The sequence below is a fragment of the Opisthocomus hoazin genome, chromosome 9 (assembly GCF_030867145.1).
Source record: "Opisthocomus hoazin isolate bOpiHoa1 chromosome 9, bOpiHoa1.hap1, whole genome shotgun sequence".
Taxonomy (NCBI): domain Eukaryota; kingdom Metazoa; phylum Chordata; class Aves; order Opisthocomiformes; family Opisthocomidae; genus Opisthocomus; species Opisthocomus hoazin.
In genome coordinates, this window is record NC_134422.1 from 28,854,157 (window position 1) to 28,976,052 (window position 121,896).

Sequence of the window (121,896 nt, forward strand, 5' to 3'; positions counted from 1 at the left end):
GCAACAAAAGTGCCACGCGACCGCCCCTCCCCCCGCCGGCGTGCGGAGGAGAATGAAAAGAAAGAGGCAGAAACTGGTGGGTCGGAATAAGGGCAGTTTAACAGAACAGCAAACAGAGGGAAACAGGAACAACAATGGTACAAATAAGGAGAAAACACAACAACGAACCGCACGACCCAGACAGCCGCTCTCCCGAACAGCACCGGCGCCCCGTCCCCCCAAGCCGCCAGCGCGTTCCCGCCGCGCTGCCCCCCCCACCGGAACCCAGCGTGACGGCACATGGTATGGAATACCGGGCTCTGTTTGGCCAGGTGGGGTCAGCCCCCACCCCCCGGCTGTGCCCCTTCCTGGAGTCCGGTGAAAATTAACCCTGTCCTGGCCAAACCCAGGACACAAAGCAACCACAGTTCTGCTCTCACCAGAAACGAGTAGTGCCATTAGTACTTCATTAAGGCCAAGGAGTCTCAGAACTTACCTGGCTTAGGCTTCCTTTTCTTGCAATGCTTTTAGCCTTTGATTTAAAGTCCAGCAGAGTCAGAAAGTATCTTCACTACAGCAGGCATCAGAGCCTGTGCTTGCTTTACTGGTAGAAGTAATTCCCCTGAATTCAGTGGAGATGAGCTGGTAACACCCAAGCTCAGAGAAAACCTGCATCTACATTGCTTAGCTGAATTTTTATTTGCAGTCTCAGATCAATTTAAAAAACACCATCCGTGAAGAAAAATATTATTTCAGACCTTAGAGGAAAAAAATGTAATACATCGTTCTTCATTTACGATAATGAAAATCCAAAAATCCACTTGTGAGTCCATGGGATCAACTCTGCGCTCAAAATTATTACAGGGTGTACCTTATGTCTCGAATGTTCCCATAAAAGCAATGTCCTTCTCAGAAGTAGGTTCTCCTGTGAATAGACTGGCAAGTTTGCAGGCACAGTAGTGTAACCACAGTGATGGAATTAGTTAATCATAAAGCACGAACAATGCTGCTATGTCCCTTGTACAGCCCTGCCCATCTGGACATTAGGTCTGGGAACAGAGGGTTTAGTCCCTAGGTAATCATTAATGTTAAACAATAATGGTGAAGGGGGATTTTTAATAGAAATAGCGTTACCAAATGATTGCAGGTGTATTTGTGGTACCTATCTATTGTGTGAATTAATTGAAGCAAAAAGTCATACATCTCTCCCCAAAGAAGTTAGTTTTAATTAAAACCAGCAGGTGCCTAGAACTGGTCAAGATGACCCGTGCCGCAGGGACAAGAGCCAGAAGAGGACTGAGTTTGCGCAGAAACTGTGATGAAGAGGATAAGCCTTCATCTTAGGACCCCCGACGACCACCACTAGGAGGCACTGCGCAAGTGCGGGTGGGAGGAGTGTATGAAAATGGACTGATTTGACTATGAAAGAAAGGGCTTATGTAATCAGATGAATATGTATATTTTGATCTATATAAACTGCACGGAAAGGGTATGGGGTATGCACGTTCGGCGGAATTATCCCCCGTGCATCCGACGTCGCAATAAAGAATGCCTGCCTTTTAACACTACATTGGTGTTACGAGGTTTTATTCCCGGATTTTCGGTGACAGTAGCATCACGAAGGCACTGCATACCAAACCTGCAGCTGTGGCACTAGACGACTTAAGACAGAGCAAAGCATTTACAATATTTACCACCTTTATTAATACAAATTATTTCTGTCAATGACTAGTTGTAATGCTACAGGTCTCAAAATAAATCTTTCAGTTGCTTCTTCGCTTCATGATGAAAAAACAGTCCTGTTGCCCAGTAGTTCCTGCTGCCATTTGGCATTAAGTCCCAAGTTCTGCACAGGACTGCATCGCTCCTATTGCCAGCTCAGGGCCTACACTATGCTCTTTTGTTTAGCCAGGACCTCACACTGTTTGTAGACATGAACTCATGCTGACCCTCCGCAGCACAGAGAAGTAGCAGCTTTCCCTAGGGTCTGGGGTTAGAAACCAGAAGAGAGACTCATTATGTTAGAGTCTACAACCCGTTCAGTGTGCAAGTGAGCATCCACAAGTCTCACATAGTTTAACATCACACTGTTTACACAACACTGCAGGGTCTTTAAAATTTGGCTTTCAAGTTTTACAACACTAGCCATCATTCAGGTCTCTATACCCTTTCTGTTTCTGGAGTAAGGCTGGAGGATTCACAAGGGCACAGCCTTGGTTCCACATCCCAAACACAGGCACTGTGCTGCAGCCAACATCTAACATCTAGGAGGCCACGATGCTATCATTTTGAAAAAATTCCACCTCCAGCAGCAGCTGGAGCTTTCCTAAACCCTTTTCCCTTTAGTTACTTCCCTTCATTTGCATTCTTCCCCAAACCAGGAGGAGTTAGGCCCCAATTTGCTGTAGCAAGCATTCTCAGGACAACCTTACCCCGTCAGCTGAGAGGGAATTAAGTTCAGACAGATCACCAGAGACTACCAACACCTACACATCCTTAAGCCTTGGTTGTTGCCATGAGGTTTTTTTTTCCTGACACACTGACTGCTTTCAGGAGCCATGCTGCAGATCCAGATCTGCTGAGCACTGCAACATAATGAAATCGTTTATTAAACAACTTCTGAACTAAAGCAGAATGATTTGAAGCACAAGTATGGCAACTTCACTGATCACTGGCAAAAATATGGCAGACAGTAAGCGATGGCTTGCTTTGAGTGAAAAGTCAGTTTGGCGGAAGAAGGAGAACACTGACGATGCAATCTTGTGCAGTATCAACTGGTGTCTTCGAGTATCTGCAAAACAAAGACAGCTGTAGCATGAGCCTACACATAGTAGCTCTAGCACAGCTAACCTAAATGACAGCAGAGGAGAGGGGCAGTTCTGAGCCTGAACACCCATCCATCAATCTTTACTGGCTGTCAGAGCTTGTAAGATCCTAGGCAGACCAAAGCATATAAACACATACTATATATTTAGTCTGGAAGAGTCTTCAAGATGTACCCTACACAAGAACATTACTAGCACAGCTGCAAACTTCAGGCCTGTGGCAAGGGAGCCTATGCTACTGAAAAGGAGCAGAAGAGATCAAGTCACTGCCTGGGCCTTTTACAGCAGGGGACTCATTATATTGAAGGCCTCCTGTGGAGACAAGCTGAAAGGACAGAGAAGGACAAAACCGCTCACCATGGTCCCAGGCTACCCTGGGGTAAATTCCTTCCTGAACCTAAATCAGGTGAATGGTTTAACCCTGCATATATGAAAGCAGAGCAGCCACGGGCCAGAGGGACTTAATGCAATTAGCCAGACCTTCACCTCCCAGCTTTAGCTGTGGCCAGTCTCCAACACTTCAAAAGAAAGCAACTAAAATCCCTAGACACCAGCTTATGCGTCAAGGGGCAAACAAATTCCTTCCCATTTCCAAATTTTACAAACAACTAAAAAGCCCTGAACTACCTGCTGTACAATGTGAATATGGTGACAGAAAGAAGATTAAACACTAAGTTTCCTGGCTTACCTAACAGAACCATTGCACACTCAGTCTGTGCAATCATAGCCAGAGAAACTCAAGGCAAGATGATCCTGTGCTGCCCTCAGAAAAACACCATCTCAGAGGCTTTGGCGCCTTGCAAGGGGCAGCTTGCTCCTTTCCAATAGCCACACCAAAAGCAATCTCAGGTTAATTTAGCTTGAATGTCTAGAAACTAGCATACACAAAGTCCTGTTTCTTTACATACAGCAGAAGATATTTTGATAGTGCTGCCAAGGCCACTTGCTTACGTACAATGTAAAGATTACTCCTTGTTTCTGTGGCAGGGTCTGTTTGTAAAGGAAGATGGAAGAGTTGAGAAGCAGGTTCATTTCTAAGCATATTTCAGATCTTCATTGTTAGTAAACAATCTGAGCATTATTTTTGCTGGCCTGGGGCATGACCTCAGCAGAAGCCTTAGAGCCAAACAACAGGTTTGAGAGTATCTGAGTCAGATACAGATCTTCATCTTTTTCATTTGCTCCTACAGAAAATAAGTATAGCTTAACAAAAGCATTATCATAAGGTGTGTGTTTTTTCCTGCCACTTCAGAGATCCCTGGACTCAAAGCTGCAACCCAATGCTGCCCATTCCTTTGTTGAATCTTTCCTTAACCTCAAATTCATGCCTTCTCCCTATCCACATCCTTCTCTCTACCTATTCTGTTACTTGAACTTGCTGACTGACAAGTTCAGTTCACAGTAAGATGACTGAGTTACTAATATACAGCTACTGAAAAAAGATGAAGTACAAAAAGTACAAAACCACAAGTAATTATCAAAGTATGAGAAACAACCACTATTATAAACAGACAGTTACCGCACGACAGCAGGTAAGGGACAATGAAATAAAAACGAATACTGCCTACCTGGCTATTTAAGGTCCATGCAACAAATGGTCCAGAATTATGGAAGAGAAGGTGATGAAAAGTCTAATAATAAGCTTTCACAGCTGGACCACTCCATAAACACATTTTAAAGTATCCATACATAGCTGGTAACACTTCTTTTTACACCTTCCTCCATTGTTTCACTTCCATGTCCTTAGCTAAGTCTTTATGAAGGTAAGTATACTAAAATATATATTAACCTAGAATTATACTACACCTGTAGCCCTCCTTTCTCCACTGACATCTTTCATTATTGCTCATATTTGTATGTGAGAAAGAACTCACAGTCAACACTGAATGCCTGTCTGTACCAACAGGGAAAGACTAAACTTGACCTTCACCCAGTGATGCAGACATCCAAAAGCCACCTTAACAACTGTGCAGTGAACCACCTGGCTTCGGAAAACCTCTAGAAGGTCAGACCAGGAGACCGCTCACTCACCCTGTATGCCATGGAACAGATTGTTCTGTTGCAAAACACAACCATTTCACTTTCTCTCTAGAGTGTCTATGTAAAGCAAGAGCTTCCTACATAAGCAGCAGTAACTGCCTAGGCCCACAGGGATAACTATGTCACAGCAACTCCAGCAGAATGGAAAATGGCTGCTTCATAATCTGTGAGCAGCCCAATTACGTGGGCGGCAGCACTTAACAAGGGAGGAGTCTCCCATTTTTATCACAGGGTGTTTTTTGTTGTTTCACTGGAGCCTGTTGCAGGACTTCTGTATGCAGGAGCCGGTGCTATCACTTGCACAAGTCAGCAATGCAGGAAAGGAGAGCAGTATCTCAAAGAAGGACTGGGGTTTGTACACAGCTTTCCTTGGGCCTGACTTCTTCAAAGGCAGCAAGTTGTAAGAAAAGTTTGAAACAGGCTGTTGTTTAGTCCAGAAAAGGCTGTAAGAAGGTGTAATAAATATTTGTAACCCAAAAAGTACACTATAAAGAGCTTCCTTTTCCCATATTACTGTGGAAGGGACAAACGATAATGGTTTGCATTTCCTTCAAAGGTGATGTGGGTTGGGTCCCTCCTGAGGGACCTGAGATAAGTCCCTCAGGGAGGAGGCAGAATCTCTTCCGTTCCTGGAGGCCGTTTGCACAGAGGGGTCCAGGGTGGTTTAAGCATAGCAGATGCCCCGGGGGAGACAGATAGACTCTGAGCTCTTGTTTTTTTCCTGATGGAAAGAATTCTATTGCAGCCACAAGGCGGGACACCATTGCGGCTAGCAGCAAGTACCAGAGCACATGTATCACATGACTAAAGATAATTTTACAGAACCATTTTTGTCAGCGTCCTTTCACCCGTGCTAGGAACTATGTTTAGATACTGCAGTAAAAGACGCTTCTCCCACTGCAGCGCTGCTGATCCATGTGATACAACACCGAGCACAGAACAGCCCTTCATTCCACGAAGCCGCACCAGGCTGACCCGGGCGAGGAGGCGGCCCGGCGGCAGAGGGAGCAGGGCTGCAGCCAGGAGCTGCGATTCTCCCAGCAACCCGGGGCGAGGGCCCAGGTCTCCTTAAGCCTCCGTCCCCCTGCTGCGGAGCCGGACACAACGCCGATGCGTGTGCGCACCCGCGCTCCGCAGGCTACGCGGGCAGGCCTCTCCGGGGCAGATGTCAAGCACACGTAGGTGCCGGTAACCTCCACCGCTCGCAGAGCAGCGTGGCGGTTCCCTGAAGGGCTCTGTCCCACTAGGACCGTCAATACCGATCCTTTTCCGGGCGGGCAGACTGACGGGGACCGGCTGCGTCTCGGGGAGGCTCCGCCGGGGAGACGTGCGGAAGGCTGCTGCCAGCCCTGCCCAGCCAGCGGGCCCGGCCCGGAGATAGAGCCCGGCCCCGGGCGCTCCGCCTGCCAGGGAGGTGCTGCCCTGCCCGCAGCCAAGATGGCGCCTGCGGCCTCCCCACCCCTCGGCGGCGGCCCGGGGCGTGTGCCGGAATGCGGGCGGGGCGGGCGATGTGGCGAGGCCCGGCCCCCTCCGCCGCCCGGCGTCGCCCGGCCACCACCCGCCGCAGCCCGGGTAGGCTGCGGGGAGAGGCCGCGGTGGCGGGGGGGCGCTCGGGGGGGGGGGGCCGAGGGTGCGGTAGGTGGGGGCGTGGGGCGGCAGCTGTCGCCCGGGAGCGGGCAGCGCGGCGCAGAGCGGGGCTTCGCCCGCGCCCCGCGGGTGCCGGGGAGGGCCGCGGCAGAGCGGCGTCTCCGCCTGGGCAGCCGCCGCTCTGCGGGAGACGCCGCTGCCCGGGCCCGCCGGGCTCCGGGGCCGGCTGTGGAGCGCGGGGTGGGGCGGCGGCTGTCACTGCCGGGCCGGGGCTGGCCGTCCCCCCGCCGCCTCTCCCCGCGCCCTCAGCGCTCCGGCGACCACTCCGAGCAGCCCTGCTGCTTCCCCTCCGCAGGCTCCCTGCGGCAAAGCGAAAGGGCCGCGAAGAAGTGGGAAACCGGGCTGCTCCGTGTTGAGGGTGGCGGTGCGGCCTGCCGCCGCCTGCCCCCCGGGGCCGCCTGGGGGCTGCCGGTACGGATCCGGGCGCTCGTTCCTCGCCGAGGGCCTGAAGGGTGTGCTTCCCTTCCAGAGGTACCGCCGCGGCAGCGCTGGCGAAGGACGGGCGTGCTCGGCACTTGTCTGCGGTGGCTTGGGTTGCGCTGTGCTGTTTGCCCGAAAAGGAGAGGCTGGGCCGCTGTTATTTTCATCCTTGGCTTCTTCTCGGGTTATAAGAGTAATAATAAAGCGAAAACTACGGAAAGAGCACCTGGGGACGGAGCATGGTGGGATCTTGAACAACAGTGGCCGGTGTGGACGAGGAGCAGAAGGGACGGAATGGCATCCCGGGAGCGGCTGTATGAGCTCTGGATGCTTTACTGCAGCAAGGTGAGTGCGCGGGGGGACGGGGTTGTTGGTGTGTTTTTCCGGTGTGTTTTTCCTCTTCTGTTTGGAAGTCAGGTATTTAAAAATGTCTCTGTAATATTTTTTAAGACTTTTTTTTTTCTTTAGGAGTTGCATAGACTTGCCTTGCTTCTGTAAGGGTATAACTGCACTTCTTGGGCTATTTACAGCCTCATCTCTTCATTTGCTGTTCAGCTTGGGCTTTTTTGTGTGTGAGGTGTCGATTGCACAGTGTTCCTGGCTCAGCTTCAGCAGTTATTGTAGCTTTATATTTTAACTATGTGAATGTATGTGTTCACATAATTCTTTGTTTTGTAGGGCCATGGCATTAAGACGTGCTGTATTCATTTAGTTCACAGCTGTCTAGTATTTAGCTTTATACTTTCTGTTTTCTGTGCAGCTCCAGTTTCCCTTAAACTGTGTTAGTGAAAACCTTCCTGAAGAGCAGATATATTAAGTTACTCCTGAGTCTTCCTTTGCTGGTTATCACCATAACATCTAAATAGTCCATTAATAACAACAAATTTCCTTCACCTGGCAGGAATGTTACTAAAATACTGTCCTGTCTTCATCTGCATTTTACAGTGTGAAGCCATTCATATGTTTAAAGCACAGATCCTAATTGCCACCGGGCATGCTGAGTATGTACACAAATTGGATTGCAGATTATCTAAATAGATATCTGTAAAATGAGGAACATACAAAAAATAACACTGAAGGCAGGGGAAAGGACTGGCCTCCTGTCACATAGGAACTCGGTGGTGATGGCAAGGATAGCTTTTGGTGACCTTGTTCTCTGGTTTTGTTTTGCCTTTTCTCTTTGCAGTCTTGTGGTTCGTATGTATCATAGTTTCTTTAACTTTTCAAACCAGTAGAACAAACATTCTCTTGTTCTTCCCAGTCCATTTCTGGACAAGGCCCATCTCAAGAGCATAGAATGTGAGATTTTAAATGCAGACGATTTTAACAACGCAAGTGCGCAAAGCAATGGATGAAGGCTGCACAAAGCAGTCTTAATAGCAGCTTTTCTTAATTTTTGTGTGGATGAGTTTGCAACCCTAATGCTCTATGTGTAGTTAAAAATAAAACTAATGCAAACATAACGGCATGGTACGACTGCTTACTGCTACCCGCGTGGGTGATCTGTTGGGTTGAAACATGTTTGCATAGACCTTTGCCTTTTAGACTAGTGTAGTAATGCCAGTGGCAGTAGGAAATGGACTAGCACTGGAGGAGGTGGATGTTTTGCCAGTGAGTTCATCGATGTGAGAAGAACAAAGACACTTGGAACAGACTCCAAGAATCCAGGCTTTCCTCAGCTTTAGGAGACACAGGGCTGCAGAGATGAGCCAAGCTCTGAATTTCTTTGCCTAGTCGGTCTTTGTCTTTTTCCTCCCTAGTTCTTTATAGGATTTGTCTGTCATACCTTCTTCCCCTTTGCTCAAACCTTTCCTTCAGATTGTATACTTTCCCTCTCCATGTTGTCTGCATGCTAGCAGGAAGTTTGTGTAGATAAAGGAGTCCTGTTCAAAATGTGTGCTTTAGATCACTTAGATGATGTTCAGTTTCTTTATGGGAGTGATGCGTACACAGTCTAGTCAGCTCTCAGGTGGTGGAGGATAGACTATTAAAAAAAAAAAAAAAAAAGTGTATACTCAGCTTCCATGAGCTGTCGATGACTTGGTGGCCTTTTTTATTCCAGATCCCTATATTAAGGGCACAATTAGGTGGATTCATATGTTGATAAGGACTTGTTCTGAACTAGGAAAATATGTTTTTTTAAAATATATATAAGATAGCTTGTTTTCAAAGTCTGTAGGCAACTAGAGTGACTCCAGAAAAGGAATCTTTACTTTTTGAAAAAGTGCTAGACACAAAACTGGTTTTTCCTTCTCTTTCTGTGTCAGCTGGTTCAGGTTAAAATGGTATCTCATTCTGCTTGAGGCAGGCATCTAGCGTAACCGTGTTTTGTCTTAGAGTAAGTTTGGTGAAGTTCAGAGCAACTGAAGAAGCTAGATCTTAGGATGTAAAATGTTGTGAAGCCTTAAAGTAAATGAGATTGTTCAGTCATGTATTGAAAACATCTGTGTGCTGTACTTTGTTCTCGGTGCATCTACCACAATGGAAGGTGTAGTAATAAATAATCACCAGTGACAGGATGTAGTGGTTTAGGGAGAAGTCTCTTTATACCTGGGACTGCGCAGTGAAGTGTAGTATCCTATCCTGTATGTTGCACTGTCATGTATTTGTTATGGATGACTTCCAGGGAAGGAAAGCTAGGCAATTTCTCCAAACTACAAAAACTTCTGGAGAGTCACAGTAGAATAAGGTGGGAATTTGCTGTGCCCTAAGTTGCAAATATGTGGCTCTAGCTTTCACAGCTTTGTTAGCTAACGAAACAGTGAAATCCAAGCTCATTTTTTGTGTGATGCTTTAGATTGTTGCTAATAAGTAGCCTTGTTTTGTCTTGCCTATTTTAGATAATCGGGTCCTTCGTGATAGTATGTTAAATATAGCACCCTGGGCTACAGCAGCAAGGCTTTTCGTGGCTTTAAAGTGATGGATAATGCCATGTTACCATCTTACCATCTATCCTGGGTCATGACTCTCATTCTTTGTGATCACTTGACAACTCTGGCAGCATCAGGTGTCAGTTGCAGCAATTACTTTTGTGCAAAATAACATTAGGAGGGCAGTTCTCGATTTTCATTGCCTCTTGTGCGGTTTAGGAATTGGAGATTTGAGCCGGCGGCAGCATGTGAGTAGGATCTCTGCAGAAGTGGTCTTTGGATGATGCCATATATGAAGTGGTTTCTTTTTCTTTTTTTTTTTTCTTTCAAGATTATGTTTGATTGGCTGCAAAAGTTCATTTTTAGTTGGTATTCAGTTGTTTTTCATCTGACAATCTCTAATCTAAGGCTGGGCTTTGGTTTTGGATTTTTTTTTCCTGCTTCTGTTCCCCTAAAAGCTATCCTATAGGGCAGTAGCTACAAAGCTGCAGATTACAATCTGGTGTTTAAGATGCCCAGTGAAAGTAGTAGCCACACGTGATTTATGATGCCTCTGGTGTTGCAAGGAAGCAATTTAAAAATTTATTAAATTTAGTGAAGTTTTGATTTGAGTCACTGGGGTTGTATCACAGCATTTTATTGTTAATAGTCTGAGCTGTTCCTGCCTCGAGTTTTTTGTTGTTGTTTTTTTCCTTTTTTAAAATGATGATGTCAAACTCTCTGCAAAGAAAGCATTGTTAAGGATGCAACTTGCTGGCTTGTTTTTTGGCGATTTTCAGTTTCAAATGGTTTTATTGTTTTTTTTGTTCTGTTCAACTCTGTTAATGTACAATGGTGTTATTCACTTGAATAACACTGATGTGGATGTAAGCTGATAGGAATGTGTGCATTTTAAGATAACTGAATTATATGTAGAATAGGTAACACAGGTCCTTTCTATAGAGATAACTAGGAAAAATTTTCTCCAGTAGCTAGGTAGAAAATGGTGGTATTAAGCATACTGATTGTCAGTTCAAAGCCTTCAGTAACCTGCATAGGAACATGAAACACTTCTTATACAAGTGCATATGCAGCAGATACCTGAAAATGCTTTACTAACGTAAGTGTACAGCAGGAGAAGAGCTCAGTTAGGTGAACTGGAGTAGTCTGGGAAGAGGACATGCTTTCGTGTGTGTCTGTGACATTTTCATGTTCATCTGTACCAGTTCTGCCTTGTAGCCTTAGACCAGCATGTAATACTAGTTGATTAACCTTTTCTTAGATGTTAATTGTGTATCAGTGTACAAAATTAATTTGTGTCTTGTAATCCTCGGAAGTAACTGTTAGCGCAGATTCAAATTAAAGAGATTCAACCTCTGTCTTACCTGTAAGATTTGAAGTATGTGTATTTCATCTCCTCCAGTTGTTCTGGCAGGTATTTCAGGCTCTTAGACATGAAGCATGTCAGGATTTCTGATATTTTGATTTAACTCAGAAAGTGATCAGATACCCTTTTGTACCAAAAGAAATTTTTCTCTATAAAGAAAAAAATCCCCAATTGCCTTCAGGAGGGGTTTCAAAGGCCTAAATACAGGCACTTAGCTGCCATATGCATCTCAGGAAATCTTCAGTTTTCATTGTACTACAGTGGTTATGAGCTTTTCCTCACACTCTCGTCTTCAGTAAAGCCCTGATTTTGTTTAAACATTGCCTTATCTTGTAGGTGATGTAATAGTTTGAGGGGAGAACTGTGAGTCTGTTCTTCAGCCAGCTTCCAGCCTGTGCTTCACATTTGAAAGAGGGAACATTCAGTCTTAGTGTCATTAATACAGTAGGGACTCTGTGTGTTAGCAGGTGTCTCAGCTATCTGCATTAGTAGAGACCAGAACGTTATGATTAGCTTTACAATTACATCCCGTGCTGTGTTAAGAGCAGCAGACTTGTGAATAAGCTGTTGTCTTAAATGTGCTTTCTTATGTTGTGCTGTATTTCTTGTTTGTGTTTACAAAATCTGATTGTATTGAAATACTTATGTGGTAATTTTCTCTCTGGCATAGTGAGGGATATGTATATATTGGAGATCTTCTTGTTTAATATAGTAGCATAGAAAGAGATGTGGTACTTTTTTCTAGTACTAGATCAAAAGCTGGGCAGAAAAAACCATGAAATCTGACTATATGCATTATCCTAAAAATGTCCTAAAGTGGTTAAAGTCCTGTTACTTGAGTTATTTTTCCCTGTTTTTGGGGTTCTGATAGGTTGCCTTAGAGGAATCAGAAGACTTGAATGGGAAAACAAGTGGTCTTGGGAGAAATCGTGATTTCCGTGTTAGTCAGGAGCAGACCACTGTGAGTGAAGTGCTGCAAACTGTGGTGTGCTAGCAGTGCTAGCTTTGCTGTAATCACGTGGCTGTCTCTACCATCAGAAGACCGTTGCGATGCAAATGCTTAGAAGCTGAAGCTTTAGGGTATAAACCTGTGCATTTAATTGGCTTGAGTTAAACTTACGTTTGCACTGTGAGGACTAAACAGGTCATTTAAATTAATGTGTACTCTGCTGTGAGAAGAGTCTGTGAAAGCGAATAATTTCTATTAATTCTCTGTTCCCGTATCTTAATCCTAACATACTACATAGAATTGAGATAAATTTGACCTTGAATTGCGAGAATAAATTTATGTGCCTTTGGATCCTTTCACAATGTGCTCTTTGGGGGGAATTCTGTTAGCATCAGCCACCGTGTGTTGGGCCAAAACTGACATCAAAAGGGGGCGATCTTGATAGTCAAGAAAGTTGGCTTGGAGCAAGAGCATGCCAGTTTTCTCAGTGTGTGGTGGTACAATCTTGCTAAGCTGACCTACTAACTGGCTGTCACTGACAAAAGGAGTCCTGCCATATTGTCAGCATCCCTTCACTGCTGTTTCACAAAGTACTGCCTCCCAGGCAATATTTTATAGTTCATTTTAATCCCTCGGTCACCTGCATCAAAAGATTGGGGCGTTTAATGCGATGTTCAGCAAGTGACAGCAAATGTATACCTTCCGGAAGAGTATTATGAAATTGCAAGGGATGGTTCATCAGCTTATATTAAGTAACATGAGTTTTTGCTTTATAAGAGGTTTTTAACCTCTGTCCCTATATGAAATTGGAGAGTATGTGTAAGTAAACTAAAAAACATTTATGATCAGATCACCTTTTAGACGTGGCTATTCTAGCACTGCATGAAGCAGCATGATTGAACTGAAGTTGTTCACCTAAATGATGTTGTGGCTGTGTTTCTCAAAGAAACGTGGTTTTAGCCAAATTGTGTTTAGTTGCGGTGAGGTGCATATAATTCAACAAGAACGTAATCTTTACGTTACATTGGAAGCCCTGTGTGAAACACTGATCTTTGCAACCCAAATATGATCTCACCCTGACTTAGCTTGCACTTGTCTTCCTTCTTGTGCAATTGCTAATTTGTCGGTGGTTCATATCACATCACTAGATATTGCCTTTGGTGTATTAGATAAAGAAGTATTCAGCTTACAGCTAGATGAATGCTTGAGCAAACCAAATGTTTAGTAAAAGTAGTTTTTCATAAGTCACTGTCATGTAAATTCATGCCTCTGCCAAAACTAGTGGGTGAAGATTTATTAAACTGCTGTGTGCACTATCTTTTCTGCAGATTGTTTTAAATAAATCTCTGCATTCTGAGAGAGTGTAACTTGTAGAAGAGCATGTCACAAGTCACTTGTGACCATGTGTTGGTGAAAATATCTTTGTTCTGTCTTTGAGATGCTGAACAAAGAATGGCTATAGATAAACAAGAACAGTTGGTCTTCAGTTCTGAATTTACTGTCTGCTATTTAAAGAGATGTCTCGCATAGTCCAAGAACTAACAGAATTCTGGTATATACAAATACAGAACTTTTCACTTAAATAACTGATGTGTGTACATGAGACATTAGTCTCTGAAAGTACAGTAGCCGTCACCTTCCTTAATTATGGACGAGGGTGACCCTGTGCTGATGGTGGTTCAGACACAGAACAGGGACTCTGCCACAGAGAAAGCAGACTTGAAGTTGAAATGAGGCAGCAGATAAATCTAAATGAGAGAGATGTAAGAAAACTATAACATTTTGCAAGCTATGGAGAAATTATTTTTCTTTCTTATCATCCTGTAATGTATTTGGCAATACATATATGTAGCCATTACTTTTAGATAAAGAAGTGTCTGAGGTTTGTCCATGCTTTTGCTGTAGGATTTGGGGTTTTACTGGTGTCCAGCCTGAGGTTGAATTCCTACATGTCCACAGGTTTGTAGATTAGTGCTTTACAGAACTAATGAGAATCATTCAGTTCTGAACGTACCGACAAATGCATTTCAGATCAAACTTTTACTGAAATGAAAGAATCGAGTGTCTCTTAAATGGAATGATTTATCATAAAGCTAGAAACACAGGCTTCTGGTTCTGTGTGTTGATGTACTAATATAAGAGGGAATTTAACAAACACTGGGCTGTTGTGTGGTGCCTGAGTTATGGCACTTTTAACTTTGTCATCTGGTTCATATCCGGGGATAGCATGTGTCCTGATAATGGAATATTGCAGAATCAACTCAAATATGCAGTATGTTTGTGCTGCAGTATGGAAACGGGAGAAAGGCTTGCCAGATGCCTGTTGAGCAGCATTGTAGCTTAATGCCTGAATCCAAATGTGGTCAATAGATACTGTTAAAATATTTACAGGCATCAGAAAGGTTAAACAGCTGCCATAGGAGAGAGAAGAGCTTCTTTAATTACTGAGCTTTTCTTGATGAAATAAATATATATATAAGGAAAAAACCCACCAAATCGTGCACATGTCTTGACAGTACAGATAAGCATCTTATTTTTTCAAAAAAGTAATTTGTTCAGAAAACTTTTGCAATTTATCTTCTAGTAAATGGAGGAGGATGGGAGATACAACAGGAAACACCAAGAAATGAAAACTATACTTCATTATTCTCATCATAAACACTGTTTTAAGTTTGACATCTCACTAAAGCTCTTCTGTGCATCTGCAAATCTAAACATTAGCTGTTAGAGTTCTGTGCTGATTAAATATTTGTGTGTGTTAATGCTTTCTCTGGTACTTAAAGCATTTATGATAATCTTTGTCTGATTTATGATTGAGGGTTGCACGTACCTGTAGTAAGCAATGGGAATAATTGGCATTAGCTAGTGGTTTGACCATCGAGTAACACTGCTAACTATGGCTATGTAAAATTAGGAATTAAATTTAACTGTAAGAATGGCTAATTATACTAGTATCTAAAAGCAGAGCATATTTTAAAACAGTGAGAATATTTGAGAGGTTAAATTCCAAAGGCTTTAAAGGCTTTTTTAATACCTTATCTAAAGGACATTTGAGGGAGGCACAAAGAAAACCTCAAAACAAATTAATGTTTAAATACTACTTTTACACAGCACAAAGAAAGCATAAAATCAAAGCAGATGCTGAACCTTAAATTTTTGAACAGATAGCAATTTAACATATAAAATACACTTTTATTTAAATAACCAGTCCTAGTAATTCTGGCTTTTGGACTGAAGTTGTGAGGTGGATAGGGATGAAGACAAATCTTTAAGGACATACTGTGGAAGTCTGAATGAAAACAATGAAGGAGGTTGCTTTTAATTATTAATGTAGGGAGAATTGGTATTCTTTTTATTGCCAATTGTCATTCACCACAATCAGCCTAAGAACCCATAAGACGTTTAAAAACTAATAAGGAAGTAAAGGCAGAAGTTTAAAAGGTAGCACTTGCATTGGAAAGAAGAAATTAGGATTAATGTCAAAAACTTCTATAAAAAGGAAAGTGAAAATGAAGCAGTTTGAGTTTGACTATTTTAATAAGATAGCAATATTATTCTTTTAATATTAATAATAATTTTAGGAAAACATCATACTTTCATATGGTTTACTGCCAGTTTTCACCTGGAATGTGAAAGGAGAATTTACGAACTGAAAAAAAGTTTTTAAAGTTATTGAAACTTCTTATTCCAAAAGCATCATGCAAAAAGAGTAAATGCTTGGCTTCTATGGAAGAGTGATTGGAAATGTTAACCGATAATATGTGTGGGGCATCAACCCAGACTTTTCTGTGATGCAATCCTCAAGTTTTGCAAAAGTGGTTATGGTGGGTGCAGGCTGCTTGTAAGTCACCTTACAAACCCTGTCAATAAATGTCTGGATAATGTATTCCGTTATATAAAACTTGGTATTCATTTACCTGTGCTTATGCTGAACTGGAATGAATTGGAGTGGACTGAACTGCTGAGCTGGACTGAACAGTTTCCTTGAGAAGTGACTGAAGCTGCATGGGAACTGCAGGCTAAATGGTTTAGCATGTTCTGAGAAGGAAGGAGGGAAAAGGTTTTGTTCGATGTTCCTGAATTATACTTTTTTTTTTTTTAATAACAATTTTGGTTAGATCTGTAGTGCTCGCATATTTTCAAGGGCAAACTTAGAATTTGGGAGAGAAATTACAGTGATGAGAAGGATGGTCCTTTAATATTTGTTGTGTATAATAACCTAAAATACAAAAAAAAGGTCTCAAATGTCAACGAGTACAGTGGCTCAGGTATGACTGCATACAGGTTTTTCTCCACAGGAACCTGCATCATTCACCATACTGGATGGGTATTCTTGGAAATCAAGCAGGGTATAGAGAACAAGGGTGTTATTTGCAGAAAGCTTACCTCGTTATTTACCTGTGCTAATCATTTAAAAGCTGTACAAGCAGAAGTGCAGTGGATGCCAAACAGCAGTTACACAAGTAATGCAAATTCTGTTATGTCCTAGTTTTTGAGTCTGATTTTTTTTAAGGGTGCTTATGAAAAGTGGATTTGGGGTCTTTGATACCTTCAGTGTATAGTTGAGCTGCAGTATAATGTTAATGGAAGGCCTGGTGAGGTTGAGAAGACAAAACCAAACAGTTAAATCAATAGCTAATGAAATAAAAATTTTCTTTGGTTACATTTGGTGTAATCAGGTGACATTTTGAAACAAATACAGACTTCTTTTTGATAAGCTGTACACAGCTTCTCAGCCTGTTTCTTTATCTGCTGAGAGACTTGACAATATTTAGCTGTTGATGTGGTGAAATAACAAACTGATGTTTTCACTGTTGTAGCACCATTCTGCTTCCTTTCAGTCTGTGTTAAACTTTTATTGTCTTCTACATCACACTGAAAGTGTGTGTTGTTGCTAAAACTCGGCTATTTTCTCATGTAAAATGATGGCATAACTTGAAGTTTTGAAGCAATCAAGCATTAAACTCTAAACCTTTCTAAGCTACGGTTTGAATTTTCATTAAATTTAGGCTTATCTCGACACTGTAGACTTCTGAATTATTTAAGACGATTCTTGTTCCCCTAGGCTTAAAATACAGCTTCCAGCTTTTACTACTGTTGGTTCGTTATGTCGCCTTTGATGGGAAAAGTGAATGTTAATAGAGTGTAATATGTCACAGTATGGTAAATTCCTGCTAAGTGCACTGTGCAGTGGACTCTAGAAGGCTGAAATGCTGTATGCCAGCTTGTGCATGGAACTTGCGTAGTGGTACTTTCCATCAAATGTGAAGACGTTAAAATTTGAGTTCGAATTAACTATAGAGTTGTACCATGGGTGCTATCAATCACATGCCAGTTCCAAGCTACAAGGCTGTAAATGTATGGTCATTCAAAAACAATAACAACAAAAAAAAAGAGCAAGAGACAAAAATAGAGGCCTTACTTCAATTTCAGTAAGAAAACTTTCATTTTGTTTTTCCAGTTTTATTGGGGTTCTGCAGTAGAAAGGAAATCGAATTAATGGCTCTCAGATAATTGTCTTTTTCTTTAGCCTAAGGCATTAGTGGAACATTATAATTATTTTTCTTGTTTTGAAAAGAGAAGAAATGTATTAACTTTGACTTGTAATGTTTGTGAGCTAAATTTTATTATGATTGACAGCTATAGGTTTATTTTGGTATAAATCTCTAGGCCAACCAGAAGTTTTTAACTTGTCCCAAAATGGTTCAGTCATGATTCACTGCAACTCCCATTTATAAAATACCCCACGCCCCCCTTTTTCTTTTAGTTCCAGAAGTGGAACAGAATACTTGTGTGAATTTTGAAAAAGGAGGTTTATAATTACTTGCCAGGAGCCTTTCTTCCTTTGGATCAACAGCTGATTGAAAAATTAGTATTGTGATTAAAATGAAAAGTTGTGCCCAAAGGTGGTTCCCTTGATAAATTAAATCAGTTCTAATTATATCAAGGCAATTTAGCCAGTTTAGAATGGCTTATCATGAAGTCTTTTATAAATTCTAACTGTAGCATTGCTGCTGTAACGAAGCTTTTCAGGTTTTATGTTGGCATTTTGCAGATTTGAAAGGTTCACAAAAAACATAAGCACTTTGATATATTTCAGAATAGAGGCTGCTAGGAGATCTCATGCTGAAAATGTTGCCTTTTATGTCTGAAAATAGGAAGAGGAAAAAAATCCGATAAAACAAACCTTCTAATCCCCCAATGAATATTTTATTTCAAACAGTGTTGAGAAATGTTCTACAATTCTGCATTATGCAGACTACTTCAGTTAGTTTTAAGGCTATTAAACTCACCAGTGATCTAAAAGCAGTATTTCATGTTTAATTTCCTAGTGTTCCTTTTGGTAGGTCTAATTCAGCCTTGACACCGAGGGATTGTTCTTATTTTAAATACACTGCTTGGGGACGGGGGATTAGTTACCATAATACCAGTGCCGGGGAGATTATATGGTAAAGCCGCCGTCGACTTTGAAGGTTGGCTGACTGCTGCACACAGGAGTCAGGCCAGGCTGGCTTTTTCATGGCTGCATGTTAAATTTAACGGCTTCAAACAACTGTCTTGTCAAACAAGTCGGGCTTGTCTGACAGTCGGACTCTGAACCGCCCCGCGGGGAATTTTTGCCTTTGGAGCGTGGAATGCGACACTGCAAATCGCCTGGGGCGGATCCAGCTTTGGTTTTCAGCGAGGAAGGCTTCCCGGACACAGCTAGGAAAACGGTGCGAGGCTTTGCCCTGCGAGTTGTGCCTGTTTGCTTGAAGCTGGAGTAGCAATGGAGCTTACTGTTAAGTCTAAAAGCAGCGCATGCATAAATACATAAATAGTGTCACTTTGAAACCTTGCGTAAATGTGCCTGTGTTCCGCAGGGCAGGTCTGGAGGCTTGCAGCCCTGGGACTTCAATGCCCGTTTTGTGCACAATGTTTTCATTTCGCTTAGAGTAAGCTGTAAGCATTTGATAGTACCTGGCTTCCTATGAAATTTTAAAATGTTATTACTGGTGCAAAAAAAATCTTGTTGACCTTCTTGTATAGGCAAACTAAGTACTGAAAAAAATGACTGGATTAGAATGTTTCTTTGTCATTCATTTCATCAGCCTTCATAAAGAGTAGAACAAGCACTTGTAGTTTCTAGATAATCTGGTGTATCAAAGACAAGAGCCTGTCCCAAGTGAAGGTGGGTTTTGGGTATGGTTTCTTTTCACTTCATTGCCTTCCAGAATGTCGTATCTGTCAGAAGGGCATCCGAGGAGTCCTCCTCTCTGCTACTGGCTTCGTTTCAGCGTTGTTAAGTGCTGAAGTTGGTGTTAGCGTTGAGAGCTTCTCTCCCAGTTCGCCAAGTCTGAGGATGGCCTTGCTAGAGTTTATATATATATTGCAATTGTTAAAATGTTTGACTTTGTCGGAAACGTGCTGATTGTTTGGCAGCGTTAGGCCGTATTGCTGTGCATGCTGTGGACCAGTAGACTGGTTTTATTTAGCAACTTTTTTTTTTCGTTCTAGCATTGTACTAGCTGTGTTGGTAAACAGCAATAAAAACCGCTCTTCTGGATGTTTTATGTTTTTTTTGGTGTGGTGAGTTTTGGGTTTTTTGATTTGGGGTTTTTTATGTACCTGTTAGGAAAGCGGTACTGCTCAGGCCTGGCAGGCTTTCTTTTTAACGTATAAAGAGCTGCGACAACTGTTATTATGCCGAGAGGATGTTATGAAAGTGGAGGCCTAAAGGTGGTGTGTTGTTTTGCTGGTTTCTTTGCTTTTTTTTTTTGAAAACAAGAGAACCAGAAGTATTTAAGGAGGGGGAGGAACAAGGAAGCATCTTCACTTTCAGATGCTCTGAGCTACGTTGATTTAATAGGCTTAAAATACCCCCCCCCCTTACTGCAGGTGAATGACTGATTGTTGTTATAGCATTTTCACAGGCTGTCATTACGATGTGTTGAGTTCAGAAGCTGAAGCTTATGCTCTGCAGATTTGTGGCTTGCTTCGTAATGACCAACTAAAGGGCTTTTTACTTTTTTTTTAGATTAGATTCACACGTATCTTTACAGTGGCACCCTTAAGAGAGCCTTGTTTAAAACTGGTTGTTTCTGTTTAGTGCTATGAAGAGAAATGGCTCTTATGTTGGATTTTAGCTTGTGGGAATTTCAAGCCTTGGAGAAATTATCTTCTAGCAGTTTTTTTAAGACATGCAGTTTTTATATATGAATTATTAGTCAAATAAGACACTGAAATTTGTCTTGTGTAAAAGTTAGGCAAGTTTTTAGGTAAATAAATTAAATGCTTGTGACTTGGAAAGCTTTAAAGTTTCTAAAATCAATGTTTTTATCTTCTAATGATTGAAAAGTTATAACTAGTGAAAGGTGTTTTATTACCACTACAGCTTCTTTCTGTTTTACTGCTGTTGTACAAATAAAAAATTTCCTTCTGCATTTCTTGCTATCTCATAGGGCAAGTCTGCAGAGCGTGTGTGGTGGGGCTGGGAAAGAATACCAGTCTAAAATTGGTTTATCGCAGGTTGTCCTTGTGGTGTATTATCAAAACATATATTGCTTTGTAAGCTGTGCTTGAAGAGCACATCTTCAGCCAGCCCCACGGAGAGCTGTTTGGAGCTGTGGTCTGACATACAGCCTCCAGCTACCTGTCTGCAGAATGACAGCAAAAGGGTAGTTATGAAAGTGGGGGATAAAGGAACATATTCCGTAGGTTTCACTGCTTTTACTGGTAATAAGGCTTCTGAGGATTTCAGGTGGTTTATTATGGTCTGGCTAAGTGACACTGCTTCATGAGGGGGACTGCAGATATGATGGAGCAGCTAACAATTTACAGTGCATTATTTGGGGTTGCAGTTCAATGATATGTTGCTCTCAGTAGCAATGCAGATCTGCAGGATTGCCATTCCCATGGACACAATCTTCTGCCACGTGGTAACGCAGATATTTGTCAGATTGCAACATGTACTGGCTTGGAAAGTCGATCTGGCATTGAAGAACACGAATGTATTCATGTTAAAATTAGGTCAGTTTGTTCTGCTGTTACTGTGGCTTGCCACTTCTACCATGAGAAAATACAAGATAGTTGAAAAGGTGGCTGGGAAGAGAACCCAACAGAAATAAATTCTGAAATCCACTGAATTTAAACTTCAGATTAAATGGCAGCAGTTGATCTCAAAACAAAAAAACCCCAACAGTTCAGTTCAAGGTAAAGAAGATGCTGGGTAGGAGAATTGCAGTGTACGTGGTGCACAGCTGATACCCGTTACTACTGTCTGTTTTTATTATGAAAATAGAAATTTAAACCAATGTAAAAAGACAGGTTTTTTTCTCCTAAACCATCATGCTTCTTGTTTGGGAAAATATACGATGCATTTGAAACATGTAGGCTAGTCTTCAGAAAGGTATGTATTTAGCTATGTTTTAGGAAGGGATGTTTTTGTGTACTTTTCCATGGGTAACATTTACCATCATAATTTTAATTTCTTAATACTGCTTCAGTTCTTGCAGCTTTCAACAGGTGACTGGTGCGTGGGGTCTGGGCTGATTGCTGCTAATACAGAAAAAGGAAAAGCTGGGCCAGATTCAAAGTTTAAAAGCTGTTTTTAACTTCTGTTTCTAACATCTTTGAAATAACTTACATGTCTTGATTCGTAGCAAAACTCTTAAATATTGGGTCACTTTTTCCTGGAATGACGTAAGCCTAGATTATAAGTCTTAATTTTTGTTCGTTTTTGGAAAGATGGCATACTTCTATCAGATGACTTATAATGGAGATTTGTTTCTTAGTGTTTCTTATGTAAATGCAGTTGCTGAATGATCTTGTTTACTTTTTTGCCTTGATTTTTTTTTTTAATTATTTTTCCCCCAAATGGTATTGTGTTAGTACTGTTGATTGTATGGAAATCTTCTAGAGTTGACTCAGGATGAGTCAACTATTGTGTAAGCTGTTTTCTAGTGGCACATACGAGTAGTGTTACCTAGTATTTGATAGCAAAGCTGATTATTTTAATAACTCTGAATAATATATAATTAATTGGCTGGCAGGGAGTTGAGGTAGAAGGGAGTTGGGTTAAAGAGTGTGCTGCAGGTAGTGATCAAGCAGTGTACTGCAGTTCTTGGTTTTTACCAGAACTGGGAGAGTTTTAGTGGCAAAGTGAATAGAGCAGAATGTGCGCTACGGGTACGTGATTGCTTTTTCTTGTGTATTTTGTTGGCCAGTGTTCTCTCTTACTGATAGCCTTGCAAAGGCATTATAGTTTAGGGACGAGGTGGTTTAATTTAAATTTGAAGCTGATTTAGTCTGTCATTAACAAGTAGCAAGAAGACATTTAATCTAATTTTGTCTTTTGTCCTCCCCTCCCCCTTCTCTCATGCATAACCTTTTGTTAAAACAATTTTAATTAATTTAAAAAGTTAGATAATAATGGTATTTGCACAGCTTCCTTGATGGTACATGACCAAGAAAAACTTTGTTATTTTACAAAAGTTTACTGTCAACAGCTAGTGATGAGCCTCAGCTGTGTCAAGTGATTTTAATTTTAGAACACGAGTGGAATCAATTTAGTAATTTATTTTATATTTCAAGGATGACTTGTTCGTGGCAGGAGAAGACAAATCAGTTAGTTCAACAAGGGAAAGAAGTCAAATAGGTTCAGGTTTTGCACATGCGTGGGTATTATCATTAGATGCATGGACACATGCATGTGGCAAAGCTTCTGTTGGTTACTTAGCCATGGATGCTATTGCTTTGTCCTTTGCAGCCTGAGCTATATTGTAATTGCTAATATCATATCCTGATTTTCCTCATACTTATGATCCTGTAAAATAGCTTGCATGTAGCTAAAATAACTTGCTGTGAACTACGAGAAAGTTAAAGTTTTAAATATGCAGACATTTTTTAAAAGCCATAATGTCTGAAGACAGCATCTTCTGCTATTTCTAGCTTATCCTTTTAGGATATCAGCAAGTCTTACTTCTTACCCATCTTTTGGTTTGATTTTTCAAGGCGTTTGGTCTCTGAACCTGATAAATGTGTATTCTGTACTCTCCTGGTTGAGGTAATATGTCAACCTCTATAGCTTAAAACAATAGCTTAGAAATTTTGTATTTATTCTCTAGCTCAGTGGCTTGCTTCATTCTGTACGTTGCAATTTCATCTTGAGGATACTCAATAGATGTGTGTTAAAGATAACTGGTAGCTTAGTGCATATTAAACATGAGGGTAAGGCTATATTACACTTACAGGGCATAATATTTTTTGACAAGTTTTATCAGAAAAAGAGAGGGAGTGATGATTTAAAAGAAAACCATTGAAAGAGGTATAAAAGCAGAGATGAGAAGAAAGATTATGAAGGAGGGAGAGATTAGGAATGAAGTGGAAGAAGGGGAAATAGGACAATTAGGAAAAATAATCAAGACAATGCAGTAAAGACAGTGGAAGCAAATAATCAGGCAAGATAAGTATCCAGCTGGAGGTTTTATTTGACACCTGTTGTCACAGTATCTGGACGCATTTCATTTATAATTAATAATGATAATGCAGTGAATTGTGTCTGGATGTTTCTGACACTTCTTGCTTGAGTTAGGACGAGGTACGGGGAAGGGTAAAGTCTGGAATGAAAAGGGGACTCCAATGCTTACGCTCCGAGAAGAGTTCGCAGCACTTCAGATTCTGGATTTCCGTATTTATTTTATTCTGTTCCACCCCCCCACCCCCTCCGAGACTCTTTTGTGGGTAACTGGCACTGACAGCACTCTGTGTCACTCTTTCTTAGTAACTCTTTATTTTACATTGACATTGCCCCAGAATACTGTGTGTGTTAGTTACTCACAGATTGTTCATTGTCCTTAACACTGCACGGAAATAGTCTGTTATTTTGGAATACCTATGGTAATATAAAGGCAACAAGCAAAAAGGAGGAGAAACAGAAAAGGGAAGACAGAAGGATGAACAAAGAAGTTTAAAACTTCTGCAAAATTTTATAAAATGTGGAGTAGATATAGAAATAATTTAAAATCTGTAATATTTCAGGCAAGTATTTTAAAGTTATTTTGAAAATTATTTGTAACATAGGATGTGGGACTGCATGGATGTGTATTAATGGACATGACTGTACAGTCCATGTAGAGGAATGTGTTAGCTGTAGTCTGGCAGCTTGCTATAGAATATTAAGCAGCTTGACTTCTAAAGTGAGACTATCTCAAATGGTATATTTTGTCAGAATTTTTCTGTGCTAGTTTATGGTGGTCTAATATCTGTCCTCCGTGCTGGCACAGTACCCAGCCCTGAGGAGCTGCTGGTCACCAACAGAGTCTGTGTGCTCTGCTAAGAATAAGTAAGAAGCCTAAATTTAAATTCCTGTCTGTTTTATAGATATCTAGCATACACATCACAGGCTCTGCATTGTCTCTTGGAACACTTCATCTGGCTCTAATCTGCTGCTCACTGTGATATTGATCAATGAATGAAGCAAAAAGCAAATTATTTTGTGATTAGAATTGTCGTTGGAGTTCTTATTTCATAAGCCATAAAAAGTACTGTGTACTAACGTCTAAGCTATCAAGGATAGAAAATACTAGTAATTTTGTAAAGCTGGTATGTATTACTCTGGAGAGTAAGTAAAGATTGTTGGTGGGGGGAGAAGCTAAAATGCGTTGGTTGGCATTGTTACCAGGAAGTGGAAACACATGAACTAAAGAATAGAGCAAGAATGTCACATCAGCACAACATGGCTGAGAATTTCAAAGGACATATTTTTTTTTACTTTAGTTCTAAAAATCCGCTTATTCCCTGCTTTCTCCCAGTTGAAATGCATTAAAGAAAAGCTTTCCATTCAAGTTAGTACTACGGAGTTGTTGATGGGTGACTTTGAGTGTGATATTGCCTAATGTTCTCCTCTTCTTTTTTACAGAAAGATCCAGATTACCTGAAGCTCTGGTTGGATAATTTTGTTTCTAGCTATGAACAGTTTCTGGATGTGGACTTTGAGAAGCTGCCAACTAGGTTTGTAGAATTACAGACCTGTTCATCTTTGTTCAATATCTGAAACAGACCTGGCTGAGAGCCCAGTCTTTTTCAATGGCGAAACTGCCTTTAAACGAAAGAAGGATGCTTAGTTGTTGAGTGGCACTCCCATGCTTTTGAAGGTCAGGTTGGACTGGGAATGGTGAAACTAGGCAAATACTGATATTTGCATTATATCAAGAGACGACACAAGTATTCCCTTGTTCTTGCCTGCAGATATATAATGATTATTCCTTGTGCATTTTTTGAATATTCATTAAATGTTGCATATGAAATAGGCGTTGGTATCTGTATCAGCAATGACTGAATAGAAGTAAGATGTAGGTAAAGAGGTTTGTAACTTTATTTCAGGGATTGCTTTAAGATCAAGGATGAGATGAAATGCTTAATGAAAGATTTGGAAGTCTTAGCTGAGCACCTTTTAAAAATGAAAATATGCACAAATGACAGACTTTAAAGTGATTTCTTTGTTTGCATCTGTGAAGACTTCAGTTCAGGGCAAAAATATTGCTGACTTCATCCCTGTTGCTGACCACACGTTCTCAGGTATAATGATGAGGTGGTATTGAAGTCTAATTTCAGAGTTCTGTATTTACTATTTTGAATTTGTCTGCTGTGTTCAAAGGATTGTGTTTTCAAGACTGACTTTGCAAATGAGGAATAGGAACTTAGGCACTGGATGTTTTCTCTTGCTTTTGAGATGCTCGCATAAACCAAGAGTTTTAAGAAAAAACAAATGTTAGAGGATTTGCAAATCATGTGAACTGGTGTTAGTATTATAGCTGATACTGCTACTGGTGTTTGAATGCAAAGAATAGCTCTCCCTGCATGATGGCTGCAGTCCAAGCCCTGTTGAAATCAATGGAAATTCTTTAATGGGCTTTGGATCAGATCTTGTTTGAAGAGTAAGTGATAGCCTCTACTGTTACAAGGAAATGAAGAATGCTGCAACTGGTTCTCAGTGGATAAAAACTGATCTTCTTGGCTCTTTGTATTAAAATTTTCCTCATAATACCTATATGAATGCAAAATATATAGTGCAGTTACCAATAAGCAAGACCTTCAAATTATTTCTGTGCTCTTTCAGAAGATCTGTTTTCTTTGCAGCGTCAGAATGCATCTTACTGTGCTTCGTTAAGGAAAAAAAGTTATCATTTGACACAGGTTAACATGCTATTTAATATGGAAATCTGAATAGTGGAAGAGAAGAGTATCTTGTGTTTTGTAATTTTTTTTTGGTTTATGTGTGTTCATGGTTTTGTTTTGGTTTTTTTTACAGCAACATAACAAAAGATAAAAACCAAACATGAAGCTTGATTGTGCAGAGCAATAGCAGCATCTTCATTGTGCTAAATGATGGTTTTGTGAGCGCAAAAATAGTGTATTTTTCTGAGGTTAATGACAGGATTAGTGATTTAGTCTGGAAGAATAGGCACATGTGGATTTAGACTCATTTGTGTAACAGACGTAGAGAAAATGTATCACAACAATGTAGGGATGAAGGCAGATCATTCCTGTGCTTTGATGGCTGGATTAAAAATTACACTGAGAGCAGATATTAGAATTAACAAAGAATTGCAGCTTCTGCCCTTACTTGCATTTGTGAGATAATCAGGCATGTGAAAAGTGACATGTTTCTTCGGGTTTGTCAACTTCTATTGCAGGCATTTACATTGTGGAACTGATACTACTGAGCCCATGAAAAAGAACAAGTCAGTCAGTGTGGAACCAGCAAATGCTGATTTCCAGTGACTCTTCTCATAAAGCCATAGGACCCTGTGGACTCAACTTTTTTTTACTGGAGTTGCTTATGTAATAACTACTTCTGTCTTTTGGTGTTGGAAACAATATATGATGCCAGCTAAAATGAGAAACTGAGTGGACTAATACTGTTTTTTTCCCCCACTAAGTCTTTGTATGCTTTACAGCTATATGTCAGAAAGACATTATGTACTGGAGGGCAAATGCCAGGAAGTAAAGAGAAACTGTGTAGGCAGAAGAAAGCTTGTGCAGATTGCTGGACAAAACTAACCTTTTGGAAGACAGATGTGAAGTTTTGTGTCAATGTAAAACATCTGTGGGTTTTTTTTAGCATCCAAGAAAACACCACTTAAAAAAATGTATTGAAACTATTAGTGTTTGGGTTTTTTTTTCCCCTGAAAGAAGTGCTCTTAATTGGCACTGTCACTTGCTGATTTAACTGATAAGAGTATTTCTTCTGTAAATTAGAATACATAATTTCCTGAAATCTGCATTGGAAATCTGAAAGATGCTACATAGTGCAGAATTAGGATATCTCTCAATATAGAGGATGAGTGTATCCAGTGATATGATTAGACTGTATAAGTAGAGCTTATACAGTTATGCAGCTTATAAGCTTATACAGATTCAGTTCTGCCTCCATCTGTGTGCATCTGCTTTATATTTTTAAGTGAAATGGTTCAGTAATGGTGTTTTCAATGATATTACTGAAAATGTGAGGTGATTTTACTGAAAAAGTGAAAATAGCTATGCTGATGGCTTTGAGCATTGAGTGCAAAAGATCAGTGCACCTGTCTGTTCTTTCCCTAAAAATATTTATTCATCTCATATCTATTTACCATGAAAAGGGTAGCAGCTTTACCAGCTGGTGGGAGATTGTTTTTCCCCCTCATTGAAGGAGAGGAATTGTTGTTTGGTTTAATACTTTTAGAAACCACAAAAGCCTCCAGAGTGTTGTCGTGCTCGTTTTCTGCTTTTGGTTTGCATGATCTCGAGTAAAGGAGCTTAAAGGAAACTCGTTCAAAGCACCATAGAAACCGTACTTTGTTAACTCATTGACTTCAAACACACATAAAAAAGATGCGGGAATCATGATAGGAATGCTGATTACATGGTTTCATGGTTGTTGAAAAGTAAAGCCTGCTTTTCTACAGCACTTTGTTCCAAAGTGCTTACCACTGGCAGAGGAGAGGTTGAAAGTCGCGGTGTGTGAGTTTGAGCTGTAACAGTTAAATTAGTTCTAAATTGTATTCACCTACCTTTCAGACACCTGAGATGGCAGTTTATATTGCTGCATAACCATGTTAATGTAAGGCAAGGAAATTTCAAATAAAAGAACCCAAATGTGTCAAGGTCTTTCTCATATTTTTGAGGTAGGGTGCCACCAGTGAAATAACAACGTGAGTTAAAGTATGATTTTTGAGATTTCCACCCCCACCCCCCTTTTGGAGTACTTAGTTTACACGTCTAGTCGTGTTGGGAAAAATTGCTACTATGCATCCACAAATTTAACTTTTAGATTTCTGTGGTGATACAGTAGTCATTTACTCTGGGGTGAAAAGAAATTTGGATATCTATAGTATATTCAGTTTGAGTAATCCCGATTAGTATTTGTTGTGCCAGTCTTGCAGAAGGCAGTAAATTTTCATGGGTTGTGCAATAGCACAGACAGGCAGCTGCTGCAGAGAAAACATTTTTTGGGATGTGAGGCATGAAGGGTATGCTGTTTGCTTTCTTGTAAAGCATTTTATGATCTTACTGAAAAAGACTTGTAGGCCATTTTAGGGAAATTACTTCTGGATGTATGATTTCAGCTGTCAAAAATTATGGTCTTTCTAATATGGGGATGGTAAATTATCAGGTTATGAGGAGCCATGCTCATAGTCCCAGAGGGTATGGATCTGTTGGCATCTTGAGGGGTGAAGCTGCTGTCACAGAAATTAAAATTTATTTCTTGGTAGTTGTGTTGGAAAAAAGCAGTTACTCTTAGTTTTGTGGTTACTGTCTCTATCAGTTTAGAGCTTAGGCCCTGTAAAATTTGTGTTAGAACTTTCTGTATCCCTTGAGGTTCTGAAGAGGAAATTGTGCAACTCTGAAGAGGCAAGGGAATGAACAGTATTTGCTCCTCAGTATACGTATACATATAGGTAATGCTTGTTTTCTAGCACATGGGAGCTTGCTGTCCCTTATCCATGTCTAGTTGTTTTACTAAATTGGGTCTCAGTTTTTCCCTTCTATATAGGCTTCCTTTTTAACTTTAGAAGCTAAACAATGTATAGTTCCCCATTTCCCTCAGATAAGTGGTATCACAGTGTTTAGTGTCAGTCCTTGCATTTCTCCACAATTTTTCATGCTTACCCAGATGTATGTATGCAAGTGTCGTATTAGTGAGTTTTTGAGCCAGCTGAATTTTTTGTTTGTTGTAATTTCACCCCTGGCTTTGGCTATGTTGAAGGTTTTTGTAAGCTGTAAGACTCTTGCTTGTGTCTTCCTGTGTAGAGTTCATAGAGAATGTGTCAGGATAAACAGCTGATGCTAAAGGCAAACAGTCTTCAGCATGTGCAACGGTGGATAAACAGCCTGCATCCCAGAGAATGTTCTGACACATCTATGTATTTCCATACTGTTGCTGAAATTGGTTTCTATATGACTGTTCTGGAGCATTGGATTAGCTACTGGTTTTGTTTGTGATTTTTTTTTTCTTTTTTCTTTTCTTCTTTTGGTTCTCACTGGTGCATTTCTAAAAATGTTTCAGTTTAGCAAAAACAGTAGGGAAGAGTACCTAACATTCTTCAGGACTGTGTCTGGCCTTGGTACAGTTGTTACATTTAACACCAACACAACAGTCCTTTTTTGTCTCCTAAAAATAATTAGATAGCAGAAAAAACCTGTTTGCTAGGTTAATGATATCCAGAAACTAATAAGGATGGGTCAGCTTTTCATGCAAAATCAGTGTGCCAAGGGTCAGCTGGATTTTTGAGAGCTCGCTCTGCTGCACATTCAGACCCTGATTTTTGAAGTCTTCCTTTGTTTAATCTTATTGTGAACAGCTTTCTTTTTGTATTTAATCTGATTTTATATGACTTTTGTAATTCCTGTAAGACAGACATGAGGTTCAGTGTGGATGAATACCAACTGGGTTTTGGTAACTTTTTAATAATTGTCGTCTTATTACTTGGGCACTTTTAATCTTCAGTGTAAAGTTGAAAATGTTCCCCCTGTGTTTAGTTTTCATGTTCCATTCCATTGTGGCCATCCCTTTCCTTATTTAGGGATTTCCCAGGCCACCCATTTACCTGCTGAAGATCATGCAATTTCTCTGTGGCAATTAAGGCAGATCATTGCATGGAGGAGCATTTAGGAATCCACTTAATGAATTTTTAATGCCTTTTTTTTTTATGCAGTTCAAGCTGGCATGTTGCCACCAGGCATTTGCTTGTGGTTCATGAGAAAGTGTTTGTGAGCCATCAGTTCAGCAACCTTTCTGATAGAGGTTTAGTGGAATACTACATGAGCATGTTGAAATTGACTTGGTAACATCATTTGCATGATTAACAATTTTGTGTGTGGTTTTTCTCTTCAGGGTGGATGATGTTCCTCCAGGAATATCACTGCTTCCTGATAACATTCTTCAGGTCCTCAGGCTCCAGCTGCTACAGTGTGTCCAGAAAATGTCAGATGGACTAGAAGAGCAGCAACAGGCTCTGTCACTTCTACTAGTGAAATTCTTTATCATCCTTTGCAGGTATTTGTTCTGATTGTTACCTCAGCAAGGCTGTTGTTCTGTTCAAGAAATCTTGGTGCAGCCTATAAAGACTCGAATGACACATACAATGTGATTTGACACTTTCCAATAGAAATAGAGAAATACCACTTCTCACAATCTCAGAAATAAAGGGAGAGGAAATGAGGGGAGCAAAGCAATCATCTTAGCAGTAGTGTTTGCCATGAGAAATTGAGTGGAAGGGGATTAAACACTAAATTCCTTGTAATTACCTAAGATATATCAAAGGGAATTGAAGATATGGTGTACCTGGTATAAGAAATACTTTTAAAAGAAAAGACACACTCTAACAAGTGTTGGATATGAAATAACTCGAGAGAGAATTGTACACGGAGAACTTTCACATTCTTAAAGTGCTTGTAATTCCATAAACAGCTTAGGAAACTGACTTATTACACTGCTAATGCAACTGACTTCCTTCTGAAGCGTGTGCCTTATTTTGTAATTCTGTTGAAGCAGGTGAATAAACTCTTTTTAGGGATCTATTCCTCACTGTTTCTTCAGTCTTCTATTATAAATTACAGTGAGAGAAAGGGGAGAAGATATAATAGGGAATCTCCTTTTCTGAGGAGTATTTGAAGCAGCTTTTTTTTTTTTTTTTTTTTTTTTTTTTTTTTTGAGTCCTTTAGCTCTCCTTGTCTTTGTTATCAGATGCCATTTCTGAGCTTTCTATTTAGAGCGTCCTGGGAATCTGCTTAACCTCTGAAACCCCAAATTCCAGATAGAATTGGCCTACAGCAGAGTGACTCGGGCCTTTCTTTTCCTTCCTGTTTAGAAGAAAACTTGTGAGCTCTGTTACTGTGACAGAAATAAACGTCTGAGAACATGCAGTCTTTTGGAAAGCTTTTTGAAATGCTGGTATACTTTTGGATGATTACAGACACAATGCTAAAACAAACATTGTTTGAACTAGCCTCAAATGGTACACTGTGTACATTTCTGTGGTTTTTATGTTGTCTTCATAGAAATTTGGCTAATGTGGAGGAGATTGGGATGTGTTCATACATTAACCATGTTATCACCATGACTACCTTATACATTCAACAGGTATGTGGTTAACAATTCTCATCTGTTATGTTTGCCATGTGATACTTCCTGCTCCTGCTTGTATGATCCGCTTTTTCAATAGTAGTGTTGTGTCGGGAATCATTTGTGGGCTCGGAACTATTCTGGAAGAGGTCAAGATTAATTTTCAACTTCTAGAAATCTTCTGACCAGAGGTTTCTTTTTTTCCTCAGTTAAAAAGCAAAACAAAAGAAAAAGAAGTGGCAGATCAGACTCCCATAGAAGAATTTGTGAGACACGCGTTGGCTTTTTGTGAAAGTCTCTACGATCCATATCGAAACTGGAGGCAGCGAATTGCAGGGTATGTGCCGGCTAGGACAGAATTAGAAATACTGTGGTTTATGATAACTTTAGATAAACAATATGTAAAGTTTCTGGCAGAACTACTGCTGCCTGATGTCAAACTAAAGTAAAAAGTAGTTACATGCACGTTCTTCTGTTGTTGCATTTTACAACAGATAGAATTGATAGCCTTGAGCACTTGATATTGTGGTTTTTTTCCTGAAGATACACTCTTTAGAACAGCATTAATGAAATAGTTTTTCTGCCAAAATTAACACCGTGAAGCAGGCATGCTTGAAACTGAGCTTACATTGTCACCAGAGCTGTCAGAGTACTAATAAATCCTGTTCCATTTAGGGGAAAGATGAGTTGTGAGGCTTTTTGAAAAGTGGGAAGTGTAGAGAGTCAGTAAATGGGTTTCCTGAGATGCTTAGTTTCTGTTGTTGTAGACACAGGCCCAGTTCTCTGAAGCTGCTAGTAATTCACTTTATCTGCTGTAAGTGGCTCTTTAGAGACATCTTAAAAATTTCTGTGAGATCTTTCATGTACAATTCTCCCTCATTAGCCCCAAATTAATTACCAGTAATGTTAAATGTACATAATCTTGTACAGTTAATATGTTTTTCTGCTGTGTGTACAAGGGCTGAAGTTGCTGTTTGCTCCTTGCTGCTATCACTTGGAACTGCTTTTCCTTTAGGGCCTCAATTTTATTTCCATCAGGACCATTTTGACATGCATCAAATACTGGACTTGTGCATGCAAATAACTAAAAGCATCGAGAGATCCTATCTCGTGTTTCCTAGTCTTGTAAAACCTCAGGTCCGTTCTCACAGCACACATTCTGTAGAGCTAACACAGCATTTAAGCAGCAGGTCACTTGCCTTGCATACAGAGTGGGGATCATGTGAGCTGCATACCATGGCTGCTGGGGTTTCTCTGTGGCTCGAAACCTGCAGTATGCTATAATACTGCATGGACTGCAGGTTTCATGAGGCTGGTAATGAAACAAAAGGTAGTATCCTCGATACTTGAATCGTGCACAAAGTTTTAAGGAGCATGTAAGGATCACAACTTCTGGTGTTTTTGTGCAACAGGAGATTTCCCCTTTTCCTAGGACAGAGCACAAATTGAACACCAGTTCTCACATATGGCCTGCCAGTATACTGCTAAGCTGTTTTCATGTTTAGTGTATGTAATGTCAGCACATCTCATGGTATTTTAAGTAGAGTATAAGTACTCCAGTGAATGTACAGCCAATGAAGGTGCAGAATTTGGCAATGAGTCAGTATAATCACATCACAGAAGAGTGTTACGCTTTCTGAAACTGGATATGATTTAAATACCTTTTTAAAATTACAGTATATTTGCTGGCAGTCTAGAAGTTAAAACAAAATTAAATTTGAGGGTAATCTAAGTGGTGTTTGGTTGTAACTGACCAACATGAAGGTCCTCCCATTGCTTTCTCAGTTCAAAAACTGGCCCATTTTTCTAAACTAATGAAACAAGTAAGCCAAAAGGAATGATTGAATTAGGATGAAAGAAATTGATGAAGATCACAGTATAGCTGTGTTGCATGTTTGAAAAGAAGTTTATAAAGTTTGTAAGTGTATCAGTAGAATTATATCCCTTTAGTTTGGTGGTTGTGCCGTGTCCCGCCCCCCCACCCCTCCCCCCCCCCGCCCAAATGAACCCATAATAATATTTTGTGCCCATTTCAAATTGCATGGTTAAGAGAAATTTGGCAGTCTAGCTGGTGGCTCAGTTACAGTAAGCAAAGACTAAATAACAGATTGCTGGTGCTTTTGAAAATTTTTTTTAAACTAACCCATATTATAAATAGTTAATGTATTTCTAGGAGCAGAACAGTAAGTACGGGATTAGCTGTGGTTCATTTTTTCAGGATGAAATACTACTTCAGGTGGGTTTTTTTGATCCTGTAGGCAAAAGCTAACTTCTGATTTTTGGCAGCGTTTTCTGTTATGAAGTCATAAATTTATAAGCAAGTCATAAACAAAGGTATCGTCTCTAATTTATTTGGTGTATCTTTTTTAATGTCATTGCAGACATTTCCTTAGTACAGTTGAAAGGAGCAGACAGAAGTATAAACCAGCTTCCCTCACTGTTGAGTTTGTCCCTTTCTTTTACCGTAAGTATTACCAACAGCATTTTTAAAAATAGTCACCTTTGAAGGAGTGAACTTAGCAATTCCAAGTTCCTTTCCCCTAAGACTGCCTGATAAATGTAAAAACCCCCCTTACATGCTTTCACAGGCTGAATGAAGTGGGTTGCTTTGTTTGCTTTTTTTTTTCCGCTGAGCATCACCGTCTTGCCAGTCTTACTCATCTTTGAAAGCCTGTTTTTTTTCAGACTTTCTTTCAGTGCCTAACGTGGTTTAACAGGGTTGGTTCTGTGAATTACTAATTTTCCCATTTATTAGGGGACACACAGTGATAGCATGTAAGTTCCCTGTAGCAACTGTAATAATAACGCGCATGGAAAAATAATATTAGGCAAATATTCATGCTTTTTTGTCTCTTAATGTGATTTAATAGCTAGAAAGAAGGAAACTGTGCCATTCAGCTAGCAAATGCTCCTTGGACTGCAGGTTGGGAAACTGCTCTGTTTTGTCTCTGGTTAAGTCATTAAATATAACGATGACTACTTTGGAATTCATGTGTTCTTACCATTATAGAAAGGAGAAAAGGAGGATTTATGTGGTCATGTTATGTAGTTCAATCTTGGGAAGGTGGGATGCGCAGCCGGTTTGCTGGTTTAGCACACCAAAGTGCTAGTGACAACCAAATTGAAGCAGCATGAATATGCTGGAGAGATGGGGGTAGGAGTGAAATCAACCCTTTTTGCAGCTATCCCTTAACTCAGCTTTAACTGAAAATAAAAAAGGAAGGCTCTGTTCCTAGAGTGAATTATGAATTCAGTTTCTCTGGGTTTCACAGAATCACAGAATGGTAGGGGTTGGAAGGGACCTCTGTGGGTCATCTAGTCCAACCCTCCTGCCGAAGCAGGACCACCTACAGCAGGCTGCACAGCACCTTGTCCAGGCGGGTCTTGAATATCTCCAGAGAAGGAGACTCCACAAGCTCCCCGGGCAGCCTGTTCCAGTGCTCCATCACCCTCAGAGGGAAGAAGTTCTTCCTCATGTTCAGATGGAACTTCCTATGCTTCAGTTTGTGCCCGTTGCCCCTTGTCCTGTCGCTGAGCACCACTGAAAAGAATCTGGCCCCATCCTCCTGACACCCACCCTTGAGATATTTGTAAGCATATATTAGATCCCCTCTCAGCCTTCTCTTCTTCAGGCTGAACAAACCCAGCTCCCTCAGCCTCTCCTCACAGGACAGATGCTCCACTCCCCTCATCATCCTTGTAGCCCTCCACTGGACTCTCTCCAGTAGCTCCTCATCTTTCTTGAACTGGGGAGCCCAGAACTGGACAGAGTACTCCAGATGGGGCTTCACTAGGGCAGTGTAGAGGGGGAGAAGAACCTCCCTCGACCTGCTGGCCACACTCCTCCTAATGCACCCCAGGATCCCATTGGCCTTCTTGGCAGCCAGGGCACACTGCTGGCTCATGTCAACTTTTCATCCACCAGGACAGCCAGGTCCCTCTCCACAGAACTGCTCTCCAGCAGGTCCGCCCCAAGCCTGTACTGATGCATGGGGTTGTTCCTCCCCAGGTGCAGGACCCTGCACCTGCCCTTGTTGAACCTCATCAGGTTCCTCTCTGCCCAACTCTCCATCCTGTCCAGGTCACGCTGAATGGCAGCACAGCCTTCTGGTGTATCCACCACACCTCCCAGTTTGGTGTCATCAGCAAACTTGCTGAGGGTACATTCTAACTCTTCATCCAGGTTGTTGATGAAGAAGTTGCACAAGGCTGGGCCCAGTACTGACCCCTGGGGGACACCACTAGTTACCGGCCTCCAACTAGACTCAGCGCCGCTGATGACCACCCTCTAAGTTCTGCCATTCAGCCAGTTCTCAATCCATCTCACTGACCAACCAGTTTGAGTCACATACACCTCCTGTTCCTTGAGATTCCCTCTCTGTCTATGTAAAGTAGGCTAGTTGCCAAAAAAACCGAAGAGCTGATGCCAGTGAAATGCCATTATCTTTGTGCCAGGGCGCTGGAAACCCATTCCTGAAGGCTGCTGCTGAGCAGTGTTACCTACTGTCTGCAGGTTCTGTCCTCCCCACTCAGTGCATTGCGCTCTGGTTCCAACCTAAATCCCTTAAATATGATGTACTGTGACTGAGCTACAAGAGTACTAATTAGCTGGCAGATACTCATTTGCTGATAGGCCAACTGGCTGGAAAGACAAAACAAGAAATTGCTGAGCATATGCTTTAGACACTCTGCCATGGCAGCACTAATTTGAGGCCTTTTTGGTCTACCCAGCCTCATCATTTATTCACAGTCTGCTAGGTACTACTCTTTTGAATTTGTCTGAGGTTCCCCAAAAGCTTCAGAGGCTGTAAGTCAAGGGAGTGGGGGGACTAGCAGAATAGCAGTGTGATCATCTCGGCTTTGTTTCCTTTGAAGACCAGATTTAAAAAGTAGCTGTGCGATTTTCTTTTAAAATAGGCTTATACGTTCAGTATGTTATCAGAAGTCTTACTTGGCAATAATTGGCAATTGTCTTAAAGGTTATATTATTATTTTAAGGAGTATAAAATTCTTGCATTTTCAGTTTCTTTTGTTTGTTTAAAGTCTCAGTTTTTAGAAACCCAAGTCATTATCAGTTCTATCTCATAAAGTTACTGGAAGTTTTACGATGGTTCATTCCAAATAAAATAATCCTTTGTAGTTTGTTGCAGCTACTTTAAGTCTAGTGCTATTGCTATAGCAACAGTATCCAGGTTATGTCTATTGCTAAGAAGAGTTCCTGAGTTTATAACTAATTTGTATCAGGTATGGCATGAGAAGAGATGTAGGATAATTGTCATTAAAGAGACTGCTGCTAGCAAGGTTACAGACCTGCACAGGCTTCCCAGGGAAGTATGACTGAAAGGGAGCAAGCTTAGGGGCTGTTTTTTCTGAGCTACCTGCACTGCATATGGCATTCGACTTTCTGTGCCAACAGTGCTCTCACCTTTGTCATGCTTGCTGATTGCTTGGGTGTTAACATGTCCTTCTATTTCTCATTATTCTGGACAAAATGGGCTCATTTGACATTATGGATCAGATAAACAGTTGTCGTATGTCTGTAGCTCTGTCAGCCTGCCTGAAAAGTTTTATGCAACCTGAAGTTCTGGCCTTGTGAATTCCTGATAAATGTGGTCTTGTTGTGTTACTTTGATAATGCTGGAATTGATGTGTTTATGTAAAAGAAAGTGGAGATTACATAGTTGAAGTTTTTTTCGTGTTTGCATGAAAGGGAGGGAGTAGAAGAGCTTTTTTTATTTCATTTGTTCCTGCGTTTTTTTGAGAGGAAAAGCTTTGTACAGTTTATGTTACCAAAGTAAGGAATCTTTCTGCTTTTTATTTACTCCAATCAGAATGCTTTCAAGAAAGCGAACATCTCAAGGAAAGCCTAAAATGTTGCCTGCTACATCTCTTTGGAGCTATTGTGGCTGGTGGTCAGGTAAGGATGTTCTAAACTCTTCAGCTGCTGAAGCCTCCAAATGCCTGTTTGTTGTTGAAGGCTTTTAAGTACCCCATAACCCATAAGTGACAAGAATTTATTATTGACTATGAATTGTTTGTCATATGAAATTTGGGGTTATTCTGTGCAATAGTATCTAAATGCTAAAAACTAGGTCCTGCTTTCAAAGAACTGTAGAAATTTGCTGTCTACAATAACTACACATTCATATGAACTTACTGTAATATTTTCATATCAAGAAGAGAAAATGTGGGTAACTAGATTAGGAGTTTCCACCTGCAAAGACATAAGTTTTGTATCAACACATGAAATTCATGTAGCTTACTTTGCAGTGTTGGAAGTAAGCTGTTTCTGTAAGAGGCACAGGACCTTTATAGCTTGGAAGCTGTTTAAAATCTAAGAAAGAATGTGAAGAAAAGAGGATGTTAATCATCAGCAAAGCCAACATCCACTATCTTGCCTGACTTCTGTAATGTGCTACTTAGTCTGGTCGCAAGCAAATGTTACCTCTGATGATATAGAAGAGAGAGTGTTTTTCAATGGTGTCGGTGAGCAGGAAAGCCAGGCACTGCTCCAGCAGGGAAGGCAAGCTGGGACTGAGCCTGGTGACTGGGCAGGCAGAGGCGGTGAACCTCACTGGCAAAAGGTGGAGTCTCAGTATACCTGAATAAGGTGATCAGAGCAGGTCTGCTGGTAGTAACCAGGATCAGCCAGCCCAGATCGCTAGGTAGATTGATCATGATGAAGCCCCAGATCAAGCCAGGAAATCTGGTCAGCATATCGGGGTGGGGATTTGGCTGGTGATGGTAACTGGGGTCAGTCAAGAGTCCAGTGGTTGCCAGTCCCATCCGTGGTGATGAGGCAGGTCTAAGGTCAAGCTGGGCAGTCAAGTCTGTGGGTTAGGTTCAAGACAGTGCATGACCAGGTATGGGCATGGCTGCAGCATATCTCAGGCAGACAAAAGGTTGAGAGCCACAGCTTGAGTGTTGCTCCCTAGAGAAGGCAGAGAGTCCCTGACAAGGCTTCTCAAAGCTCTCTGTGAGGCTGGGCTCCTGCTCCAGATTCAAGATGGCCCCTAAGCCTATGCAGTCAGAGCCTCGGGAGGAGAGGTGAGGGAAATGCACTCAGGGCCCAGACAAAGGTTTGCTAATTATTATGTTATCTTCAAAAATTCTAAAGTATCATGAATCTCGTGATCAAAAATGAAAATTCAAGTGAAGATTTACCTAGAATTAGCAGTTTATCAAGGCTACCTTACAAGAATTTTATAACATGCATTTAAATTATATTTCCTTTTCCCTGTAAGCATTCTCTTTGAAAAAGAAAGCCTAGTTAAGCGAACAAGATGGGATACATTTCATCTATAGCTATCAACATAATTTAAGTAGAATGTTTTATATTTATTTAGCAATTACAGGGCATTAACAGAGATAGTAATCCATGTTGCATGATACAATTAACTAAAAAACTGATGATTTGGAGAGATTTGATTTTTATTGATTATTATTTTTTCCTTAATCACTTTTTGCCCCCATGGATTTCAGAGGAATGCTCTTCAAGCAGTGTCTCCTGCCACCATGGAAGTCTTGATGCGTGTTTTAGCAGACTGTGACAACTGGGATGACAGGAACCCTGAAGAAGTGAGCAGGAAGGCAGAGCTAACTCTGAAGTGCCTGACAGAAGTTGTCCATATCCTTCTAACCAGCAGTTCTGACCAGCGGCAAGTGGAGACAAGTACAATATTGGAGAACTATTTCAAGTTGCTTAATTCAGACCATTCAGCTTTGCCTAATGCAAGGCGATGCAGGCAGTGGGAGAGCAGGTTCATAGCACTACAGATCCAAATGCTGAGTGAGTACCCAGTTGTGCAGTTCCTTTAAATATTGCTTGATAACAACTCCGAAGCAAGTAATGATTGAACCATGATAGCAATATAACTGAACGTTCTACCAAAAAATGTTCTCTTGGCTAAGCAATTGAAAAATTTCAAACACTTCTTTATTGACGTTACTTTAGATGTATTCTTTTTTAATCATTCACTACAAAAAACCCAGAAGAAACCATATCAGATAGCTACCATATAACCAGAGTGTCAAGGTTCATGGACTGCCAGTCTTCATTTACAAAAAAACCCCAAACTTTTGCTAGGCAACAGCTGAGACTCATCAGCGCCTTACTAATTGCAAAATAAGATGGGTCTGTAGTAAAATACCTATGTGGTGGCTGTTTAGTGATAGTTTGCTTTTCAGATGGCATTACTGTAAACATTGGCCAAAGGTGATGATCTGAAATATCTGGGTTTGTCATGGGATAAGAATTCAGGATTTGGAGATTTTTCCACTTTGATGTTCAGAGTAGGAAATATAAATAAAGATATTTCTTTCCCCAAACTTCCAAGAAAACTGAGGAATAGTAGCGAGGCCATGAAGAATGCTTACAGTAGAAGGCTGCTATAAAATGCAGAGTAATTTCTTGTTGAGGAAGCAAGCGTTTTATGTGCTTCAGATAAAAGGCATGCTGCTTATGTACTCACAAACGGCAATGACTTTAAACAAAGCCCCAAAGCAATCAAAGATTGTAACTGAATTTTTCTCCAAGTACAGTAGATTATGTGATAATTTTTACAGCGTCAAAATGTTTAGCCTTAGGCCTAGTGTTCTGTGCTTAAAACGCACGTCATTCTTCATCAAAGAATTCACAGCATGTAGTTTGTTGTGTATTTTTTTTTCCCCGTTTATTATGTAGTGTGTAGAAAAGATGCTTGATGGATTTGGGCAGTGCGTTATCTTTGACTGTTCTGTTTTAATTTTATAGATACCATCACAGCCATGTTAGACTGCACAGATAGGCCTGTTCTGCAGGCGATTTTCCTTAACAGTAACTGCTTTGAGCATCTCATTCGACTGTTGCAGAACTGCAAGGTAAATTTGCCCTTAACAGCTTATTTTTAACAAATCTTGTCTTGTAATATTGCAGGTGTATTGATTGCCTTTGTATATTGATTACCTTTGTATCTTACCTCTGAGTTAGATGCAATTCTATACTGTCTACATATGGGAAGTAAAATTTTGTATCAGTTAGAGCGACTAATGCTATGAAAGATCTGAAAGATCCAAGGTGCTCTAAAATCTTTTTTTATTCCTAACGAAGTAGAGGTGTTTCTTGTCTGTCTTGTGGTTAAAGCAATGAATACTTATTTTGAGTCCTGAGCAAAATACCTTTACAGACCCCACTCAGTCTCTAAAATGTGTTGAGGTTGTTATTGGAGTCAATCCCTCCCGCCCCCGCTTTTTGGTTTTGTTTTGTTTTTTTATATTCTGTCACTGGATTAGTGGGAAGTCACTTATGACTGCTGCCAGATGGAGGTCTGAGTTCTAATTTCAGAGGCATATTTTTCTATTTAGAAGAACCTTGCTGGTGTGCCTTTGTAAGTGTTTCAAAATACTTGAGTCTTGTGTAGCTGGCATAAAACATGAGCACAAGCTGTTACAAATGTTCTTTGATTGTTCTTCTCCTTCTACATAGGATTTAGTGTTTACATAGATGTTGTGTTTTCATCTTTAATCCCAGATGGTCATAAGTTGCAAGCTAGTGTCTTCCACTGATTGCTTCGTAGATTTCATTTTTCCCTCTGCAGAAGAACATAGATATGATGTAACTGTGGAATATTTTATTTCTCTTTTTGTCACACGTTGGTGGCATAGGTATTTGAGCTCTGCTAATGCTAGCGAATTTAATGCTAGCTACAGTACGCAATTTGATTCAAATCAATTTAGATTTTGGGTTAGAACATATTTCAGTGCAGTGATAATTTAAGAATAAGTGTGTTTGGTTATGTCGTCACTGTAGTTATAGTCAGTGGCAGAATGCCAACTGAATTGAAGTGTTTTAAGTAGTGTTTGTAGTTTATCTCCTCCTGGAAATACATTCTTTGACCTCTCCATTCTCCTTTTCTATTTGGGAATCTGTGCCTATTTTTGTACTGACCTTGTACTCTATTAAAAATTCTTTTTTAGTTTCTTCTTAAATCATCAAGCAGTGTGATGTTTACCTGATCATGGAAACTCTAGCTATGTTCCTGCTCTCGTATAAACAAGTGGTGGAACTTGAGAAAGCAGGAACAGCTACTCCATTTTTGCAGCTTGCTCCTTTTATTTTCATTCTGCCTGTGTGTGTTCATGACATACTCTGTTTTGAGGGTATTTTTGTGTGATACAGTCTGACGTATTACTGTGATTTATTGGATATGAATGCTGCCAGTTTGGTACATAGTGGGTTTTTTCTTAACCTTTCACAGTCAGAATACCCCTAAGGATGAGACGTGGGCAGAAGATGGAGGCTGGGAAGATGTTGTATATTTGTGTTTTCCAATATACTGTATCTCTGTTCTTTTTTCCAAAGCCAAATAGCAAAGATGAATTTGGCTGTGGAATTAGGATTTCTTCTTATTAGCTGGGGGTGGAGACCCTATATCTAGATCTATTTTTCTTTACCTATGAAAATCTTGCAGCTGGATTCAACATCAAGCTGTGTAAAGCGCATTCTGCAGCTCTGCAGATAGTGGGAGAATCAGTACACATCTCTGAAAGTCAGGAAGCTATTGGATCTTCAGCAAATTTGAAGTGCAAGAAATTTCCATGGAAAGGAGGGGTAAAGAAAATCTGTGCCATTATTTCTGGTATAGATATCCCCAAAGAAATTGGGGTATTCAAGGACGTACTTCTAGTCATATTTCCTAGTCATTTGCAGTTCAACAATCTTTTGAAATTTAAATTTGTTTATTTGCTGGTTGTAAGGCTTATGGGCAAACTGTTTTCCATTAACTGTGCTCTAGGGTTAGAGATAGGTACAAAAGCTTTGCAAAACTGCTCAGTTAAGTTCTTATGATCTGAGTGTTGCTTTTTGTCTGTGACATCCAAAAAGAGGTATTGGGAGGTGCTTATTCTGTACTGAGAGTTATTTAACAAGCTGCTTTATCAGTCTTGAATTCCTTTCTCATTTATTAAACTCTCTTAGAGCTCAGACTTCGAGCAAAGCTCAATGACTTCTAGCAGTATGCCTGGTTGAAAAAAGTTATTTTCTGAACAACTTTTTTTCTTTTAAGAATTAAAGAATGAAAATCGTATGGACGTTGTGATAAAAATGTATTTGTATATGTGTTATTACAATTGGAGTAACCCGTATGAAAAATTCGATGTGGGGTTTTTTTTTTTTGGCATGTCTGCATTTGCTTCTGTTTAATGTTCTTATTTCCACTTATTAATGTTATAACCCCCTGGGGCATATTATAGTTACTCTGCAGTGTTAAGTACTCTTGACCGTGATGTACCTTTCAAAATGACTTGTGTTTCTAACTATGTGCTTTCACACCTGTGTAAGTCAAAGTAGTATCTTGAGTGTTGTCCTTCTGTTTGCCTTAATTTATGGCAGTTGATTTCTCAGGTTGCTCCTCTTCAGAGAGACTACCTAGCAGGTAATGGAACAAAATGTATGAGGAAAAAAAAACCCACAAATGCTTAGTGGTTACCCACTAAGGGAAAGTGTGAGGGGTTTTTTTGGTCCGTTGTTTTTTTGTTTGTTTGTTTATTTTAAAAGGATTTTTTTTAACACCTCAGTAGACTTTAAAAACAGGAGAAGATAAATTTTGGTCCTGATTAGGTTACAGCTGAACTTTGCACACAAAGTGACTGCAATCAAGTATGAAGATATTTGGGTGACCTTTAAACTTGCAAATTCAGGAACTGGCTAGGAATAGGAACCTAGCTGCTATACACAGAGCACTTTCGTAGCTGAAGATGCAGTATAGGTGTGTGTCTGATTTCAAGCTGTATACAACCTATCTGATTCTTCGGATGGCTTCAGAGATCGTTTAGCCTTCGTCCTGTCCTAAAGACTATGTGCCCCAGAAATTCTGCTCCTGTTGCTGTTTGAAAAGTGAAATATTCTGTCTAGATGTCTTCAGCCTTCACCTAGAATGAGACATAAGTGGAAAATGGTGAAAATTCTGTATCCATTCCTTTGCTAATGGCCCACTGTTGTCTTTATTTCTTACAAGTAAATTTTTGAGAACCTGCTGTCGTGTTGCGTGTTGTAAATGAAATCACAGTTGCTAAGCCAGTGTCCAGTATAAATTCAAGATAGATCCGTTTTCTTGTCTCAGCAATTACATATTTTTATTTAATTCTGGGAAGGAAGAAAAGGTGATTACTATTTAGCAAAAATACAATGTAATCTTCAGTATTGTAAGAATTAACAGAAGACTAATATTAATGGAGGATTATGTCTCACCAGTGTGAGAACTTTTTTTTCATGTGAAATACAAATCCAAGGCAGCCTCCACAGGTTGGCTGCAGGTAACTGTTCAATGCAATTACTTCCATTATTCTTGTCTCTGTTTCTAACAGCTGTTTTTAAATGCTAACAATAAAGTGGCAGACAAGAGTGAGAAAGACCTTGCCAACAAATTACTGACAGAAATGAATGAGGACCAGGTACCTACCTAACCCGTATTTTGCTTCAATTGAAGTCAAGACACAATCACAGGAAAATTGATTCCTGTGCTTCACCTTAACCATCCTGTTTAAGCCTTCTGCAGCAAGATGAACTTGTGTTGCTGCACACAGCAGTATTTCCTGTCTCTAAAAAAATATTTTTTCTGAATAACAGATTGAATTCAACCTCAATTTCATTCATCTGCTTCAAATTGCAGATATTTGCAATTGATTGAGCCTCAGTTATGCCTCTTTTAAGGAAAAGGTGAAGTACATGAATGGAATCCAAATAAATTCTGGTGGTGATTTCCGCCCCCCCCCCCCCCTTCCCTTTCCTCTTTTTTGCTTCTTTGTCTCAGCACTGTGGTGTTTTGGATTCTGGGCCTTGTTTGTGAATCTGAATGGTTGTATTTGATGTCCTGATTCTTTGCTTGTCATCAAGAACAGATGTTCACAAAACAATGGACAGGCTGAATCAGGGAGGTAGGAATAGCCTGTTGCTTTAATTTTCCCAAAATACTGTGGAAAGTTTCAAATGCAAATTGTTGTTTTATTAATTTTACAGTAAAATTATTTGTTCTGATTAAAAATGTAAAGAAATGCTAAATACAAGGTATGGTAATCTGCAAATTGTGATTCTAGCTAATAGCTTCGGGTTTTTTAGAAACTCAGTGCGACACTAACCGCATGTAAATGTTTCTTCACATCTAACACTGTCTTCTAATTCTTGACATTTCATTTTCAAAATATGTCTGGTATGCATATATTATTTCAGAAATTATGAAACAGAGTATGTTTGTTTGCACGGTTTTGCTAATTAGGTTTACAGATGGATGTGAAATAGTGCTCCAAGGTTTTTGTCCTTAAAACCACCGTAGAAATATCAATATAAACAAGAATTATAGGAAAAAAAAACCCACTCAAAAGATGACTTAAATTGGAAAAGAGATGTTGATCAATGCAATGAGGCTATGGGTGAGGCCGCCACCTCACTGTGCTGGTGTGACTTATCTCTTATAATGTGTGTGTGTTTTGCATTGGCATATAGGGACTTGGATGGAAAAGAAAACACTTTCTGTGAACTGCAGGTGCCTGACTGTCCAGCAGCACACACACACATACTGCAAGAGGTTTCCTAATTTGTTTTCCTCCCTCCCTCTTGAAGTTGTCCATTAGCTGCATGAGGAAAACCTGTTTGTCCATCAGAATATTTGAAGTGCAGTGTATGTTGTGAGTGCTTCTCTCTTCTTGAAGTATGTGGCTGGTCGTCTACTGTTATGTAATTCCTTGTAGGCCATGGGGTTATGAAATTTTTACTGGTGGGGAGTTGATTTTTGAAGCATGTTAGCAAACTCTTGGTTTCCCTCCTGACAGGAGGGCACAGAACAGATTTTGGAGCTGAACTGTCTTTGCTCATTTGTATAACTTCTGTACCTGCTACTTTCAGGTGTTTCAGGGGCACCTAGACAGCTTGGCAGTATCAACCATTCAAGCCCTCACAGCAGTAATGCACAGGTCTCCAGCTGCTAAGGTAACAGTATATATGCAAAGGTCTGTCTGCAGTATGCTTCTTGATCTTGTTTCCAGTTAGTGGTTTTATCACGATATTTTGATGAGTCTTGCTGATGAAGATAAGCAGGTTGTGGTCACGCATTCCAGCCAGATAGGAATAGCTGATTAGCATCCCTTATTTCTTTCTGTCAAAACTGGAAGATCAGTGTGTTAATGGCAGTTGGAACCTTTGTAAAGAAGTGCTTTGTTGCTTGTCCCATGAATATGTGGGGTAGAATTAATGGGTGTTTGCAGGAATTTTCAGGCAGGAGTTTGTGTTGTAGTTTTATCATGGCTTTAAACTAAACCAGGATGGTGTTGCTGACCAAATGGTGGTCTTGCTGTTCCCTTGCCCTTCCTTTGTGGTTATTCTTTTCGTTCAATAAACGGATAGGTTGTGGTCAGTTTGTGAATCTGACTGGAAGATAAGCCCACAGAGAAATAGTGTATTTATTCTTAGGTTGCCGAGTTCATTAGATTCACCCCGTGGTTGAATGATTCCTTAGTCTTGGCACAGGGACAGGGATGTGGCTGCACAGTGTAGGCTAAAGAAAGAGTGGGAGTCACCTGATTTGATTGCTACTTGCAGAACAGCCTGAGTGAGAAACAGCAGGGTCAGTTATGCTCCTGCAGAGCGTTGCTCAGAGTGCTTATTTCTTGATTGACTCTGGAAAGCCTGGGAAGAGTTGAATGTTGGAGGTGGGGACTGGCTGTGATTCACAAAGGCTCAGTAAAGCTTTCAATTTTACTTCCACTGCAGCATATGTATTTTTTTCTTTCAGTATTTACTTAAGCAGTCATCTCTGTTCTGCTCACAGATTCATACTTTAAAAAAAAAAAAAAGTCTCTTAATTTCAGTGCAGAATACAGCTGGGAGAAGAGTATCCCTTTTGTATGATGTTGGCTACTGCTAAATTATTTTTTTTGTCTTCCTGTAAAATCAATTAGTTTTCAGAAAAACTTCCTTGGAACACTTTTCTAATTTTTGAAGTGTTTGGGATGGGTGGTTTTTAATCAAGCTGGTCTAGGACAATCTTTGACTCGAAAATTAATATCTGAATACTTCTAATTCTCACTGTAATCACTTGATTTCGTGCTATTGTTTGTATTAAAAAATGAAGCGATTGATATTTTATGATAGAATCAACATTTTGATTATACCAAAGCAATTATATTCTTGCATAGGTAATTATTAAAATATTACTTTGATCTTTTATTTCTTTATTTGTATGCTGCAGTGAGATCCTTCTCATCTGCAGCATGCTACAGATAGAATGCAAAAATAATGTTTTACAGGCTAACTACTGTGTGTCTAATATTATGTTAAATTAGAACCTGCTGCAGTAGACAAGCAATTTTTGTCCATTTTATTTGTTAGTGAGACTGGGATTTTTATCCTCAGGAAGTCTTCAAGGAGAGGATTGGTTATGCACATTTATATGAGGTACTAAAATCACTGGGTCAACCCTCACGGGAATTGCTGGAAGAACTCATGAATATGGTGAGATGTGCTTGCTTTGAATGCTAAAATGCTTGCATCTTTTCAACAGTGCTGCTAGCCCTGTTTTATTGTATTTCATGTCTGAGTCCTCTGCTGTTTTTCAGGCTGTTGAAGGTGACCACATGGCTGTTGGGATACTAGGCATTAGTAATGTCCAGCCCTTATTGCTTCTTATCCAGTGGCTTCCAGAAATAGAATCACATGACCTGCAGATTTTCATCTCAAATTGGTTGAGGCGAATCTGCTGTATTAACAGACAGAGTCGTGCCACGTGTGTCAATGCGAACATGGTCATCCGTATCATTGAGACACTAAATTCCCACTCCGCGCTCCATTGTACTTGTGCAGAGAACCTGATTGTCCTTCTGGGCTCTTTGGGGAGCCAGTCAATGGGCTCAGAAGAACTGCTTCAACTAATACGGCTCCTGAGGACTGAGGAACCAAAACGAGCTCACCCTTATGTTGTTCCAGTGATGCGAGCCATTCTAGCAATGGCCCGGAAGCAGGGCATGGCTAGTGCCTTGCAGTATTTCAACTTGTACCACAGCATGGCCGGAATTGCTGTTCCATCAATTCATAAGTGGCCAGGCTCTGCATTTTCTTTCAACGCTTGGCTCTGCCTTGACCAGGACCGGGTGGACCCTAGCACGACTAGCAAAAGTGGCAAGAGGAAGCAACTCTATAGGTATAGTTACTATAACTACTTCAACAACACAAATCTAGGTCATCTGTTCCCTGCAGCATACGGTACCCTATGACATGTGGTACTTCTGCTTATCTTCATAGAATGCAATGTGGAGTGCTTAGTTTGTGAAAGGGAACAATTTCATCTGTCACCAAGGCTAGGCTGTGTTACAGAAATAAGCATTCAGTTTCTCAGTTATAATGCTTTTTTGTCTACAGTTTCAATATCTGTAACTCTAAATTGTGTTAAGGTTCATAGCTTAAACAAATGAAGCAACATTAAAAAAAAAACAAAAAAAAAACAAACCACAAAACGAAAACCGAAATAAACCCGATGCCAAACCAGAACAGCCTTCCCACTGTTGCATGACAAGGTAAAAAAGCTGTGAATGGATTTCAGTGTGATGATATTATACCAATAGCTGACTGGTTTTGTGTCATTTTGTGTACAATTTTGAAGGCTTTATTCTAGTTTTGGGAAGCTAAAGCAGTAGTGTATTGAAATTGATACAAAAAAGAGGAAATGTTTAAAATTCCAGATTCAGCTTGAAATATTAAGAACACAGCTGATTAAAATAATTTAAAAAAATGGTGTAGCTGCTATGTTTTACAGTCTTTAATTGTAAAACAGCTTACAGCTTACGTCTATTGAGGTTGTCTATAATATTCATGCTCTTTGTGTGTGCATTTGTGTTCTGTGTTGATAGATGCAGATATTTGATAGTACAATAGTTAATGCATCCACTTGGAATAATGGTGCCTAAGGACGTGTAGCAGGTTTTGAAGCAGTTCACAATTTATATATTTTTTTTTTGTATTCAATTGCTTAAAAAATGAAAGGTTTCTCAAGGCAAACCTGCGCTTGCAGGGCTTATTTATAAATAGCTGCTTATAGATGATTTTCTTCATTATATGAGTTAAGAAAAATGTATAAGAATGGCTACATTTTGTATTTTGCACAAAGGTAAGGTTATTGCTGATAGATAATTGCAGATGAAAAAGTCATGGATGACAATGTCTCATCAAACAGTTTTAATGCAGATAGTCTATGAAATTAAAGGTTGAACTTTCTGCATTTTCTAGAAGAGTTATTCCATGTGCTGTTTTGTGTTTAAAATAAATAAAATCTCTGTATTATTTGAAACAAAGGAAATGGAGAAAACATATCTACTAAGTATAACAGTAATGTCACGAATCCCCATGCAATATTGGCAGCTTTACCAGGGGCTAACAGGCACAATTTAGTTGATGGGAAACAGCACAAGTTGCAGGCCAGTCTCTTCTTTATCACAATACTGTAGCTTCCAGAGACTGTAGTGGCAGGACTTTGTGACAGAATCAGCTTAAGCTGTGTGGGTCAAACTGAAGCATTACTTATTGGGAACAAGGTTACGTTTTTGTGTAAGAGATAGATGGCTGTAAGCTGCTTTGAGAGCTTTGTGGATCACCTTTGGCCTGCACAGAACCATAGAATGCTTTGGGTTGGAAAGGACCTTTAGAGGTCATCTAGCCCAACCCCCCTGCAGCGAGCAGGGACACCGCTAACTAGACCAGGTTGCTCAGAGCCCTGTCCAACCTGGTCTTGAATGTTTCTAGGGATGGGGCCTCCACTACCTCTCTGGGCAACCTGTGCCAGTGTTTCACCACCCTCATGGTAAAAAAAGTCTTCTTGTATCTAGTCTAAATCTACCCTCCCTTCATTTAAAGCCATTACTCCTTGTCCTATCACAACAGGCCCTGCCAAAAAGATTTTCCCCATCTTTCTTGTAGGCCCCTTCAGGTACTGGAAGGCTGCTATAAGGTGTCCCCGGAGCCTTCTCTTCTCCAGGCTGAACAGTCCCAACTCTCTCGGACTTTCCTCACAGGAGAAGTGCTCCAGCCCTCTGATCAAGGATCTTGGGGTCCCTTCCTTGAGGCAGTTTATTACGTTTGTTTGGTTTTTTTTTGAAACAAGAGTAACAGCCAGTCAAATAGTAAATATTGGACCAGTGACAAATGGCTGAAGTTGATTCTCTGCTTAATGAGTGTACTATTAGGTGATTTCCAGTAGTTTTGATGGAGTAAGTGCGTGATTGCATGTTTTGTTGTCTTTTTCTGTAGCTTTTTTACAGGAAGTGGTACGGGTTTTGAAGCATTTATTACGTACTCTGGGGTATTGGTGGTTGCCGTTTGCACAAAGAGGGAATATGCAACAGTGATGCTGCCTGACCATTGTTTTTTTGACTCCCTCTGGGTAAGATTTGACACTGGAAAACACTTTGTTTAGGATAGTACTGTTAGCTCAGAAGTCAAAGTTCATTTTTTTTGTTGTTGTTTTACAAATGGACTATTTTATCGTATTTAAATAATTCATTGCATAGGAACGGATCTGATCTCAAATAATGCAAGCATTTTCCATGTAGATTAGTGGCTGAGTGAGCTAAATTATGCCTATGTTATTAGGCATTTGTTATTGATAAACTGATTCCAGCATTATGCTTAGAGATTTTTTTTAACGTGCAGATTTTTTTTTTGTGTTAACTTCTAACAAGCATAGGTGGCTGTGGTGCTATATGAATAAATAAAATATGCTACTGTGTGTCTGCCTTGCCCTCTTCTATTCCCATACTTCAGGACTGATGTCCATTATCATGAAAGAGCTGTATCTCTTCCCTTCAAAGATCTGTTTACGTGTAAGCTACTTTGAAATTAAAGCACCTGATAGGTAGTCTTACCATTTTGTTGATGCTTTGGATTTACTTTCTTAAGTGTTTTCCTCACCAGATTAGTAGAGATGGTTTTCCTCACCAGATTAGTAGAGATGGTTAAGTATTTCCATGCAGTCATTTCACTGCTTTTTAATAATGACTCAAGTATTTTTTTGTTGCTTAACCAGCACAACATAACTATTGTTCACATGCCTGGAAAGAGGCCCTTTGGTCAGAGCCTTGTGTACATCTACGTCAATGGACAGCAGAAGGTCTCTGCACCACTTCGATTCCCTGCCATGAATGAAGTAAGTTCACCTTCTGAGTCATACCCCTATTGTGATGAACTCTCATAGAACACTGACAGCATAGTTGGCTTTTTTAATTTGGAAAATGTGGAAGAGTTTAAGATAGCTTAGCCTATTGCTAATAAGCTTCTATTCAATTTCGGACAGTTTCCAGAGTACCAGTTTGGAGTATAACTAGTCATTAATTAATGCTTGTTTAGTCATCTCAGTTTAAAAACAAAACAACAACAACAAAAAACAGATTAGCTTGATTAGATTGTAGTATTTTCCTCAAAATAATTACCTGATCATACTGACATAATTTTTGAGTAAATCATAATAAATTACAGGTCTGCCACTAGGATTGGTGTGACAGTATTCAATGATGAACATTCCCTGTTGTTTTCAACAGTAAATTTTTTTACTTGTATTTTTTGTACGTTCCCTTAATATGCTAATTTTATACCTGCCTTATTAGCTAGATAAGCGGTTTACATGCAGTTAATCTAATAATTTCAAATGTGTACACCTTTAGCCTAAAAAACCACACTAGCCATAAAAAGAGTATATGCCATGTTTAGTTTTCCTTATAAGCATTGTCCTTTCTTTTTGTGGACCAAATGCATTTTAAACTCGGCTACAACACTGAAAATTCTTCACTGTTTTGTAAGTTCTAATATGATAATTGTTAAATATGTTGAGCAAACACTTAAATTGGACGTAGTCATAGCAAAATCAGTAGAACACTTAAAAAATCAGAGAAAATGTAACTTCCATTGTGAGATAAAACTCTGGATTTTGGCTCATCTGTAGAATAAGCACTATAAACATCAAGGTGGCTAGAAATAGGGCAGGTAAGCTTCCCATGAGAGCATCTGACTGGAATAACTGATGTGAGCAGTGTACAGTAGCAGATATGCTGGGCTAGTATTTTGGAATATAATCTAGAAGAGGGGTGTGTACCAGGGTATCTGGAACATCATCCTTCCTGCTTCTGCTACTGCCAGAAGTCACACAACAATTAGGGTGACCAAATTGCTGTTAATTGGAGAAGGGTCACTCTGCTGTTGTGAAAAGCATATGCTGCTTTTTTTTTTGACCTATTGTACCAGATGCTGGATTGCTTCTTTTCCAGGGCACACCAGAACTTGTTACTCTGGATTTAATTTATTTAGTTTAGGTTTGACAGAGATAGTCTGCAGATTTACTTTGTACACTGTGAAAAAAGGAAGTTGGATTTACGGTATGTATTTTGCTTTCTTTCTTCCATGCGTGACTCTCCAGTCTTTTACTTCTTGCTGCATTGGTTCAGCTGGTCAAAGAACAACTACTCCTCCTCCATCTCAGATACCAGATCCGCCTTATTCCTCCCCTATTATGCCCCATCGGACATCACTTGGGGGCATTCTCTCTACAGGAAGTTGGGGTGGGATGCTTGGAAAACCTGAGCTCATCACCAAGATGATCTCAGCAGGGACTCAGGACAGTGAGTGGGGATGTCCAACGTCACTGGAGGGCCAACTTGGATCAGTTATCATCTTTCATGAAGCACTGCTACCTCCTCAGGTGAAAGCGTTATACTTAGCAGGTAAGTGGTGATTGTACTGGTTTTAGTGGAATAGAAGTGATGAGTAAGGGACAAGACCCCACTGGGCTTTGCTCTACACAGACACAGAATGAAGAAGTTACAATCGAGAAGAGTTGCAGAGTTGCCCTAAAGTGGGAGGTCCTTATAACAAATAAGCTTAAAATGAAAAGATAAGTATTTCATGAAGTTCTGTTTAAAATGTTATGTTTGCATAAGCTCGTCTATTTATCATATGTACAGACCTGCCAAAGTAAAAATGTTAGGTAGTATTTTCACTTGTAAGTTCTTCATTTTTGTTACTGTTTGTCTACATGTGAGTTTGCAGTTGAGACTTGTTAGTGTATGGCCCTTGTTTTGATGGGCCACTTAAAGGTGACTTATGCTTGAGGATTTTTACACAAGAATCATTTAATAAGGGGTCATTTGAAGAAAAGAAATTCTGATATGCTATGTCTTACAGTTCAAGTGTTAAGGTATTAAGTTCCATAATGACTTGAGGTTGTTAGAGATGAGCATAAAAATACTTCCATCATTTAAAAGAAATATTTTGTATTAGTAAACAAAACTATATTGAAGTTTACTCATTTTCTGTACATCTGGGCTTGATGACAGAGAGATTGGTGAGAAATATGAGATAGGTATTTGTAAAGACAGAAACATTAGAGCTGTTTGAATGTATAAAAAAACCCCTTGCTTTGTATAATTTAGCTTTTTATCAAGAGTGTATTTCTTTTTAGCAGACCCTATAGAATGAATTTTTTAAGTTACAGAGATTACTTCAAGGCGTGTCTCAAATAAGTGTGGTTCAGAGTGTCCTATTTGTTGTTGCAACAAAGTGCGGTAGTATAAAATTTGTGAAGGTCAACATTAATAGCCAGTGAACTCTTAAATATATATGTCATAAGTTTATAATTTTACATATAATTTTTATATATGTATTTTTAATAGGTCCAAACTGTTTAACTCCATGGAAGTCACAAGAAGCTGAAGTAGCAGATCTCCCCAGTAAGGTGCTGCTTCATTATACACCAAAGGTATGAAACAGTACAGAATTTCTCTTTGATTACGCAGTGTGCAGTAATTTCAGAGCATGTTCAAGATAGTGGGGTTTTTTTGCTTTGTTATTTGTGTTTCGTAGAACAGGTGATTGTGCCATCTTTACGCTGTGGTTATTACAGAAGCAGTGAGAACTTTCTTAAACTGTAGTCTTGTATAGAGGTAGTAGATTTTGTTCTTGTTTGGCAAAAGCGCAGAATCATCTTGTACAATAGTGGGTGTCAGATCTAAGATAACATATATGATGTTCCAGAGTTTCCAAATTGTTGAAATAGTTTAGTATCAACACAGTGGCACTAACTTCCTGAAACATATTATGCATTGTTCAGAAATCTTGTGTTCAAGGATCTGTAACTTGTTTCCTAAATGATACTGTAGCCTCTTCATTTGGTTAACAGGCCTGCAGAAACCCGATTTGCCTTGACCTGTCTGCAAATCTTTTACATGGAAGACTAACTGGAAACAAAGTAGTGAACTGGGACATCAAGGTAAATGCACACTGAAGAAGCAGAACCTGATGTGAACATGTACAATCACTGTCACTTTTACTGAACTTTTGGAATGCCAAAAGTTATTGTTGTAATGCGAATGACATTTAGCAGATACAGCATGTTTTTGTAATGAGAATTAGTGGGTTAATGCTGTAGCTGGAGTAGTATTACATTTATGGGGAATTTACAAGGGCTTCTGCTCTGACTGTCGTAGATAATGTATTAAGATAATTTGTGGTAGCTGACTGCTCTTCGTAATCTCTTCAATGCCTGTTGTGTATTGAAAGCGTTTTGTCATCTCTGGGGGATTCTGTCACGGTTTTCTTGCAGTCTTAAACTCTGAATTAGATGAAGATTAGTAGGGTTAAGTTAACACTTGTGAGTTGTGCTGTGTTAGTCATATAAAAAAATACTGAATTGCAGACTTAACTTCAGCAGAAAGCAAGGTGGGGAGTTAAAATATTACAAGAATCTAACATTTTTTGAAAGATAAGTTAATCTAGTTATCTTACTTTTGGTTTGGGGTTGGCAGAACTAGATGAGTTCACGGTCCAAAAATCTCAGTTCAGACAAAACACCAAATATTCACTGAAGTGTTATGCCTTATTCTGTCTCTGCTATACACTAATTGTCCAATATATTTTCCTTATTATTTATACATTGGGATATCTGATTCTTGCAGGCTATGCAAATCATCTTTGTCTAACATCTGCTTGCAGTTGTAATCCCGGTACTGCTGCTATATTAGTATTCGAGCTTAAAATTTCACATTTTATGGCTATACTCATTTCTAGTCTCCTGCTCAAACATTCTGTTATAGCAAAAGTGTCCTGTATTTGGGTTTTGTTTTTTCTTAACAAACGTATAGCGTCCTTATGTCCTTCTGGTTAATCAGTTAATTTCTAAGTCTTATGCCACTGACAGTTCAGATCTGACTTTGTGCTATAGAACTAAAACTTACAGTTTTGTCAACTCAGCACTGCCAATGAGGTTTAGTATTAGTAGACTTTAGTATTAGTAGACTTTCTTGGTGCCGCAGAAACGGAATACCATTTCAGCAGGTTACGTGTCCATTATATGTCTTCTGTGTAGAATAGCAGATGGTCTTCTACTTGCTAGTTCATGGAGAGGAGGAGGAAACAATGTAATGCACACCAGCTTAATAAATACTTTGTGTACCTATCTGCTTATTTGTTCCCTGATCACTAACAAATATTAATAGCAAAAATCAAAGTCAGACTTAGCTCTGTGCATGCGGAAATCAAGTTATTTGCAGCATCAGAGTTTGATCCAGAAACAGTGATGTAAATAAGGATTAATTTCTTTTAAATTTAGATAGAATACATCCAATTCTGTTTTATAGGCAGAATCTTTGATTAAGGGCTCTTAGCTTTGAGAAGGATGCAAAGTCTGAGTGTAGAAAATTTGTCAGTAGAATATCGCAATTTTTTTATGTCTTGAGGAAAAACGTATGAAGAATTAGATATAAGCTGCTTTTTTTTCTAAGAACAGTGAACAATCAACTGTACTAGCAAACTAATTAATAAGGAAATATTGTTGGAGCTACACTGCATATGCTGAATTGTGGAGATTAATGTTAAGAAAATTCAGACACTTGCTAGTTAATTTTGCTATGATAGGAATAGTTTGAAAATACTGCAGTTTGTTCTCTTCACCCAGTAGTGGGAAGAGGAGTGGGTGAAGGGTGTTTATGTCTCCAGCTTTATGGAAAAGCATACTGAGTACAAGTTTTAGGAGAATAATTCATTAACAAACATTGTGGCGTTTAGCACCCTCTTGAGGAGGACTAGAGTGAGGAAAAACCACAGGAGCTGATCAGGAGCCCGTGAGGAGAAAGGTAGTCTAGAAGGGCTACAGTTACTGCTATCTTGTCTTGTGGTTCAGACAAATTCTGGTTTTCAACCTGAAGTTGATTTCTGTTGCCAACAGCTTCAGGTCTGTGATGCCTCTTGTTTTGATCAACAAACACAGAAATCTTCATCCGTGAGATAAATTACACAGTTTTTTAAAAACTTTCTTAATTTAACAATTCAAGTTTGTTAAATTCACCTTAATAAACGTGGGTTGGAGAGGAGCATCATAAGGACAGATGCAGCAGAGTCACAATTGGAAAAGTAGAAAAGGATGGGGAAGAAAAGGATGATTTTCTCCACTTCCCCTAAACATTTCTGACTGGGAAGGGAGGGTGATATCCCATATTAATAGACTGGCTTACAGGATGTTGGGGTTTTTTGACTTAAAATTTTGCTACAGAAGAGTTTTCATTGAACTAAGTTGAGCAGTTGAATGGGTGTCTCTGGCTAGCTTGCTGAAACCCTGTTTCTGAGTGGCATTGTGAATCATTTCTAGCAATCTTGTGATTTGAGTGTGTTATACCTTACCCCAGGAAGCATTGTTAGAAGTCTCATGCTATCCGTGCTTGTGAGGAGGGGTGAAAAAAGGGGGCTTAGGAGACTTGAATTTTAAAAAGAGGCTTAGAATTGAGGTATCTGTAAAGTTACTTGAAAAAAATATTACTTTTTAATTGACTGAAGTTGAAATCTTGCAGGAATATGATGAAAGCACAGATGTGTGTAACCTTTTCTTACTGCTTGCTGCACGTAACTTAGAAGTCAGAAGACTATGTTTTTCCTGTTTTTTCAAATATATTGAGCAGAAGATTCTTTCTAAGATTTGTATCCTTCAGTTTTCCCTGTTTATGTAGAGGGAGGAGGAAGGAAATGTAAAAATCCACTTTCTAAACAAGAGCTGAGAAGAACGCATGTGTGTAGCTCTAGAGTCTAAAACTTGGGGGCTCTGTTGTTAAACAGGTGTTAAACTAGTTTCAAAGTGGCATTTGAAACATTGTCATTAATTTGTGAGTACATAGGTTCCTTGTATTTGGAGTAAAGTTCTGTTATGTAGTTTAGGGGTTTTTATTTATGGTGATGTTTTTCCTCCGTTTGCTCTTGATTTAGGATATGATCAACTGTATTGGTGGAGTAAATGTGCTGTTTCCATTGCTGGAGCAGATCAGTTTTCTTGGTCGACAGATGCCTGAGAAGTCTGAAGGGGAAACTCTACCTCCAGAATTAGTTACTCCCGTAGAGGGAGACTGGGTGGTGTTGTCATCCACAAAGGCGTCAGGTAGGAAAGTATAGTTGAACTGTACTAGATAATTTTTAAGCTTGATTTTTAAAAGTCTTCCTGTGAATGACAGGAAGCCATTCTATTATGTGCTAGCTTTTCCAGAGTACATATGTAAAGCTGAAAGGCTCTTCCTGTTCCTAGATGTCTGTTGTGGATACTGAATACCAGGAGTTTAGCACTATGTAAAACTAACTTATTCACAAATTTTGAATATAGCAATATTTAATAGCATTTTTTTATTTTTGTGATTTGCTATTACGTTAGTGTAAAAGTATGCAGTTTTAAAATTTCTGTTCTGAAAAGTTGGTTCTGATTATTTTGAGAAATTGTTTGATGCAAAGCCTACTGATATCAAGAGGAGGAGCTATCAGACAACCATATGAAGACTTTGCAGCATCAGAACAGTACTGTTTAGCGTTTAGCCAAACTTCTGTTTACTTAGGAAAATGTTCAGACTCTTACCCCTTCCACACTCAGTCAGATTTTAGTATTAAAATAAAAAAAAATTGAAAGAAGCTTTAAGAATAGATTTTTAAAAACTGTGCTAACACTGAGAATGAACTTTGATCCTAAGAGAAACCACTGGGAAATCGGACCTTGCAAGGGAAAACAGCAATTTTTTGTTTCAAATAAGAAAGAGTGGCATAAAGTAAAAAAATATATCATTTTGTCTTTTAATTTTTTGCATATCATGGCTAGAAAGTATCAGTTTGCAACTACAGAGGGAGCATATGTGAAAGATTGTAACTGAAAGAGAAGTTTGTCTGTAAGCTACAGCCAGGTGGGTGAAACAACTGAAGTCAGGACTGGGGTCAGTTTGTTATGGAGAGGCATGGAACGACTATCAGTCTGCTCTGGAAAAGTCTAAAGGTAGCCTACAGCTAGGGAACAAACAGAAAAGGAGTTGAGATGTTCAGACAATAGGGAGGAATATGGATGCTTGATATTACTTACTCCCCTCTACATTCGTGCAGTGGTCCAGTAATAAACAGTGAGGCTTTTGCTATTGTTCTGTTTTGCAGAAGCACGCCTGGAGAAAAATATTGTTGCAACTTTCATCTTGATGATAAAACACTTTATTCAGAGACACTGTGTTAATCAAGAAAATCTCATTCACTCACATGGAGTTGCCACCCTAGGAGCCTTGTTGCAGAAGGTGAGCAAATTCGAGAAGCATCCTTTAGTAATGAATGTTACGGAATAGGCCTGATTACCTTGAAACATTCTTAGTTTGGCCAGGGTGTGAGGGTCTTCAAAGGCCTCCTTAGTACATCACAGAATCACAGAATGTTAGGCGTTGGAAGGGACCTCTGTGGGTCATCTAGTCCGACCCCCCTGCCAAAGCAGGGTCACCTAGAGCAGGCTGCACAGGACCTTGTCCAGGCGGGTCTTGAATATCTCCAGAGAAGGAGACTCCACAACCTCCCTGGGCAGCCTGTTCCAGTGCTCCGTCACCCTCAGAGGGAAGAAGTTCTTCCTCATGTTCAGACAGAACTTCCTGTGCTTCAGTTTGTGCCTACTGCCCCTTATCCTGTCACTGGGCACCACTGAAAAGAGTCTGGCCCCATCCTCCTGACACCCACCCTTGAGATTTTATAAGCATTTATAAGGTCCCCTCTCAGTCTTCTCTTCTTCAGGCTGAACAACCCCAGCTCCCTCAGCCTCTCCTCATAGCACAGATGTTCCACTCCCCTCATCATCCTTGTAGCCCTCCGCTGGACTCTATCCAGTAGCTCCTCATCTTTCTTGAACTGGGGAGCCCAGAACTGGACAGAGTACTCCAGATGGGGCCTCACTAGGGCAGTGTAGAGGGGGAGGAGAACCTCCCTCGACCTGCTGGCCCCACTCAATTCCCCCCAGGATCCCATTGGCCTTCTTGGCAGCCAGGGCACGCTGCTGGCTCATGGTCAGCTTTTCATCCACCAGGACACCCAGGTCCCTCTCCACAGAACTGCTCTCCAGCAGGTCTGCCCCAAGCCTGTACTGATGCATGGGGTTGTTCCTCCCCAGGTGCAGGACCCTGCATTTGCCTTTGTTGAACCTCATCAGGTTCCTCTCCACCCAGCTCTCCAGCCTGTCCAGGTCTCGCTGCATGGCAGCACAGCCTGCTGGTGTATCCACCACTCCTCCCAGTTTGGTGTCATCAGCAAACTTGCTGAGGGTACACTCTGTCCCTTCACCCAGATCATTGATGAAGTTAAACAAAACTGGGCTGAGTACTGACCCCTGAGGGACACCACTAGTTACCGGCCTCCAACTAGACTCAGCGCCGCTGACGACAACTGTCTGAATTCTGCCATTCAGCCAGTTCTCAATCCACCTTACTGACCACTCATCCAGCCCACACTTCCTAAGCTTCCCTAGGAGGATATTATGGGAGACTGTGTCGAAAGCCTTGCTGAAGTCAAGGTAGACAACATCCACGGCTCTCCCTTCGTCTACCCAGCCAGTCATGCCATCGTAGAAAGCTATCAGATTGGTCAGGCATGATTTCCCCTTGGTGAATCCATGCTGACTACTCCTGATAACCTTCTTTTCCTCCACTTGCTTGATGATGACCTCTAGAACGAGCTGCTCCATCACCTTTCCCGGGATGGAGGTGAGGCTGACCGGCCTGTAGTTCCCTGGGTCCTCTTTCTTGCCCTTTTTGAAGATTGGAGTGACATTGGCCTTTCTCCAGTCCTCGGGCACCTCTCCTGTCGTCCAGGACCTTTCAAGGATGATGGAGAGTGGCTCAGCTCCGCCAGCTCCCTCAGCACTCGTGGGTGCATTGCATCAGGGCCCATGGATCTGTGGGTGTCCACATTACTTAAGTGATCTCTCACACAGTCCTCCTCGACCAAGGGAAGGTCATCCTGTCTGCAGGCTTCTGTATGCTTTTCTTTCTCATGTTTCTGAAAACGAAATGGCGTGAGGAGTTGGTCTTGATCTGCGAAGTGAAACACAGTGTTTTGTCTTTTTTCCATGTTCTGCTTTTTTATTATAGGTACTATGTTGTATTACTATTCAAACTAGACTAGTTTTGTGTTTCTGTATTGCTTTAATGGAAGCAGACATTGCTGTAGAAGACAAAAGAATTTCAAAATCTGATTTAGAAGCAATGAAGTTTATTAGGATATCCATATTTTGAGTGCTGATGCATGTTCTTATTGTGAAAGGTGCCAAGCAACTTGATGGATGTGAATGTACTGATGGCTGTACAATTATTGATAGAGCAAGTCTCAGTAGAAAAGAACATGCAGCTTTTGCAACAGATGTATCAACACTTACTTTTTGACTTCAGTATCTGGAACAGTGGGGACTTCCCCTTCAGAATTGGTGAGTTCTTGGACTTGGACAGCTGCGCGGAGACACAGTACTCTTCTCTTGACGTAAAACTTTATCTAGATTCTAATAGAAAACTTTATGTTATAGGACATATACAATATCTTTCTACAATCATTAAAGACAGCAGAAGACTCTTCAGAAAGAAATATGGTGTGCAGTTTCTTCTGGACACACTCAGGATTTATTATGGGTACAAGTTTTACTTCTTCTGACTCCTCATTTATTATGTGGTGGCTGGTTTTTTTCCCACATCATCTTAGTGGGAAAACTAATAAATAAAACTGCAGGTTGGCTTTTGGTGATGGATTTAATTTTTCAGAATTGCATTAATCTTTTTTTACATTTGATGTGCTACTTTTCCTTGACTTACATTTTATATAGTCCTATCACATAAAAATTAATGTCAGAGGTACTAGAAATGCTTGGAAAAGTCATTACAATTACAAAATTGAAGGACTTGTTGTCAACAATGGCAATTAAATTGTAGGTCATTACCATTATGAAAAGAGAGGGTTTTTGTAATTTTAAATCCTTTTCTATCCTTGTAGAATTTGAAGTAGGATTTGTTTAGGAATTTAAAGTTTTAGCTTTCAGCCTAGGTGATTTGTATCTGCTTATGAATATAGTTATGTCATTGAGGAAGGCTGGCTACAGACCTTGCTCTTTCATTTAGAGGGTGGGAGGAGGGAGCCTGAAATCCTGATGTGTATCCAAATCAGTACAAGTCTACATTTCAGGGCTTTTATAGACTTGGTAAGTCTTATCTGCTATTGCTTATTACTATTCATTTGCCTTCAGTAAAAATTGATAGCTTGTGCCATGGTATCCGGGTAGATGAAAAACTGCAAAACTAGCACAATCAAATTGCTATCAGTGAGTGATGAAGAACTTCCTTGGGTTGCTTTTCCTGTCTGTTGGTGTATAGGAGTGGCTGTAAAGACAGTGATTTGGCTCCTGATGACCTGAGAACAATACGGACATCCCTCTATGGACTGATCAAATATTTCCTGAGCAAAGGTGGAACGCATGAAGAAATACAGAGCATTGTAGGATATATAGCTGCCACCAGTGAAGAGGAGCAGGTATCCAATATGGCATAAATTAATATTTTAAACTGTACATGTTTTGGTTTTGCTTCTTGGTGTTTAGAAGTCCTGTGACTTGTGTGCTTAAGAGGGGGGAACAGAAAAGGAAAAGACCACAAGGAAAGTGTTATTTGCTGCATGGTTCTGTTTAGATGTAGCTGAGGCAGATTATGGAAGCACACTGGAAACTTGACAAAGTCCTCTGCAAGTGGCCATATTTTTACTGGTTATTTTGTTTTCCCTGAAGAAGGCAGAAAGCACATAATGTGTAGCATTGACATTAGAAAAGTTCTCTTAGTTTACGAAACAAATTGGACTTCAACAGCTCAGAAGTTGTAATGATGCCGTTTCTATTTTGCGGACATCAACAGAACTTGAACTTGCTTTGTAGCTCTAATTACAGTTTGTTTAGTTACTCTGTGTATAGAAAAAGATGTATCAACCCCCCCTAATTTTACATGCAGCAATACTGAGCAGACAAATTGTCTATTTTATAGCAAGCAAAGGGTAAAATTTAAAAGCCAAGAAAGTTTTCTCCAAACAGAGCATGCAGTCTGAATGAACTGTGGATTAATTCAGTTGTCTTGATTTTGTAGCTCTGTGGAATTCTGGACGTTCTCTTCAGCCTCCTTCATTCCAGCCCAACCCCAGACCAGCTTTTTTTATTGCTTTTTGAACCAGGGAATGCTGATATTCTTTACACTCTGTTATTGCATCAAAGATACTCTGACAGGCTTAGAGAACTTGTGTTCAAGGTACTGAATTGAATTGTATGTTCTTAAATTAATCATTTGAACATAATTTTTTTTTCAATGGTCTGACTGCAGAAGTGTCTGCAATTGCAAAGATACTAATCATGCAAGTCTCAGTTTTTTCTGTTGTGATAGCTGGATGTTATTCTTTACTGCCATAGTCACAATGGAATTAGTGTTCTCTTGAAGTATTGGGATTTAAAAAATAAAAAAGAAGAGTCCATTTGAATTAGCTTACAAAGTAAGCTTTAAAAACAGTGGACCAGCATGTTATATCATACACAATTACATTTAAGAAGTTTGGATTCGCCCCTGAGTTTATTTTGCATTTGTGTATTCTTTTCCTTGCAGATTGTGGAAGAGATGCTGAAATGTACTAAAGTTTATGAACGTAGTAAGCACCGTATGAGACTCAGAGAAGTGGGATACTCTGGACTGGGGCTCCTTCTGAATGAATCAGTTACTGTTTCTCTTATTAAAAACCTTCTTAACCAAGTTCTGTATGCAGGTAATTGGCAAGTGTTGTCTCCCATTAGTAAGCTCCTTCTGCTCAGAGGCAAATATATTTGGTTTTTTGTTCAGGATAACGAGATCTGTTACCTTACAGAGCTGTTCTGTTTGAAGTTGCCGTTAGTCTCAGCTAACATTTTCATAGTTCCCTAAAGTTTGTTCCCTTTGCTACCCCTGGATGTAGAAGTGACCTCCAAGGCAATTTTTAATATTTAGCTGTTACATTGTTTTGACTGATACAGTTTGTGTTGTTTTTACTTTCTCCCCTACAGATCCTGCGGTGAATTATAAAGATCTCATAGCTGTAGTGCATCTGGCTCATAGATCAGATATAAACATGAGAGTGGTTATCTGTAGAAAGGTTAGTTGTCGTCTTTAAAACTGGAATACCGTCCTTGAAGCCCATAAGCCCTACAGTGTGATATCTGATTTATTTGAGGCACAGTGGCGGTATTTGTTGCTACTGCTTTCTTTAACAATGATTTATGTTAAAAAGTAAGCCCATCTGTCATTTAGTGTTGAATTTTGTGTATTCAAGTCCTTTTGAAACACAAAACAAAAAGCAAAGCCTCTATCACAATTCTCAGATAGCTTGTATTTTCTACGGATTAGAGGTGGACTCTTTGAATTACTGAGTTTTCTCAAAGGATGCTTAAGACCACAATCAAAGTTTTGTTTCTGTTCTTAATTTGTTATTGTGACCGAACATATTATGGTTCATAAGAGTGGTTGTGGATGTAGCGGAAGAGATAGGGAAGAAGCGGTGACTTTTGCCCAAGCTAAGCTCTCTAGCATGTATCACTGGAATTAGTTAGTACTGAATGTAGCTGTGAGGCATTATGTTGTCTATTAATGTTTCTCAAAGTGAAAAAAGTTAAATGATAAAGTACACTATCAGTAAGCTATTAACACTGCAACTTTCTTAATTTCATCTATTTATTAGTTACTAATCAAGCATATTTTCTGTTCTAGATTCTTTTTTTTTTTTTGTGGAGTAGTGGCTGAATAGGATTATTTGTTGTGGTAACTGGCTTTTGCAGGAATTGTTGCAGGAGAGTGGCTGAAATATGAGGACTTGCCAATATACTTTGATAGCTTGTTTTGCTGCCCTACTCCTGAGAATTTTTTCTTTTGTTTTTCTCAAATACGTTTTTCTGAGTAAATGGTTTTGTGGCTTGTGTGCTTATTGTTAACTGATTGTGGCCCTTTTACAAGGTTCTTAAAAAAAAAGGCAAAAAAGTTGTAAGATCGTAAAATGTCTAATTGAAAAGCTAGAATGAATGCAGTTACAAATTAATGTGTAGGTATAGGATATCTTCTCCTGTCCTTAGGTTTGGCACCTTTTGCATTCCCAATTGGATGCAGCACAACTGATTTCTCAGCAGCTGGGCTGGCAGGACACTTTCATTAGACTATTCTTGAAAGAAAACGCAGAGGTCCAGACTGGCTTTAAAGAGAACAGGGCTGATTCCTCAAGGGAAGAGGAAAAACAGCCTCCTGCTGAAGAGCTTCAGAAGCATCAACCTGATAAGACAGAGGGAGACAAAACTGGCAGCTTTGCATCTGTTAATGGTCTGTTTGATCAGTGGAGTTTAGAAGACAACAAGTCCCTGGATGTCCCTGCTCATTTCTCTGTTATGCCACTGGAAGACACATCAACAGCAGAGATGTCTTTTAGGTTGGAGGACCAAGAAGAATTGTGGGACAGTAATCCTTCACATTTGAGTTTAGATCTGTCCAGCGTTGACTCCTATGAATTGGCTGACATTGTGAATCAGATGACAGATAGCCAGCCCAGCACACCATCACCTATAGAGAACACAAAACCATTCTCTGGGCAGCCTGACAAAGAGCTGGGTGTTAAAAGTGATATGGGCTTCACCACTGATCTTTCTTCATTTGAAAACCAAGGAGTAAGTAATTCACTCCCTATGTGTTTAATTTCTCCAAATGTCTGCAATTACTTTTTTTTTTTAATCATCTCCCTGATGGATAATTATTGTCTTTTTTTTCCCCTCCCACCTTCCAACAGAAAAGCAAACTATAATTCTTCTATAGTGAGTAGGGGTACTTCCTTTTGTAATTTTTTTTGGTCGTCTAGTTAGAATAGATTTGGGGGGGGGGGGAGGGAGGCGCTTGCTGCCCCTCTCCCCCCCCCCCCCCCCCCCCGCTTTATATTTCCATGTCCTTTATCTTCCAGAGGAGGCATGGAGCAGACTTGCTGTGAAAAAATCAAGAGTTAGCTAAAGGTCAGGTTGAAATAACGATGTACAAGTCAAGTCGGTATGTGTTACAACATACAAGCAAGCCACAGTCTTTTATATTTGCATTTTCATGTATGTAGCAGTTGGACTTTAGACTGCAGAGTTTTCAGAAATGCTGAAACATGCAAGCACAGGGACTGTGATGAACGAGAAACATTTTGAAGATTTTCTAGTCTAGAAGGACTGTAAATATTTCCCTTTTTTTATAGGGGGGCGATAATGAACTCATACAGTTACTTACAGACATCTTACTGTGTATAATGTGGAAAGGCATTGAAAAATCTGATGATGCTGCTTGGGTTGAGAGAGGACAGGTGTTTTCGGCACTGACCAAACTGGGGATATCTAATGAGTTGCTGCGACCTTCTGATGAAATAAAACTCAAGTGAGTGCACAGTTCAAGGATGGGTTCTTTCATCCCTTTTGAGGAAAGACAGAAAAAGTAAGGGGCATTAGTGAAGCTGGGAAGAGGGGGTTATTTCCCAGCAAGATGTACTTTTCTTTGCTTTCTCTTTGCATACTGTCAGAAGTATGTTAAGTATATTCCACTGCCTATTTAGTAGTGTCATGTGGCCATAAGGTTTTGAAACTGTATCGCTGATTTCATGAGCTTCTCAAAATCTGTTTTACCTCATTGGCTTATTGAGAAGACATTGGTTATGTCGCTGCAGAGTAAGATTCAATTAAGTACTTAACTGGATTTTTTTAAAGCCACTTACACTTAGAACATGTAGTAATCACTTTGGGATTTTGTTTTCTATGCAGCTTGCTGGAGAAGATGTTAGAATGGTCAGTCACTGATAACAGAGATTCAAAAGCTCTCCCTACACATGCTGAAAATGCATTCAAGCTCTTGCTAATTGTACAGGATTTCCTGCAGGCGGAAGGACTTGTTAATTCAAATTTATGGACAGAAAAGGTACAGTAACTGCATAAAGGAAGTACTGTGTATAGTGAGCTTGGATATTGTCATCCCTTCTAGGCATATGCTTTTAAACTATAGATATTATAGAGTAAGGGTTCATAGTGGGATGGATTAGATTGTTCTTTAATGAGTAAAAAAGCATGAATACTCACTACAAGAAATAGAGTTAATTTTGCAAATTAAATAAGCATATATGTGGTACTCTTCACTGACAATCCAGGTCTCTTCAGACTGGAGAAATATTTAGAAAATGTAGGAGCTAATGAAACAATGTCAGTTGTAGCCTAAGCAGATTTTGCACCGTTTATCAGTGTGTATGACTCATTGTGGGTGTCCTGAATAAAAGACCAGCCAAAACTCTTGCTCTCAGTTGCAAGCTGAGAAATGTCCCTTCTGTGCTTTGGCCTGTGTTGGAGTTCCAGCATGATTTTACACATATGTATGCAAATAGCTCAATTCTGTATGTCAGAAACATGAAGTCTGAGGAAAAAATGTCTAGCAGACACAATAACTAGTAAGGTAAAGAAGCTTTCTGTCATCTGGCTGTTTCTCCTGCCTTCTTGACATGCACGTTGTAAACACCCATAATTTGCCTCAACATTTATGTAATTTCTGGCAGTGGTCTTGCTTCCCTCATGAAGTTCTCATTGCTTTTTCTTTTTTCAAGGTTAAAGGGGAGAGGTATTATATGGAAACCATCATTATATCACGATAAATCCTTAAAAATCAAGGGTTTTTAGGCTACATTTTTTGGGAAAAGGGCAATGTTAAGAGTTATCAACACAATAATCTAAGCTGTTCTCCAAAATGCCTGCTTATAAGTAAACATAGCTTGATCCTAAAGCTTTTATTTGTTTGTTTTTAAAAAGTCTTCTCTTGGTAAAAGCTTTGCCTTCTGTTGTGATCTAGCTTTGTGAAATCTAATTAGAAATGTGATCTGAACTTTGGAGCAATAAGAGTTGTGCTTACGGCCAACTCTGAATTGAAAATACCAGTACTTTCATAAATTGTCTTCTGCTATGCTTGGGAAGAATTTAAAGCACTGTAAGACTCTGACCAGGACAGCCTTCAGTCTGCCACAGAAGCATTCATGTGATTCTGGGGCTTATTAACAAGAAAATGTTTTTACTTTTGAGTAATTTGTTAGGGAATGTATCAAGATATATTGGTTTAAAGCAAATAATGAAATGTGCCACTTACTATGTGAATATTCACTTTCATATTTACTATGTGAATATTCACATTCGCTTACTATGTGAAATGTGAATAGTGAAATGTGCCACTTACTATGTGAATACCTACCTTTCATGAGGCTGGTATTGCTTATAGCAATGAAATACTGACAGAAAGGAGTACCTTCTATTTTTTTTTATTATTATTATCTTTTAAAATACATTAATAGTTGTTATGAAGTTTCAAGCATTTCACTAAATCAGATACTCATGAAAGAAGCCTTGTTTTCCTTCTCAGGGCACTGCATTTTGCTATTGCTGGTAAATCATACTAGGATTACATCCAAATAATTTAAAATACGAAGCAAAAGAATGAAATAAAATCCTATATATACTGAACCCGGAAATTGCAAGTTGGTGTGATATCTGGGCTTTTAATAATAGTGTCTTTTCAATCCTAGTAATCCTGCTTGTGGAATCACTGACTTTTCTAAGGAAATGGAATTTACTGGAGTTAAATTGTAGGAAAAACATAAACATATATACTATGTACTGGGTTTGGCTTTATTCGGGGGAGATACATGAGTTAACATACTGGGCTGGATAGATTTTTGTGGTCAGGAATTGTTTCAAATTACTGGTTTAACTGCAGTGCTCTGGGATAATTTTCTGGGTTTGGGTAAGTTAGAAGTCTGAACCTCTTCTTCAGCTCTTTGAAATTATTGTGCCTCCAGCTGGAGCAGCTGCTGTTAATTTTATTTCATGCAAATCTTCTGTTTTTACAATAGCTTTTGGAAGAACTAGCGACTCTTATGGATAGCCTGTCAGTCTGGTACTCTGCTGGCCTAGAAGCAATCAGGCTTTCACAGGTGCAAGTCCAGTTGCTCCTTGGATTCATCGCACAAGAGAACTTACAGGTTTGTTGCAAATTCCTGCAAGTGGTACTGTGCTTTAAGTGCATGTCTGATGTAACTGTTGTGATTTTCTGGGGAGCTGCTCGTACCTGCGAGCAGACTGATGGCGATCCTTCATCCTTCTATAGGGAAGATGCTGTACTTGTTCTTACTGTTCACAAATATACTTTGCAGTGCTGTCAAGGTGCACCTCCTGAGCAGGAGAAAGAGGTAGAAGGCAAGCTGTTCGAAGATGGGACTGTATAGGCACTAGTGGCAGTAAGATAGTGATACTGATTGTGACTTTCTGTTTCTACCATGAAATGAATTTATTAGCAGTTTCAGGTTTACATATTAAATGCACATGAACCCGGACTGTTCTGCCAAATCAACATTTGGAACAAAGTTAGCAGAGCTGTGCCTGAAATATGAGCCCTTCAGTAAAGTCAGGATTATTAGTTTAGGTATGGGATTGTCTTAATGCAGCTGTGTGGCTTTGGGGTTGCAGCTGATTCCGGTTTGGTCATTACAGGATGATTAAGTGATCAGTGCCTATACTTAATGGATGTGTGCCTTCAGGCTACCTGGGATGCAGCCAGAATATGTATATACTACTGTGCTAAAAAGACAGTGCTTAAAATTACTGTTTTGAGGATTGCATTCATTTTTTGTTGTTTGTCTGTGTAGGTCTGTGCTATGGCAGCAGCCAAACTAAACACCCTCCTTCAGACCAAAGTAATTGAGAGCCAGCCTGAAGCGTGCTACCTCTTGGGGAAGCTGGAAGGCATCTTGAGTAGGTCAATTGAAGAGAAGACAGAAACTTACTCGTTTTTGATTCCCCTTGTTCGGACATTGGTATCCAAGATTTATGAACTTCTCTTCATGAACCTGCATCTCCCTTCATTGCCTTCTACCAATGGCAGCCCATCTTTCTTTGAGGACTTTCAAGAATACTGCAGCTCTGATGAGTGGCAAGTTTATATTGACAAATATGTGAGTAGTAGATTCTTTTTGTATCATTTTCCCCCTCTTTTTAGCCATGAAAGCAGAGGAACTCATTCAGAAGTCATGTGCTTCTTGTGTTTTGGTGGAACCAGATAATTCCAAATATGAAGCAGTATGAAGAGAATTCATTCAGACGTGATCATGAGCAGATGGCACTTTATTGGAAAGATTGTTATGAAGCATTTATGGTGAACATGCACAAGCGAGACCGGGAGAGAGGAGAAAGTAAGCTTAAATTTCAGGTAAGGTTTTGAGTGAGTGCAAGTTTCACTTAGAACTGTCTCAGGAGCTACCTTCTAAAAGATGGAGAATCCAATTTGAATGATTGCAGGCAGGTTGATAGTTTTATGATTTTATGGGCAGTTTGACTATATGCATTTGTAAAAGAAGCTTTTTAATCCTATTTTACTATTTGAGAGTCTTATCTGTAAGCAGAGTTATTTCAGGACAGTGGACCTTTCTCATAGTACAGCAACCTAGAATTGTGCTCAGCTATACGCTGCATCTTCTTTTACTCTGATTTATGTTTTGGATGACTAAAACCTCTTCTCTAAGAGGCGAGTCAGTGTGATTATTATTTTTTTTTTTTAACCCTACTTCGATACAATGAAAACATTTAAAACAGTGGACAGTTCCTGTTTAACATGTGGAAAAATTGTTTCTGAACTAAACTTTCTGTGTAAGGTCCAGACTCAGTTTAAGCATTAGAATTAGCTGGTAATTACAGCAAATATCATAGCTAAGTTACACTTCTCTTGTTTTCCCTTTGTCGTCTTAATAAGGATCCTTGTAGTAAGTCTGTTTTGATTCAAGTAGCTAAGGGAGGAATACGAGTCACATTCTAGAATACCAGAATTTAAAGAAATATTCTACCCCTTTACTCCGCTCTGGTTAGAGCCCACCTGAAGTACTGCATCCAGCTCTGGAGCCCCCAGCATAAGAAGGACATGGATGTGTTGGAGCAGGTCCAGAGGAGGGCCACGAAGATGATCAGAGGGCTGGGGCACCTCTCCTGTGAGGACAGGCTGAGGGAGTTGGGGCTGTTCAGCCTGGAGAAGAGAAGGCTCCGGGGTGACCTTATTGCAGCCTTTCAGTACCTGAAGAGGGCCTATAAGGAGGATGAAGAGGGACTTTTCACAAGAGTGTGTAGTGATAGGACAAGGGGGAATGGCTGTAAACTAAAAGAGGGCAGATTTAGGTTAGATATTAGGAAGAAATTCACCATGAGGGTGGTGAGGCACTGGCACAGGTTGCCCAGGGAAGCTGTGGATGCCCCCTCCGTGGCAGTGTTCAAAGCCAGGTTGAATGGAGCTCTGAGCAACCTGGTCTAGTGAAAGATGTCCCTGCTTATGGCAGGGGGGTTGGAACCAGATGATCTTTAAGGTCCCTTCCAACCCTTACCATTCTATGATTTCCAATACTGACCACTTTTCTGATGATAAAAAATTGCCTTCATATGGATGCAGCATTAATAAAGCTTTCTTCACATCTGTAAGTTGAAGTTTGGCACCGTTTCTTCCAGTACTAAGCTTTTTAAAAGCTCTCTCGTAAGCATGACCTTTAAATTTTCAGATTTTTTTACTGCTAAAATTTTATTGTTCCTTCTAATTCATGAGAATTCTTGCAAGCCACAGAACTGTGTTTTCAACGGTCAGAGTTATTTCAGTGCTAGATTTATTTTTGATGGTCTTGCAGGAGCATTTTGTGGAACCATTCAGCAGAAAGGCTCGACAGGAAAATCTGCGGTACAACAGTATGCTAAAGCAACTTAATAGTCAACACACAGCTACTCTGAGACAGTGGAGAGCAGCCCGGCTTTATTTGCTCTCTGAACGTGGACCTTGGTCTGAAATGTAAGAGTGAAGTTCTTAAACCAAACCATATATGATGCTTAAAAGGAATTTGCTCACATGACTAACTTACTTTTCACATGGTTAGAACCTTGTCAGACAGACTCTGATAACCATTCCTGAGACGAAGTTAATACTGAATGCATCTTTTATAATGTTTTCTGCATTTAATTATCAAAATGCAAAGTTTGAAGTTAATGCTGAGCTGGTTACTTTGATACCAGATTTTCTTGCCAAATGACAAATAAAAATTAGTTATCAATTAAGGGATTGTAACAGCCTTTTGAGAGATCCTACGAATCTGTTGTTCTGTTGGAAAAGAAAATAGACTTGTTAATAAAGACTTTGGGTTTTTATACATGAAGCTAATTTCAGTTTAAAACAATACATTTTGCCTGTCTAAGCTTTTGGGGAAGTTCTGGATAGAGATTTCTCTTTTTTTTTTTTTTTTTTCTGGCCTTTAACTGAAAGTGTAAACAATTTGGTGTATTTCAGCAGAAAATAAGTACTGTTTACAAAGTGCTTTAGGATGATCAGAGCTGCAATATGAAATATAACATTAAAATCCATTTTATTGCTTTTATGTTTTACAATGTACAAATGGATGACTAGTATTTTTCTAAATATGTACTCCTTTGTAATCAGTTCATTCATATAGGTCTTTAGCCGTGTTTAACTGTTCTTATGAATATTCTTGTTTTCCTAGGAAACAGCATCCTATTCACTGGAAGCTTTCAAATGTGGAAAATTTTTCACGTATGAGACTAAAACTAGTGCAAAATTACAACTTCAACTCCCATCAGGATGCTAGTGACCTCAGAGATAATTTAGGTAAAGTTGTATTGTATTTGCTATTTCACTTGGGATTCTGCAGTCTTTACCGATGAAGGATACACACTTTACTCTTTGTATTTAAGAACTAATGTATGGTAGATACTTAAACCTTGATTTTTCTTTATTTCCTCTATAGTAAAATGTGTAACATACGAGTGGTGCTTTGACCTGAAACAGTGTCTTCCTACTGAGTAGAATTCATTTCCCATTGTTCATGGAAATGTGTGTTTTTGTTGCCTCAAAAAAAAAAAGTTAACTCCTTTGTTTTAAAATAAGCTGTCACATAGCTTTCTTGTATAAGATTATTTTTTCAAGAGAAGGAAGCAATGAGATTGGAGTAAGCAGGCAGTGTTTGTTTAAAACTTCTTAGAGCTTATGATTAAAATGTGTAGATATGAAGTGCTTTGTTTCAGAGTGCCAAACAGCGGAGATAGTGGTATAAACTGTTCTTTAAGTTAGGTATATTGGATATCAAGACTCAAATAAAAAAAAATAACACTCTTCTAAACCCAAGTAAGCAAAAAACAAATGCAGTGTATTTCCATGAAATCTACATGCTTTAACAGAGTCTGGCAGAACACTGCAAAGTGTTTTATTGGGAATGTGCACTAAAATAATTAAGTTTAAAATTTTCTAATGTGTTTGTGTCTTCCCTTTATACTGTTACAATTTGACATATATTTCAGTGTAGTTCCAGGAGTATTTTTAGTGTTTTACTTGCCCCCAAAAGTATTTAAGAAGTCTGGTTGCTGCTTACACTGTTAAAACCACTATTCAACAGTAGAAGATACGCTCAGTAGTTTAGCTTTCCAAAAGTGTTGTGGCAAAAAAATTTCTGAGCTGAAATGTCTGTTGATGATAGGTGTGCACCAGACACAGCCCTCTAGTGAGTCTCTGCTTCTGGAGGTGGTGAAACAGGTGAAAGTGAGTGACTTGGAAGATGATGTTCTTGAACTACCAGAAGAAGACACAGCAGCCAGTTCCAATTTGTAAGTACAGCAGAACAGAAACCAATCTCAGCTCTTCTGTGCTAGAGATAAGGAGTGAGAAACAGCTTCAGGAGTTGATTAGCATAGAAAGCTTTCCTCATGCTTTGTCTGGCTTTCACAATCCAGTCCAGGGCTTTGTAGTAGTTTTGAACAGCAGAAAAGTTGCTGTTGGATTTATCATTGTCAAACAATGAGACAGAAAGAGCCCCAGGGAAAAGAAGGCAGAGCAGATGTTTGTGAGGATCCATTAGTGATTCGCTGTTCACTGTTGGTCTGCAGGTATAAGCTACAGAATTGTTGAGGCTTTCCTACGATGTACTTAGGCTATAATTCTCAAGAGGTGGTCTGCTCTGTGAGGACGTAGAGCGGACTGGAACTGGCTCTTGTCCGTAGATGCCAGGGCCATTACCTATACCGTCAGCTGCATTGAATGGATGTTTGCTTGGCTGGTGTTGATCTGCTAGAGTCCCCTGTGTTTAAGAGCGTTCCAGAGAGAAGGCCTGCTGTGATTTCTCTATGTCACTTGTGTGACTTTACAACAAAAAAAAAGGGGGGCGAGGCAGGAGGAGGAGATAGCAAATGCTTCATTCCAGTAACTGGACATATGATCTGATGTGTGTCTATGCTGTTGAAGTCCAGTAGAGATGTGGCACTTCTTTCAGTGATACTAATGCATTTTCTTGTACCTTAAAGGCTATTAAATGCTTGCTTGTGATGTGTCATATCTATGGACTTCTGAGCAGCCACTACTTCAAATACTTCTGAAGATAACTTGAGTCACGTGAACCAGGACTCAGCTTTGCTTTGGGCCAGAGAACTTAAGCACCTTGCAATTAAATGAGAACGGGAATTGCAGCTTTATGGTTTTCGTACTTCAAGGGAGATCAAGTCCATTGTGCGCGAGACTGAAATATCAAGCCTGAAGAGCAATGCCATGAAATGATGTTTGGTAGTCTAGTCTGAAACAGCCAAGATTGCTGATGGGAGTAGCTTCATATAATCATTGATTTTGTACTTCTCATGCTATTCAAATTTTATTCTTTTCTAAACTGTACTCTTACCTAAGCAACTGTATAATCTACCCAACTCTGTAACAACACTGATATTTTTGTAGGGATGAGAAGGATGAGCAAGGTCAGAAAGAAAAGCTAATGCTGTCTGAAGACTGTGAACTCATTACAGTAATTGATGTGATACCTGGTAGGCTGGAGATCACTACCCAGCACATCTATTTCTTTGACGGTAGCATTGAAAAAGAGGAAGGTGAGCATGATCAGTATCTCTTTCTTTTCAATGCAGTTCAGCATTCTGTATTTAGTAGGCTGAGTTTGATTTTTTGAGGAGTGTCAAACTAACTGTGAAGAGACAAGTTGTGGATCTGTACTTAAAATTAATATTGTACTTGGTGGTAAGTGGCTGGCTGCCTTGAAAATCAAGAATCTGGAACTGTACTTGCTGAACAGTTAAACTGATTAACTGTTCTTAGTATTTCTTAAAAAAAAAATCACGTATTAAAAAAATTTTATTGTTTGCTGACTAAAAAAAGTCATTACCTCTAATTTGCTGCTTAAATGGCACCTCTCTGTTCTCCCTGACAAATGTTTCACTCATACATTCGTTAGAAAGTTGTAGTAAGTAATGATTAAATAGTAGTAGTATGTAAATGTTAATCATCTTTACTAATTTAGTGAACTTTGATGGAACATACACACAGTTGAGTATGAAAACAGTCAACTGAAATGTTTGACTGATAATGGTAAAATTTTCAAAAATGGTATGTCAATAAGTTGGCCTTTTGGCAATTCTAAACATAAAAGCTTCTGTTTGAGCTTGTTTAAGAAAGCAAAGGGGTTTGGTGCATACTTTTTTCTCAACAGTATACATTTATAATGTGTCTTTGATCAGAAAGCAAGAATAAATTCTACACTCCATCAGATATTTCCTGCCGCCTCTTTCTTTCAGCAGAACAATAGCTGAAATATTATTTTCCTAGAAAAATAGTTAATCAAGCCACGTACAAAATTTGCCTTTTCCAGAAATAACTCTGGGGTGATGGGAAATGGTACTGCATTATGTCTGTATGAAAAGTTTTTTATATATTCCAAGTTAATAATCTAAGTGTTCTTCCTAGGGGTAGGTTTTGATTTCAAATGGCACCTTTCTCAAATTCGAGAGATACATTTGCGTCGGTACAACCTGAGGAGGTCAGCTTTGGAGATCTTCCTTACCGATCAAACCAACTATTTCCTCAACTTCAATAAGGAGGTATGAGTTTCCCAAATTTCCTTGATTTATATAATTAGCACAAGTGTCAAGTTTAAGTTCACTGATCATGTCTAATATGAGTCTGGTGTCTTTCATAATACTATAACACTGGTAGCAAAAGGCTTACTAGGTATAGTCATTATGGGAAACTAGACTGCAGTCTGTGAAAACCTCAGTCTGGCATCTAGAGACTGATTAACTGTGAAAAGATGGATAAAATAAGATTCTTCCCCCCTCGCACCCCCCGCCCCCTTATGATTCAGAACAATTATCCAATGAAAATTACATCTGCATCTTTTTAAGTGTTCTGAGAAAACTAATTACAAAGCAAAGGAGACTTTCTCTTTTACCACAACATTGGTAAACATTAATATTTCTGTATTCCGTAGTTTAGGATTAGTTAACTTTTTTCCCCTGGAAAATGTAAGTGATCCTTTGTATGTGGGACTAAGATAAGTATCAGAACTTAGGGTAAGTTATGTACTAGTAGGTCAGTTTATTAATAGCTTCTACAAAATCTTTGCAATAGTTTTGTAGGGAAAACATTGGTGTACTTTTATTTGAGCAGCAGTAGTATTTCCCAGAAGACTTCTGTGGGAATAATGATTTTCTGTATAGCATCGACACACACACAAAAACCCACTTCATAACATATGTTGTCTTTATATCTTGTGAGTGAAGGATGTCATGTCCATCTGTGTCCAGATGTTTCATGCAACAAAAGATAGAAGTGTTTAAAAGTGTAGCTGTGTTCCATTTATTTCACATTTTAGTTAGCATAGAATCACAGAATGTTTGAGGTTGGAAAGGACCTCTGTGGGTCATCTAGTTCACCCCCCCTGCCGAAGCAGGGTCACCTACAGCAGGCTGCACAGGACCTTGTCCAGGCGGGTCTTGAATATCTCCAGAGAAAGAGACTCCACAACCTCCCTGGGCAGCCTGTTCCAGAGCTCCGTCACCCTCAGAGGGAAGAAGTTCTTCCTCATGTTCAGATGGAACTTCCTGTGCTTCAATTTGTGCCCGTTGGCCCTTATCCTGTCACTGGGCACCACTGAAAAGTGTCTGGTCCCATCCTCCTGACACCCACCCTGAAGATATTTATAGGCATTTCTAAGGTCCCCTAAGTTGTTTACTTGTCACTTTCAATCACCAGAATATTTTTTTAAATTAATGCTGTTTTCTAACAGGTACGAAACAAAGTATATAGTCGAATATTGTCACTACGTTCTCCATATATTTCTGGTACCAGATCTCCGCAGGAGCTTTTTAAAGCTTCAGGTTTGATGCAGGTACGAGTCTTCAGCATAAATGATCTAGAGCATTCCTCTGCTTCTTGGAGGAGTCCCGGAGGGTCCTGGACTACTGATTTTACTTCTCCCCCCGCAGTGTGTAGATGGCAGCTGCCAACTGCTGTACCCTCAGTCTGGTCCCTGAATTTTCACATGCGTATTTTTAGAATTGCTGTGTGTTGTGTTTACAGTCAGTGAGGTAAATGGATAGAACCAGGCTCTGTTGGTATGATTTTGACAAGTGTTCCAACAAGAATGAAAAACATGTAGCAGACTTCCTTCTGGTTTTAAATCCATGATCTTGAATGTACTTTTTGGAACTTCTTTTGCAACGTGTGTAAATACCTTTCCCTGCTACCTTTTCATGATGGGGCTTTCAACAAAAGTCATGTGAAAATTAAGCAGGAAATATGGTATTAAGGGAATTAGTAATATTGGTATAAAAGGAAAATGTCAAAATGTCTGTATTACTCTAAACGTGGATAATTTTTTTTAAATATGGTTAATGTGTTTTTATCTTCCATCTCTTTATGCCACAATTATTTTCTCCAAGGGAGGGAGGAAGCTTTACAAATGACTTCTAGAATATTAGAAATACTTTGTTTTTTCTTTGTTTCCCGAACGATGAAAACTATCATGCTGGATATTTAAACAGAGAAAATACCATCTGTAATGTAAAGTATCTATGGCACTGCAGACAGATATTCGGCCCTTCAGAACACAGCTCTGTCTGTTCTTTGGTTTAAAATACAATAGCGGAGCAAAGACGCAAGGACAATGTTAGTTTAGAAAGTCCTGTACCATTAACCAATCAGAGAACAATTTATAAATAAGTTTTAACTGTAGAACTCTAATGGCTCTCAAAATTCTGTTCCCTTTTTTCTGTTTACCTGCCTTTTTTGTTCCTTTCTTACTCTTTCTTTTTTTTTTTTTTTTTTTTAATTCTGAGGCTGCTGGTTGTCTCCTACCCTGTATTTAACGTAGCACTGACATCAATCAGGGACGTGATTTTGATGAAATATAGGTAGCACAGTCACTGAATCAAAGGGAAAATAAACTTTATTAGGAGAAATTAAATTTGGACTTTCATACTGTTCTTAGTCTTGTGCTAATACTGTCCTCTGGCAGGTAAATACTGACATGTAATTTGCAATATTGGTGTCTTTGATATAATTGACTTCTAGTGTATCTTTTTTTGTCCTTCAGAAATGGGTGAATAGAGAAATATCCAACTTTGACTACCTTATTCAGCTGAACACAATGGCAGGACGAACTTACAATGACCTTGCTCAATATCCTGTGGTAATTAAAATAATTTTTAAATTTTTGCCAAAGGTATGTGTTTTTTCTGTTTTGAAAGATGGATTTTTAATTTTAATTTGATCTTTGACTCTTTCTTTTTTTTTAAGTTCCCCTGGATTTTACGAGATTATACTTCAGAAGAACTGGACCTGAATAATCCTGCAGTCTTTAGAGATCTGTCCAAGCCTATAGGGGTGGTAAATGAGAAGAATGCTAAGACTGTGAAAGAGAAGTATGTATTTGAACACTCAGTTATATTTCTCTGTCTTTTCTGAGCCTCCAGGCTAATAACACTTTTTAAAAATAAAGTGCTGACAGTGAAATTTTTAAAAGCTAGTTTTATAATATCATAGATGCATTTGCAAAGATTGTTGATTTGTTGTTCCTGCTGCATTTGGATTAGTTAGCTTATGTTGCAATGAAACGACAAATTTTACTGTTGTAGACTTTCAGTTGCTTCTCATATGTGGAGATGAGAAACTGTAAGACTCTAGAAACAATTAATTTAATGGCCCAGCACCCTGAAGAGACATATGGTGTCCCATGTCTGCTTCAAGATAAGGACTGTGAAATCATACTGATGAGTTGAACTGCCCATGCTGAGAGGAGCATTGATCCTAAATCTGTGCTTCCTGCTCTTTTTTTCAAGCACAGATTATCATCTTTGAAATAAAATATAACTCAGTGACTTCCAGCAACTCCTTTGTAGGTAGGCACAACAAGTACTTAGACACACACTTCAGTGTAGCACTCTTGCTTTTTTGCTTGTGTGTGGAGTGAGCGTGCTCTTGTACCAGATTGCACTTGTCAGTCTTGTTCCAGAATCAGCTTTCTTCTGAAAACTTGGAACATGCAGTATTTTCTTTGAATGATTAGGCTCTGTCGCTGGCTGTAACAGAATCGGTTCTCTTGCAGTGTGTTTATAATTTCTCTTGCTGGCGTTGTGACACTGAGGAATGTATCAGCCAGACGATGGCATAGTACTGTAGAGTGAGTTTGCCAGTAGAAATGGAAATGGACATGAGTGTTAAATAATCTCTGTTCTGCATTCTGACACAGTCACACACACACTTGGTTTTAAATCTTGCAGGAAACTGTCACAAGTCCCTTGAATAATGAGTATTCAGCGTAGTGATGTGGGGGTTTTTGTCTGTTGTCTAAAGTCATGCTAAATCTGGCCTGTCTTGCCCTTCATCCAGTTTCTGACAGCTGATAGCAAATACCTAGGGAAGAGTATAAGAACAGGTACGCAAAAGCTTCATCTGCTGTACATTTCTATCTTACAGCAGGCTTTTGCTTAGGGATGTTCTAAGTCAGAATTAGAATCCTCATGTTTAATAGAACTCAATGTGTTTTTCTCTTACAGATTGCTGTGATCATTTCTTTTGAATCCTTGCCCCCCATAAGTATAATCCACATGTAAATCAGCTGTAGTGCTCAGCTGTGTTTTATAAAGATTTTTTTTTTTTTTTTAAGATATGAGAATTTTGAGGATCCCCTTGGAATAATTGACAAATTTCACTATGGGACACATTACTCAAACGCTGCTGGTGTCATGCATTATCTCATTCGGGTAGAACCTTTCACAACACTTCATATCCAACTTCAAAGTGGCAGGTATGCTGTGAGCAAATAAGCAGCACCTTTATTTTTCTTCCTTATCATTTTACTGAGGGAATGATCAAAGTCTAACATGAGGTTTCTGATCCACAGATTCGACTGTGCTGACAGGCAGTTCCACTCTATTCCTGCTACCTGGCAGGCGCTCATGGACAACCCCAATGATGTCAAGGAACTTATCCCAGAGTTCTTCTACTTCCCAGAGTTCCTGGAGAATCAAAATGGTAAATTGACTGTTCAGAATGTTCTCATAGAAAACTGTTCTTGTGTTCTTAAGAACATAATTGTTACAACCATTTGTGAATGCTGTGGAACACTTGTTATTTAAGCTTTATAGTATGCTTGTGGAAATTACTGTAGTCATTATGCTGACTTCAAACTGTGTAGTGAAGACACCAGTTGTGTTAAGCAGCAGCCTAAATGGTGTTTAAAATTCAGACTGGGGGCTAAAGGATGGCTGAAAATAGTGTTGTTTACCTAACATAAAATATCAGAGATGCTCATTTGGATATATGAAAACAAAAAAGTTAATACTGATTAAGTAGTTAGAAAAAGTTAATACAAATTAATTAGTATTCTTTTTACTGGGTTCATTGGGTCATAGAGTTTGGACATCTTCAAACATGTGAGGTCTGTTATTTGTTGTAGGCAACCAGCATATTTTCTGCTTGTGACTGTTACTTTCCAATACTATGTTAAGTCACCTGATTTTAGAGCCATGTAAGGTTTCAGTACCCATCAGAAGGAGGAAAAAAAAAAGCTGTTTCATTTGTATATAATGCTGATTAAAAAGATAGCATCCTGCATTCTGATAGGAGACTCCTAACAATTTTTTAATTCATGTTTATTGCATACGAAATTGTTTCTCTACCTATTAGACAATTGAAAAATGGATTTGTATGTTTGTACTGCTGCTAATTTAGTCTGCTAGCTACAATCTACTAGAGACTGACATTATGAAAATTGGAAACATCCAAGTCATGCTTTCAAAGTCGTTTAAGTATTTAGAGGTGTTCTGATGAAAGCTGATAGTATTTAAGACTGCTTGAAAGCCTCAATTCTACAACTTTTTAAACCTATAAGTAACTTCATTCTTCTGCATAACCTCATTGAAATGTTTTGGACTCTTAGTCCTAGTAAAACAATGCAAATGCAGATATGTTTACAGAAAAGTGTGTAAATAATTAATGCTACTTTTAAGGTTGGGATTTCGGCTTCAAAATCATTTAGGTGCTTTGGACAATTATTACTCTGTATCATTTAACATTTTAAACATTCAGAGCAGACCTTAACCTCCTATGTCAGTGTCTCTTAAAATTCTCCAAATTATTCACTAGGTTTTAACTTAGGTCAGCTTCAAATATCCAAGGAGGTGGTAAATGATGTTGTTCTCCCTAAATGGGCCCATTCACCAGAAGACTTCATTTATAAGCACAGGAAAGCTCTGGTAAGATGTGTGTGTGAAGTAATGATAACGAAAGTACACCTACACATTGTCATGGTGGCTTAAGTGTAAAATACTTGGGACTACATCCGAACTAGAGTTGTGGTTGCATTTGACATTACAAGTACCATTAGAACTTTCAGTTAAAAGCACTGTGCGTGTCGTTAGAATGCTCAAAACAATAAAGAAAAGCCTGAAGATACTAATCATTTGGGAGTTTGCTGCTCTAGGAGATAAAATGCAGAATTAGGTGGGTTTAGGTGATAAGGTTTCCGTTGCTTTTTAAAGATTATTGTGTATGGTACTAGGGAACTAGCAGCTTACTTTCCCTTGCATAGTTGCCTTTCAGTAGTCTGGATGTGCTGCTTCCCTGTGTTCATTTTCCCCCTTACCTGGCAGTTACTGTGCTTAACACATATGGATAACCTTATGCTTCTGCCCTATACATTGGTATATACCTAGTTTGTGGATACTCTTAGGAATTAAATCTTTTTCACAGAAAATAGTAAAGACTTTAAGAAGGGAGCAGTATTTTTCTTATTCTTAAAGGAGCATTTTTTCCTTCTAGGAATCTGAGTATGTTTCTGCTCATCTTCATGAATGGATAGATTTGATTTTTGGCTACAAGCAGAGGGGACCAGCTGCAATGGAGGCGCTCAATGTGTTCTACTATTGTACTTATGAAGGTACAAAGCAGTATCCTCTCGTTGTCATTGTGATCGTCATCAGACTTGTGGGTTTTCAGTATTAGACAGAAAACACTTGATTTGTGAGCATGCCATACAGTAGCATATGGTAAGGCAACAGGATTATAGATTAAGTACAGCAGCATAACTTGTAATTTATCATCGAATAACTAGGATATTAGATACTTTGATCCGAAGTTGTGAACCTGAAATGTGAAAGTGTTTTTAAAGTAGGGCTGTTCCGGTTGCTTGTATTGTGTTTCTAAAAGTACTTGGGGGTTTTTGTTCAGTTCTCATTTGTTTGCTTAAAAGCATTTGTGGAAAGAGGTTTCTTGTGGTTTAGTAGTGGAGGCAAGTTGCTTAAAAACAACAAATATTAAAGACAAATGTTAGTCTGTTAATTTCAGGGGTGAATTTTTGGGTGGCTTTTGTGTGCAAATTATTGCATGCATGATGTATGTTAATTTCATTCGATAAGACAAAAGCCTGCAATTCTTGCATTTACAGATACACTTAAGATTCCATGTGCAGAGCAGAGTATTCGGATTGTATTTTATATGGAGACATTGTTTGGAGACTTTCCTACAGGGTGATAATGCTGCAATTAATTTAAATTTTGCAATATTTATTGACCATATTGGTTCTCAATAAATTGTTTGGATTATGTTCTTTTTCCTGTTTTCTACCCTTCATTGTTCTGGTTGTGATCCAGGGGCTGTGGATTTGGATGCTTTAACGGATGAGAAAGAAAGGAAAGCTTTAGAAGGGATGATAAACAATTTTGGGCAAACTCCCTGTCAGCTGTTAAAGGTAATTCTTTTTGTTCCCTCTCAGTCACACCTATGTGGTTAAATCCGAATGACTGACAAAGGACTTCTGAAAAAATGAAAAGATAATGGTTTGTAATTTTAGGAATGTTAACTCTTTGCCACCATACCATTTTCAAAATAAATTAATTTACTTTAAGAAGGGAAATTAGGTGCCTAAGTCTGTTTTCCCATGGATTGCAAATAAGTTTCTGAGTATCTTATATGACTTGAACAAATTTATATAGTTGTCTACTTTGATACTCCTTCAAACATTGTCTCCTAGGAGCCCCATCCGCAAAGGCTGTCAGCAGAGGAGGTATTACAAAGACTAACTAAAAGTGATACCTCTACTCTGAATCTCTTCCAACATCTCACTGAACTGAAGTCATTCTTCATAGAGGTAAGTGTGTTACTTGAAATTATTTAAAGTCTAATCTGAAACTTCTGATGTACTTGAAAGAAAAGGTTGCAACCTAGATGAAAATAAACTTGCTTCCTATTTAAAGAAAATATTTTAAAATGCAACGTGTATAAAATGAGCTCTGTCTTTTTAGTTAGCTCTGTAGAGGTTGAATCCCATAAATTTGTACCTGCTGGCTGCTTGTGTGGGCGTTGTTTGGGTATTAAATTAGCCACCACACCCAGAAAGCCAACAACATCACTAGTGAAATCTGATGACTCGCTGAACTTGGTAGCTAAACTCACTGATTCAGGACAGAGTCAGGGTTTCATTGCTGGTGTATGCAACAAAGCATACCTGCATGAACTGAATATGTGTATGCTAGTGCCTTAGAGTACTGTAAAGGACTGACATTGATTTCAGAGGCTTTGAGTCTTACTATTTACAGGTTCTAGATTTGTCCTTTAGCTCTTGAATATAATCACACCAAAACCATGTCCTTTCTTTTAGGGAATCAGTGATGGTGTGCCCATTGTCAAAGCTGTTGTCCCCAAGAATCAGTCACGTTCCTTTATTTCTCAGGGAAGCCCAGAAATCTTGGTGAGTTGTATGTGTCAACATTTTTTTTTTTTTGACTGTAGACAGTCAAGTAGGTGTGTTTCTTTCATACATTTTCATTCAGCTTCTGTGAAAACTTCTGAACTGTTCCTGTTCAAATGTGTTCCTTTAACCTGTAATGAATGTCAGCTGTAAGTTAAATATTTGTCTTCTGAAGAGAAGCCAGGCTGATTTCTTGAATGGCATTTAAAGCCCTGATGAGACATGAATGTAAGTTGTAGCGAGGTGTATTGTAAGTTGCCCGCTTGATCCACTTGCATGGCTGCACTGCATTGGGAATTGATTGCTACCCAACTTTAAAATTACAGGATTGAGTTATTAATGGCATCGTTATGTTTATCATTACTTTCCAACCCCGGTATTAAACTATACTGTATGTGGCTATACACACTCTGAAGGCCTGCACTGTTCCTAAAACTAACTTTTGCGCTAATACAGCTGCTGGTACTATGGCAGATCACCAAATGATGAAAGGAGGAGAGTGTTTTTGTATTTACAACTGCGTGTATTGTCTGCATAGTGGCCCCTGTGCAAGAATACCTGTGTCTTACAGGAAAGAATATTCTTTTCCAGTGTTCCCGTTTTGTAGGTCAAAGTTACTGTCCTGTCTTAATGTGGTATGTGCATATGTCATTTGCAATTTGATCGCATCTGAAATTCTCATTGTGTTTTTTCTAAATATCCGATGAAAATAACCTCAAATATTTAGATTCCTTTCTTACTTTCTCAGAAATAGAAATGTACAATTTTTTAAGAACTTCCTGTGTTAATAAGTTAGCTATTAATGATTACTGTTTCAAAGAAGAGAAGCAGCAGCTTAAACTAGGTGATTGAATTGTAATAAAATGTTGGAGAGGGGTTGGTTGGCTGGGCTTTTTGGTTTTTTGTCTCCCCCCTGTCCCCGTCAACTTCTTTGACCTATTTAGAACATACATTGTTCTAGCTTGGTAATATGTACCACATTACCACATGTGGATTAACTCATCTGAGCTGGATTGTTTGTTGTTTTTTTTTTTCTTTTAAAATTTGGAGGAGGGGAGAGGTGTGTGTTATTTTTTCTTTGCGGTTATTTCTCAAGAAGCCTATGCTGGATTTTATGCAAACTCCATTACCATCAAAGGCAAACAGAAAATATGGCTCTGGGTTTCACTGATTTTTCTATCAAACTTGTCTAGGTAACGGCAAGTCTGAACTGCATTATTGGAACTCATGGTTGGCTACCTTACGACAAAAATATCTCCAACTATTTTACATTCATCAGAGATACCACAGTGACAAATCCCAAGTAAGCAAATGATGAGGAGAGGTACAGATGGATCCAGCTACAGCAATACAGCAGTTGTTTAACAATCAGTGGATTGTACTGTTTTCATTGGCTGAGTTTCCACTTAAGGATGCATCTTCTAATGTTCAGTAATATTACCTCTAATCTGTAATACTGTTCTAGTAAAGTTACGTAAGTGGCATTTCAAGGTTCTTCATTCTTAGAGCTACTTCTAATTTTTTTTCTAATTATCAATCATAAAAACTCATCTTGGAATCTGAGATGGGCAGTCTTCATACTTTCATACATTATAGTGCTGGCATAGGTGGTGGGTTTGTTTTTTGTTTTTAGAAGATTCCTTTTATTTTCTTTAATGTTACAATACTAAGTAGTGATGTGAGTTATCCATACAGAATCAAATTACATAAAAGACCAAAAAGATCTAAGGTGAAAAGTTGCTTCCACTTGCTGATGGCAGTGAGCGTGTTGCCATGTTGACATAGCCTCTTGTATAGATGGAATAATCAACTAGTATAGATGGAATTCCTGATTAACTTTTAAGGATATAGGAAATGCAAAATACATTGGTTTGAACTAAGGTTACTCTTAACTGCTCATCATTTGCCTACAGAACACAACGCAACATGAGTGGTCCTTTTGCACCGGGGCTGGAGATCACCTCTAAGTTGTTTGCAGTATCCCATGATGCAAAACTGCTCTTTAGTGGTGGGCACTGGGACAATAGCATCAGAGTGACATCTCTTACAAAAGGCAAACTGGTTGGACAGCACATCAGGCACATGGGTGAGTAACTCTTTGTATTGGGAAATGAAAGGCTTTGTGTATTTACCTTGATATTTCGTCTTTTTGGAAACAATTGTATCCAGTGCACTTGGACAGACAAGCATAGTGGTTACAAAGGAATGGCAGCATAAGAATAGAAGAATACTTGAACTGTGATTATGCATAAATGCCTGAACATGGCTTTTTAGTCATTGTAGTGATGGTTTAACGTAGTTCCAAAATAAGGCTTGACTGCTGTTTTTAGGTAGCAAAGCTGGTTAAGTCAGGTTGGTACAGGTGGCTGTACGATGACCTCATTGTTTAATACAGTCTCATCAGTCCTTATCATAGTTGAACCTTTCATGCTGACTGCAAATCAGGATACATTGTTGACATACTACATGCACGTTGTCACCCTGTGGGGAAATTAGTCTTAAATATCTGTGATAACTTCCTGTTTTCTTTCCTCTATCTAGATATTGTGACCTGCTTGGCCATAGACTACTGTGGAATTCATTTAATTTCAGGCTCCAGAGATACTACCTGTATGATATGGCAAATAGTTCAGCAGGTAGGTTATTTAGGCATACTCTGAGAAGCAGTTTCTGGATGCTTTTTTGTGCTCCTCTGTTTTGCTGTGATGGTTTATTGATTTCTTTCAGGTTTGCAGAGAAGATAGGCCACTAAAATTGATTGGCTTAGTAATTTTGTTACTCCCATTGTCTTCTGTATTTGAAATATTCACTGTTACTATAGTGAATTAGTTACTAGTTATTCGTTACTATATAGCTGAAGTACAGCATTTTAGAGGCACTGTTAAAGAGTTGATAAATTGTTTTCAGGGTGGGCAAATATTATTCCCCATTGCACAGATGGAAGAATGGAAGAAGAGAAGCACTGCTCGAGACTACTGGAATTAGTCACAACAATGTTTATAGTTGATTTTTACATTTCTAGGCTGCTGTTCACTCCAGTAGTTGTGATTTAGCGTTGTGTTTCCTCTGTGGATAGTACTGATGGCTGCACTAGGAGTCAGCAAAGACAACACTAGTCTGTTACCTGGATTTACACTGGCGTTTTAGAAATCTTTAATATTGGTCTTGTGCTTTCACACAATGAAAGTGGTTGTGTGATCCATGTGTGTACTTACACTCAAAATGTGAGGCTATTTCTATTGTTGTGCCTTTTAAATGTTCATTTCTGATCGCTGCATTACAGATACACAAGTAGGATTAAATGCAGGGGGGGACCTGCCATGTTACGGACAGTACATTTGGTCAGGTCGCCTTGTTCTTATCATTGCACTAAAGTCATTCCTGCGTGTTTCAGGCATTCTTCTGTTCTCACAGAATGAGAATAAAGAGTTCTCTGCAGAACTGTTTACTGTAACTTCTTTCTAAGCACAGGTCTTGCCTTAGAACTGGTTTGAAAATAAGTCTGTATGTGCTGACTGTATACCCATTGGAACAAAAGTACTAATTTTGACACCCTGCAGTCATGTGGGAAAATGACTATTTTTAACGAGTGTTATTGCAAGGTTTCCTTTGCATATCATACCACTGGTAGTCACTGAGAAAGGATTATTTCCTTACTTTTCCTTAGAAAACAGAACACGGTTGCTGTAATTTTAAGCAAAATAGCTTTCAGCTGCTTTAAGCTTGGCTGTGAAGATAGTGCTTAATTCCAGGGTAAACTGTAAGAACTGAACGAGCGCAGATACGCAGCTGAAAAAAAAGTGGGTGGATGGGTGGGTTAACAACTCCTATTAGGACTGCTCACTGTGGGCCTTGCACATCTGGAGGGATAGAAACAAGTCAGATAAATAACTCTTCCTTTCACATCGACATAGTAACTGTATGTTCATTAATTCTTATGATTTCAGTAAACAGGGCTGCTGACATATAAGGCAATAAATAGAATTTGGAGTGGGTGAGTTATGCCTTTGGTTTTGGCCTACGTCAAATACACATCTCACACAACTGATACTGAAGATACCAGAAATTTATATTTTGTTTGTCCTTCAGCTACAAGACAATGTGTCATTGCACTTTTTGTTACTCTCAGGGAGGAGTGCCTGTAGGCCTGGCACCTAAGCCGTTACAGATCCTTTATGGGCATACTGATGAAGTTTCGAGTGTTGGCATCAGCACTGAACTGGATATGGCAGTGTCAGGATCCAGGGTAAGCATCCTCATACTTTTGCTTTCTTTGCCCCTGCTCTGCTCAAACCGTAGAGCATTTTTGAAGCTGATTAATACAAAAAATGTGACTAGTTCACCATTTTTTTTCTTCAGCTTTGCGCATCAAGAAGATATGTGCTATCTCCCTTGCTGCCTGCTTAAGTCAGGCTGTCTCAAACTGCTCTGCACAGCACAGGCCTCAGCTACCATGTTGTGTTATTCTGCACAGATGAGCTTTTCCGTGTGTGGACTTATTTGGAGATCTTAAGCTTCTCATAGAAACAATTCTGTGACAGTTTCTTCCCTGCTTCCTTAACCTTGAAGTTTCTGGGCAGCTTACTCATACTCTACCTTACTGTACTACACTGGCAAGCTGCTGAACTCTGACTCTGTACTGCACATGATGCCTGCTCATATATGTAACTTATGAAATGGCTGATATGCTGCCTTCTCCTTCTCTTGCCTTGTTTGCGTTTGTTTTTTCATATGCCTATAGTACATGGCCTTGAGGAGAAGACTCCTTTCTGTAGAGTTCATAATGCTTACGAGTCTTGATCTCCAGTTAAGGATTTAAGTCCTTTCCAAATATTCCCTCTGTATTTAAATACTCTGTGTGTTGTGGTAACCTGCTGAGTAATAACTTACCTAAATTTGGTCACTGCAGGATGGAACTGTTATTGTCCACACCATTCGAAAAGGTCAGTATGTGAGGACTTTGCGACCACCTTGTGAGAGTTCTCTCCTGCTGACTGTTCCCAATCTGGCTGTATCCTGGGAAGGCCATATAGTTGTCCACACCAGCATAGAAGGAAAGACTACTCTTAAGGTACTTGGGTTCATTGAATACCTCCGTTTCTTTTGCTGAAGACTTTAATCATAAATGTACCTAATTTTATCCTTATTTCCTAAAGTAATGAGGCTTTCTGAGCATGCTCTTGTCAGTTTCCTTATTTTTAAATTTTGCTAGCCAGGTTGACCATGAGCCAGCAGCGTGCCCTGGCTGCCAAGAAAGCTAACAGGATCCTGGGATGCATTAAGAGGAGTGTGGCCAGCAGGTCGAGGGAGGTTCTCCTTCCCCTCTACACTGCCCTAGTGAGGCCCCATCTGGAGTACTGTGTCCAGTTCTGGGCTCCCCAGTTCAAGAAAGATGAGGAGCTACTGGAGAGAGTCCAGTGGAGGGCTACAAGGATGATGAGGGGAGTGGAGCATCTCTCCTACAAGGAGAGGCTGAGGGAGCTGGGGTTGTTCAGCCTGAAGAAGAGAAGGCTGCGAGGGGACCTAATATATGCTTACAAATATCTCAAGGGTGGGTGTCAGGAGGATGGGGCCAAGCTCTTTTCAGTGGTGCCCAGCGACAGGACAAGGGGCAACGGGCACAAACTGAAGCACAGGAAGTTCCCTCTGAACATGAGGAAGAACGTCTTCCCTCTGAGGGTGATGGAGCACTGGAACAGGCTGCCCAGGGAGGTTGTGGAGTCTCCTTCTCTGGAGATATTCAAGACCCGCCTGGACAAGGTCCTGTGCAGCCTGCTGTAGGTGACCCTGCTTCAGCAGGGGGGTTGGACTAGATGACCCACAGACGTCCGTTCCAGCCCCTACTATTCTGTGATTCTGTGATTCTGTGAGTGAAATTTGATTAAAAGATAAATCACAGACATACTGTGGTCCTGTAAGTTTCGTTAAAATCTTGGGCAAGGAAGATCCCCAAGCATGTGCTAACGAATCTTCCTGGGAGAGCTGCTTTGAGAAGGAAAACTAGGGGAAATAAGTTCCACTGTGCACAGAAACAGAGGCTTATAAGAGGAGCAGTAAGTTCTGTGTGCAAGATGCCCAGTGACTACGCTGATGTTTCTTAGTTTTCATTGGAGAGATGGACATAAGGTTCATAGTGTAGCTTATTCTGTCTGTGGAGTAGCTGTGCAGTTGCTTTAAGAAGGGTAGAGCTGTTACGATTTCTATGAACAGGGGAAGTTTCTTGGAAGACAAATTTATTGGATGTGGGCATGCTAGCTGCATTGGAAAATGGGGAGAGAAGAGACCAAAGTATTGTCAGGCTGGAAGATCTTAAGATGGTTGTCTTAGCTGTGTCTTTAATCCATCAATAATTCATTGCCTTGTCCATAAAATGCTTCTAGTTCTAGCTCTGTGGAATTATACCTATTTCCTTCTGCTTTTCATTTTGGAGTGGAGGGCAGGGAGAGTGGCAGCATGGCTGAGGATAAAAGTGCTCTCTTCCCTTCTTTAACACAAATCCGTATAAAACAGGGACCTGTCCATTAAATCCATGGATGTTTCCAGAAAATTTGGAATTTATTAGATGGTTAGGTAGGATCTTAACATGTTACATGAAGAGGTAACGAGGAATAACTGAAAAAATTTCTATACAGGGCCTGGTATACGTATGCATTGCATATAGACTTGGTACTCTTGTATCGTTCAACGAGGAAACTGTTGTCAGCAGTATTATCTGTGGGTTATTGCCCAAGTTAACTCCTGTTAGTGAGCTAAAGATACAAATAATACACTCTTAATCCAGTGAGTCCTCTGACATGGATTTATTTTTGATCTATTCAGGATAAGAATGCATTACATCTGTATTCTGTCAATGGGAAATACCTGGGTTCTGAGACTCTGAAGGAGGAAGTGTCAGATATGTGTGTGACTGGCGAGTATATCGTGATGGGCAGCTTACAGGGATTTCTTTCCATACGGGATCTCCACAGGTAAAGTACCACCATCAGTAGTTTATTATTGAGATGCAAATGTAAACGCTTATTGAGAAGTGGCTGTGTAATGTGGACTTTGCTTGGTGCTGTAGGTGGTAGCCTTTGCTGTGTTCCTGAAAAAAAACGGGGAACTAAGATGGGGAGAAAAGAAGAATGAGAACTTGCACCAGGCCCTTTTCTTCCCAGGCATTTATCCCAATTATACATCTGGAACTGACAGAATTTAGGAAGAGCTGTGTCTGTTATTTGCAGGTTGTGATTGTTCCTACGTCTGATTAGTCACTGGGAGCTCAGCAACTGCAGGATCAAGCCTCACATAGTTCTGTACTGAGCTTTAAACTCCACTTGCTGCTACACTCTGTAAAACTCCATTGCTCCTCAGAATGGGAATGATCTTTGTCACTTAGGTGATTGTGGGACTAATATTGCTGTTCTTCAGTGAAAATGTCTTAGCCATCCATGCCTTTTCTTGTTATTGGAGCTTGATTCTGGTGTGTGATCAGATTGTTCCTTAGGAGTTTATGATAACTGAAATTGCAAACTGGATCCTTGAGAAACTGTGTTTTATAGTGCATCCTGCAGACAGCAGTTTCACCTGCAGTATGATTGATTCTTTGCAGTATGATTGATTCTTTGCAGTATGAGCAAACACACACATGATGTACTCTCTGTGTGGTTTTTTGTCCATTTCAGCCTGAATCTGAGCATCTCTCCCTTAGCCATGCGACTGCCAATTCACTGCATTTCTGTCACCAAAGAGTACAGCCACATCCTTGTTGGCCTGGAGGACGGCAAGTTGATTATCGTTGGTGTTGGCAAGCCAGCAGAGGTAAAACCCACCATCAAGAACTTTTTCTACCGAACAGTGGGAAGTTCACTTATTTCTGCTTTCCATTTGAGCAAGAGGGCTCCTTTATGGCAGGGTAAATTTAGGAGCAAGTTTCAATTTTCAGTGGGAAAGAACTAACTTTTGAGACTGCACTACTGAAATTTCTCATTAAGAATCAAAGGTATATAGGATCACAGATGGGAAGCTCAGCTGGACTAACTTCCAGACTTTATCACTCACATCTGAATAAGCAAAGTCATAGTACCTAACTTTTTCTGAACACAGTAGTGTTGTCAGCCACTTCTTGATGAAATAATTTTCCAGAAGAAAATTGGAAACAAAAGAGAGCAAGCTGCTTTCTTTATTTTTTATGCTTTCTGTCCGATGTCTTTTTAGTATGCATTGACTGACATTGGGGAAAAAAATACTACTTCTTTCTGTTAAGAGTCTCTGATAGCAATGCACAACGAAGCCCTTCTGTAGGTTCTCCATATGCTCTCTGCTCCATATGGTGAATATAAACTTGTTGGTACTGCATACGCGATATCGAATACAGAGCATCCGTCTGTCAAATAGCTATGCCCAACTCTTGTTGTGCAAAACATAGGTTTTGCTTTGAGTACTTCTTGTCATGACTTTCAAAGTACTTGAGTTGGCTTAAACCTGCTTCTCTTGATAATCCAGTCTCTGTTGTGCTGCAGTGTATTTGTTTGAAAATGTGATTATCACTTTTGCATGACCTTTAGTACATACCAGAAAAGTGTGTCTTAATTTAATTTTATATTTTAATTGTGAAAACAGAGTGACTTTATTTGCCAGTATTTTAAAATGTTTTAGCTAGGAAATACATAGTTTAATATTTGAAACAGGCATTATACAACAGTAGTCTGATTTTGCTTGCAGTGGATGGGGAGGGGAGGTTTCCAGTGACTTCCAGTTGGATGGCTTTTTCCTACTGTAGAATTGACAAAGAGCTGCTTATGATGTGGTTAAACATATGCTTGTAACAGCAGTTTTAAAGTCACTGTCATTTCTAAGCTTCCTATTCCATAGATAAGGTCTTTTGTAGGCTGAAATTTGTGTGTCACTAGACTGAAGGCTTTGTTTCCTTTTTCAGTTCTTAATCACACCTATTTTTCTAACTATGGAGAAAGTGTTATTTCAAAGACATTTTATGAGTGTAGAGGCCTTCCAATTACTTTTTTCAGGATTTTCTGTTTATGATTCAGATGATCTGCAGGCTTAATATCCATGTAAATAGATTTTTTTAAAAGAAAAAAAACCACAAACATATATGGAACAATATTATGTCCCAAATTTTCTAGTTTTCTATAATGGCATAAATCAATATATTCGGAAAGTGTGTGTATGTGGGGTATTTATTTGTTGATTGATTTATTTGTAGTTTGGAAAGAATATATTAATTACTAGAATTTTATCCTTATACAGAAGACAGTATTGTAGTTCTGGCTTTTGGTGGCGATACTGATCCTTAGGATAAAGGGAGAGACCAACCTTCTTTATTGTGCATAAAGTGAAATGCTGCTTGGTATTAAGATTGGCCTTTAGTGTTTCTGGATTGATGGTATCCAGTATGAAGTGAAGTATAATAAATGTTATGTATTTATCACAATTACTTAGCTGTTTGGGATGTTGCCGAAGTCTGAGCGATTATCACCTGTTAATGTTAATCCCTGTCAGCACTGTGCCTTTTCTACAACACTGCTGCTGTGATGATACAGTTCTTAAGCATGCTTAATTTGTAGTACTAACTGCTGGGAACAGTTCTCAAACTTGGGCTGTTAAGCCATGCATCTTGTTTGTTGAACTGCAAGGGATTTCGTAACCTAATCAGCTGCCAGGCTGATCACTACTGGCCAATCGTAAGCCTTGTACTTAAGGAGTAAATTAAAACAGTTTCTTACAAATCGATGTCAGAGTGCAGACCTACCAGATGCTGGATTTAATATGGCCTCTGTTATCTGTCTTTACTTATGGAATATTCAGTATGAATAATTTCTGATTTAATTTTTACTCTGAGCACTTCACCCAGGAGCTCTGGAGGGCTGTATCAGTCTGACACCAGGAGACAGCCTTTCTCTCTTTCCTTCATTCTGCCATCACTGCCTTGCATTTTGATTATCTTTTGCTTTTCTCTTCTAGCAATTTCGGTTTGAAACCTCTAAAATAAAATGTCCTTTCTGCTAATTTGGTTCATTTTTGCTTGACATTCACCTCTTTTTTTTCCTTCCTGTCAAAATAGCAATCTAAACACTGTTTCTAAGCTGTTTGAAGTAGGTTAAGTATTAACTGCGCCGTACTTAGCAATATCCCGTTAACTGATCAAAATCAGAGAAGACTGTGATTACTGTTTGTCTGTTGTTTTTTTGTCAGTCCCAAGAACCATCCCTAAGTGTACCTTTTGGTTTGTTTTCAAATAATTTTTGTTGGTGTAATTTTGTTTATGCGGTACATTGTAGTGTCTGCATTTCACCAGAATCAGTGTCTGAATTCCTTTTTAATTTATCCACCTTATCCCTTCCCCCTCCTTTTGTTTCTCTGAATTACTTTTAAACAGATGCGCTCAGGTCAGCTTTCCCGAAAGCTGTGGGGATCAAGCAAACGGCTCAGCCAGATTTCATCAGGAGAGACTGAATATAACACTCAAGATTCCAAGTGATTGCTGCTTCTACCTTTTCTCATGGATTCCAGAAAGACGTTTAATCTTTTGGTCACTTTAAATGTATATCTCAGCTTTCAGGGGCTTGATACTTAAGTCTGTTGAAGATGAACCTATGGTAGAGGTATAGTAATAAGCACATGTACTCATGCAAGTTCACTTGCATATTTTTCTTTAACTGTGTTGACTTGGTTACAGCAGAATTCCTCTCTAAATAGCTGCTAAAACTGTGTTTCAGAAAAAAAGGAAAAACAAAACCCCCCAAACTTCCAAACCCAAGCTTGCTAATTGAATTTAGGATAAGTAGCATTTGATTTAAAGCTGAATAGGGCCAGGTGCTCCTTGATCACAAAGAAGATATTTGGCTTTGCTTTGACAGCATTGTAATTCCCCAGCAGTAAATAAAAATTCTGACAGTGGCAGGGGTTGGATTCAGAATTGGGATAGCTGACAGTTATGACCTTTTCAACACCTTTTTTAGCGCAATGAGCAATTTATTGCAGTTTGTTCCTGTAAACGGCTATTGCTGTCGTCTTCTGTGTAGTTCCAGTTTTAGGCTGTTCTGCAAGGAACATCTGTGTTCCACTACATGATTGTCAGAAATTGTTTAAAGTACAGACATTAATAACTTCAAAGGAGTTGAAGGTGGTGAAGGAGCTGAAGGAGGTAGGAAATACTTGCTGCTGAAAATTATTTATGTTTTTAAGTAGACTTAAGACACACACCAAGAAATCCCATAATATATTTAATATCTTGAAGAAATACAGAGGAAGAATCAATATCTACATTGATCAAAGATCAATCTGCTTCATTAGTAAGGCAACTCCTACAAAAGAAAGATAAATTTCCACTGCAAAATCTTTTAAACAAGATTGCAGCACAGTTTAATTAAATAGCACCTGTTTGTTTCTTGGCTTGGTGTTCACCAAACCAGTTGTTAGCTGTATTTTTTTTTTTTCTGTAAAAACAAGCAGGGAAACAGATAATGTATCCATTTTCAAGATGTATTTAAGACCTGGGAAAAGAAAATATCAGATCCTTGTGTGCTATATCCAACAAAATAGTTATGGATTGTATGCTATATTTTGGAGAAGCCATTACTGATTTTTTTTTTTTGGTTTAGTGATACGTGATGATAGAAAGGTGTGTGTTTTCCTATAATTTTGACGTTTTTATAATATTAATGATTTAAGTGGTAAACCCCATACTGTTGGAAAAGCCTTGTGCTGAGGGGAAAGTATGAATTTTTGGATCAGTGTGCGAAGGTATGTGTGCATGTGTATATATGTGCGTATGTTTGTGTGTATATATGTATATACATGTATGTATGTCTATTAAAAGGAGAAAATACTGTGGGGTAAGGGGAGCATAGATATAAAGCAGAGCTATAAGTGATTGTTAGCTAGTGTGTTCCCTTTCAGCTACCCCTTTCTTCCCTCTACCATCACTTTTCTTGTTATTTTTATTTATTTATGGAAATGAATCTGTTGTATCTCCTATAAATGTTATCAGATATTCCCTGTGGCTGGGGAGCTGTTGAACTACCTGAGGAACTCCATAATGTATCATCGCATTTCATTAACATTTAGCACAATATTTATTAACTTTGTAGAAATCGTAATACCTCCTTACCCCACAAAAGAATAATCTTTGCAAGTTCTGTGAGTTTCATTAAAACTGTTTTCTCCTCCTAAATTTCTTTACTGGGAGGGAGGAGAAACCCCTCTTAGTGACTGATCAGTGTGCTGCGTAAAGAAAGTTGTGTTGCTTTTTCTTAATTTTTGTAAATGAAATAATAAATCAGACTAGTGAACAAGTGGGTCTATGCATAGCTGCAATATTCTAACTAATCACTGTGACAGACTGGATCGTCTGGAAAGTTAGGAGAAAATAAGAATTGTTTCCCTGAGTCACTTGCCAAGAGCATTATATTTCCAAAAAGAGAACGGTGTGGTTTTTTTCCAGACTCCATGTATGTAAAAAAAACCACATCCCCTCTTTTCAAATAAGCTATAAAGAAGCGAAAAATACTATTTTTAATCAATTATCTATCTAGTAATAATACTAAGGATACTCTGGAAGTATTGTGTATATGAGAATATGAAGTATGTTTGTCCATTATGATTTCATGAAGAAAAGATTTCAGGGGAGCTCTTTTGAGAGTAGTTTAGAAGAATTTCAGCTCAGAATATGAGATTTTTCTGTGTTAGGGGAAGTTGAAGAAAAGAACTTATTTGGGGCATTGAGTTGATGTTTTTTAAGTACGCATGAATGTTCTGTTTAAATGCATATATAAGGTTAAGTGTTTGCTTGCAGGGGAAGGGAGCAGGAAATTACGATGTTTTGGGCTAGCAGAATCAAGTGGAAGAACTGAGGAGATAGGTCTTTTGTAGTGTTCCGTGGGAGCATAGAGGTTCTTTTGTCACTTGCACAGAGAGGTCCATAAGGTTTGAGAATGTCCTGCTGTGGTCGAGGTATGTTCATACCACAGTTGAATGAATGTTTATAGTAGTTTAAAGTTAAAGAATACTGAATACACTGTGTTGTCATAATTTGGGATGAGTTTATGGTGAAGAGCTTCGACATTTGAATACCATCATTTCACTGTTAGGTGATCTTCACAAACATCTAGGACGGGTTTAAATGTGGACAGTTCTTGGGCTCTCAAACTTGAGGCTGGCTTGAGCTCTGCACAAGGCAGCAGCAGCAGAATGGCAAGGGGGACAGGTGAGCTGAGCTGCTCCATGCTCTACGCAGAATGGCAACATCTGTTACCTTCTGAGCTTGTATCTGTTCCTTGAGGCTGGGAGGTGTACACCATCGCACGCTTAGCGTTCTTGCCAGAGGCCCTCTGGAAAGACCCCCGCAGGTTTGAAGGTCTGAACTTTGCCTTTATCTAAAACCAGCTTTAAATGAAAGATAGAGGTGGCAAGTGTGAGCATTAGCTGGTATGTTGTTTCTTTCGGTTTTAACTGATTTGTATAAGTCTTTTCAAAAGTAGAAAATAATTTTATGATCAGCTGTTCAGGTTGGTTGAATTGCAGTCTGTTATGCAGTGCACTCTGAGTTAGTGAACTGGCTTTCATAATTCTTTTATTTCTTCAAGTCAAGCTTAGAATCACAGGGTTCTTTCACATAGTATTGGTGAAATAAGATTCTCCTTTGTTGTTGAACGAAGATTTATTTAAGTGTAAAAAAGTAAAGCTGTGAGATGAGAGAATTCTGATTGATTAGGAATTCCAAATAAACAAGTCTTAAGTGACAGTTGTTTCATACCACTACATTTGTCAAGATCTTACATTTGATTTTTGAAACAACCCTTATGATATTTATCAAAGTTTAAGATATGCTTGCCTTTGAAGCTGAGTAAGTAGAAGTGTAAATATATATATTTACAGGAAACTGAAAACTGACTCTCTTTTCATACCTGTATATAAATGAGATCAAGTAGTTAACAGTATTGAGTAACTTCTCCCTAGCACAGTTTTGAACTTGCATACCAAAGGATGATATTTAGAAGACACCTCTCTTTTATTTCAAGTAAAATGTTTGTTAAATTTCTCTTTAGCAATTTACTTGTTCTTGATAGTATTTTTAGTTGTCTTTTTATCTATACTGAAGAATCTCGTCTAGTCTGTGCAGTTTTTGTACTGTATGAGCATTCAGAAAGTGGAATGTTTGCTGTTCAAATTAGTATCTGACGCGAATTATTCTGTATCATTATACTTGTTACCTAATACTCGCTTATAGGATATCTAGAAACCATGTCTTCTGTCATCCATGTACCTTATCAACACCAGCACAAAATAATAATGCCAATCTTTAAATGCACTTCTCCTGATGGTTAATGTACACTGTGGAAATTAGGTTTTAGGAAGCCTGTTTGAGTTTAAAAAAAAAAAAAAGGCAAAAAAAAAAAAGCTAAACAGTAACACACATACACATTATAATTGTTTTGCTGATCTGAAACATTGATATAAACCAGCTTTTTTCCCTGTGGTATACCTCAGGTCATGAATATTATCACAGAACAGGTTTATCAGAGTCTTTACAGGCTTTAAAGAGTGTAGTCAATTGGCTGCTTTGTAAGGATCCTCTTTAAAAGTTGTGTTTCTGCGTCCTTTAAATGAAGTGCAAAGAACTAAGCTTCTGCACTGTAAAAATTCTGTATGGACTTACAACAGTCCTACATCAATCTGCTTTAAGATAGTCCTGTGGGAATGATAAATTTATATGTATTTGTAATGCACAATAATTAGGTAGACCTTTTAACTCTTGCCTTAGTCAATGCAAGCTGTATACTCTACTTCCCTAGACCATGTCTCCCTCATCCTTGTTTCCTCTGCACGTCTTTCCCAGTCTCAGCTAACAAAATCATCAGTAAATATACGTACAGCAACCAGACGCTTCACAGTGCTTTTACTGTGTATGTGTATTTTGTTGAAAATGTGTAACTATACATGGAATATAGTGTGGTAGGGAGCTTTAGAGATAGAAAGGGGAGTAGAGGACGTGTCAGCCTCCTTCCACTCCTACCTCGAGAGTCTGTGTAGATGCTTGCTCTGTATTGTCACCTGAAGGCACTCCTCTCTTCCTCTGTTAAAGGCACCTTGCTGGCTAGGTTAGATGCTGAGGCTAGGTGCTGTGAATGTTTTGGTTTTTTTTTTTCCTTTCAAAGAATTTTTAAAAAGCACATATAAATGCATATCCCAATGTGAACCAAAGACCTGATCTAATAAATACCATTATATGAAAGCACCATATAGGGTTATATTTAATTAGGTGGAAATTCAAGCATGTGCTTTAGTGCTTTCTAGAATGGGCTTTTCATGCTTTTTGGTTTAAAAGCTGTGTCGGTTTCAGCTGGAGGCATGACACTTGTTAGTAGTCTCCTTTTGTGGAGAGTAATAGTTTTTGTGCAGTCATACGCATGTGTGTTTATTGTATACCAATGTTAGACTCAACTGAAGTGTTTGGAAGATGTCTTTCCTTCCATCCCAAGAAGCCAAATGCTCCTTAGTATTCCTAATTGCACTTATTAGCACATACTTTTAAAAGGAAGCAAGGATTTTCTGAAAAACTGCTGCAGTTTAAAAAAAATTAAAAAAGGAGGTAAAATACTATTGTCCCCTTCCTTACTATTATAGTCATCAGATGCCTGAATGCAGAAATGCCTCTGAGTGGCAGCATGCGTGCTCAGCAGAGTTTTGAGTTGTGCTGTCATCGTCCTGCAGTCTTGAACAGCCCATACATGAGGAACTGCTGGTAGCGTTTAATCAAAGGTACCTTTTGTTCTGTGTTAATTCATGTTTTTGGTGTGCATCTGTGGAAGAGAACTGGTGCGTCCTTCTTTTAGTTACCATTTACCCAGATAAAACAGGTGTTCCACTTTTCTTCTTCAGGAGAGAGTTCCTCCTGTTTTGTGTTCTATTTTCGTCTATTGGATTTGGGAAGTTTGGCAGGTATTTCCAGAGCTTAAGTCTGTGATTCAGCTCAGCACAGACTCAATTTCATAACACGGCTTCTGTCCCAGAAGCATGATTGTTAGTACAGATTATGGTTTAAAGCTGCTAAGATGTTTTGAGATTGAAATATAAAAGTCATATATATCATAGATCTAACTGAACTTAGAGGCCTCTTGTTTGTTTAGCTTCCTACCTACTCAGTGTTTTCGTCTTGAGGGAGCCATATTTTTTGCCTTGAGGTAATTTTAAAAAATAAACTTAGTCTTGCACCTGACAGTACTGCTTTAGTCATACGTAGCTGTGAGCTGTTGCTTAAAGAAAGCCGGGGGGAGGGGGAGGGGGGTCAAAGAAAACTTGCGATACGTGTTCTGATTCAGCCCTTCCCTATGCAGGAGCAGCTTAATATAAGATTAGAGAAATGCTGCTTGTAAGACTTTCCTCCTTTTGGTCAGTGTTTTGATGGAAGCTGCGATGCTACTGTGTTTGATGAATTTTTACTAAAGCTAATGAGGGGAGTGGAAGTAAAGGCCTTACAGTTTAAACAACAGTTTAACCATATCTTCTGATAATTCTTCCAGATTGTGCAATTAAGTGATTACAAACGGATTTTAAAATGCCAAAAAATGCCTTTTTTTAAATAGTTAAATGTTAGGTCTGAGGACTGTTGGAAATATCTACTTTCAAAATGAGCCTTCAGGCACTGTAATGAACTTGCTGTCAGTCTTCTGTGCAATATCTTTCTCCCTTCTGGGTGCTTTAAGAGTATATTGTATGTCTTATTTTGTTTTGATCAGTAAGTTTTAAGAGTGTGTGTATATTGGCTAATGATGGATTTTTTTCTGTACAGCATGGTGGAAGATGTTTTAAAATTTTGCACTTTTCTAGGACTTGCAAGTTTGTAACATGACAATTTTTAACATGCACACTTTTGTACATAATTAGCATTGTATATATTTAACATGACTCTGAAGCAAATAAAAGTAATTGAATGCATAACTTGTCCCTTTATTAATGGCACAAAAATGAAACTAATTGTGGGAGTACACTATAAGAGAAATTCTTTCTTTTAGCAGGTACAGCTAGGCAGCAGGAACAACTGACTCGGCGTCCTGTCTAAATTGTGTTAACTTTTTCGGTGGGGAAGTAATCAAAGTGTGTACATGAATGGACAGACCCTTTCAGACTAAGAATAGCTGTGATTACTCAAGTACTGCAATAAAAATTGTCTTTTTGCTCAGAAGGAGAGGTGTCTGAGACATGAATTAGGGTGGGGAAAAGAGCCCACAAATGCATATTTATCTTTATTTATAAAGATAAGGTTCTCCGCCCACCCTGGGACTAGAAGCATCTCTTTCCTTCCTCCTCATTGTCTTCCCATATAGTGACTTTTGCTGCAGAATGTGCAAGGCTACAGATTCTGGAGATTACTGTCAGTCAGGAGGAAACTGAAATCTGTTCCAGGCTCGTGTTCAGTTGGTTTCTTACCCCTGTAAACAAGACAAACAATGCTGTGAGCTTTAACAGGAGCTATGACTACTGTGTTTCCATCTGTTACTAGGGATAGAATAAGGCATCCTTATTCATACCAAGCAGAGTTTTGACTCCTTTCCTTGCCTGCATCACGGGACGTATATATTAGATTCCTTAGTAATGTTCCTATGACTAAAGGCATCAGTTCCCTTGTTCTAGAGGTCAGCGCATTAGGGCCAAACTGGCATTCCTCTGGCCATCAATAAGAGAGCTGACTACTGGGGCTCTTTCTGTGAATGGGAACTATAGTTTGGAGACATAAGCATCAATGGATGTAATGCCATAGCACTTGCTGGGTAAGTTAGAGATCCTTTAGCGTGCTGTCATACTGCCTGCTCCTTTAGAGCACAAGCCAATACTTATGTGTTCCTCCAGGAGAAAGGGAAGCAAGGGATTAAGTAACTTCCGGCATGGGGGACATGCAGCGTGTGCCAGGAGTCTAACAGAAGTCTCTCTTCCTTTCTATCTGAAGGAAGATATCCATTAAAATTAAAATGAAGCATTTACCTCAAAAACAGACGTGCTCCTGTCACTCCTTGCAAGGTGGCTTTGTCTCCTTCCACTAGCAGCATCGCACCTTCCCGCAAGCCCTAATGTAGGTGGAAACATTTAACGTTATTTTCAAGCTATTTGAAAGGCTAGAATGCTTGTCACAAGCAGGCCAGTCTCAGTGCAGCTCGCCATGACTATGAACAAGGCGTCTGTGCTCACCTATTTCTGACAAAGATGCCAAGACAAAATTAGGTGAGTTACCTTGTTTTAGAAGCTGGTTTTCATGTTTGTTTTATTTTTCCCTTTTAAAGAAGGATAAACCATCAAGGAGAAAAGGAAAATGTGTTTTTTCCACAATTACTTCCGCTACCACCATTGTTTAAGATAGAGTTTGGGCCAAGCAACAGCCAGCTGGGTTTGTTAGAGCACAAGCTCTAGGCTGGTCAGGCAGGGCAACCCACACTGAAAGCTAGCAAGAATGCGTTTGAGATGTTTACCATGCTACAGCCATGAGCTTCCTGACTGGGAACTACTACTTACCAGAACTGGAGGGGTGTTTGGTTCTTCATGATACTGGCGAATTCTTTCCTCTCTTGTCTCCTGCAATAGTAAGTGTAGATTTAGCTGCCCAGGCAGTAAGGTAGCACTTAGAGCTATCCAAGTAGCATGACACAGAGCAATTTCATAACATTAAATGAAGCAGGCGCTTCCTCTCAAGCACAGTGCTTTCGTTAGACTAATGTGTTGAAGGAAGTGGCAGGATTGACTTTAATAGGTAAGTATTTTACCCTTCATCGCTAGCAGCAATTGCTGTAGGTTGATAAAACAGAACTCACACAATCCCAACCCTGAAAAGCCTTAAAACCTGCTTCTGCTCGATTCATCCAGCTTTTTTTTTTTTTTTAATACTATGTCTATGTGCTCTCCCTCAGAACAAGAGCACTGAGGAAGGTGGTAGAAGCAAATGCCCGAGATGCCACCTTATGAAAGAGGATAGTGAACCATGGATTTCCACTGATTAAATATCTGCTTATTTATCCTCAAGTAGGTATTACACTGAAGCATTTCCTTCTGTGAACAGCTCTGCCATGTTTCCTGAGGGTTTGCTGCTGAACTGAGCAACAGTAGTTAAAGAAATGAAACCAGAAGGATTTGCTGGTAAGGAAACACAGGAACACAGCAGGGACTTGGTACAGCACAGAGCTTCCAGCCTCCTCTTGGAGAAATAGCAGAAGTTATTTATAGGGAAAAGACTGCCTGCTTATCTAGTGGCAAGCTGATTACATGAGTACCTACAACTTCATCTAAATTCTAGAAGCACACCCTGATCCTCCACCTCTTCAGTGCCCCCTAATTCTTAATACTTCCTCTAACTATCATGAAATTTTAATTACAAGGAGGAAAGTATTTGGGCTGTTAGAAGATGCACCACAGAACCTGTTCCCCTGAGGAATTAGCTCCTGACAGGCTGTTCAAGAATCAGCTCCTCCACATAGTGGAGGTGTCAGTCTTTGTGCTTGATGGTTCTAGTGTTTTGCTTTCAGCTATACCAGTACACCTGCTTGCTGGGTACTGGACATTGCAGGGTGTGGTCTCCACAGGAACACTAGTGCCTAGATATTTTCTTACACAACAGGTTTGCATGCAAGCTCAAGATCTCCTGTTCTGATGGTTCCGTCAGACCTTTCACCTCTTAATGAATACGTTAAATCTTCTCAAGCAGCAGGCAAGACAGACTATGGCAGGACTTCCCAGAAACACAGTGCATTGCATCTCAACATTTCAAGTTTTATCTCTCTTCCTGCCCCCAATTCCGTGCCAGGTATGAAGCAACAGTATATCAGACATGGCAAAGCTTCTGTTTGTGAAAAACACTTTGTTCCACCTCAGTGATACTGGTGCCAACTCCTCTTCCCACGCAAAGAACAGCTTTACTGCCTCACTGGCATTTTCAGCTGCTCTAGGGAGCAGCTGTTAGAGGTTCCATAGCATTGTAAGGCCTCGCAAATACACACTATCGTTACACCTTTGCATGCTGGTTACTGTGTAAGCTCTGGCATGCTTTACTTACACCCATGTGAGTGCTTTTAACGTCTGGGTCCAGGTAGTGGGGGTTAATATTAAAAGGAACTAAACCTAGGGCCTGCAGGGAAGGTGGATAAACAATTGGCATGTCATTGGTAGTATTGATGCTGACGGTAGCAACGTTAGTTCCTGCGCTGGATCCCATGTAAGGAATCCCATCCTGAAAGACAAAAGCAATGATTAGTATGCAGTATCACAACTAGGAACTGCATTTTATAGCACCTTCTATCAGTCTCAGAGACTAAGCAATCAGATCAGGCGTAGTCCTTTTAGCTCATCTCACTGCTAACTTTACAGGTGAAAAGCAGAAGAACAGGAATTCAGGTTCAGAGGTGGGCAACAGTTTGTATGTGTCATGGTTCTCAGAGAACTGTTGAATGTCCTGTACTCACAACTCTGTGACCCCATCACAAGAGAGGACTTAAAAGGTTGTCAGTGCATAGACTTCGCTATTAAGAGAGGAGAGACTCGTCTACATTGCAGTTACAGGAAGTACCTGAATGAGCTTCTAACTAGCTTCTGAGGAGTTTAGACCATCTAAAGCACAGCACAGCGTTGCCACAGCATCAGCTAACCAGTACCATAACCAGCCAGTTTAGTGCTAGTTTAGGTGTTACTACTATGTGCATAGTACTATGCTGTACGTGTAAGGATTCCACACAAACATGCAAGTATATGGATAATGCTGAACAAATTGTAAAAATAAACTATCTTGAGTGAATTGGTGCTAATATAACTACATAGCTGTCTGGACTTCACTGGGACGTGACCAATTTCTGGCTTTTCTGCCCATAACAGGCATTGAACTTCTGTATATTAAGACAGCCTAGCTAACCTTTCTTCTTGGCAGCTGGCCTTTTCAAACATAGTGTGCTGGCATAAATCTGCCTGAAGTCATCTGCAGTCCCACATTGCTGTGGGAACACGTTGCTTCTGTTCTCCTCTGTGGATGGTGTATCTCTGGTGTGCTTAACGACATACCCCAGCCAGATGGGGCTGCTGACTGGAAGGGCTGAATGGCACTCATACCTCTCAATTCCAGGTCAAGGAGGTGCCCAAGGTAATTACACCATTTTCAGCATCAACAGGACATTGTCTAAAAGGCATGTATGGATCCAACTCTATTGTTGGCGTATTAGCAGACGACCTGCAACTTGAACAGATCTATATCTATTAAAAACACACAAAGTGGACATCTCAAGCTGAAAAACGGGGTTTCGGGACATAGATTAAATCCTGCACTGCTCTTCATTGGTATTTTAAGTTCAGGGGCTTACTTCTAAGGTACTATGCAGCGTTGTACATTCCAGGGTTTTGCAGTCCCACATCTGGGAAACTGCCCTAGAAAGACAGATTGCTGAGCTTAGTGTTTGGAGGCTTCAATGAGTAATGACAGCCTTATTTGGCTACGTATTTCAGTTCACCAGGTTGCATGAGATGACTCAATATTTGAAGTATATTAAAAACAAAGATGTAGAATCAACTTGGATTTGTCTGAACAAAAGCCTACGCGTGAGATCCTGCCATTCAGACTTGGCCCGAGTCCTGTAGTTTTTACCTCAAGAACTCTTTTCCTGATCTCCTGTATCAGACTGTTGTCGTAGAGAGCTTTCAAGAGACGGAATGTGTTCCCACCTCCTGCAGGAAGAGACTCCATCTTATTTAATGTGCTTTCACCACCAGTTTTAATTGAAGCCTTTACATACTTGGCAGGCTCAATGATTTCTATGCTCTGTTCAGGGTAGTATCCACTTTAAGCAGCAGTAAAACCAGAAGCTTCAGAAGAATGGTCATTGGGCAGGCTGTGGGCTCATGCCCCAAGTCCTTCTTGTAATACTGACGCTGGCTGTTTGACAGCAGACACTGTTCTAATACCCAGGAGCATGGTATTAGGACTACCCTCCATTTGAGCACAGTATTCCTGAATCTTCTTAGACCTGATAAAGTGATGAGACAGATCTGATGATCATGTTTTTAACACTGAAGTGCTGTTCAAATGAATAATTTGAAACTTACCATAGATAAAGTTCCATTAATAAATCTCTCCTACTTCCCTCCCCACCACTAAATTTAGGCTCCTGCTGTTACCAACTGAAATACTGTTTTCTGTAGTTTCTAATAATTGCTAGGCTCAACTTTTTCATTCTTTCTCTACAGTGCCAGCCCTGAGCAGGACTAATCTGGTGCCCTATATAAAGCCTCATCAGGGAGCAAGAAGTAAAACTTACCAATAAATATTGCTTCAGATTTCCTTACAGCTTCCACCGGATCACAAGATTCATGAATGCTGTCCAGCCCATAACCTTCAATGAGAAAGCATTCACCTTTGCGACTTCAGTTTGGAGGAAGAATGTGGTATGTTCAATCCCCCCACGTCCCTGTCCCCCCGTCAAGACAAGTGTCTCACCAGCTGACCAGGGAAACTTCAGAGAACTTTACAACATGAAGCACAGCATGCATCCTACATTAGTGCAGGGCTTCTGCACCCAGCTGTACCCAAGGAACCGTCTGCTCTATGGCTATACGTGCTCAGCGTCCAAGAGCAGAGCGTTTCGCTCAGCAGGTGCAGGCTGAGGCGCGCAGTCCTGCTGAGCATTACCCGCTAACTAGAAAAGAAGAGAGAGGGAAAAAGCTGTCAGTCTGCAGCTTGGAGGTGAGCCTGAACAGAATCTGCCTTCACTAGTCTAGCATTACTAGGACAAATACCTGATCTGAGTATTTTTTCTGACATGGTTAAAATGTCTGGCTTTGACTGACGTGCCTTGCTGGGGCTGACTGGGTACAGGGAGCGCCAGGAGCAGCTGTCGTTCTGCAGGGCAAGGAGCAGAGTCTGCAGCGAGTGCCGATCGTTGCTGCAGCGGCAGCTCCGAGCGGGCCCTGCACGGTGACAGGTGCTGGGTGGAGGTGGTGCTGGGGCTGCTCCGCAACAATCTTTGCGTGAAACAAGGCTCGGTTGCTGTTCCTCCTGGAAATCCCCGGCTTGCTGAAGCGCGTTACAGTAGTGGGCCTCGCTGAACGCCGCAGCTGCACGGCTTGAGCCGAGGTGTAAGGCACAGGGGAAGAAACGTTCCCCCGCGTGATCAAGAAGCTACTTCGCCTTCAGGGACGAAAACTTCCTGCCCGGCGCGGTTAGGGGTGTTCCAGCAAGCCTTCTCCGGAGGCGTCTGACGCGTCTCCGCCAAGGCGGGAGTCGGGGCGCGGCTTCCTGCCGCTCTCCCTGCCGCCGCGGGCTGCGGCCGCCCGCCCTCGGGCCCCGCCGGCACCGCCGCGCCGCGCCGCCCCCTCCCCTCTCTCCCAGCACCGGCCAAGGCGACGCTTCCGCAGCGGCTGCCCGCGGCCGGGCGCCCGGGGCGGGCCAGCCTTACCCAGGCTTTCGAACTTCTCCCTGGCGGTCCGGGCGTAAGCGTCGCGGTCGTGCAGGGCGTACGGCACGAAGAGCACCCGCTTCACCTTCCTGCCGGGGGAGAGGGGAGAGGGCGCTCAGAGCGGCGGGGGCGGGGGCCGGCCCGCTCGGGCTCCCGCCGCCCCGGCGCCGCGCTTACTCCCCGAGGAAGCTCTTGATGTGCTGCTGGCAGTGGCCCAGGTACCCCCCGCCGTGCAGCGTGGAGTTGGAGACTAGCAGCAGGCGCCGCCGGCCCCCCATGCCGCGGCCCGCCCGCGCCGGCCCGGCCCCTTCCTGCCCTCCGGCGGCCCGCGGGGTGGGGCTCCGCCGCCGCTGCCCCGGCCCGCCCCGGCCCGGCCATGCTCGACTTCGCCATCTTCGCCGTCACCTTCCTGCTCATCCTGGTGGGCGCCGTGCTCTACCTCTACCCGGTAATGCCGCCGGCGCCGCGGAGCGGGGGGACCCGGCCCGGGCCGGCCCCCGGTGCAGGCGGGCAGGGAGCCAGCGGCCGCGGGGCCCAGCCGCCACCGCGCCCCGGAAGGCCACGGCCCCTTGCCACGTTCCCTGGGCACGGGAGGGGTTTCGGGCCCGGGCGACGGTGCCACAGGCCCGGGGCCCGCCTCCTGCCGGGACGTGGCTAGGCCCCGAGCCCGCCGGGCAGCCCTGCCCGCACGCCTCGGGCTTCCCGTGCCCCGGTGAAGCCCCGCCGAAGGCTCACCTCGCAGCTGTGCACGCGTGCCGATCACCAGGGCGGAATCCAGATGTGAGGTTGAAGCTGTGAGCCTGACCCTCTAAACCTTTACGCGAGGATCTTTCACCTACCCAGATGAATAATCCCAGTTTAGCCAGCGGGGCCAGGCACACACTTGCAGTTGATCGGCTTCGTGAGCCTTAGCAAGCTCGAGGCCCGAAGATGTGGCTTATACGGTTTTTGTTTAATGTGGAAAATCCACCTTTCCTACTGGAAAGCTCGGGAGCTTGTAAAAAATCTAAGTTCAATGAGGTTGATGTGTTTCTTTTTGCTGTCTAGGCATCCAGGCAAGCATCAGGTATCCCTGGGCTGGCTCCAACTGATGAAAAGTAAGTGCTTTCCGTCTTCACATCATTCAAGTTCAGCCTTGCCAGTGGATGCTGTTCATGACCAAATTATCGTCTTTGTGTTCCTCAGGGATGGCAATCTGCCAGACATCATCGCCAGCAGCAGTTTGCACGAGTTTCTGGTGAACCTTCATGAGAAATATGGCCCGTTGGTCTCCTTCTGGTTTGGAAGGCGTCTTGTTGTCAGCCTTGGCTCCATTGATCTCCTGAAACAACATATTAACCCCAACAGGTTGTGTAAGTGTCCTTTGCTTTGTCTTCGAGTCCGTTTGTTCCTTCTGGCCTTGCTGGGCACCCTGTGTCAAAGGAAGCTGAGGTTTCATGCTAAGTAGAAAGAAGACGAGACCTAGTTTGCAGCTGACATGGTGGTTCGGGTATGTCTTAGGTCCTGCTTGTTGGACTTGAGTATCAGTGACCAAGAGTTGCTGCTGTCCAATGACCATCAAGAAATTAGTATGGTTGTGTCTTTTGTTGTCATCCTACCGGCAGAAGTTTATGGAAAGCATTGTGCTTGTTAGTCAGTTGAAACAGCGAGGCAAAGATCCTGGAGCAACTTGACATAGATTTTAAAAGCGGCTTGAAGTACAGTTTAAGAGGGGGAAATTTGCTAAATTGAGTCTGAAAAGAGCTGTGCTAGTTTGTGATAGCTCCCATGTGTGGTTCAGTGTGGAGGTTTTTAAAGTACTATTTGAAGAAATGATTTCATTTTTGTTTGTCTTTGGCATGTAGAATTTTGTGCTGAAAACCTCAGTGTTCTTCCAGACTTGGAAGTAGTCAGTGGTGCTGGTACCTGAGCTGACCCTTGTAGTCCATGAAGGATATTTTAATTTGTGGTGTAAGTCTCTTAGGTGGGTGTTTTGCTTCCTAAGGTGACCACAGACAATAACTTAACTCAGCTGATGTTTGGGTTTAACCTCTTGTTTTTCCAGTTTTCCTTGTGTAAGGTTGAACAAGGTGCTGGTTGCACACTTCTGGCCTGATGCCGTAGGCTGTCGTTAGGCACAGGCAGATATCTCAGCATCACTTTATGCTGGGGTTGTGATGGGTAAGCTTGTTGTACAGTTGCATGACAGACTCAGAAAAATTAGTGATGATCTGGGAAAGGAGTGGGAGTTAACGAAGATTAACAAGACACAGTTGATAGCAATGGCACTCCAGAAGGTGGAAACCCACCCTGAAAGATCTGAGTGCACTTGAGTGTGTTTGGGGGAAACTGAGCAGACAGTCACCTTCTCAAAGCTCAGAGAAGTGATGACAGGCCACTGAGCAGGGAAGTTCTCAGAAAAGTACTGAATATGGGAGTACCCAAATAACTGGAGAAAAACAAATACAGTGCCTGGACTTCAACGCAGGAAATATGACCCAGGCAGTTACAGACTAGTCTGGCGTCCTGCTGCGCCAAGGGCTACACATGTTTTTTTAAGGATGGGGATAAATAGGAAATTCATGCTGTACTTTTTTAATAATTAGACTTCTAGAGAAGGAACGTGATAGAACTGTGTTTCTGTCAGGGTTTCAGTTCAGCGTGTGCTTGGACACTGCTTGGATCGTCACTGAATCTGGAGGTAATGGGATATGAGAGGTGAAAGAGGGAGCCAGGCTGGATTGTGTTGGGAAAGAGAAATGCTGGATTGGGGAGGTGAAATCCTCCCACTTAGGTCAGCAGCCTGCTGGGTCCCCTTGCCAACGCAGGGAAGCAGGGTGTCGGAGCAAGGAGATGGGTGCCACTGAGGGCTGGGTTACCAGAAGCAGAAAGGGGAGGAGCATGAGCAGGCTGTGTTAATTGCCTGCAGGATGACATGGCCACGGAAAAAAAGAAAAGGGTGCATTGAGTCATGTATTTTCTGTGGAGAGAGGAAAGCATCTAGGCTATTACACAAGATGAACATGAGCCAGGCCTGGAATCCTGTGTACGGCTCCGACCTCTGCACTCCAGCATGATTTTGGATAAAGCAACTGCAAAGAAAGGCTGCCAGTGCTCTCAGAGCACTGTACTGCTCTCGGACCTGAAAAAGCAGCAATGTTACTTGTATCAATGCTTTCCTTTACACCTCCATGTAAGTGGAAGGAACAGTCAAAATTCTGATGTCTTCACTAAGAGGACTGAAAATGTAATCCTAGAGATGTTTTCAAGACAAGGACAAAGGAAGAAGTGTGTGGAAGTGCTGGCAGGACAGAGCTCTATCTCTGAGAGGCGGTTTGTGCCTGGTGGAGTCACTGGCCTCCCGTAGCTGTGGAGAAATAGCCGTTCCCCAAACGCTGCGAGGCAGGGGCAGCCCTCAGCAAAGGGCAGCCTGGGCTCTGCAGTCTTGAGGTCACAACAGTGAGCGTATCAGTGGTATGGGACTGCCAGTTTGCACTAGGGATAGGGGAGAAAAAAAAGGAGCCTGTGGCTGACCCAGCAGTTTTCTTTCATATGCACCAGCAGAACTTCACAGTTTCTGCAGGTGATGGTGCAGAGCATCTCCTGGCGTCTCCACATGCCTCTGCTTGCCAGATGTGCTGTGTGGGCTTTACCACCAGCCGTGTGTCTTTGTGGCTACCCCAGTACTGTGCCTAGCTCTGCCAGAGCCAGTTGGCGGGGAGTTGTGGGATGAATAGCACCAGCTGCTCCATTGCAAAGTACCTTGGAGGAGGAATTGTCAGCAGTAGGTAGAGTCACGTCACAGCCTGCTCCACATGGAGAGCTGCAGGTACCAGCTGCTGTGCCAAAAGCCACAGGCATGTGCTCCTTATCATTCGAAGTGGGAAAGAGGGTGAGATGCAGAGCTTAAAAACATTGGAAGGAAAATGATGTGAGAGAAAAGCATTTAGGAAAGTTTACCATGTTCATGCCTCTGGCCTCATTAGCTGCTTTTGTGTCATTAGGTAGCAAGTCCTCTGCGGGTGAGAATTGTCTCTTTTTGTATGTTTGTCCAGTAGCATAATGAGGCCCTGATCTCTGCTGGGAATCCTAGGCACATCCACTGTTGGTAGACTCAAATGTGTGTAAGCCAGCCTTGATGTTTTCTGATGCCTCAGAGGTTTCACTCTCCATCTGGGAGAAATAGCAGACTGTGATAAACAGTGAAAATATCCCCCTTGAAAATCCCCTGATTGCTGCTTCCAAACGTTCCTTGAAGATTCTGCCAGTTCTGCAAGACCCACGGAGGAGTTTACAGAAAGGGAAAAGCATACGCCGTGCTTTATTGCACAGTATTGCATTGACACCTAATAGAATTTAGCAAGTTTATGAAGTAGAGGTCCCTGGTGGTGAAATTCAGAGTTAGAAATCTAACTGAAGCGAGCCATGGATATGGAGGATATGTGGTTTTGTGTGGTTTGTACGCTGTTGCAAGTGCCTGTGTGGAAGGAGGATGGAAAGTAAGGCAATTAGAAGTAGAAAGCATTCTGTAGATTACTGGGGTACTGTTTTCTGTAAGAGCTTCTCTTCTGGAGGCAGCCATGACTGAGAGTGGTAGGTGTTAGTTCGGGAAGAGCTCATCAGCAGGGAACTCAGTGCTTGCAAGAAATGACGCAGGAGCAGTAGGGTGTCAGGTGAGGTTTGCTGGCACTGTGAAGCCACGTAAGGAGTGCAGAGAGCAACCTCTGGCCAAGTCTCTTACACGAGCTGATGTGTCTTGAGTGCACAGCCATGGTCAGGCAGGAGGGTGCACCAGATGTCAAAGGGGAAAGCGGCAGAGGGGCTGCAGCTCAGGCTGGAGGAGAAGGGGAGGGAGCATGCCACGCTCACTGTAGCCACCAAGTCAGTGGCACAACCAGCTGGGAAATGGCAAGCTGGGAACAAGCTTGCAAGGCGTTATTACTAAAGAGCTGCTTGGTAGAGCCAGCAGGCAACCTCTGCAGAGGGAGCTGATCACAGGGTGGTACCCTGCCACAGAGAAGAGACCTGACGAGGACCCAGCCCACACTGAGCAAGAGGAGGTTGACGCCCCAACAGACTGTTCCTGGGGGAAGGAGCCATGCCTTGCTCACTGCCCAGAAGTAACAGCGCCCGATTAAAGAGATTACTGCTTTCATCAGCCCTGTGTGGGGTGACTGCCTGACTTTCGAATGGTGTCTCCTTTGTTTGCTTTCAGTGGATCCCTTTGAGACAATGCTGAAGTCCCTCTTGAGGTACCAGTCCAGCCTGAATGGGGATACAGGAGGGAGCCACATGAGGAGAAAGCTGTATGAAAATGGTGTGACCAAGTCCTTGCAAAGTAACTTTGCTCTCATCCAGAAGGTGTGTAACTGCCTTTGTACAGCAGAGAAGCCCTGTGTGACTCACAGGGGAAAGTTTAGTGAGAATGATCACTAGGATAAAGGAGCTGCGTTCAAATTAGTGCTGGAACTATAAGCATCTGAGACAGCACACAGCCTCTGCCAGTTGCAGCACAGTGTGAACACTTGGTTTGTCTTAGCTCCAGTGCATTAAGAGGAAGGGCTGAGCTTGAGCACTTTTTATGCCAAAATACCAGATGCAGTTAAAGATACTGGAGCATCTGGATTCTAGGTTTATTTCCCAGGATAGGAGGGAGGAGCAAGGAACCAGCTATTGGGACCACAAACCGGTGAAGAACTGTTCTGTTGACTCAGTCCAGCAGCCAGAATATGATCTGTTTTCCTAGTCTGGAGCTACTAGTATTAAAGGTTTTAAGGTTTCTTTTATGACAGAGGGAACAAGAGAGGAGGACAGGGCTACCTTGGGAAGAGGCAGAAGATTTGAGGCTAAAATGTTGTTGTGTAAGTTAACAATGGAAGGAAACCCTAGAAAGAGTGTAGCTTCATGCCATAGCCATGAAACTGTGATCTGCCTTAGGAACTGGGTGGGAATGTCTCCAGGGTGTGTTTGGTAAATAGGCTGCTGGTATTACTGCCAACTAATGGTTCCTTCCCTCTCAAGCTGTCAGAAGAGTTGCTAGCCAAGTGGCTCTCACTCCCTGAGGCACAACACGTGCCACTCTGCCAGCACATGCTGGGCTTTGCCATGAAGTCTGTCACGCAGACAGCTATGGGCAGCGGCTTTGAAGATGACCGGGAAGTCATCCGATTCCGCAGGCACCATGATGCAGTAAGTGTCACAAAGAGCCAGGAAATCTATTATATTTTGCCACACCAACAGCACACAGCTTGTGTCTGTGTCCAGTTTAGTACAAGCTACTGCTGAGACTTTAACATTAAGCTGAAGAGCTTGAGGGCTCTGCCTCAGTTGTCCCACGCTGAAACTGCCAGAAAGATCCTACTGCTGATCCTGCTGTCATTAGTCTAAGCTGTTTCTAAAGGATCTTGTGGGGATTGGGAATCCAGATCCAATGGCAGTTGAGAGGTATTTGATACCTAAGTCAGTTAAACTCTACTGGGAATGCCAGTGGAACTTCTCCTTTTCAAAGATCTTCTGAAAGCTCTGTGACAGTGTGGTTAAAGGAAAATCTGAGGAGGCCCAAGCTGTGTCCACATCTGGGGATGTTAAATCTGCTGGTGGCAGGGTGGGAAAGAAACAGTTCCATTTCTCATTCAAGATTCCCAGGCCTTTTCCCCTACACTTGTAATTGGAGTTGTTTCATTTCAACTCAATTTCAGCTGTCATAAGTGTAATTACATCTGGAATGGGACATGGTGTCCTAAAGAGGAGACCCCTTCCGTATTCACAGCAAGTCTTCATTTTATTTGGTGTTTTCATTTTCCTGAATAGGGAAGAATAGAAGAATCCCAGCAGTCTCAGCCTGTGGTGAGTGATGGTGCTCTTCTCTCTGTCCTCCTTTCAGATCTGGTTGGAGATTGGGAAAGGTTTCTTGGATGGGTCCCTTGACAAAAACATGACTAGGAAGAAGCTCTATGAAGATGGTAGGTTCCTCCCAAGATCACAGTCTTCCTCCCACTCTGATTAATACTTGGAGTTAGCTAGCATATGAAAGCACTTCATTTGACCAGCAGTCTTGGCTTTTCTGCAGTTGATCATTGTGCCATAAGCTACCAGATGTGTCCTACTTACTGTCATGTAAGATCATTGTTTCGGAGTTGAGTGACAAGCCTGCCATTGCGCAGGAATTTTGTAGGACTAGAACTCTAGTTCCTGGCCTAGTTCTAGGGTCTGTCCAGTCTGGAGGCTGATGGAGCATCCTGGGAAGGATCTTGTGCTTGCTGCCTTCCTCTTCTGTTCCCTGTCCACTTTTGACCTCTCTTGAAGGCAGGCAGCTGTGCTAGGTGGAGACAGATGGAGCCACTTGGTTTGGCCTGTATGGTCATTCTTATGATGCACCATTTGGTGAATGCGCTGCCAGACAGTCACTCACAGGCTAGAAGACACGAGTACAGAGGTGCTGCTTTGATGGATAACTTCCATGTGATAGCCTCTGATGGGCTCTTACAGGGTAACGTGATTTTCAGGTCCGTTACAGCAGTGCTTTTATTTCTCATATATTTCACAACACGTTATTTTATTTTTTGTTTGTCCTGTCTTTTTTGTTCTTAATAGTTAAAGCCTTTCAGTGTTGATTGATAAGATGTTAAACAAAAGTAGCTTGTATCTAGATCTAAGGATTTGCTTGTGAATCCTCCAGACCCAGTGTTTCCTTTTTTATGTTGCTGGTTCTGTGGGTTTCAGAACCTGAGGACAACTACTGCCCTTTTAAAGTAGGTTTCTCCCTTGGGTACTCGTTCGGGACTGTTCCTGAGCTGTGGTAGGATGGTGCGTTAGGACATAATTTCATGATCTCTAGATAGAGAGGGTTGGTGTTTAAGTATTGCTAGCCTTCCTGTGCGGAGAGGAGGGAGGAAATGTAGTTCTAGGACAAAGGAGCTGAATTGGGCCTGGATAAATCAAGTTTTGGGTCCAACTTCTGCTCCAGGTATCCTGGATAATCTTGAGGAGGTCATTTAAGTCAGATAGCCAATGGCATCTAGGTCCCTAGCTCCCCTCAGTTCCCAGAGCAGCTACCAGGAGTTAGGCATCTGAATATCTTCAGATGTGTGGACCTTGTGCCAAAACCCTGGCACGTTTTCCTCACCTTCTTCAGCACAGAGCCACCCTCTTGCACCATGCTTGTAGGACCCCCAGCGAAAGGGAGACCGTCAGTGGCTGGAGGTGCTGTAGCGCTTTAGTAATTGTAACTCTACAAGCCATGCAACTAGTGTTATCTGGCTCAAATGTTTTTTTATGGGGGCTGATTAAATGCATTATCTGATGGTTCAATGCTAACTATTACTTGACTTGCCCTTACATGATTTCAGCTCGTAAAGTACCTATCTCGGTTATACCTGTAAGGGTGGCTTTTTATAGGCAGCCTGTCTTACTTGGTTCCTACATTTTCGACTAAATTAGAGATACCGCCTTCCAGATTGACAGTAACATGTAACAGAGGCTGCTTCTGTAAGTGAGCCCAGCAGGGACAGCTGGTCTGAAAATCTGCTTGGGGTGATGGATTTGCTTCTCTGCAGCACTCAGGATGACCAGGTTTTAAAATAAACATTTCTTTTTGCTTCCAAAGCTCTGACGGAGATGGAATCCACCTTAAGGAAAGTTACAAAGGAGCGCCGAGGCAGATCATTCAACAGGCACGTCTTTATCGACACCTTGCTGCAGGGGAGCCTGAGTGACCAGCAGGTCTGTGCAGCTGCTATGTCATTACCCAGTAATGGACTTTTGCTGTTACAAGCTCATACATTGTAGCCTTTGATTAATTGAAGGTTTTGCATCTTAGGTCAGATTCCTTACTAAAGCAGCGTTTCTCATTCTTTTTCCATTCCTACAATGTTTAATTGCATTAGACTTTGGTAGCTTTCCTTGCCACTGCTTCTTTGCTATTTTTATAAACCTGAAGTATGTTAGTATTAAGCATGTCTCATGTGCCATTCCAGTGGGAGTTCTGTAGAGAGTTCAGTCTGTGTCTTCTGGATATATTTCCTGCTCCCTGCACTAAAGGGATTTCATGCACTTGAATGGAGAATGTGCCACTTCTTTCTTATCTTTATAGTCTTATGAACTGCATTCTCTGAAGTAGACTTTATTTCCTAGATTCTGGAAGATACAATGATTTTCTCCTTGGCAGGATGCATAGTCACTGCTAACTGTAAGTACAGATTGTAGGTAACTTTCCATCCTCAGACTCAGCTGTCTAAAACTGTGTGTGATGACATGAGACTTATTCTAGGCTAATAAAAAATTACATTCATCATTCTGTTTCTCCTGAGCTGCAGATGTATAGAAGCAGCTAATTTTACAGAGGATTCTTGACAGAGTTTCACAGCTAGTGAGTTGAAACTAAGCTGTGTTTGAGAACCCTTCCCAGTCTTCTGGTGAACCTTAGAATTTCTTCCCATTGCTTTTCCCTAGCACTCTAGCCCCAGCCAACCAATGCTAGATTTGATGAAAAAGCACTGAAAGATGTCAGCCACAAGCACCATGTTGTGAAATAGGTTCTGGTACATGGGAGGGAAATTAGAGCAGAGTGCTGAAATCTGACTGGCCGCTTTGAATTTCTGGGGGATAGGTGTGTTCCACGTATGGAAGACTCTCAAAGGAGCTACTTTGGGATTAGTGCAAATATTATGGAAAAACAAATAACCAAATAAAAATACAAACTGGAGCTGTGTAAAATCTCTTATGATAGGGGGCTGATTATCAGGCCCTGTATCTCAGGCAGTGGGGCTGGGACTCCAAAGAAAAGCTACAGGTGCTTCTGAGTGTTAAAGAACGTGGAAGGTAAATTTGGCAACTATGATAATGCTTTGCCCAGAGAATATCCTCTCCAAGTCGTCCAAGAAGACTGTCATTTTAAAGGGTTTGACTCCTCAGGGATTCCAGATAGTTCTCATGAATAGAGAGTTTGGAGTGGTAGGAACATTTCCTTGTAGCTTTAGGGAAACTGCATCCTACACACATATTTCTTATGCAAGGTTTCTTTTTCACTCTGCTGTTGAAGATATCTTGAGTACCTCACAAAACAGATGTAGGGAAGACAAGTGCTGGCCAGCCTGCTGCAGAGAGCTGTACTGTTCTTGTCACTCTCTGTCAGGAGCCCCAGCTGTCTGCGGCACCCACCTGAGATGTGCTGGGGAAGCCTCCCAAATATGTGAATTTTCTGATGCCTTGGACAAACCAGGCTTTCATTTATATGGTTGGTCTAATAACCCTGATTCCCCAGGGTTTGCTGGGCTGTGTGTTACACAGCAGTTCAGCCTCTACTCCTGCCGCTGCATACAGAATCAGTACTGCCTGCTGTGAACGGAGGTCACCCTTTACTGGGTCAAAAAGTAATGTTGCAAATACAGGAAGTAAGAAAACTGAATGCAATTTGTAAAGGATTGAGTTTTCTAGTTCCAGTCTTGATTTCTTCCCCAGTGTGTACCTGGGCTGTCTATTTCCTGACAACCTCAGAAGATGTTCAGCAAAATCTCTACAAGGAGATGGACCGCGTTCTGGGGAAGGGACCGATTACACATGAGAAAATCGAGCAGCTCAGGTGGGTCCCATGGAAGGAACTGCAGAGGAAGCTTGTTTCACGTGGTGGGGACAGGGGCTTTGTGTGCTAGAGCCTGATGCCCAGCCTGCACTGCACATGCCAAGAGAGGGCATCCAAAAGCTGCTCTCTTCTTTTTTCTGGAAGTTGTCAAACCATGGGATGACTTGCAGCACAGGGACAATCTGCTGTAGGGCTCCAGACATGCGGACCAAGCGGCTCTGTTCAAGATGTCTGTAGGAAACCCTTTAGGTTCAGCGGCAGAGGAGAGCACAGAACCAGTGCCCTGGCTGCCAGGCCAAAATTTGTTTGCTTACTGTCTTGTTTGGTTTCTGTCCTAGTTTTCCAAAAGTAGAGGTGATCAGTCATTTTAATGGTTGGATTCACGTTAGACATATTTAGAGAGAAAGCATGGATTAATCTTCTTTTCAAAGGGCCACAGAACTATGATGATGACTGGTCAACAGTATGCCTTTATTTTTCATGCATCTGTTGGTGTAACTAGGTGCATTTTGTATTTGGACTAGTGTTAAGAGTTTCAGTGAGGGAGTGTTGAGTATGTGAGTTTCTTGCTGCTTCCTGTACGGGTGAGAGGTCCAGGAAAAGGGCTGCTGTGTTTATGCTTTTTAGCAGAGTTAGTTTGGTTTAAAATCTGAAAAAGTGTGGTGAAGAGAAATTCCAATAACCTTCTCTAAAAGCTGATAGTGAGGTTTAATGCAAAGATGCTGGGACTCCTTGCCAGAAAGAAAATGAAGTGCCTCAGTGTGGCTGAAGACAGCTCCAGGAGCAAACTGGACCCTGAATGCAGGAGGCGAGTTACCTCTCCTTGCTGCCACAAGGACATGGACAAGCCCCTCTCTGGGAGGGTTAAACTAACCAAGTTGTACTGGTTGCAGATACTGTCGGCAAGTCCTGTGTGAGACCGTGCGAACAGCAAAGCTTACTCCCATTGCTGCACAGCTGCAGGAGCTGGAGGGCAGAGTTGATCAGCATACTGTCCCCAAAGAGGTAGGGCTGTACGGGGAGCACTGGGCCACTCTTCTTTCCTGAAAGAGAGTTTTCTGTTTTCTCTTCTTCCTGTGAACGGTTGAGGCAGGAAGACCGTTTCTTCTGACACTGTTGGACATGAACAGCTGCTGTGTCATCTGGAAGTACAATTTAGCTCAAAGTTTGCCCTGCAGTTCCTCTGCAGGAGAGGGTCTGGGAATTCATGTTCTCTTGCTGAGTGGATTTCTGGTTCTGGGTCCACCAGGGGTGAATCATCTTTTAAAGGGGCTTATGGGCTCAGTTGTACATAAAAGTGCATGATTTCAGGCCTGATCCTATCACCCATATTTCCCACACAGAGTAGTACCTTACATTGCAGAGAATAAAGTAGTCCATACATGCCAGTAAGAGTAGAGGAATGGGATCAGACCCTCTTTAACCACCAACAGTTGCAACATGGGCCTTAGAAGTTGAAATCTCAACATCTGGGCATGGATTACGGAAATTTGTAGATGAACATAGCATATTATCTTTTTCATCAACTAATAAATATGAGTAGTCTGCAGTGTAACTGTCGTCCAGCAGGGCTGTCCAGAGGTGTCTTTAATTGTGCATCTCTTTCTGCTCTGACATGTATGTCCTAATTTCTTTGCAGACACTTGTGCTTTATGCTCTTGGTGTGATGCTGCAGGATAGTTCATCTTGGCCATCACCATACAAGTACGTAGAATCAAGACTTTTATTGCAGCTAATTCGTTTCCTTTTTTTTAATTAATATTCTTTAGATTTTACAGCACAGTCTGTTTGGCTGCAGGGCCTGCCTTAAGCAGATTTTGGAGATGAAAGGGAGTCTGTAAGAAAATTAATTTATGAAGGTCTTGGGTTTTTTGTCTCCATGGGTGGGATTTTGGGGCAATTCAAGTCATGATCCTCCCATGCTCCAGTCTGCATGTCCATATGTGTATGTGTTAGAGTTTAATCAAAACTTTTCTTTGTGTGCACACACACACACAGCTTCCCTCGCAGATGCTGGTAGATTCTTTATAAGGTTTTCTGTGAGAGAGAAACAGTGATTGGAATGGGTTTGGAATCACTGCTTGTCATCATGAAACAATGATGCAAGGGAGGAAATGTCAGTCTGAAGTTTTGTTTTTTTCAGGGGGAAGGGAAATGCTACCTCATTACTTCTATCTGTGAAAACAGAACTAGATCCAGGCCAGTACTTTGCAGGTTAAAGAAAGAAATTGCTGTAGCTGCCTGTGGCCTCCAGATGGCAAATACTAACATGTGTCTGACTTCACTTGGGCTGGGAAAAATGTAGGTCATTCATTCTAGACAGAGAGAAAAGATGGCTGAGATTTGGGAGAAAGAATAGAGCCTTTAGAACAGCAAGTGTAGGTCTTACAAACGGGTCAGGCATTGATGCACCGATCTACAAGCATCTTGGCAGGGATAGCCCACTAGGATAGGACACGCAGTGTGTTTAGGAAGGGTTTGCTGAGTCCTCGTCTGAGGGACAGCGAGGACTGCTATGAACACAGCGTGTTTATCCCAAGGAGGAGGAGGTTGAGATTTAGCCTGAGGTAGATGTGTATTTCTGCGACGGAGGTAGGAGATCAGCTGTGTGATCCTTTTACCTACCTATTGTACAAAAACACTGTGCGTGGCTGTTTGCCCTTCCTATTTTTTTTCTAGGCAGCTGCATTTTCTTTCCTATTACAACATCTGTAATTTGCTACTTTGGTTCAGGGGGAATGTTTGATGCTGCTTTTACTGAGGGTCAGCACCCGCATGCCTTTTCACCTTGGTAGAAGTAGAGCTTGGATGTTCAGGCAGGGATCCAAAGGCTTGAAGTATAAGCAGAAAGGTTTAGCAGAAAGTGAAAGAGAACTGCCTTCCATCTATCAAATTTCCTGTTTGGTTTGGGGTTTTTTTAGTATTGAAATTGAGTGATATTTTATTAGTCTCCCTGTGGTTAGTTGAATATGGGAATCTTGTTTTAACTCATGCCAGCGCTGGATAATAGTTTTCTCACAGCCTCCACCATCCTAATGCTGGAAACCACTTTTCTCACTTGAATGAGTCACCAGCTTCCCTCCTCCAGCACATACACATACACACACCAGCTGCTTGAAGAGAAAGGTGAGGGGCAAGGAGAAAAGGGAAATATTTTTGGAAGTGAGAGAGGAAGGGACACATGAGGAGAGAGAGAGAGGGAGACAAATCAGATTGTGTGTGCCCTGGAGGGGAATAGAGGGCAGGCAGCAGCATCAGCTCAGCTGTGCACTCCAGCGAAGTACCCACTGCTGAGAGGTAATGCATATTAGTCCCAGCCCTGTGTCATGCTGACTCGGTTTATAAGCATTTTGACCAAGCTGGGACACAGCTGACCAGCTGGGAACATCGATGGAGTGGATGCACAATTTCCTTCATATATCTGTGTGGAATTACCCAGCATGATTTAGAGAGAGTGAATTAGTGAGATTCTGTAATTCATTGGCCAGTTTCTTACTCGTGTGTGTGTGCACATGTGTCGGGGAAAAGGATCTTGTGCCTGCACAGAAAGCCTTAGTGTATTTTGCCTTTCATAGGTTTGACCCAGAGAGATTTAATGAGGAATCGGCTATGCAAAACCTCTCCTTGTTGGGTTTTTCTGGAAGCCAGGAGTGCCCGGAGTTGAGGTGAGCATAGGGAATGAGGTCTTTCTGTGTCTCTGTGGCAGACAGGAGAGAAGGTGCTTTCAGCCTCTTCCTGTTGCTGCTGAGACAATGTGTCCAAGGGGGCAGTCGTCCTTTGGCAGACTGACATCATAGCAAGGTTTTTATTCTTTTCTTCTGCCTCTTCCCTCAGGTTTGCCTATATGGTGGCTACAGTTCTGCTGAGTGTCTTGGTAAGGAAACTGTATCTCCACCCAGTGAAGGGACAAGTCATGGAGACCAACTATGAGCTGGTAACCTCACCAAAGGAGGAAGCCTGGATAACAGTGTCTAAGAGAAGCTAAGAGCAAGCAAAACAAGGGGCTGAAAGTGCCCGCAGTGAATTTCTGAGCAAGGATCTTAGGGGGAGTCATGCTGGCACCACACTGACTCAACCAAGGAATTTTACATCCAGATTTTGTTACCTTTCACGTTCTTAACCACGTGCCTCTCTTGGGTACTTTTTCTAACTCAGCTAGTAGTTATATTAAAGTAGATTTAATCTGTATGCCTTTTATACATTTGATTTTGGGTCTCTGGCCAAACCATTGCAAAGGAAGCAACAAAATGTTGCAATGGTGTATGTACGAACCATTGGGTGCCAGCTGGTCAAAGACCAGACCTCTGGTTCATCCAGCCCCTTTCCAACAGCAGCCAGAGCTGGATAAGAACGTCTCTCTTATCCAGTGGAATGCTTCTTCGTGGGTCCTAGCTACATAAGACCTTGGAGACACAAGGACAAAGCCTTTCTGTCGATATAGGTATTTTTATTCAAAGTGTCTTTCCTTCCCTTGAGCTATTGCTATAACTGTCAAGAAGAGCAGATATATCTTGTGAGGAGTACGTGTGAGTGTGTGAGAGAGAATAGAGAAATAAAGTGGGTCAGGAATTGCACCACCGGTTCCCTTGCTCTGTCATCTTGCCATGCTGTGGTGTTGCAGGAGAAAGGATGACTGAGAAATGCCAGTAAACCAAGAGGAATAAAATTGGTTTGGCCCCTGAGAAAACAGAACCATCAGTAATAATATAATGAAATTAAATAAAACCACAGAACAAAGCCCTGAGAAGGGGATTCTCTATCCTGACAGTTCTGAGGGCAGTGTCTAATCTAATAA

General features: G+C 40.7%; 3 protein-coding genes across 11 annotated transcripts; 2 read left to right on the top strand and 1 right to left on the bottom strand.

The window, feature by feature from the left end:
• The first annotated feature begins 5,972 nt into the window (after positions 1-5,972).
• Positions 5,973-98,278, top strand: NBEAL1 (neurobeachin like 1). Of its 7 annotated transcripts, XM_075429791.1 has the most exons (56): positions 5,973-6,022; positions 6,961-7,256; positions 24,995-25,086; positions 30,452-30,613; positions 31,618-31,699; positions 31,891-32,018; positions 34,063-34,145; positions 37,513-37,598; positions 39,164-39,470; positions 40,434-40,540; positions 44,024-44,110; positions 45,558-45,641; positions 47,064-47,162; positions 47,267-47,847; positions 49,947-50,079; positions 50,722-50,841; positions 52,105-52,408; positions 53,357-53,442; positions 53,863-53,952; positions 56,934-57,102; positions 58,128-58,261; positions 60,264-60,423; positions 60,520-60,622; positions 61,358-61,514; positions 62,114-62,272; positions 62,621-62,777; positions 63,052-63,140; positions 64,111-64,692; positions 65,253-65,428; positions 65,809-65,962; positions 67,929-68,057; positions 68,721-69,026; positions 69,131-69,280; positions 70,734-70,891; positions 71,595-71,719; positions 72,585-72,711; positions 73,826-73,974; positions 74,843-74,976; positions 76,164-76,265; positions 77,472-77,567; positions 77,675-77,799; positions 79,044-79,184; positions 79,281-79,411; positions 80,525-80,634; positions 81,200-81,317; positions 82,030-82,127; positions 82,410-82,526; positions 83,037-83,126; positions 84,320-84,429; positions 85,040-85,212; positions 85,668-85,762; positions 87,256-87,372; positions 88,036-88,197; positions 89,946-90,094; positions 90,791-90,926; positions 93,505-98,278. In XM_075429791.1, the coding sequence occupies exons 1-56, from the start codon at positions 6,010-6,012 to the stop codon at positions 93,604-93,606; spliced, it is 8,430 nt and encodes a 2,809-aa protein (XP_075285906.1). In that variant the 5' UTR covers positions 5,973-6,009; the 3' UTR covers positions 93,607-98,278. The 7 variants fall into 7 exon arrangements, with proteins under 7 accessions (XP_075285906.1, XP_075285908.1, XP_075285902.1 ...); XM_075429793.1 differs by lacking the exon at positions 44,024-44,110; XM_075429787.1 differs by lacking the exon at positions 93,505-98,278 and having other exon boundaries at positions 90,791-93,495.
• A 1,774-nt stretch (positions 98,279-100,052) lies between these two features.
• Positions 100,053-106,960, bottom strand: LOC104339679 (alpha-aspartyl dipeptidase). The gene is given in 10 exon segments (XM_075429798.1): positions 100,053-100,558; positions 101,109-101,191; positions 101,634-101,693; positions 103,165-103,338; positions 104,737-104,816; positions 105,407-105,481; positions 106,544-106,632; positions 106,721-106,862; positions 106,865-106,897; positions 106,900-106,960. Coding segments are annotated over 10 exon segments (876 nt in total). The 3' UTR covers positions 100,053-100,479.
• CYP20A1 (cytochrome P450 family 20 subfamily A member 1) lies at positions 106,678-121,289 on the top strand. Of its 3 annotated transcripts, none has more exons than XM_075429797.1 (13): positions 106,678-106,761; positions 107,591-107,640; positions 107,729-107,895; positions 111,738-111,883; positions 112,544-112,711; positions 113,406-113,484; positions 115,128-115,243; positions 115,655-115,709; positions 116,981-117,101; positions 117,995-118,106; positions 118,741-118,805; positions 120,677-120,766; positions 120,936-121,289. In XM_075429797.1, exons 4-13 carry the CDS (start codon positions 111,755-111,757, stop codon positions 121,084-121,086), a joined length of 1,086 nt encoding a protein of 361 aa, XP_075285912.1. In that variant the 5' UTR covers positions 106,678-106,761; positions 107,591-107,640; positions 107,729-107,895; positions 111,738-111,754; the 3' UTR covers positions 121,087-121,289. The 3 variants fall into 3 exon arrangements, with proteins under 3 accessions (XP_075285912.1, XP_075285910.1, XP_075285911.1); XM_075429795.1 differs by lacking the exon at positions 106,678-106,761 and adding an exon at positions 106,912-106,991; XM_075429796.1 differs by lacking the exons at positions 106,678-106,761; positions 111,738-111,883; positions 112,544-112,711; positions 113,406-113,484 and adding an exon at positions 106,912-106,991.
• Positions 121,290-121,896: the final 607 nt, after the last annotated feature.

Bases quoted from the DNA above. Each gene is read 5' to 3' on its own strand.
- NBEAL1 (XM_075429787.1), top strand. The intron at 31,700-31,890 runs GTATGTGGTTAA...TTTTTTCCTCAG, and splicing joins CTACCTTATACATTCAACAG to TTAAAAAGCAAAACAAAAGA. The intron at 58,262-60,263 runs GTGAGCAAATTC...TTATTGTGAAAG, and splicing joins TAGGAGCCTTGTTGCAGAAG to GTGCCAAGCAACTTGATGGA.
- CYP20A1 (XM_075429795.1), top strand. From the start codon at position 106,920: ATGCTCGACTTCGCCATCTTCGCCGTCACCTTCCTGCTCATCCTGGTG. The intron at 117,102-117,994 runs GTGGGTCCCATG...TACTGGTTGCAG, and splicing joins GAGAAAATCGAGCAGCTCAG to ATACTGTCGGCAAGTCCTGT. The intron at 118,107-118,740 runs GTAGGGCTGTAC...ATTTCTTTGCAG, and splicing joins AGCATACTGTCCCCAAAGAG to ACACTTGTGCTTTATGCTCT.